This window comes from Aythya fuligula, chromosome 1, assembly GCF_009819795.1.
Source record: "Aythya fuligula isolate bAytFul2 chromosome 1, bAytFul2.pri, whole genome shotgun sequence".
Lineage (NCBI taxonomy): Eukaryota > Metazoa > Chordata > Aves > Anseriformes > Anatidae > Aythya > Aythya fuligula.
Window position 1 is genome coordinate 16,433,815 of NC_045559.1, and position 143,405 is coordinate 16,577,219.

Sequence of the window (143,405 nt, forward strand, 5' to 3'; positions counted from 1 at the left end):
TCAAACCAAGCCCATCCCAGTCAAAATAATTCCCATCAAAGTGATCTGTGAGCCTGCACAGATTGCAAGAGCCGCAGATTTCCTTTTTTCACGTGTCCTTTAACACTAAGGCCATTGATTTCACAAGTGCTTTTGAGGCAGTCCTAGCTGATGCCTTTCCTGAACCAGCCCCTCCCTTGTCTGGCACAAGTGTCCATGGGACAAATCAGACCAGACACCAGAACTGGGTTAAAATGAAGCTTGCAAGAGGGAAAAAAAAAAAAAAAAAGAGAAAAAAAAAAAAAAGGTTCATTTATTTATTTTAACCTGGATAGGTTCCTCAATCCTCTTCTCCATGTTGTCAGGGGCAAGTAAAAAAAGTGGTATGAAGGGAGAGTGAAGAGCAAATTATGGGTGAAAGGACAGCCTAACCTCTAAATGGATGGAGATGATCAGCCTCGCTCACCTGGCTTCAACACAAACGCCCTCCTTAGCCTTCAAGTATCTCTGCAGCCTTAAATCTCCACTTCTCCCCTCCCTGGAACAGCCTCCAGAAACGAAGAGTGGCAACTGTGGCACAGCACAGGGAGGAGAATGGGAGCAGCACTGTGACTAGGAGCGGGACAGGGCCGTGGCGTGCACACATCGCTGGAACTGAACAGCTCCTGCACTGAGGTGCAGCCCTGGAAGGGGTGGTTTGCGACTCACAGCTCCTAGGGACCAGAGGAGAAAGCTTCAGTGCTGCCAAGCAGTGCTTTGCTTCACGTGTTCCCCTTCTGCATCCTCTGCTTTCTGGTTTCTGGTGTGAATGACAGTGGCTCAGCAGTGCACGTGTGACAGTGCAGGAACATTTTCATCTTTGGTATCTGATTTTGACTTTTTAACTGAAAATAAATAAATAAATAAAAAGGAAGTGAAGTGCTAGGCTGTCCCTTTCAAAGCACGATGGCCCAATGGTTCAGACTGATGGCAGATTGCTGCTACTACATCCAGATGGTGCTGCTGGGAGCTGCTTCTTGTGGGTGCCACCATCTCGAGACCTGGCTTTTGCTCTTTCTGAAGGATATCACTGGTGACTCCTGCTGCAATTACTGTATGAAATGTGGCTGAAAGCAGAATTCTGCATCTCCAAAAGCAACGTGAATTTGTCAAGGGTTGCCATCACTCTCAAAGGGTAAGATGGAGGCCAAAGTAGGAAAAAAGGAGAGGTGAATGACAAGGGTGTTATCTGGAGGTAGGAATTTATCACATGATTAAAAATGGTGCCTTGGATTTTGGAGAGACCCTTCACTTAGTTCTGGAAGCTGTGTCTTTGCTGCCCTTTTTATTTACAGAACAAGTTGCAAAAAGCAGTTGTTATTTTAAAGACGTGAATATTTTTGATCTGAAGTGCTACAGCCCACCGGAGATTTTGATATATTTTTTTTAAATGTTGGCTAATTTTGTATTTTGAGTAGGAAGCTTCAGCTTCACACCACTTCTACACATGCTCTTGCTCTGCTATCCAGCAGTCCCTGCATGCTAAACTTGTAACCGAGACGTTCCTCCACTAATCTCTATGGCTTTTATTGGGGTTTTCTTATTGCTCACCTTACTGTGGACTTTGAGGAGGGGAATATCTGAATTAGCTCAAAAGGATTTAACCCATAAAACACCACTGGGATGCAGTGATATTTTACGTGTCCCTACATACCCACCCAGCCCCAGCTTTTGCTTTGCTTGCTAGCAGATGAGTGCAGCAGGGAAGGCAGGAGCAGGGCGAGCTGCCCGCAGTGAGAGTCCCCCCTCGGACACCACCCCGCCGTGCCCACCCTCACAGCGAACAGGAGTGCACAGGCAGAAAAAGTCTCCAAAAAAGCAGCAGCATTGGTGTCTTGCACACTGACGTAGGTCATAGAGGAGGCAAAGCAGCAGCGGGAGGAGGTGGTCCCACACTCCCCTTGCCCATCCGTATGCTTTGGCACAAGCTGGGAGGCAGCTGGTGGCTCCAGCATCCTGGTGGGCAAGGACACGTGTGCCTGCACCACCAGCCTGCTCATCCCTCCTCCGTAAGGGGCGAGGAGGAGCAGCAGCGAGTGGTGTGACCACAGCATCTTGGAAAGAGGCCTCACACACCGCTGCCGAGCAGAGATCTCTGCTGGATCCGCATGGATTTCAGTCTGAGGACTGTGGCTGTGGCTGTCGGTGCCACCTCTGCCCGCACAGGAGGGCTGTGGACAACAGGCTGGGGCTGGGCTACCAGAGGGGATGCAAGCGCCGACTCCCCGGTGCCCATTTCGGATGACTGTAAGAAAGCAGCCAGGAAGACTTCAGAGAGAGTATCTCTGGAGTGGGCAGCCTCCCCTGCCGGCGCCACACATGCATGGTTTCCAAGCATGGAGGAGAATCTGGATATAGTGCAGCCAGTCCTTCAGATGGGATGTGAAAGCAGAGGCCTCCTCCACCAGCGTCGCCTGAGGTGCAGCGTGCAGAACCCATAGCACGTCCCGAAGCCCCGATGAAAATGAGCCAACACCCAGCTCGCCGTCTCCTCTTCCACTTGACAGCTCCCAGCGCCCATCCCAAGCCTGTACATTGCCGCGGAGAAGACCTGTGACATTCACCCGGGTCGTAGCTGCCTCCCTGCGCCTGCGCCGAGGGTTCGGTGCTCAACGGTCCCGTCGGAGGGGCAGCGTCCGGCTACTTGGAGCTCGTGTACTTGGTGACAGCCTTGGTGCCCTCAGAGACGGCGTGCTTGGCCAGCTCCCCCGGCAGCAGCAGGCGCACGGCCGTCTGGATCTCCCGCGAGGTGATGGTGGAGCGCTTGTTGTAGTGCGCCAGGCGCGACGCCTCGCCGGCGATACGCTCGAAGATGTCGTTGACGAAGGAGTTCATGATGCCCATGGCCTTGGAGGAGATGCCGGTGTCGGGGTGGACCTGCTTCAGCACCTTGTAGACGTAGATGGAGTAGCTCTCCTTCCTGCTCTTGTGCCGCTTCTTGTCGCCCTTCTTCTGGGTCTTCGTCACGGCTTTCTTGGAGCCCTTTTTGGGGGCAGAAGTGGACTTGGCTGGCTCTGGCATCCTGAGGGCTCTCTCCTCTGGCCCTCAGAGCTGCTTGGAAAGAACAACAACAACAACAAAAAAGGTTTGTTTTCATTCTTTTGCAGGATAATTCTACTGAAAGATGGGAGAGGCTGAGTCAGTGGCACCTCTGGATCTGAGACGAATGCCCCGTGACCCTGTGCAAGCATTTTTGTGCTGCCGCCAAGGACCATGCTGCTTTGTGCACGTTTTTGTGCTGTGCTCTGTCTAAATCCCCGTGACGCTGGCCTTGTCAACAGCACTGAACCCAAACCCAGTTGGCATCTAACCAATAAATATGGGCTGGGGGTGGACATGTTTCTGAGAGGAACATTCAAGCTCCGGGGAAAACATTAACTGCAGCACGGATTAAGTTAAGCCTTTCTGGAACGGGCTGGAGACACTTGGATGATATCACTGCAGCCATCTTCAGATGAAAATGTTCAGAAGTGTTTTATACAGTAACTACAAACCCCAATAGCTCCTTCTTTTTTTCTGCACGTGCACAAAGGTTTACTCTGAGAGTGCCCATACTGCTATTGGTTTATACCATGCATTACAGTGCAACATAAAAAGAAGATTTAAGCCAGTGGGCTGCAGTGCTGGAATCTCTCAGCATTAATATTAGCTAGCAAAAATACCAAGGAGTAGAAAAGCTCAGAGGAGGTGGCAGGAATCACCCTACAGAGAAGCAGGAATGGGGACAGGAAGAAAAAATCGAAATGCTTTAGGGCCACATGTCGACTGAGACAACTACGTGGACTGAAATTATTTGGTGTTTGGTGCTTTCTGCTTTTGGGGGAGCAGGCCTCCGCTGGTCAGCTGGTGCCAGAGATGCCAGATTCCCTCTCTGACTTTTAATTCACTGTGCCCCAACTTGCAGGGCCCTGACCTTTAGCTGTCTGCTGTCGTGGAGAAGTGCAACAACACAAAGGCAGTCTGTAAAAAGGTCATAAAAGGGGCTGCCTCCTCCTTGCTGCAAATTTACATGCTACGTGGGCCAAGGGAACAGCAGTGTTGCAGCCTGGTCTGTTGATACAAATGGCTTTGTGTTGGAGTGCTCCCTTGGAAGGCAAGTCCTGTCCAGGCTTTGCTGGAGGATCAGCTTCCAGCATCACTCTGGGGCTTGGGCTTTCACTGCTCTGCAGCCTTCTGCCGAGGCTGTGCCCCCCTCAGGGCTGACCTACGAGTTGTAGTCGGATGGCTGAGAGAAGAAAAAGGAGCTTCGGGGCAGACGGCACCTGAGGAAATCACAGAATGGTTTGGGTTGGAAGGGACCCTAAAGACCACCCAGTTCCAACCCCCTGCCATGGGCAGGGACACCTCCTGGGCTGCTCACATGGGTAGAAGTAAACAGGAGAGAGAAAGCTGGGATGTTCTGCAGGCCGAGGGGGATCGATGTGCCCACAGCTCAGTGGGTACCAGCCTCGTCTTTCCAAACCCTGTCAGATCAATGTCTAACCTTTTCCTTAAACCCTCCAAAGACATCACTTTCACCAACCTATTTGCTTGGCTCTGCCACCCTTCTTGATTCTTTCAGGGTGTTTTTTCCCAGTGGAGGGATTTGGAAGGGTAAGCTCTGGATTGCCCCAAAAGTACAGGAGGTGCCTCAAAGCTCTGCATTTCCTCCTGTGGTGACACCAGAATTTGTCTTCCCTTCTTCCTCTACTTGGGAAGCAACACTGGGAAAATAAATCCCCTACTGTTCGTGTTTGCAGACCTGAAGCATTGGAAAGGCATTTTTCCAAGACAAGAAATAATCGCGCACTTGCTTCTTTTTCTCCGGAGCTAATTCCCTGGCTGACAAACACCACAACTGAAAAATGGGAACGGCTGCTTCTTGGGCTTTTTAAAAAGGACATGCTTCCAAAATACCCATCAACCGTTAAGTGGACAGCAAGGCAACTTCTAAAGAAGGAATGCAGCACATAAAAGGCACGGGGGTGACTTCATTTGTCTCCAGAAAAGGTTACGCTTAGCGGACAGCTCTGCCCGTTCATCTCGCTGGAGCCCTTGGGTAGCACAGCCAGGGTCTCGCTCCTCTCCCATGTATGGCTGCAAGGATGCTGAAGTTCAGCAATTAGCACAAAAGCTTCAATGTCGTTGCTTCTCTGCACCTATTTCTTTGCAGCACACAGTTTAACAGCTAAATAACACCTCCTTTGGGGACCGGCTGCCTGCCTTCCAGTCTGTGGGAGAAAAAAGAAGCAGTTGCGTTTCTTCTGGCAGCAGCTGACCCTGCCAGAGCTGGACCAGACGATCTCCAGAAGTGCCTCCAGCCTCAGCCACTCGTTCTGTGGCTGCTGGAAACCGAAGGACCTTTAATCTAGAACAGGCTTCATGAACTGTGTTCCCCAGGTGGACATCTCGCATGGGATACTGCAGCTCAAGATGCCTACAAGCACCCCTAATGAGGGCTCTCCAGGTCCAGGCCCCCCTGGGACACTGGGTATGGCCATGCAAGAGCAGACAGTTGGAAGGACCAAGGTGAGGTTTTCTCAGACTCTTGAGGAAAGCCTTTGGGCACATTTTTCCTTTTCAGCCACTTTTAATGCTGTGAGGCAATCAGTTATCAGTGAACACAACAAAATCAGCCACAGCATTTCTCCCAGCCTGTCCTAAGCTGTAAGCAGCAGTCCGCCTGCTGCCAGAAACCGGAACAGCAAGGGATGACAGATACATCTTCCCTCGAGTTGACACCCCTTTCCTCAGCATCATTAAAAGCAAAATGAGCTGAAAACATATTCAAAGATACAAATCACTGCAGTTTCTCGGATCTGAAATGGAAGAGTCCTGCTGAGAAATCCCACGTGAGGCCTGCTGCTGCCTTCGTTTTTCCTAGGCCTGATATATGATAGCTAGGCAGGTGGAGAAGCACCTTCAGCATTTTTTGATTTATTTTTTGCTATTTTTGGGGCTTGCTGCTGAGTCTGGCAAACCTGTGCAGGGATGACAAGGGACATTGTCTGGCCTTTGGGACCTCTCTTCATGCAGAGGTGGAAATGACACTGGGATTTTTCTTTCTTTTTCCCTCTTAAAAGCTGTCCTCAGCTCTGTGACATCCACTGTAAATCCTTGTGCCCACTGCGCTGCTCCCTTGTTGTATCTTACTAATCAGCCGTAGAGGTTACAATTCTCTAATTGGCACTTTGTTCTGAGGATTATCATCCCTTTCCTTAGTTTCTCCTGTGATACAAAATAAAGAAAACCTGGCTTTGATCCTCCAGGCCTAGAAACCTACAGTGAAATTCGCTGCTGCTGTTTGTTTTAGTCTCGAACACAAGGAAGGGCAACAAATCACTGAATGCTTCTGCAGGAAATAGGAGGCTTTGTAACGGCTTCATCTGCTCAGAAATGCCAATAAAAGCACAGACAGAAGATCTGTTAAATACAGTTTACAAATTACCAGATGTCAGCAGACAACTGGTGCTGGAACAGCGCATTTCTGCAAACCCTCCCCTTTTACCTCGCACCCACCTCAGCTGTTAAACGAGCAGTCCCTGATCCAACAGGTGCCCTTACGCAGCAAGGAGAGAAAAATATCAGGAAAACTGAGAACTGAGGCAGCTATTTCATGGTTTTTTGGTCGCAAGCCTTGCCTCGGCAGCAGAGCAGATCAGGAGTGTGATGAGTCACAGCGAGCCACCGGTGCTGCTTCCTCGTGTGCCACTCATCTGTGGGATGGGAAAGGGTTTTTCTGCTGGCGTGTTGTCTGGCATGTGATGATGAGGTAGTGTTTGCTTTCCTTGGAAGGGATGAGGAAAGTCGTTTTCTAGGATAAGGTAAAGTAAGCTGAATCGGCTGATTTCTTCTAAAGGTGGAGGGGCAGAGGTCGGTGTCAGGACGCCAGATAATTCCCTATCAGTAACAGTGCCCAATCCTGCATACTCTGCTCTATTTTATTCGATTGCTCCTCTAAAGTTATCATTTAAAAGGCTAAATTTTAACTTAGGAGACACACATGCAATTATTCTTGTGAAGACATTCATGCTTACCATGAAAATACATTAGCTCAGCAGACGCCCCTGCCCCTACCCATACAAAGCAAGGCTCCAACTCAGCGCCACACACAGGCACCCTGTGCTCCAAGTGACCTACAGCTTTAGCATAAATGCAGGCAGAACTGAGCACAGAGATGCCCAAGCATCCTAACTGACTGCTCCTCATCACTGCTTGTGGCAACACGTTATTTGGGATTTTGGTCCCAGACACTCCTTCTAGTAATCTTTTCTTTGCTGTTCTTTGCAGGCATTTCTGCTTACAACTCCAGCAAACACATTTCTGAACACCAGCAAGAGCTGCAATTTCTTATGTTACCTCCGCCAAAGATGCAAATACTTCTCAGGGCTCTGGGAGCATTCACCAGAGATGCTTATGCACAAAGGAAGGAGCAGAACCACAGATCAGAGCTATCTGCAAGGAACATACGCTGCATTTTTAAAGAAAAGAAAATCTTATTCATGAGCCCAGCAGAGACACAGTACTGCAAGGGGAATGACTGTCAGAAGGCTAAACATTGCTGGTTTTATTCTGATTAGGTGCCTGGGGTCAGTGGGGGTTTAACCTGGGCCTGAAACAACAAGTATGATGTTTAGAGATGCTCAGCACCAACAGCCAGCACTGATTTCCTCTGGAATCCAGGAGGCTCAGTGCTTAGAAAAATCAGACTCCATGTTTTGTCAGGGTTTTGTTAGAGCAAATAAATACCTGAGTGCTTAAAAAAGCTACTTGACTTTTATCAGCTCTTCATAGGATGACTTGTAAGCTACCTCCTTTGGAATCTCTCTGATCTGCACACTTGACTAACAGGACCTAATAAAAGAGAGTATATCCAGTACTGAAATCTGCTACAATTATCCTCCCATCAGCTTTCCCACAAAGTTTTAAGAGATGTACATTATCACAGCCATCCTCTGTACTCTCAGTACTAAAACCATCCAACAGAGAACACAACCAGGCTCTCTCCCTGGGGGCTTATCAGCAAGTCAAAAACTTAACACAACATAAACTTCAACATGAGCTTCCTCTCCGAGTTCCACAGTTACCAGGATTTGCTTCTTTTGCCACAAATCCCTTCCTTAAGCAGCAGCTTTCTTTATATCCCACTGCGACTGATCTGGACCTGCCCCTGTGTCATCAGAGCAATGCAGCGAAACTGCTTTGAGTACACAAGGGTCTGCAAACCCCATACCTGCAGATGATCTCAACCTGAACTAGAGCAATCCTGCTCTGCAGAAGAAAGCAAGGCATTGCATCAGCTCAGCTACCTGACAGCATCACCAGTTGTACAAATCTTGTGATTTACCACGTGCAGATGACTGAAAATGGTGTAAAACAAAACTCAGAGGTGGCTGGGTTCTGTAAGGCTATCCACCTGTTACCCATCAGGAGGGTTACTTACTCCACGATGCCCTATGCTACTGAAAATGCGAACTGTAGATTCCAAAAAAAAGGCTCTATGCCTAATAAAAAATGAAAATTGCTTCATTTTCGGCCATGATTAGGTCATGTTTTTCTGGAAAAACTGAAGACCATATACTCACCAAGTCTCCTGTATCTAAGTAACTCCTTCTACAGTGGAGCCATGGTCTCTGAAGGAGCTATAGCAATAAGGCTGAAGAATTGCCTTTAAGTAAACTATTCTTATAACTTTGATGGGGTAATGGAGAGTTACCAAAATCCGAGACTATTTTCATTGGTGCTGAAAATGGCATCCATTACAAATGTGCTAACTTAGCACATTTGGCCAAAAATACGACAAGTTACAGCCCATCACCTGCAGGCCATAAGGGGAGCGTGGGTGGCAGAGAGAGAATAAGAAAGCCCAGGAGATGAGAGCTGAGACAGGAGCTATGTGGGAACCGACGCAGACGTATGTGGCACCTCTTCCTCCTACGAGCCCCATTCCTGGCTTTTAGGAGGTTTCTGTGACCTTCTCGATCTGCTACAGCTTTGCATAGCAAAAAGAAACAAGAGCAGAGATCAAACCCCAAAATGCTTCCTGTGGCCAGACCACGCTGATTGGGAATTGTACGTGTGGATATAAAACCAGGGGGAAGTGGAGAGCTACGTTCTGAAATTAAACTAAAGATCAGACCAAGGTGATGAGGGTTTTAAGAGCGATATGATGGGCACATCACAACACCAACCTCCTTTGGCATGGGTGAGACAAGCCTAGCAAAAATGTTAACAGCCTTTGTGCCCCGTTTATAGGTCTGTGCTCAGGGGAACTGGGCAGTGAGCATCACAAACTCTCCCCCACGCTGATAGCAGTTTTACTGTGAAATGAAGACGTGTGCCTGCAGGGAAACAGAGACCAGCGTCCTTCCCCAGACTTCACACCGTGCAGCAGGAGAACCAGGAATACAGCCCAGGGCTGCCGGCACCTTGCTCTGCTGCAGCCGGCAGCTCACACTGCCACAGCCAGAGCCGTCCAAGGGCTAGAGGTCATCTTCCAGGCGTGGCAGCAGGGGAGCACAAGCCTCTTCTAGGGCACGAGACAAGAGAAGCACAGCCTGTGAAGTGCAGCAGAGCTGGCGGCTCTCAGCGACACAGGAGGGGGAAGGCTCAGGATGCAAGAATAATTTAAGGCGAAGGCAAACTCCGCCACAAGAACTGACAATAGGTCATAAATAGATTTGCATTGGAGGTGGGAAGTAGGAAGCTCACACCCTTTACCTGGAAGTGGAAGGGAGATGGAGAGAGAAGAGGAGAGAGTTGAGGAAACCTGTATCTTCCATAAAAACTGATTTTTTTTTTTTGAAAACATTTCTAGGACATAGCTCTGGCAATACCAAGTAGCTGCTCTGCATTAACCAGATGATCCCATTCTGTTCCATATTGCTGTGCTACTGAAGAGTGGTTATTAACAGGTAAAGAGGCCCTCCACATTACCTTGCTCTTTATTATTTTCTTTATTGTTCCTTCCTTCCTTCTCTCACACCCATTTTAAGTGCCAGGAGCTTCAAAGCCCCAGGAGGTCTCCAGGAGGTTTGCAGCCACTCGGTCCCATTCAACACGTGGCGTTTGTACAGGGACTAGCACTCTGCTTTGCCTTTTGAACAGCCACGGGGCTGAAAAACTTGCAGGTCTCCAGAAACATTGGAAAAACTGTGTCTCAGGCCAGGTTAGCTCATGCCCAAATTGCACCACACCATACAACCTGTGTGTGAGTAGTGTTTTAGTGGTGTTTTAATTCAGCTCTAACGCAGTGGTCAGTATTATCAAGTAGAGTCAGCGTGCTAGGCACTACAAGCTGGAAAAGGTGGACTTCTCCCAAAGAAATCAAAGCCTAATTAGGGATACATCACTATTTGTGTCAAGTAAGAATGCAAAGAGCTTCCTGCTGAAGTGGCAACCACTAGTGAAGAAAACAGGGGCTGGTGGGCAAAGTGATCGCCCCAGATGCCAGTGGTTCTGGCTGGTAAGCAGTAATTAGCATAACTCGATGAAGACTTGCATTTCAAAACACAAAGGGGCTTTCAAAGGCAGCAGGTTTAAAATGTCACATTATCTGTACCATGCTGTTATTTTTAACCAGCCCTGGTTCCATCCTCCTACGCTCGTTTTCTTCCTGAGGCTTCCACACCTTTAGTTTCCCCACGGCTGTGGTTTCCCAAGCTGATTCTTCCTCCAGTGAACTGCTCGCCCTCTGCTCTTCCTCCTCACCACTGGTGCCCCTCCGAGCATCGCATTACTGCCTTGGTTTCAAGAACTACACCTTTATGGGGGACTCCTGAGCCCTTGGGTTCTGCCCCAGTTATTAAGCAGGCACAATCAATAAGGAAAATGATCGGAGCTGGGTTGAGGACCCACCGTGCATGAGAGGATAGAAGAGGGGAATTAATTTTGGTGTAGGAGAAGGGAGGTGTGGAGGACAGGAAAGGGGAGACAGATACAGCATTCCTACCTTCAGAACACAGCTCTGTATCTGCAGTGCATTTTAAGCCTTATACACATCAAGAATGGAAATAACCTGTGTTTATACTGGGGTGGTCAGAGGGCTCAGTGCCGATGGGATGCTCTCGTGTTGCCTGCCCCAGGATGCTCACTGCCTCCTGTCTTGCAGCGCCCCACTCGATGCCCAACCATTTTCCCGGTTCCATAGAGGCCAAGGTGCCACTTCTCCCTCTCTGCTGATATTTTAGCAACATCCTCACCCTTCCTTCATCCACGTTTGTCAACTGTTCACTTCTTTTGGTATTTCTGTTCCTTCATCAGGCATCCTGCCTGACCTTGTGGCACACGAACAAGGAGACTCTTTTTATCTCCTTGCTTTTTCTGGCCCTTCACACTAAGAGTTTTCTTAATGCATCGAAATCCAGAGTGGTCCCAACTGTTCCTTCTTCTCTGTCCTTCCTGTATCTCATTTCAGCAACTTCTTTTGTAAAAATGTCACTTGCTTTTCTGCTCAAGCTTCTTCTCACCTTCTAGGCTAATTCACATCCTCTTTGTAATGCTAAACAATCCTGCTGAAGGTGCATTTTCAGTTCTCCCTCCCCTTTCTTCCACTGCCTCCTGCACAGACCGTATTCATTGTACTGCCACCTTTGCAGCTTGTTCTCATTGCTATCTATATGCCTTCTTCCCTGCAGTACTGTCTGCTGGCAAAGATCAGTCTCCTACACATAATTGCTTTCCTCACAAGTGAGAGGACTATATAGGTTATACAAATGGGTTATATGGAAAGATTTTGTGCCCAAAAGCATGTCCATTTTTCCAACTCTGGCAGTTGATATAATACAAACATCACCTTCACTCTCCAAACAAAAATCCTTCATCATCATGGCTACAACACCACAGCTTCTTCCTCCTGCTGCGATTACCCTGGGGAAGGACCTGCCACTGACATATCTGAACTCTCCACGTCTCGTATCAAAGTCAAGTCCTCTGCAAGTGGAAACTCTCTGTTCCCTGACCCTGGAGTCAACCCAATAAATTGCCATTTTTAACAATTAGCCCACAAAAACTTGCTGCGATGGACCACCAATGTATTCTCAATTAACTCAGAAAAGAAAAAAACCCTACAACTGTTCTACAAGAAGCTTTCGGGATGGTTCAAAAGATAAATGATCACCCCCAACAGCTCGTATCTTCAGGAGGGTCGGTGCAATAATATGACAAGCGTGGTGATTAACTCTCACCACAAAGGGAAATGTTGAGTTGAGGTAGGTGGCATATAAAATCCCCCACTCTCTTTATGAGTCAGGTAAGCTGCCAGAAGGCGGAGGTGGGATCCGTGGGATGGAGCTGTGTTCGTTCCAGCCAGCTAATGTTATGCTTTTTGAAATAGAAAAAAAAAGTGGTTTAATTAATAAATCAGTTTTGCCAAAATTAAGAGACCTATTTCAAGAGCAACATCTAACGGTTGCCCTTGATCCCCAGGATGCTGTCTGCAGTGAAAGTCAAGGAGAAATATTGTTAAACAACTCCACCCCCCCACCACCTGAGGTTCAAATAGCATTTTTGGGTAATGCATCTCTTCTTCTGTCTCCCACCCAACGCCTATGATCCTGCAGTCACATTGCCCTCCTCTCTCCCTGGCTCCAGAAGAAAGGGAAGCTGGCGAGCCAAGATCCCAGTCTCACCGCCCCGCACAGAGCCCTTTCCAGGGGCAGAGCTCAGCCCTGGTGAGGAAAAAAAGCACTTCCTTCCCAAAATAGCTGCACAAAATTGGATTAATACATGCATAGAATGAGATGATTAGGGGAAAAAAAAAAAAAAAAAAAAAAAAAAAAAGCATCTTTTGGTCTTATTTTGGGTCAGTCCAGGCTTCAAAGATAAATTTAAATTGACAGCAGCATCCCTTATTTAATATTATAGATTTTTCATTACTGAAACCAGATTTAGAAACGTGAAGAAAATTCCATTAGTTCCTTGGGCTCCTGCTTACAGCTCAGCCTGAATAAGCTGCCTTCCCAGGTTCACTTCTGAATTCGGGAACATTTCCCACGTCGTTAATAATTCTTCAGTCCAGCTGATAACGTGTATTTGAGGAAGGGCAAAGAGCAGAGAGTTTCAGCCCTGGGAGAGAGATGCAATAGGCTGGGACTATCAGCATGAGTCATTTCTTTGTTTCGGATGGAGAATGGAAGATCTGGAGTGGAGCACACATACATATCTGTAGGCATCTCTGTATGTAAATGGCAGTTCAGAGAAGGGACAATGAACAAAGGAACAGCGTGGGGGAAAAATGTAAAGAGGAAGACAAAGTAAGGGCTGAAGAGAGATTTCAGGGAGAAGAGAGCAAGATAAGGTATTGAAAACAGGCCGGAGGAGGAAAAAAAAAGATGGGGGGAAGGATACATGAAATGGGACAAAAAGGAGAGAAAAGGCATGGGTGGACAAAAAGCAGAGAGAAGGGGGAAGGTAGAATAACCAGTAGGATGTTTGGCAAGACAGAAATATTGTATGATAAATAAGACGTAGGGAAGAGAGACATGGAGGGTCGCAGTAAGAAAGACAGGCCTGGCACAGCTGAGATGAGAAATGAGCAGCTGGAGGAAAAATCACCGCCCAGAAGAGCGCTTCTGGAGCCGCAGGGAAGAGGTGAGGCTGCCCCAGAGTCACGCCCAGGGAAGCGAAAGGCAAAACCAAGGTGAAAGGTAAAACCAAGGAGAGAAACGACGAGGCCCGGGAGAAGACAAACGGTACCATGCTGCTGGGTTGTGGCCTTTTGCCTAAAATAGGAACCACGAAGGTCACTGAAATTCCCACTTCGATCTCACATTTGGAACTTGAAGAAATTTCTTTCTTCCCCTGCAATCCTTCTTCCTTCCCTATGTTGGATTAAATTAATGAATGTACACCCCGCAGTTACACCTCCCTGTCAGGGAATAAAGCCCTAGACACCATTAAGCCCGAAGCAGACCTTGCTCTCTGGCTCCCTTTGCGTCTAGAGGCTTCGGCAGAAATATTCCAGCAGACGAATCGAGGTTTCCTGCAGCTCCACAATCACCATGTAGGAGCTGGGTATCATTAGCAGCTTGAGGAAAGAAATAGGAAGTCAAGAAGGGCGTGCGCTCAGGGAAAAGGCTTGTTTTGCTTTCATAATTAGCAAATCTTACCAGTACAAAGGGAAAAATTGCTGCTGGTACCCAAACCGTCACTCCTTTGCACCACAAATAATAGGAACAAAAGAGGAGGGTGTGGGAAGCACATTCATATCATCAAATTCCTCCTGTGATTAGCATGGGTTCAGTGTAATCACAACCTCACCAGGAAAAGAGCACGCTATGACAAAAACGCTGTGCAGGCTATGGAGTAAAACCCTGGTAAGATCAAACAGTGCTCCCGGGGCAGCAGCAGCCTGAAACACCAGGGCTTTATTAGTAGTAACAGCAGCAACATATGGGGATGAATGAAACCGTGTTTGTAAATGCGACAGGCGATCGCACCCCCTCTCTTGGCGGTCGCTTTTTCCCGATCTGACTCAGCCTCCCCACGGATCCACTCCCCCATCCCTCGATTCATAAATTCTCCATCTCGGGGAAAGTTACGGAGGCACCGCACGAGCACAGGGTGTGAGATGATGCGAGACGGGAGAAGGGCGCTCAGTGCCAGCACCCTGCACCCAGCAAAACCCGCAGTGCAAACGCACCGAGCTCTCGGCCCTTTGCTGCTTGCAGGGGGGCACCCTACAGGACACGGGGGCTCGCTCCTTTCTGCTGGAGGCATGCAGTGAGGCCGAGCCAAACCCCTTACACAACTGCGTGATGCTGCACGGTGACGGCTCCGCATTCCCTGCGTCTTGGGACACAGGCGATGGGCTGTGTGAGGAGGGATGGTGAATGAGAAGGGCTCCTCGCAGCTCCTTGCTGGCGGTGGAAAGGGAGCAGGGTGAATGGGAAGACAGCGGTGATGCAGGAGAAGTGGTGCATGCTGAGCAGGGCTGGACACCCTGCAGTGCTGTGGGCACTCAGGAGGGCTGTACACCCAGCAGGGCTGTACACCCAGCAGGGATATACATCCAGCACTGATGTACAACCAGCAGGGATGTACACCCAGCACTGATGCACACCCTGCAGTGGTGTGGACACCCAGGAGAGCTGTACACCCAACAGTGATGTACACCCAGCACTGATGCACACCCAGCAGGGCTGTGCCCCTCACTGCCTCCTCCACATCTCCCAGCCGTTCCCAGCACACCCCCTGGACCCCACGGACCCCATGCGGGCTGTGTCTCCGGGTCCATCCCATGCCACCCCCAGCCCCGCCGCCCCCCGCAGCACCTTGCCTGCCGGCCGGCCGCTCTCCTCCGCTGAGCCAGCTCCGGGGACGAGCCTCCAGCACCGGCCGGCCTCGTAGGGGCGGTGTTGGTGGCGGCGGGGCCGGCTCTGCGGCGGGGCCGGTGCTGCGGGCCGGGGCCGGGGCCGGGGCCGGGGCCGGGCTCGCCGCCCCTTGCGGCCGCCCCTGGGCCGGGCTGAGCGCCCCGCCCGCCCCCGCCCGCCCCCGCCTCCTCTGCGGGCTCCCGCCGCGGCCCCGGCGAGCGGCGGCTGCGCGGGGAGCTGGGCACGGAGGAGGAGGAGGAGGAGGAGGAAGAAAGAGGAAGAGGAGGAGGAGGAGGAGGAGGAGGACGGGCACCTGCTGCCGCCCGGGCAGGGCCGGGGGCTGAGCGGGCGCACCCAGCCAGGGGGGCGCCCAGCGGCTCTGCGGGCCTGGGCTCGGCGGGGAGCGTGGATGAGAGTTTGCTCCGATTTCCGAGCCGGGTGAGAGCCGCGGGGCGGAGCGGAGCGGAGCGGGGAGAGGCGGCTGCAGCTCGGCCGGGCGCCTCCTGCCCGCAGCCGGCTCCGTGGCTTTTGTTCCCGGCCCCCGAGCACGCAGCAAACGCAGCCCCCGTGGGGGGGGGCTTGGGCTTGGGGTCGTTGGGGTGGGCGTGATGCTGGCTTGGGGTGGGGGTGAATGCGTGGGGGTGACCCCATCGGACCTCGCTCGGCCACCCCGCTGCCTGCCGGAGGCGTTGCGTGCCCGCCTGGCCGTAGGGCAGTAGCCGCACGCTCGCCCCAAGTAGCCAGCGAGGTACGGGAGCAGTGCGGTGGGAGAGCCTGGGGTAAGGCTGGTTTCTGGAGCAAGCTGCCAGCCCTTCAGGAGGGCCCTATAGCTCTGTGCATCCAGCCCAGGCCTCCTGCCCGCTTCCCTGGGTTGTTGCAGGGCTTTGATGCACCTACAGGGCAAGTTGGGGGAAATACCATCCTTTTTTGCCCCGTTTCCCTGCCGTGCTTCGTTATCACGGTTTTGGGGTGGGTGGCTGTGTTAGGCTTGTACGAACGTGGCATAAATGCTGGGCTGGTGCTTGGGCTTTGCGTTCCCAATAATGGTTTAGATAGGGTGGGGAGGGGAAATATTTAACAAGAGGGGATCCCAGTGCTCCACGTTACCCGACAGCATCGTGCCTTAATTTTTACTGTGCGACGAGTAGTGTTGTCCCTCAGAATTAGGGATGTGAGCTGCCTTAAACCTTTTTTATTTTTATTTTTTTCAATGTCATATCTAGTCATTCAGAAGGGAGGGCTTGTTTAGTCCTTGCCCGTCGTCTTCTGTAGCTGCTACTGGATCTTTAACCTGCTGGTTGCGGGATGGATAAAATAGGAGATTAACTCACCGTGTGGGGCTATCAGATGGCACAGAAATCCCCCAAAGTCGGAGGGAGGTCCCACTGTTTCTCCTGCGGTGGCCTCAAGCTTGCTGGGCTCATTTCTCCACCCTAACACGGGTGGCTTGGGGCTGCGATGCCCGGCTGGAGCCTGGACGAGGCGCTCGGTGCGTCCAGCTCCGCCACTCACCTCTCGGACGTGGTCCTGCTCAGCGGCAGGTAGGACCAACCTGGGTGGCGTTGGGCCGATGGGTTTGTATTTAATTTGAGCTCCTGAGCCCCGTTCTTCCCAGCGGGTCGGGGGGTGCCAGCTGCAGGGGTTGGGGTGCCGCTGCGGGGTGGGTGCACCCGTGGCTCCCCTTGGGGCCGGGTGAAGGTGGCACCCAGGCTCTCGCCGCTGTCCTCGCCCGCGCCAGCCTGCCCGCCGTGGCGGCAGCGCTGAGGCCTGGTGACGTAAATGCCTGTGGGGGAGGGAGGAATTAAGGGCAGCAGCTGGGAAAAGCCTCTCCTGGCTCCTCAGGGAAACCCGGTTTCGGAGGAGAAAGCCCTGCTGGGGGGGGGACGCGCAGGGGGCTGGGGCAGCCCTGGCTAGGTGTGAGCTCCCCGCGACGTTCAGCCTCTTGGCCGAGCAGGGGCAGCTCCTGGGCACTGCCCCTTCCCCTCCTCCCGGTGTGTGATGCTCAGGGCTTGTGGACACCGACCATAAGTTCCTCGTGAGAGTGTGTGTGTGTGATATCGGATGGCAGGCATTGGATGTTGGTGGAGAATAGCAGGCTTGGAGGGGGGAGAATGGATTTGGGTTTGGTAAGGAAGCTTCTGCAGTGTTTAAAAAATGATTGGTGTTGCTGTTAGGTTGATAAACCTCTGGAATAGGAAACGCTGTGCATAATGCTCCGTATGCGTGCGGTGTCTTCGGCATCATTTGGCGCTTCAGCACTCACTCTTCAATACAGAGACTCCAAAACTAAGAAGGAGCATTAACCATTTAACCTCCAAAACGACGACTGATCTGCTGGAAAATTAACAGTGACCCCATCTCACGGCACGTGATCATGGAAAAATCACCATTTCGTTTTGGATCAGTCACCGCAATTCTGGAAAATATGAGGCGGTGTTTTGTGTGGCAGATGGTTCCTTTAAAAGATCTGTGGTGCTTGTCTTTTTATTTAAGACGTAACAGATCACATTTTGTGATGTTTTCTTTCTTACAGGTATGGAAAATAAATACTATTTAGCAATGCCTGAGGACCTTGCTGATTTTTTTTTTTTTTTTAATTATTTTTTAATTTTTGGTTGCAGCTACGTAGCTATTCAGTGGCTGCTCCAGATCTCTTTCTCCTTCACCTCACCCCAGTATTTGTCAGGCTTATCAGTGTTACTCCAGAGTTTCCAAAGCTCTGGCTATTACCAGAAGACCCCAGTACTAGGTGCAGAAAATCTGCCATCCTGCATTCCAGGCCCTCTTGTCCAAACCTGGCTGTGCCTGGCCCAGATAATGTTTATAACTTCCTAGCTTTATTCTGCAATACTGGTTCCTTTTCTTCCCTACATGGATTTATTTTTCTGGGTTAAATGCTGCCTGCACGGCAGGATCTGTACTGCATAAGCAGAGATGCCTTCCTCTAATGCGTTGTTTTCGTGACACAGGGTTTGAGTGCAGGAAAAGCTTCTGACAGTCTTGCTCCATCAGGGCCTTTCAAAAGAGATTCTCTTGCTGCCACCATCGAGGCCTTGCACGTTTGTGAGCTGATCTATGAAATAGTCGTGCATGGTGATACAGCCGTTAAACCTAGCTTTTGGGTGGTGATGTTGGGATTTATGCGTTTTGATCTCTAAAGTCTCTGAAAAATGCAAGTTTTCTCTTTTCATCTCATGGTCGTTGTCAGTCGTATGGATGTGGGGGGGCGAAGCAAAGATGCTGAGCCTCCTCCTGGGAGGTCAGAATTTATTAAACCAGTAAGATTTCAGTGGTGATCTTACCTTAAAATTGAAATGAGTTAGTGCTGCTTTTTGGTATGACATAAGGAAATGAAGTAAGAAGTCTTTGAAGGCACTTCAGGCTTCATAAATATTAACAATCTTTGCAGTCTTCGCAGAGAGGAAGGGCTAGGTTTTTTCTTTGTCTTAATGGTACAGTTTCCCTTGCACAGTAGATCTTCTTGCCTTGGCTAAAGAGTAGCGTTCAAATGCAAATCAAAAGTACCTTATCTGTGGTTAGTAATATGTGCGTTATTTGTGGCTGTCTTGTTCTTTTCCCCCTCCACCCTTTAACACTTTCTCTTATTTTACACTCTGGTAGTTGTAGATTTAATTCCTGATTTAGGAGACCAGATCCTCAGAGATGCTTATATGACTGAAGATGCAGCTCTTTGCTTCTGAGAGCAGTGGAAGGTAAAGACTCCTAACTTCTTCAGGTGCATTGGAAAATTTCTTTCTATTTGCATCCTGGGTCGCCACGTGTCTTCAGTTCTTACCCGTGTTAATGAGGAGGAAACCCGCTGGGTATGTTGGATAGCGGTATTTTTTAAACATGCTTTGAGAATGCCTGCAGTTGTCTGGTTTACTTTTAGTTTGACAACTGTGTCTCCACCTGAATGGAAACTGCAGTTCAGTTGAGAGGCAGCTTCTTACAAATCCTGAGTTATTGCAGCGAGTTCTTTGCGAGTGCCTGCTGAGAACATGTTGCCTGTCCTAGGTAAATATGCTATCAAGAGTGCATCAGGCTTGGAGTAGAGCTTGTTCCAGCTGTCTCAGGGACTGATGCAAACTAGTCTTTATTTCCTTGCATGCCATAAAAAAATAAGTGACTTTTAAAGTCAATTTTGAGCGTGCGTTTTTTCTCTTCTCTGGATGCAGGTCCTAGAGGTCACTGCTAAGTCCCTGGTGATGCAGCTTTCTGAGTGCTGCTGCCCTTCCGCAGGAGCTGACGTCTCCAGTTTAAAATAATAATAATAAAAAAAAACAACAGACGCTTCAGCCCTCTTTTCCTGATCCCGTCGATGCAGACGTTGGTACATCTTTTGACCTGTGATTAAGGGATTTATGACTCGGTTTGCGGGATGCACATGCCTAGGAATTGTCATCATTAGACACTGAGTCACATGGGTATGTGTTCCTCGGGTTGTGTGCGTATGGGCTTCTGTCTAAAACTTAACACCTTCCAGTTCTGGGTGAGCGCTCGCTTATGGTTGTGTGGGCACATCTTTGCTGGGTGCTGCTCTGGCTCTGCAGCAGCCACCCCACGCTGTGTTTTAGTCCATCAGGGCTCACCGGGCTGTTAGTGGATACTTGCTATTGAGTCTCCCTTTTATTGAGTCTCCCTTTTGGCATGCCCGAAGGTGAACATCTTTCTTATAAAGTAAACACGGTGAAGTTCAGACATTTTTTCTGCCACATCTGTTTTGTACGCTCACATGGGTAGCTGTAGTCAGTGTTGAATGTAACATTTAGAAACAGGGATTTTATTTTTGGGTCAGTGCTTCAGGTGAGGGGTAAATCTGTTAGTGGAGTATTGACAGCCAAGTAACGCTACTCATAAATGGGAGGGAGAGAGGGGAACAAGAAAAGGAATGAAGTGTGAAATACCACTCCATCCATGGGATTCTCATCAAACCCTGTGGGAGGGGACACTCTTGTTTCTTGAGTGTCCCCTCATTTATATCTATATGGAGTTGACTAAGCTGTTTTTTGAAGATCTTAAATCACAGAATTATGGTTTGTTTTGGAAGGGACCTTAAAGTCCACCCAGTTCCACCCCCCTGCCATGGGCAGGGACACCTCCCACCAGCCCAGGTTGCCCAAAGCCCCATCCAGCCTGGCCTTGAGCACCTCCAGGGATGGGGCAGCCACAGCTTCTCTGGGCAGCCTGTGCCAGGGCCTCACCACCCTCAGAATAAAGAATTTCTTCCTTAAGGGACACGACAAAATAATGTGGAAAAAGTAGTCAGCAGTTCTCTGTGTCCAAACGCAATGGTTAACAGATGCATTTTAGATTTCCAAAGTAGTCCCCTGAAAATAATGGCATAATATGAGAGGTCTGTACTTATCTTAATTAAAGAGAACAAAGCCATGCATTCTATGGTGGCCTGATGCATACAATTAGTGCCTGAGTTCAATTAGTTTCCAGCTGCTATAACCATGCTATCAGAGCTCTTGGTAGGACTGTCAGGGATTTTTATTAGTATCTGGCATTACTAATGCTTGGCATTTTTGCCGTCCTGTACAAGCCAGTTGTTCTTTCAATATTCATTTCAGGTATAAGGTTACTTATAGGGAGAACACTTGAAATTCACTGGTTTGGAAACCAACCAAGTCTCAGTGGCTGAAAGTTAATCTCTGAGCTTTCAGTGAAGGATCCCCGAATGTCTTCAGATGCTTAAAGCGGCGTTTATTTCATAACTTGAAGTTTATCGTTAGCTTAACTTTTGTAAAGAGGAGTCTTCACATTAGAAATGCGAATCTGAAAGGGAGCTGCTTAAAATAGCATGAGCAAGTGTTTTAGCTCTGGAGCCATCTTCAGGGGGAAAAAAAAAGTCTTCCCGTCTCACACTGCTGATTTTACTACCTGAAATCCCACGCTCAGGAAATGGTTTGTGTGTTTCTGTTCCCCTTTCTCTGAATTTCATCTGTGTTCTCAGGTGTGCACCGTAGCTGCGTTTTTAAACAACCTCCTGCGCTTCTCAAGGTTAAAGGCACTTTGTCATTGCTGGGGAAGTGTGGCAGTGCTGTACAGGGGCATGTGGATTTATAACTGTCTGCAGTGTTTAAGGAGTATCACAGCCGTAGGGATGGGGAAATGCAGAGCCTCTGGAGAAGGAGTTCTTGAAATGTTCTTTGAAGGCCGTGCGTAGCCCGTGCTGCTGAAAAGGATTTCTGTGTTCCCATTTGCTTTTGGTAGAGCCAGCTGATGTCTGTAGCTGTACAGCTTTGAGGTCGGTCCCTCCGAGTTGTGTGAGGACCGATGTGGGAGACAAAACCCTGCAATTTACTCCAGATCTTTGGAGCCTTATGGTCCTGTGCTTCAGGCGTAAACTGCTCTTCCAGACATCGCTGCAAAAGTAGGACCCAGCACAGGTTTTGTGCCAGGGACAAGGTGCTGCCAGGAGCTTGTGATTTTTTGCTTTCTGCATTGCCTGGAGAGGGTGGTGTGCCCAGCTTAGGCTCCGCAGGTCTGAGCAGCAGGGAAGAGACCGGTCTGTAAATACCTTTAAAATCCTGCTCTGGGGCTGTTGGGCCTGGGCTCTGAGCATTTAGGAAAAGATGCAGTTATCACAACAAGATGCTGTGTTGCAGCAGGAAAAAAACAGCATGTTCAACACCAGAAGATGAAATGTTATTTACCTTCAGTGTGACGGTCCTTGCTCTTAAGTAGTCCTTGATGAATACAGCTGTGACTACCTGATTTAAAACCAAGATGCAAGGCGATTTGTAATCCAAGATCCTATCTTGGGGATACGCTCACTTTTTTGGGTTCAGGGCTTTCTTCACCTTTCTTCTTCCTCACCTTTTCCCTCCTGGAATGAGGAATAATGCTTAGGGAGCTGTCTGCGTGTCCCATCCGTGAAGCTCCTGGCTGCTTCCCAGTGCTGCCCGGAGCCAAGGAGTGAGATTTCAGCCAGCAGCCATCCTGTTTGTGTGGGACAAAGGTGGCTGTGAAGCTCTGAGCTTGAGAGCAGCAATACATCCTAAGCATCCCTGTGTGACCGCGGCTAGGACAACTTCAGACTGTGCTCATCAGGTAATAATACTAACAAACAGCTCCTTAGAGGGCCAAGTCTTGCATCATCTTGCAAAGATACTGTCATTGGTTGGGGTAGGAATAAGCGAAGCATTAAACCACTCCAGTTTGATTAACTTTGTAGTATTTTGCACTTCTTTTATCCAAGATCTTCAAACTCCTCTCAGAGGCTAATCTATAAAGGAACCTAAAAGATACTGCAGGATATCTGAGATCCCTTTTTGTACAAAAATGAAGCATAGCTTGCTTTTGTGTAAAATGCTGCTTGGTCTCAACACTCCGTGCAAAAACTGTGATCACGCAATGAGGACTGTCCTTTCCAGTAAGCAGAGCAACGGACTGGACATGCTGATCCTTTAAGAGATCTGCCAGCTGCTACAGGATGCTGTACTCCCAAGTCTTGCTTGAGCTGTAGGAGTTTCCTGGAAACTTGCAGTAATTAAAGCTAACGTCAGGAGCTTACAAAACACTGCAGAAGTGAAGGCTGTGGTCTCCTTCGGATCATCTGGAGCTAGCCCTGTTTTGTTTCAGAGAAACGTTGTGAGTATAAAGCTTTTAAAAGGGTCTCTGCCTACTATATAGGTTTTTTGCTTTCCCTTCTCAGAGTTCCTTATGGGTGTGAAGAAATTATACACATTCAACAGCTCTTATTTTTACTTCTAGTTATGTGAAATAACTTGCCTAAGTAGGATAGTTCTGATTTCCCCAGAAAGCTCTGTATTAGAAATCATTTTTACAACAAAACTGATTTTTTTTTTTTTTCTAAAGCTACTTCTGCTTTTTTTTTTCCTGTTCTATCTAGTAGCAATCTTCTAGTTTTTGAGGGATCTGCTAACAATGATTGCATTTAATGCTGGATTACTTATCCCCTTACAAAAATGCTTAGGAAAAAAAAAGTCACAAATACCATTTCTTGGAATATTTTGTAGGAAGAACACAGAACTTGCATTGCTTAGGAGTTTGAATTTGACCAGCGAAGCTCTCTGGCACTTGGCAGTCCTCTCGTAAAGCAGAACAGAGACAACATATGCTTTCTGAGGGAGGAACAGTGCCCAGTATTTCCAGATTGGTTTTCCTGGTGGTGTGTGAGCCTGAATGTGCAGTATCTGCTTTGGTTTTCACTCAGATAAAAACAGTTGGAGAAGATGGAAGCTATTTATAAGTACCTTCCTATTTTTTGTTAATGCTTTGTAATTGCATAAATATTTTTTTTTCTTTATAGATAAGCTTTAAGCATTAAGCTATTATCTGTGACTCATTACTGTAGAATCTGCTGTTGGTGAGTTTTTATTGTCTTTGTTAAATCATGGAAAATCTTTCCATGCAGTTTATGTTTCTTTTTGTCTGAAGCAAATTACATCTGTTTATCTTACCCACTGGTGGCTTTGTTCTCAGCTGACTAGAAGCTCATGCTATCCGAGAGCTACAGCAGACCTCACGCATGGCACAAAAATTTCATGTGTGTACTTAGCTGGTGAACAATTGTGTTAGATGGTTTTTTGGAAACACTATGTGGACTTGGGCAAAAAAGTGTCTGTTTGCTTTATAGGTGGTGATTTGCTTTTCCACTTTCTCCTCCCTTTTCAAAAGCTTCAGCTAAACAAAGTGTTGGTAGTTAAACAGACTGATGTTTCATAGGGCTTCTTTTTTTAAAGTCCATGATATAATGAATTGTATAAATGCCAAAGTTGTTATGAAGTTAATAGTGTGTTATTGTAAATGTCAGAAGAAAAGTAGGTAAAGACAGATCTGCTGGGAATGCTAAGAAGGGGCTGGACCCCAAAGATGACTGGCTAACCACAGCTTGCTTGTTATCTGAAACAGGAGATGAGGAACCGTATTTAGGAAGTATAAGCATTGCTGGTGCTTGTGAACCATGGAGGAAATACCAGACACCAACGCTTGAAGTAGATTATCTGCTACTGCCATACGTATTTTCTTACTTACGGATTGATCATCATTTGAATAAACTTCCTTTTGTTTTCATACGAAGATTAACCAGCAGATTCAACTCTTAAACTAAAAGGATTTTTGCCAAATACAGTGACAAGAGGAATGTGAGCATTGTAACTGGGGCACAGGGAACAGCAAAGCACTCTCCCTGGCAAGGTGACATGGAAAGCTCGTCTTGTACTCAGCCAGCTAAAGAAAAACCCTATGTTTAAGGGGATTCAGTGCCATGTGGTTCAGTAGTACTATCATTCCTGAGGGAAGACAGCTTCTTGTGTGCCCCCATGGGATCTTGCATGCATCCTTGTGTAGGGATGCCAGTATGGACTGACCTCTTCTGTAGCCTTGTCAAAGTATATGCCCAATCTTTTCTCCAAAAGCTTGTTTTTTTCATTTTATTTTATTTTTGATATATAAACTCATGTGACCTTTTAGTCATAGGGCTAATTATAACACAGATTGGGCCCAGCTTTCACATGTTATTGTTTGACTTGATTCTCAGGTACCCAGAAGACTTTCCACTTGCTGGCCCTGAAGGTACTTTTCAAGACCAGACAAACTTTCTTACGTGTCTTCTGGGTGGTGTGGATACCTCTTCTGAAGGACAATCTGTAGCAGGGCATGTTTTTTCTTCTACTTTTATAATGCAGCACTTGGAGGCCTGATGCCTCTGCTTTGCCACAGGCCATCAGAGTTGAGTACAGCAGTAAAAGCCCAGAACAGTCCTTGATTAAAACTGCTCTTTAGCTTTTGAAGGTTTTATACTATCCAATAAACTGAAAGGTTTGGCAGGCATAAGATATGAACTGTTTTTTTGCTATGTATTTATATATTTTTTAATCCTGATGGCTTTCAGTCCCTATTTCTTGTCTCCTCCATCCTGTGACTTAGGCCTTGCTGAAGACGGGCTCTTATTTACAGCCGCCCAAGTCCCTGTTCAAGGTTAGTCAGCCTGTCTAGATCTTGCAGGTGGGCGAAAACCCCAGATACCTATAATGAAGAAATCAAAAGTTGTCATCTTTCTCTCTTATCCTCCTTCCGCTATTCCCCTTCCAGCAAATTTGGTGCTCCAAAGTTGGTTTTTGGACAAAGACATGGGCCTCCTGGAATTTCTAATGTAGTCAAGAATTATATATGTATTTTTTTCATATTATATATTATATATCCAAATCAGAGATAAGGGAGAGTTCACTAGTAGTTTGATCTTGTCCTGCAGTCTTCAGCATATTCAATGTAAAAAAGCTTGAGCTCCATTTCCGTGACTTTGGGAGACTGTATCTGTTAAAACATTTGTACAGTGTAAACAAAAGCCTTGCTACCCCCAGATCAGAATTTGAGTGTGACCGATAATTAAGTTTTTAGAATTTCTCTGGAAAAGTGAATCCATGGTTTAATTTTTAAAATCCTCAGTTTTAAATATGTGACTGTTAATGAAATAACCAGCACTAAGACAGAGCTGGAAGGAGTCTTTATTAGGACTTTTGACCTGAAAAATAAAGTATTTTTTTAGAAGAAGAGATTCTGAGAGGAATTCTTTGTCTTTCTGATAAAGAAGGGTGGCACCTCTACAAAAATCTCTCCTTGTGAGGCTTTGAAATGTGTGCAACTCAAATGATTTTATTGTGGCTTGTGTGTGCAGGGAACAACTCTTCTTGCCTCTTCCTTTACCTGCACCCAACCACGACTGTTCAGAAAGATAAATCGTCTGTATATGGCTTTTTTCTTCAACAACTTGGGCCTTTTTTACCTTTATCATTACTGACTGAATTGTCATCATGGCATAAACACACCTGTCAGCTCAAGCAGTGTAATTCTGGCCCTCGTCCCAGTCTTAGAGGCAGACGTATAAATGCCATCCTTTATCTGCCTTTTAAATTGCTCGTCTGATTGAAATGATGACTGAATTAGTCCTATTCACATTCCTTCTACCTTGGTTTCTTTACTTCATTACTAAACTATCCATTGTGCTTTTTTTGAGTCAGTTTAGTTCTATTTCAGGTCTGAAGCTGCCGTGATGTGCCAGGTTACTGCTTACTGTCATGCCATTTGTATTGCTTTAGCAACCTGATTGGGTTGCTGGTGTGTTTGTGACAGGGAAATATTTTGTTTTGAAACAGAGCATGCAGGTAGTGTGCTAGGCCCGCCTGCGTGTGCAGGCTTGGTTAAGAAACTCTCTGAGGAGCTGATCCATGAAGTGCTAACAGCGCTGGCTTCATGGGTTACTTCATGTCTGGGATCAAAAAAAGCAGACTGGCAGAGCTTGTTTCTGCCTCTTCCTTGTGTCCAGTACATTTTGTGTTGAGATGCAGTTGAAATACTGCTAATATGGCTGTATCGAGAGAGGAACCGGCTTCTCTGGGGAGAAATGCCACTTAGCACAAAATTACCCTTCAGTGGTGCTGACAACAGTAGGTTCCCCCTCAGTAGGGGAGTAGAGCTCGATATGTTGATGTGCCCTGATTTATTTAAAGACCTGCTCCAAGATAACTTGTTCCAGTTGTTTCAGCAGCTTCAAAAATGTAGTTGATAACTCTGTATAATTTTTATTTTGCCACTGGAAACATCTGCTGTTACAAGGCAGTAGGATATAACAAGTGCCATTAAAATGTTAATTTCCTACCAATGCAGCCAAATTAATGAGAACTGGACTAGTTTAAGGTAATAGCTTCAGCTGGCCAGTTAGTTGTTAGGAGGAGGCTTTGTACCTTTCTTACAGATTTATGTAATGCATCATTTCTGTGTTTCGTTGAAGTTGTGCAATTTTTTGTTCAGTTTTCCTCAACTCTGTGCATGCTTTAAGGAGGCTTGAAAATTTAAAAGGAGTCTATTCAGACTTGTTTCTTACGTGGTTGCCTGAAGAATAATTGTCATAAGCTCTTTGAAAGCCGGGTAAAAAAGCTGAAGGCTGTTACATTAAATACTAGAAACTGCTATGGTTTTACATTTTTGATCTCAAAGTTGTATACAAAATTGCTTGAACTAAAGGTCTAGTCACAGAACTTTTGGAGAGGTTCTTCAGTCTTTGCTGGAAACTGACCTGGACCTGACTGAGCGATGAGACCATGGGAAACAAGCACTGGTTGCAGAGCGCTTTTTTGAGGTGGTTTCAGGATTTTGGCAATGCCTCAGGCCTGACTGTGAAAACTGGTTGTTGTCCCAGAGTCTGCAGTACCTGGAGTGGAGTTTGAGTGTCACGGTAGAGTGACACGGAAGAAAAAAAGCAGGGGGAAGAAAAGGTTTTGCTGCTGAGTACCCCCCCTAAAGAAGGTGACTCAGGAGACTGTAGGTCTTAATTCATTGCCTTGTGATGGCCAATAGTTCAACATATTTTTGAGGGTTTGGCAAAGTCTTAGAGTTGCCTCCTTGTAGAATACAGCTGTGTATTTTCATCTTTCCCCTCCTCTTCTGCACTGGTCACGTATGTAGTTACGTATGCCAGCCTGCTGAAGGTGGACAACTGAGCTGAGCTGTGTGTGTCTGCAGTGGGTGGTGATTGCTGACGGGTGTTTGTTTGTGTCATTGAGTGTTTTGAGTGACGAGGTATTTTAATTTTTGTTTGCAAAATGCCAAATTGATGGATTTGGTTTTGTGAACTAATAAAATTTGGGAGAAAAGACAAGAATGTGTGGGAAACATTACTGGAGTCATTTATTTATTTATTTATTATCCTCTCCTCTGTATTTCCTTACAAGTATCTGGCTTGCTTGCTCTGTCATTCTTTGTGAGGTTATTGCACTTCCCAGCACAGGCTTGTGTTGTCATTATATGTCTAAAATTGTTAATGGGGCAGGGAACAATCTCTGCGGGGCCTAATGTTTACATTTCTCTGCCAGCTGGTTATTTAACAAGTCACAACTGTCAGCATGTGTGCATTTCTGGTGTCTGTCTTCTGCTGAGAGCAGTTAGTGGTATCACCAAAATTGGCTTTTTAATTTTTTTTTAACCACAGTTGATACCATGTGCAGAGAGTTCGGGGAAGGAAGGTAAAGACAAAACGCAGGATACATGTATCTCTTGGGAGAATCAGATCTGAGGGCAAAGATTCCCACTGAATTTTGCTGTGCAAAGAATGTTAAAATAAACATGTGAACTGAAAGGTGTGCAGTTAAGCTAGAATACCCAGGTGGTTTACTGAGAGAGTTAATGTACAGGGTAGTGGGCACTTATATTCCTTGTGGCTCCTCTACTTTCTCATCGGGTTGGATGCTCTGTTACCTGCTGTGTCTATACAGGTTTGTAACAACCTAAAGCAAAAGCGTTTTTTTTTTTGTTTGTTTGTTTTTTTGTTTTTTGTTTTTTTTTTTTTAATTTAGGAATGCTAATCTAAGTAGTGTGGGGACAAGAACAGATATTCTGCATACCGAAGGAATGATTTGGTTGGAAATTTGAGGGAACGGAGGCTTGTCCCTGTAACAGAGATTAGCTTGAACAGCAGAGTTTTCCAAACTGAAGCCTGCAATTTCATTGTTTTTAGAGAAGTGTGTTAAGTAGCCAGATTATTTAAACAATTAATTGCAGTCCAGAAATCAGAACTGTCTTTTGGGTGCTCTGATTCAGTTCTGGTTATAACCAATGTGCCAACAGTGCAAATGGATTTACTTGGAGAATGATGCAGTGAAGAAATGGAAAAGAGGTCCATGACACCTAGAGGACAAGTACGGTGCTTTCCTTTGTAACAACTTTCTCTGTTATTTCCAAACTTTGTCACGTGGAGTAAATATTCCTCTAATCTCTTCCCAAGCTGTGTGATAAGGAAGGAGGTTTTTTTCCAGAGTGGGCAAGTTCTGCCCAGAGGAGCTGCTGTGTACTTTTCCATTGGTTTGGTGGGATTTTGATCTTGAATGTTGTACTCTGTGATAAGATTTGAAGAAATAGTTTACATTGCTCCTCTGAGCTGCTGGATAGCACAGACTGCCAAAAATTAAGTTGCTGTCTGAAGGAAGATTTACTGTATGAAACTTGCTGCTTATTCCTTCAGTTAGTGTACTTGGATAAATCCCTCTTAGATATGTTGTGCAGCACAGCATTTTCACATGGTGCCCTTTCACATATCTGTGTAGGTTTTTCCACAATGCTTCGTGTCCCTTCATTTAGAAGTTGACATAATGAGGAATTACAACGCTGTGTACTTACCTAATCTATGCAGTGATTTATTTTTTCCAGCCCCCTTCCTTCTATGCCTGTAGCATCAACTGCAGGAGCGTTTTCAGGTTTCTGTTGGAAGGAGAAGGAAGGAAGAAGGAACAGAATGAGATGTGGCACTGTTTCTTACATAGAAATATGTGGGATTTGGGGATTATACACATAATTTATAAGCTCAAGGCCTGTATATAGGAGGGAAAATTAAGATTTTTAATTGTACTGTGGTTATAGTTGACATGTGCTAGCTTGTGTGTAATTCATTTCTTATGTACCAGAAATGTTGAACATTGTTACTTATGAGAGGAAATTCATCATTGATTTCTGTAGTTGGCACATCTCAAACACTTGTTAATTTTTGATATATTTTATTTTTGTATTAGAGATATTTCAGAGGCTTAATAATTTTTTCAGATTGCAGTAGAATAGCTCAAGTTGGCAGAAGTTATGCAGTACTATACTCAGAATCACCACATCCTTGAAGCCTTTTTGTGAAAATTCATACCTAGATGGATTAATGATATGTGTAACTTCGGTTACTCACAAAACTGTTAATGTTGGTTTCTGCTGAATTCACTCTAAATTGTGCAAAGCCCCTCAAAGTAAACTGTCTTGCTTTACTCTGTATGATGGCCCTTAGCCACCTTGTCAGTGGGGTACCCATAATAACTGAATGATTTGGGGTTATGAACTTTGATTGATTTGTGAACAAAAAGGTAGGAGAGTTCATTTTATCATTGTATATCTAGCATAGCAATTATGTATCTGTAGTCTTTTGTGTGATAGGTCAGTAACTCATTTTGTGTGGTTTTGACCTGAGAGGAAATAAAATACTTAGGTAGCTTGGCACTGTGGCGCGTTTGAAGATGTGCAAGGTGTTGTAAGGGCTACGACAGGCTTCTGTTTGAGCAGTGAGTTGCATGCTCTCAGCTGTGCTGAGCTGAAGAGCACTGTGTTAGCCAGACTTCAGTCATTTGCAGTGAGCTGTGTCCTGCTGCAAATGTATACATGTAGCTCTTAGCACTCTCTCTTTTTTTTTTTTTTTTTTTTTTAAAGAATAGCAAAGCACAATATTTATTGGAAAATAAAAAACTGCACTTCAGATTTTATGCTTTTGGTCTCTTTCTGAAGATTACTGGGTGAGCTACGAGCAATCACCCAGAGCAGATGAAGCTCTTGCCTGCTGCTGAGAGACTGCTCCAAGAGGTCCAAAACTGTTCTTCATACCTCTTGGCAGGCTGTTGTCAAAATGCCTTTCTCTAAGCCTGGATTATGGTTCATTTTTTATGGTGTGTTTAGTTACTGTACTCCTCTAATTTATCTGTATTTATCATTAAAAGATGATGACTGTGTGGTTCAGATTGTGGAAATATGTGGTCAGTGTTGAACAGGTATAGCTGCACTAGTCTCAGTAACTTGTACTTTGTTTACTCGAAGTGATAGAATGAAAATTCTTCCTCAGTGCTAACAGGACTTTCACTTTTTAAACAGTGTAGTGATCACATTTCATAATAAACTTATTAGCCTGAATAAGATGTTCCATGCCAGTATGTGTACTTCCAACTTCAAATGTTTATTTTAAAGCAGAGTATAAAAGGCCAACTTTATTCCGAGTGTTATGTCAAGCTAGTCTTCGTGTATTTCCTTTAGAAGAGTGGAAAAGGAGATGCACGCCGTGAAAACCTAACCTTAGCCCATGTTAGATGTCCCCCCAGTCCCCTGGTCCCTTTGCTTTTATGGGCAGAACTTGGGCCCTGGCTTTGTACTTGGCTGGAGCTGGGCCAGAGCCGGGCTGGCTGGGCCTTGTCATCCAGGAGGCTCTTGCTGAGCTGGTGATGTTCTCGTCTTCCCATCCTGACCAGCAAGCAAAAAGCAGTCAGAGAGAGGAAGCAAAAAATGCATTTTGCCCATGTAATGCTGTGACAGGCTTCCCCTCTGTCCTTCAGAGGGGCTGAAGCTCTGGCGTAGGCCTGACTTCTGAAATGTGCCTTATAGCAGCCTCATAAACATTGTCTTCAGGGTGAGATTTCACAGCTGTTTAACTTGATTTAGGTGCAGGTGGCTGCTGTACCGGGATACTTTCTCCCTCAGCCCATGACCAGAAACCTTTTCTGTGAGGGAGGCACGCCAGCTCCAACGCTGTGTACAACCATGAGTGAGCCTGAATGGCTGTCTGCTCTGATTAAACCGACCCTGCCAGAAAACAAACACAAATTAGTTGGATCAGCAGTGAATTGATAAACCGCATGAGTGGTCAAGTGACAGAAAGGCTGTGGCAGAAGTGACGAGGGTTGCTCCCTTCGGTGCCAGCCTGCGATTGAGCTGTCTTCAGGCTCCAGCATGCCTGACCAGGAGGCGCTGAGGGGAGAGCGGTGGGAGCTGGTGACCAGGATGGAAGTGTTTCACCTGGAGGAGGAGAAGCTTTTACTCCTGTCCCTATGTGCTACCTATTTGGACCATTATTTGCCGTGTTCGAGGGGCAGAGGAGATAAAAACAAAAATGCTGAGAGGCTGCCTGTTGACTTGTGGTTTGAATCTGTGGGCTCCTGTCACTTGAGCTTGTCTGCAGGCAAAGTGGTTTTCTTGCAGGGTATTTGTGGTGGTGCTTTTTAGATGGTATAGTAAATGTTTCACTTTTTCACACGAGGTAAAAATGAGCTTTATCTTCCTGGTTTGGGAGTTGGAATTTCCACTTTATCAATGTACAGAGGAATTGATTTAACGTACCTTGTTAGTACTATGTCTCATGATGAATGAGCAGCACAGGTGTGTAGGGCGTCAATGTAATGAGGAAGGGATGTGATTTTGGCAGTGCATTTTTTTCCAACTGGGACATTAAGTGAGGGATTAAGTACAAAGTACACCTACCACAGCTGCTTAGTCGCAATTGTCCCTGCTCTGGGTTTCTTCACATGGGTGTGTGACCTGTACAGGTATGTGTGTATGGTTTTGTTGTGTTCTTTTTGATGACCCCTCTGTGCCTCCCACAACTTCTCAGTGGAAATCAAGTCCAGGCCCACAAATTTCAAGTGGCCTTGGGGACTGTCCCTAGCAGTGGGACTAGCAGCCCCACCTTCCATGGAGGGGCACTGGAGGTGCCTCCTTTGGTTTGTTTCAGAGCTCATCCCCAGGTTACTGAAGGATTAAGACCAATAGGTTGCACAGGTCCAAACCTTTGCAGTGATTGCTTGGGTCATTTTGGGACCCTTCAGCTTGAGATGTTTGCCGAATATGCCTGAAGAACTCTGTGGCAGGGGCAGGACCAGAAGCAAGTCCTACAGCCGCGTTCTGCCACCTTTATTGTGCGGCCGTGTCCTGTGACACCCCGCTTCCCCCAGCCCTTCTGCCTGCACCAGCCAGGACAAAAATCTTGAAGACAAATCACTTTCATTGTACGGCACTGGTCCATCGCCTAGGCAGCTTCATGTCAGGTGCTGAGTGACACGGTAGTCTCTTTTGGAAAAAAATAGATTTCAGCATAATGCATATTCATGAAGCTGAATTATGGTTGCTGTGACAACCTCACCACTGGCAATCAAGATCAGTGTTTTAAACTTCTGTCTCCAGTGTCTGGGTTTCTACCACAGTGGATGTTACACATACTATTATTTTTTTTCCTCCCTTAGTGGACAATTTAAATTGTTTTAGAGCTGTTAATTAATAGCTGCATGTAACTAAGCTTGTAACACGTCCAAGCACAGCTTCCTGCTCGTTTCCAACTGGTGTTAATCGAGTGCTGTGGAAGTGGGGCGCTTTGTGGTTGGATTTTCTTTGTTCGTTTTTCTTTATACTTGCAGGAAAAACAAAGCTGAAATAGTAAGCATAATATTTCCCCAGGCCTTAGGTAGCCTGACTGATAACATAATCTCTCACGCCAAAAAATGCAACAAGATCCATCCCTGTACAAGTTCAGTGTTTTAAGGACTCCTGACCCCGAAAGGATTAGGTGCTTTTTGTCGGTGTTACTCAGAAGCAGTAAATAGTTCATGCTGTATGCTCAGTCCATCATGTCATAACCCTGGGGCCAGAGTAACATAGTTTGAGGAAGACTTTAGCAGACCGTGACATGAAGGCAGTGACTAATTTCAGGATGAGCTTGTGGTGGGTTGAGCGTGGGGAGAGCTTAGCTCCAAAGGTCGGGTCTTGCCTGTTTGTTGATGTCAGAAATCGAGGGCACTTGTGCAACCTTTCTGACATTTGGAAGGTGTTTGTAGGCTGCTCTTGGCTGGTCTGACTGCATGTTTGGCCCAAAGAATTGCAGTTTCTTTGTTTCCAACAGGTATGAAGCACATGGCCTTCTTCCTAACCACTGATGGCAGGCAAGAGGCGTTCTTTTCGGAAACCGACTGTGCCCTTAAAGCTTTTCTTTCCAAGGCTCTCAATCGGTTTGTGGGTGGGGGTGTTGAAGGAGGGGAACCGGACTGCCCAGCCGCGGCAGCGCTTGGGTTTTGTGGAAATGATGACAACATTATGTACAGAGAACTTAATGTATTGCTCAGTCTGGGCTGAGCTGAGGTGGTGTGCTCTGGGGACACAGCACAATTTGGGACAGGGCTGTGTTGGGAGAAGGTTGCGTCCCTTCTTCCCTGCGCTTCAGCATCTTCCTGAGTTGAGCTTAATGCAGTTTTCTTGAAAGATACCAACTTTATCTGCGCAAAACCACTTCCTGTTGTTCAAGAGAAGAAGCAGTGAATAAGGTTTGGTTTTCTGAATAGATGTGAGCCTTCTGGAGAGCAAAGTGGGAAAACTGTGTGCACAGGGGAAAGAGAAACTGAACAGACAAGGATCTCACAGTGCAGTCAGTTGATCTTTCTCTGGTTAAAGTTTTTGAAATATTAATAAGTACAAAATGTTCAGACAATGGCTTGAGATGAGATTCTGCCCATTAAAAAGGGGGAAACTAATGTCGAGAGGGAACCTTTTGCACAAAACACTGTACAGAGCTGGTCTGTGAACTTGTTGTAGGCTTTGGTATTTTACCAAGGGTTCCAGTTTTAGTTAGGCATGTCCTGAAGAAAACACAACGAGCTTTGTTTGCAGTACTTTAAGTATCAGCTGGTACATTCATACCATCCACGTATCTCTCTGTTCCTGCTTTCCTGTCAAGATAATACACCGGAGCACTTCGGTGAAGGAGTAATGAATACCTCATGTAAGCCTGATACTTTCCACTCCCTCCGTTTGCATGTCCCTCCCTCATGATAAGACTGAAACATCCTGGTGTTGACACTTGCCTGTGTTTGTTCACACGCACACAGTTGTGCTCTTGCTGAGTCCCAGCACTCTTACCTTTCACTTCTGTAGAAAGACATTTTGAGATTCAAAGGAGGATGTGAAGGAAAATGAGGTGTGAAGATGAGAAACCAGCGGTATGTTAGATTTATTTTGATTTTATTTATGTCTTCAGCTTTCTGAAATGCTGTTTTTCTAGCAAAAGGAGCACAGGTGCTTCAGTGGTTGCTTTGCTGTGTCAGTTTGCTATGGCCTTTGGACTTTATATTAAAGTTCATCCATAATGTTCTAGCATTGTGTGTGTGTGTTTTTTTTTTTTTTTTTTTTTTCCCCAGGCTCCCAATGAATGCTTGCTGAGGAGATGCTGTTTGACTTTGTGTAGTGGCTCTGCATTTTGTTAACAGATGAGGAAAACGAATCTCAGGGCTGCGAAGCAGAGCCCTTCCCCTGACAAAAGTGCACATTAAACTTTAGCTGTTGAATCTCTGCAAGGTCTGCGAGACCTCGTACCCTGATTCAGCATGTTCATGTGTCAAAGACTGGATGTGAAGAGAAAACTGAAACCTCTAAGCAAGTTTTTTGGTGCTCATGCTGAGGGATGAGTCTTCCACAGTCATGCAAGAGCAGATCGTGTTAGTCTCTTGCAGGGCAGCAAGGGATGCTGGTGTTAACTCGGGACCTGCCAAAAATCTGGCAGTTTGTGGGGGGAGCGGTGCTATGAAGGGGTGAGGGCATTTTTCATAGGAGCAAGCCCTGTAACTGATACCCCTTGGACTGTGCTGGGCAGGCTGGCTCTGGGCATTCCCCAGCAGCTGGTTACCTCCTCTCTGAAGCCTCTCTGCAATTGCAAGCGGGGAAGCTGCTCCAAATCTCCTTGCAATTTTTATGTGGAAATTTGGGGAACCCCGAATTTTTCTCCTTATCAGAAGTGGGAATGTGTGCATATGTTGTTTCTGGGGTTGGAGTCACGGTATGTTAGTTCAAATGAATGTCTCATGGTTATTTTGGGGTTAATTGAGGTCCCAAAAAATGTTGTTTCTTCTCCGGCCCTCTGTAAAAGGGGTTAAAAGCTGTAAAAGCAGCTGGGTATTAATGTCAATTAAAGAAACCTTTAGAGATATTTTACTGTTCTGTTATTTGTTTGTTTTTCAAATGTGAAAAGTGCAGATCTTTTTCACTTATCACGCCCTCCCTATGTACGTAAGCTGTTACGAGATGATTTGGGACTTCGGGATAATTTTACCAGGCTGGTATTTAATTTTGCTGATTTGACCTCTGCCACTGCAACGAGAGAAATAAAAGCCACCTTCTTAAAAAAAGCCGGGTGCCTGAACAGCCTTGCTTGCAAGCACGTTAATGTAAGATATCCCGACGATATTATGGCAGGGGGTCTGGGAGTATTAATAGATCTGGCTGAGGTGCAACAAAGTTGGACCTAAATCAGTCCTGCACAGTCAGCGTCTGCCTTGTTGCACTCTGTGCTTTGCGTGGCAGAGCTGGACGTGGAAAAGATCGCTCATTGCTTGCATTAATAGCACGGCCTTTGTGTGGAGAAATGATCTTGACTGGGGAGAAGGGATTTGCTTTTCTTTTCCTCAAATCAATAATTTACGAGGGTGATAGCAGGCTTATTTGTCATTTTTTTTGTAGTATGCTATTGAGAACAACTGTTGTCACTTATATGACTGTTAGGAGGTGAGTGTGTGTTCACAGTGCACGGAGTTAAAATAGTTGTGTTTCTTTCTGTTGGTAGTTAGCTCAAAAGAAGGAGACGTGGGCCTTCATTCTTGCTCGTAGCTCTGCAAGTACAAAGCTGCATGCCAGGTTTGGTGATGCTAGTAGGGGATCTAACAGCCCGAAACCTAGAGCTGAACTAGCTGGGGCTGGGATCTGGCTGGGTAGTTGGGAGAGGGGAAGGGGCTCAATAGCTGTGGTGTGGAGCAGGTGTTTTGGTGTTTAGTTACTGTGTTTTACAAGAAATGTAATTACAGGTCAGAATCTGGCCTTTTGTCTTACTAAAGACTCATTTGCTTCCTCAAGGTTAGCTAGGTTTCATCCAAGTCACTTGGAATACAAAATCTTTGAGAAGCTTTTCTTCTAGTGAACATGAAAGTGTTGAAATGTTGCTGTATTTATTGATCATTGTCTTAAAAAATAAAAAAGTTGCTCGTTGGAAGAATAGGATGCTGGCATAAAAAGCCTGTCTTGGAGTGCGTGCTTGGATTGCGGCCAAGTAATGAGCTTCCATAGGAGCTTGTTGGCAAGCTTAGGTTTTTGCTTGGGATCATCTAATGTAGGTAAGTAATCTGTAAGCCTGGTATGCTCGGACAAGTTTCAGACAAAATATTAATGTTTTAAATTATAACCGAGCAGGTATTTCTATATAACAGCTTCTTGTACTTAAAATACTTCGAAAAATCCCTAGGAACGTGATTCTTTACTATTTCCTTTTTTAATGGTCAGCCTGATCAAAAATATTTTAGGAAATACTGACACTGATGGACCAGGGAGGTGATCGTCTCCCTGTGCTCAGCTCTGGTGAGGCCGCACCTCGAGCACTACGTTCAGCTTTGGGCCCCTCAGCACCAGAAGGACATGGAGGCCCTGGAGTGTGTCCAGAGCAGGGCTACAAAGCTGGTGAAGGGCCTGGAGCACAAGGCCTGTGAAGAGAGACTTAGGGCACTGGGGGTGTTTGGTCTGGAGCAGAGGAGGCTCAGGGCAGACCTTATTGCTCTCTGCAGCTACCTGAAAGGAAGCTGTGGGGAGCTGGGGGTCGGCCTCTTCTCACAGGGAACTGGTGACAGGACCAGAGGGAATGGCCTCGAGTTGTGCCAGGGGAGGTTCAGGCTGGCAATGAGGAGCCATTTCTGCTCAGAAAGAGCAGTCAGGCACTGGGACGGGTTGCCCAGGGAGGTGGTGGAGTCACCGTCCCTGGGGGTGTTCAAGGAGAGGTTGGACGTGGTGCTTGGGGACATGGGTTAGTGGTGGCATTGGTGGTGGGGGGTGGTTGGGCCAGATGATCTTGAAGGGCTTTTCCAACCTTAACTTAACACGATCACTACCCCATCCGTATTATTTCTGCCTGTAGCCGTGCCATTTGAAAGTGCTGTTGTGGCTGGGCAGCAGAGGGGCTTGGTTTAGAACTGCCTTGGTGTGGGTCTGACCCGCGTCCTAGGTAACACTGGCTGATCGCAGATGGAGATCTCTGAGATGGGAAGGAGCATGGCAGTCTGTGCCAGTGCTTATCAGAGGTTTAAACTGCCCTGATAGCATTTGTTCTCGAGTCGCTATTAATAGCAGGGCCCACAGATATCTCTGGATGTGATAGCTGACAACTTTCCTCATCATATAGGCAATGAATGAGCAGAAGTGTTTCTATTTTAAACTCAGCTTTGACAAGTAATAGAACTTCAAAGAAAAGCAGTTCATAGAAAATAACCTTGGGGAGAGTTACCACAAGAGGCTGAAGAGGAAGAATAAACACACGGCTGCAACCTGAAGGATCTCCGATAAAGGACGAGGCTGGTTTTTCTGAGCCAGCTGTGCTCAGGGGGATTTGTATGAGCTTCAAACCTCTGTGTTTAAGCTAAGGGTGCTAATAAACCTTGGCAGAGTGCAAACTGAGGCAGGTCATGAAGGTAACGATCTGGTTTGAACTTGGTGCGATTAGTTGCTGCTGAAGTGTTGGAGGATCTGCAGGGAAAGAATAGAAGCTCTGTTGAAACGAGGTTTGTGTTAGGAGGTGATGTGCAGTCATGTTTCTTCTAGTGATGAGGAGGGCAATCTGGACTATGGGGAAAGAGGATGGGAGGATGGTAATGGCAACAAGAGCATCAATGCAGATTTTTACCTAGCAGAAGTTCTTTGAGGAGAGTATTAGAGCATCCCCTGTGTGGAGGTTTCTGAGCTGAAGACCAGAATTTGCACCAAAAAAAAAAAAAAAAAAAAAAAAAAAAAAAAAAGTCTGTGGCTAGCTTGCAATAAACTGCCAGTGCTAGTTTTCTGAAGTGGCAGGATCAAAGACCTAACTTTTTATTTTTTATTTAAGTTGGAGCTTGTGACCTTTTGTACATGGTGTGATAGGTGTACAGCATTGAATCGGGCTGCTTCAGGGGGTCTAGTTTAAATCATAAGTGATGCAGTGCAGTATTTTAGAAAGCTACGATTACAATAAGTTTACATATGTTAATTCAGATTTCTTATATAATCTTTTAAAAAAAATATATATATATTAGTGGGGTTTCTGAATTATAATGTCAGCTTAAGTATTGCTTCTGTCAATGTGTGGTCCCCAGAAGTGAGATGTTCTGGGCACTTGCTGTTCCCCCAGATGGGGTAGCATCTGCATGATCTGCACAAACACTGGCTGAACTGATGCACTTAACAGTAAAGTTTCGCTTACGCTAGCTTTTAAACAATTTGGAAACATCACTAATAAAGCGATTCTCCTTTGTATCTCAAAGGGAGCAGTCAAAATCTAGAAAAGCTCCTTCTCTGGGTGTGCAAGATTGTCAGCAGTGCTAATTTAAAGGATTTTGGCTGTACAGTTGATTATGGATTATGTCAATTTATCAATCTGTAATTCTTAATGGGAGCTCTTCAATAAATCATTGTTACCTTCTTTTCTTTAGTTTGAAGTAGGAGGGTGATATGGTAGCCTTGCCACTCTTTTTCTCCATATTTTTCAGAGGATTTAGGGATAAGTTGTGATGCTTAGTGGATTTTCATGCCTTTGATTAGAAATGTCAGCAAACTGAAGAATGTGGACTTAACAGCTTACTTTAAACAAAAAATAAAACTTCAGTTAAGAACAGACTTTTTAATCTTAGTTTGGGGTGCAGGTTGTGAGCTTGCATCCATCCTGTCTTTAAAAATAGCCCTGAGAAAGAGGCCATGATAGTGGAGGCAGGTGGTAAATTGCCAACTAATGAAAACCAAACCACACGTCTGTTAAAAGTGTCTTGTAAAAAGATATGCTGCAAATTGTTTCTCCTCCAGGGGCAAGAAGACACTTGAAAAAACAGTTAGAGGTAGCTAGTGATCAGAATGTGTTTTTAGGCTTGTTGCAAGCTTTCTAAAGTACTTCTGATGTTTTGTTTCTCGCAGAGACTCCAACCGTCATGTTAAGGTAAAGCAGAAAAGTGCAGTGCTGAACATGCTAAAGAAGTTGGACAAAATAAGGTTCAGAGGTCACAAGAGAGATGAGTTCCTTGATTTAGCAGAGTCTCCAAATGCTTCTGACACTGAATGTGGAGATGAAATTCCGGTGAAAATACCTCGAACATCAACCCGAGACAATGAAGAGCTGAGAGACCCTGTAAGTATTGGGTGTTTAAATATCATTTTATGTTATATTGTTACCACATAGAAAAAAATAACAGAAGTTTGTAATTCCTTGCCCCTGTATTTTGGATTTAACAGTTGAAGATGTGTGGATTAGAAATAAAGCTATTTGAGTAGGCTTCCATTTTATGGAAAGATCATTTCTTAATATTAGGGTTCCCTCTTTCTGCTATTGCTTTTAGATGTAGGTTGAAGGGTTTGGTGTGCTTTTGGAGGGTTTGATAACCACAAATGTGCTTCTGAATGGTGTCAAGTTTTATTTGTAGTGTTCAAACACTAACAAATAGATATGAAGGAAAGACTTCTGGATGCTTTTCAGCCTGAAAAACTCAGACCTGCTCAGATGCCACTGACCAGAGCTGTAGGTGTACGGTTTCTGATGGCGTCACTTAGAGGGTCGTGCTGCCTCGCTCTGTGCTGTGATGTTGTGTCCAGAGACGCTGCCCTGTCACAGTGCTGGCTGAACCCTCTGCAAGACTCCTCAGTTATGACAACTTTTTGGCATGTGGAAGCAGAAGCATCCCAGTAGAACTGTCATTTTTAAACACTGAATGCTTCAGGAGAAGCTGAATATTGGTTTAAGAAAAGAAATAAAAAATCCTCCTTCTAACTTCTGAAATGGCTGTGGGTTCCTGAGCCAGGACTCGTGGGTACAATCTAAATTACAGCTTGGTAATTTAACTGTTGAAGCTGGAATTTGTAGCTCTCTGGGAGCTCACCATGCAGTTTTTGTCCCCACGTGTGCTTGGTCCAGCTGCTGGCTGAACGCTCACATTTCCAGCAGCACAGGGCACGCTCACTGCTTGGAGGAGTTAAACTGAAAGCTTTCAAAGTGTTTAAGGTTGAGCATTTCCTTTGGGGTTGGCAGCTTGTGTCCTTCTCAGTGGCTATTAGTTTTCTACTGTTTGTTTTTAACTAAAGTTTTCTTATGTAGCATCATGTACAAACGCTTATATGGAGCTGTTTTGCCAGATTTTTCCTACGATCACGGAACAAACAAGTGGATAATGACAGAGCGTTTTCTGCCACAAAAAGTCTATTGTATTCATATCCTCAAGCTCCTCACGCAAGGAAGGTCTTTTTGAATGCCTTTCCTTCGCTTTTATTGTGCTGAAGACATCTGTCACTTGTTAATATGTATGGATTGTATATGCTGAGTGTACTCTCTCTGCCCGTCCAATGTGGTATTTTCTGAGTTAGTTTTAGGTAAATACTGGCTTATTTTCATTAAATTTAGGCATTATATTAACGTGGGGAGAGCAGGGAATGTATCCAGTCAGGACAATGTGGATGGCAGCATTAGGAAAGACCTGAATTAAAGCCCAGGTAGTATTTTCCGTGTCTCTTTAGGAGGACAGTAGATGCAAGGTGGTATGGCCCAAGGAATCATGTACTAAACCTACATTTTTGGCTAGTGATAGAGCCTCACAGCTGTGGTTGTTGTGGTCTCTACTTTCTCAGCACACAGAGCTGAACAATTGGAGAAAACAATCTGAAGAGACCCGTGTTGCTCTCTGGCTGATTAAGCAGGCTGTCCTGATCTATCTCTGTGGGATACAGCTGAGCACAGTTATTTAAAAACAGAGGGATAGGGGAGGGGAAAGCAGGAACAGTATCAAACTTGTTATTTTGCCCTGCTCATGGAGTTAGTGAGTTCCAAAGCCAGTGTGATGCTGGACCTGGGTAAGAGCAGCAGCTGTGCTACAAACACTGGCTAAACAAGCAAACGTGTATGAGGAAAGAGATCTGGAGTATAAGGGATAGGTTTCACACGGGAAGTTTGGGGGATTAGCACTTGGCTCTGGCAGGCATCTGTCTGTCCCCCAAGTGCTGCTGCCCATCCGTAAAATGAAGGGTGAAGAAATAATCCTCTGTGCTGCAGAAGTGATCGAAGCAACAAAATTAATTCTTGTATGTTTAAGTCAATATTAAGGCAGTGTCTGAGACTGGGTGTACAGAGGGATCCTTAATTATTTCTGTTTCCTACTGCCATCAGATTCTTGAGTTCTGCCTGAATTATTTTTAATTCAGCGACTAAAACTCAAACCTTAAATTGCTTATACAGGGTTGTTGTCTTTCACAGGCTTTGAAAGCAGCATGGCATTATACTGTGATTATGCTGTCTGGGAGAGGGGCCATGAAAAGACCCAGTTGTGTTGATTTCTCCCTGCTGAATACTTCAGGGAGTTGTTCAAAGCATGCAGAAGTCAGTGCAAGTCTCGTGCATAAATGGAAGCTAGGCCATATGTCTTCTCATATACGTGCGAGCCGGTGCTGTATTTTCACTTCTCTTGCTTCACTGCTTCTCTGAAAATCTGCGTTCAGAACTGGTGGGCTTAGGAGAGCAAGATTAGTGGCTTAGAAAAGAGCACAGGCGTGCACAATTTGAGTCCCAGTCCTCTTATCTGCATCTTCAGTACCCTGATGTCATTGACTCCTCTGTCAGCCATTCTCTTGTCAAAGGCTTCATCTCTGCCCCCTCTACTTTTTTTTTTTTTTTTTTTTTAATTTTGAGTCTGGTGTATTAATCGTTACAGAGCCATTAAAGGAAGATCTTGGTCTATTAGAACAGTGCAGCACAGTCACACGAATGAAAGGCCCTTCTGTGCCGTGCCTCAGGGGTACAGAGGGCGCGTTAGAAATGTGCAGATTAGCTGCCTCTTCTTTATGGATGTGTCTGAACTTGTCAAGCATATGCAAAAAGTTGCCACAAGTGGAGGTTTTAGAGGAAAATGCCTTGTCGTAAAAGCTTGTAGCTGCAGAGATCTGTCTGCAAAGAAAAGCATCCTCTGGGATATAGCTCCAGGGACTTGGGTGAGAGTTCAGGCACAAGCCACAAACACAGCAGTGGGAGCTAGACCCAGCACTTCACATCTTACAGAAGTAGCACGTGCAGAATTTCCGTCCTCTGAACAGACAGAAAGGATGCTCAGATAAGGGAATCTTACTCTCTGTCTTACAACTGTGAGCTTTACCTAGGTAGTTCTAGAATAAGCATCCAAACGGGTGTTTGGGTAAAGCAGCAGCTCCATAAGAACAGCTGGTTGCTGCTAGGAGAGCCCTGGAGTTTGAAGATTTGTTATTTCTCTTTGAATTCTGTTCTGAGGCTCTGTTCAAAATGTGTTTTGCCCTTAATTTGAGCTAGCTTGCTCTCAACTACAGGCTGTCCATTTCCTTGTGTGGGTACTTCTCCTGTCTCTTATTTAAGTGCCCTTACTACCTGCTATTTCTGGGATAACAGATAATTTCTAGGGTTTCAGTGGGTACCTGGATACTGTGATCAAATCATAGCCCAGACAGCTGTCTTGGTTAATAAGTTAACTCTTTCCTAAGCATCTTTCAGGTCAGCAGCTTCCCAGATTTTTCCTTCTTCCCACTTTAGCAGTAGATTTTTGTAGATGTTGGGCCTTCAGCACCATGTGCAGCTGTTATTTTGGCATTGTTTTGTCAAAACACCACTATCAAAGGAATAAGTGGAGTGGGAAACCTGGTCCATTCCAGCTTCCTTGTAGTGAATGTATTAGCATTGGTCATGTTGTGATGTTGGAAGTTAACATAAGTTGTGAATTATGTGAATAATTCACATTGCTCGATTAATGAAAGTCCCATGAATTCAGTGCTGTCACAGTTTTCTATTCTGTAGGTGTAACATGGGCTCCTTTCTGTTAATCCCAGTTCTTGGATTTGGCAGCACCTAAAAAAGCTTTAAAACACTGCAAATGTTCAGGGAGTGGGGCTGTACCCTGAAAATCCCAGCCCTTCCTCGTATTTGCCAGCTCTGGCTTGCCTTGCCTCTTCTGGAGCTGTCTCATCGTTTCGTGCTATAGATGAATTTCTGTCCTGTTAAAGTGAAAAGTGTTCCATTTTTATAAGGAGGAGAAAACACCCGGTACTGCGTGCAGCGAACTTGCTGCAGTGGAGGATCACGTCCCCCTGGGCAAAAGGGAGAAAGAACAAATTTGTGTTTCAGCCCAGGGAGGTTCTGCACTAAACTTGCAGCGAGAATTACAAATTGAAGCTCTCTTGTACCTGGCATATTGTGCTGAAAGCAGTCTAATCTACTTAGGCAAGTTCCCTGGCAGTGCACTAGGATTAAATGTGAATTATTATGGCACAGAAAACATTAATTTAATTGCTGTTCCAGTACAGATTGGCTTTTCCTGAAACACAACAATTGAAAACTCAAACGCTTTTGTATCGGTTGCCTCATTTACAACGATATGAAAATACAGAGAATGATGCAAACATTACGGTTAGGATATTAAAAGTCTCTAAACCGGGCTAACACTAGATTTGTCTTTTTTTCTTTTAAAATTTATGCAAAATATGGCAGTGCTCTGGGAGCTACCCAGTAGGGGTGTGCTTCACAGAATAGCTATGAAGGAATAACAGTTCACACAGATGCTTTCTTGTTCCTGAGCAGTCTGGCTGGGTGTCTCTCCTTTCCTTACACCAGGTACACGGTGAACCCCTCTTAATGAGAAGACTCCATGTGCAATGTCAGAATGAGAAACCCAGGGCATTGAATTTCGTAGCATGTGGATATACAAGGAAAGTAATCCAGGAGTTGAACGCACCGTGGGCCCTCTTCATGTAACGTGAGGGTTTTCCTGGGGGAGAGGAGTCAAGGGGAGGATGTTATGACTGAGCTGGAGTCTCCCTAGGTCCAGCAACCATTGCCTTGGACAAATTGCATCTAAAATGCCCCTCCTGTGCTGCACCAGCCTTTGCTTCGTTTGGGAATTGCTCCTTTCTTCTAGCAGGTTAATTGCAAACCTGGAAATGAGACTGGCATCTTGTTAGGTAGTCCTAGAGGAAAATCATCTCTCTCCGAAAGGGTCGGGCAGTTGCATTTCCACGTAATGCTGAAACGTGCCGCCCTGCAGACGGGGCAGACAGATCCGTATTTGCTCGGTGGAGAAGTTACTCAGAGCCTCGCTCCAGGCGCGTGGTGAGGGTGCTCTCGGAGCTCAGTGCACAAAGCAAAACGCCAGGGCTGGCAGGATGGAGGGGGACGTGCGTGGGGAAGGCAAAGGTCCAGAGGTGCCGTCACAAAAAGCCCAGACTGGTGATGGCTGTAAAAATGCATCTGTGGGTCGATGAGGTGCGGTTTTTCAGATCCGGAGCTGTGTGTGGCTTGGAGCAGGAACTCAGAGCTCTGACAGCGGGTTGCAGGCACGCTGTCGTCACCAGAAATCTGCCTTTAACCCCTCTGACTGCAGCTCTTCCTGCCTGACTCTGTGGCATTTTGCTGTCCTCCCAGGCGCTGTGAAGCCCTCCTCGCTAAATAATAGTGACTGCCAACATTTTGAGGGGGCTCTGGTGTCAGATACTGCCCAAGCTGGGAAGGCAGAAGGGGGTGGGAAAGCAGAAATCTGTGGAAGGCTTGAAGGCTTTTACTGAGTCATGCAGAAGCACGAAAGGGCACCTGTACGGTGAAGTTTAGTTAACCCAATCCAAGTCTGCACTATCCTACAAAGGCAGTAGAAGAAAGCAACGTTATTACCAGTTAACACTGGCATTACAGGGACATTTTTGTTAACCCGTGAGTGGAGGCAGTTATGCCTGCTCCATGCAGAGGTGGGGAGTTTTTTACTGCAGGGGCAGGCGGCTGACCTCAGGTGAATGTGACAGCCTCCTTTCTTATCTTTCTATCCCATTAACGCCTCTTGACAGAGCAAGGTGTGTTGGTGTGGAGAGAAACGTGTGACAGAGGAACCATCTGCTTAAATATCTCCCATATCCCTCCCTTGTAAATGCTCAGGTTTCTGAGCACTGCTAGATTGTATTCGTTAGTACCTCGTGGTGTCACTGATTTTGGAAAGAGGGCTCTGTTTGCCACCAAACTTGTCTTGCTGTAAATCTTCCTATTCTGGTTAAACCATTTCATTATTAGAAAGCAATTGTCTGATCTTGCTCCTAGCATTCTCCGCAAGCAGCCCTAGGTTTTAACTTGTCTTGTTATTTTTTCCCTAACTTAGAGGGTCAGTGTGAACATTTTGGGTTAGTTTAATTACACGTACCTGCTGATTTTTAACCCATTAACTAATGTCAGAGTTCTTGGGTCTAACCCTTTAGCAAATCTACATGTCTGTAGACTTTCCAAATGAACCCTTTTTACCTTAATCGGCATGTTCCCAGTGTTTTGTGCACTTTTTTCCTTTTCCTGCTTCCTGAAAGGTTCAGCTGAGGAATCTGGGGCTCTAATTAGATTTAGCATCATGGAAGAATCAGACAGGACGAGGGGGAATGGGCTAAAGTTGCGCCAGGGGAGGTTTAGGTTGGATATTAGGAAGAAATTCTTTACAGAAAGGGTTGTGAGGCATTTGAATGGGCTGCCCAGGGAAGTGGTTGAGTCACCATCCCTGGAGGGCTTTAAAAGATGTTTAGATGTTGAGCTCAGTGACAGGGCTTAGTGGAGGACTGGTTAGTGTCAGGTCAGAGGCTGGACTCGGTGACCTTCCAGGTCTCTTCCAACCTAGATGGTTCTGTGGTTCTGTGATTCTCCTTGCTGGGTTTCTGAAATGCAGCCCATCTCAGAGTGAAATAACTCTGTGCATCTTCCCCGAAACCTAGAAAATGTATTTTAATTAACTTTCTTGTAAATTAGCTGAGTTTATGTAAGGATGTAATTAAACCGTCGTGGTTAAATGTATGTAACCAACTGCGGAGAGCAGTCCAGTCTCTGTATGTCTTCAGAGATAAACAGGGGGTGGGGAAATGCTTAAGATAAATATATTTTTGTCTTAAAATCCTTTTCAGGATGTGGGTTCCTGTAATCTAGTGCTTCAGCTTGGGGGGTAAGCTGTTGGAGAAGCTCCTGTAATCCTCACTGATGGATTTAGGGCCGGGGGAACCACACACGGGGCCTGAGCCTGCACTGGCGAGGAGGTGCCCTCACCCACCCCTTCCCCTGCCTTTTGAAAATGCTCACTTTAGGAGAAATGGGCAGCATCACCTGCCTTCTGCTGCGTGGGCTCATTTTTTTTCCTCTCTGGCTTTGTGGAGGTGGCAGTTGTCACTGCTGTTCTTCTGAACTGATCACGTTGCTCTTTAATTCTTGTACTGGGCACTATTTCCAGCGCTGGGGGGGCTGTTGGTGACAGCAGTAAAGCTGGCAGGTCACAGTCTCCTGACTTCCCCCTCTTGTGGTCCTCCTGGAAGGTCTTTTGGGCACCAACCACATCCCTCAGCAGTAAGCGGGCGGTGCTGGAGGAGGGGGACTGGGCCCCTGCTTGCAGAGAGGCTGCAGTCTGCACAGTTACACATTGCATAAATGTTATTGCAGAATACAGCATGTGCTTCCTAATAACTCAGTGAGCATCTAGAAAACTATTTCTCCTGCTAGCTTCACCATATTATGTGTAAGGTGTGTTGCATTCACCCTTCACTGAATGAGAAGAGGAGAGGAATATTATAAATACACCTTTTTAAACCAGGTGAAGAAAAGATACATGATGACGCAGCAGAACTGGTAAGGGGGCCAAAAAAAGTCTGTTTTCTCTAACTCCCTGAGGTTACATAAGTGCCATCTGTAAATCTGCATGGGAGAGATGCTGTGCACTGCATTAGTTTCCACTCATTTTGGTAGTTTGACACTGAATAAGAGGCATGCTGACTTGTTGATACTTGCATGTTTCTCCCATGGCCGTCTGTTTACTGCCCCAGAAGTAAGTTGATATATTTAAACGACCCAAAAATGTGCCTCTGAGCTGTCACTGTGTTCTGCCTGTCTTATAGGCTGGTCCAGGGACCATCATCATGGCTTCAGGAGTCCAGGATTTTAACAGAACGGAGTCTGACAGACTGAATGAGATCAAAGGTCACCTGGAAATAGCCTTACTGGAAAAACACTTTTTGCGTAAGTATAAAATTAATGTTCCGTGGAAATGAGTGGCTTAGGCCTGCTGGAAAAAAAAAAAAAAAAATGCTTGGTGTATTGGTGTAGGTTCTCCAAAGCTGCAAAAGCAGGCATTGGAATTTCGTGATGTGTTGATGCGTGGATAATGCATGGGCAGACACTTCTGTAGGAAGAACTCAGCATTCCCAAGGTTACCAGGTCATTTAAATATTTTTTTCCTCATTGCATTCCTCTCAGCATACATCACGGCATGACAAAAGCTGCTTATGTGGAGTCTCACTGTTGGCAGCTTCAGGTTATCTTAGAATTAACTCAGCATTATTGGTGATTGCAGTAGGTGTGCTTTGTCTAGTCATAGCTGCAAGAGATAAGACTTCTGAAGGGACAACCAATGCATTCCCTTGTAAGCTGTTTCGACAATTAAAGTAGCATAAAACACATTTCTTTAGTAATGTATGGAATATTGGTAAGTATTTCTGGTATTAAAATAAATAAATAAAACGAAAGTATTTGTAGACTTTGTGTTACGTGTTTGGTTGTATATGTATGTGTATGAATGCGTGTGTGTATATTGGTGTATATATGATAAAGTTCTCATGCACAGGTAGAGGCACCTTTTTGGGGTTTTGGGGACTTTTGGGATTATATTTCAACAAATCCTGACTTTGGTAGTTAAAACAACAACAAAAAAAGGAAGATGAGCATTCCTTTAAGTTGATGGAAGCAGAGATCTCTAAGTAGAGATCTTGCTCAATTGCTTCCCCAGATGGTGACTTTAATGGATAATTTTTGAACTTCAGATTAGGAAGGCTGTTTCTGTGGGCTCAAGGCTTGTTAAATGTTTTCTGAAGGTAAAAATGACAAGGTTATAGATTCTATTCAATAACTAGATTATAATCTCACAATAATTCAAGACTTGTAGTTTACCTTCAGCATGTTCTCAAGGACTTGGAATTAATTTTCTGTGACTTGTTTATCCTTTGACAATATTTCTTTGATGTTTTATTCCCCTGAGTGCGAGAGGGAGGTGTGATAAAGAAAGCTGGACAAGAATTTATAGTGAGCTGATACCAGTTTCCACTGATACCTGCAAGAGATATCATGATTGGTGTATCAATCAAAAACTGAAAGCTCGGAATTGGCTTGTTGCTTTCATGATTTATTTCAGTTCTCATTTGTCTGTGCAGTGCAAAGTTACCTCATACTTCCTATGTTCCTGAAGATGTATTGCTTAAGCTGCTGTTAACAAATTGTTCTTTAAACTATATGGGACCTGTCTGATTTCTTAATGTAATCTGGTGTGCAAGAGAAATGGTGGGACTGCCCAGAACGGATTTCTGGTTTGAAGTAGGATCTACATATTGCTACTAAACCATTGTACGGTCACCAAACATTTCCATAGCTGGTGAATCCATTTGCAATCTTTAGTTTGTGGTTACAGTGACTGTGTAGGGCACACGGTTTTGCGAATATTTTCACTCTTCAGGTTCATGCTGTAGTCTGAAAACCTTCTGATCAACCACTTCAACATTTCTAGCTGAATGCTTTCCTTTTGCAGAGATGTTTATAACATCCTCCAAGGTAATGAAGCTCACTGTTTCATGTGGACTTCCATCAGATGTTTGGAGGTTCAGGCCAACGGGGGTAGTTCTGGTGGCAGTCAGTCTCCCTCCAGCCCTTAGTGCTGGGTCAAGAGCTCTTCACTGAAACCTTAAATTTGCTTTAGCTGCACTTAGTCTTGTCCTGGCAAATTGGTTGCAGCTCTGTACAGAAAAACAAGACAGAAGGGTCAGCTGGTCGAGGAATAACCACAGTAAAGCTCATTTCTTACTCCTACCCCTCTCAAAATTTTGGGCTGAAATGCATAACTGGTGTTTGCCAGTTGGAATGAAGTAGGAGCCGACTTTTTTTGGATATGGTTCCTGTATTTGTTAATCTCTTCCTTCTTTTCTATGAGGTTAGTGTGTTTTCTTTTGGGTACTAGAAATGCTTCATCATATTTTTTTCTTCCCAAAACTGAACTGACAGTGAGCAGAAAAACATTCTTGAAATGTGCAGTTTGTTTGCTTTAATTTGCCCGTGGAAGGAAGCCTGCTTCTTTTCTAATCATGCTGCTTCAATAGAAGTTTTTTTAAGAAAGCGATTAACTCAGCCATATTTGCATACTACTACTATATTTTTAATACGGAACACCTTGAGGACACTTTTCTAGAACTATATTTTTACCTAAACAGTTTGACATTTCCTCATATTCCATTTCCACCCGTTAGGTATATTCTTCACTGCACAGGATGTGTATTGTGCACAGTACAGCTCCAGCTTGGTATTATGGCATAGTTGCAAGTGTCTGGCTCAGGGAGAAGCAAGCTGCTGGTCTGCTCTAAACTCCATTCACTCATAAAAAGGTACAAGTAAAAAGTGCAGGTTGGCTCAGAAATGTTTTCAGTGAAACACATCCAGTCCTAGCTGGAGCCTCTAAAAGCCAGAGAGGAAATCTAAAGAAAATACTCGGCACACACACGCACACTTGTTTAAATGGAGGATGTCTTCATCTAAGATGCCAGATGAATCCCTTCCTTAATGGCAATATAAAAATCCAGGGAGGTGGAGCAGGAGAGGATTATTTATTAATTTATTAGCATGTTGCATTGCTGTAAATGCAAGCAAAATGTGGCTGGAAACGTGAGGATTTTAATCTCCGGGCTGACAAGCGGATGAGGCACGAGGAGGAAGGGATCTTAGATAATGACATCTTAAACAAGGGAAGGATCATCTTGATGCTTGCAGGCAAAAGGGCTGAAGTTGATTTTCCTGTCTGTGCAGGAATGTTCTCAGTCTGTCTGTTAATCCAGCGGGGCCTTCTGAGCCTTGTTCCAGGAATGATGACAGCAGGCGTTTTGGGGCGAGCGAGGCTGCAGCGTGGAGCGGATGACTCAGTGATTCATTCCTGCAGAACAATGCCAAAATGCCTGCTGAATGAAAAGAGCAAAAAGCTTCGTCTGCTGGAAACACCAATGGAAGTGGAAGAAAAAAAACTGGTTTGGGGCTGCCACCGTCATAATTATACATTTGTAAAGGGCTGTGTTACTACAGCCATGTTTTGGTGCCTACCAACGCTACCTGGGTGCTTGCTGAGGGTCAGGTTTGGTCTATAGTATATATGTATATACAGTAAATATAATATATATATAGTATCATGGTCTATATTTATTTTCTTGAGCCATACATCACTTAATACAGACGAACAAATGGTTGAACACCTCTTATGATGTACGGCACGCTATGACAGATAACTTGTAGTGCTTCCATTTCAAAACCTGGCTGTATCTAAACAAGAAATGACAGCTCACTTGCTGCTCTTGCATTTGGAAGACAAAACGATGGGCGGTATCTTTATGTTTGCACCTCACTGAGGGAAATCCTCTGCTTTTCTTCTGCTGCTGTCTGTGCCTGGTTACGGAGGGCAGTTCTGCAGCTGGTACCAGCACTGTGGTGCTGGTGCTAGAGGCATGTTTTGTGGGCCTGCATGCATCCTATGGCTCCTACTGTTACCTAATTCTCACTCAGGGATGCTCAAACCTTTTGCAATGCTAATCTTAGCAGCTCAGGGAAGAGGAGGTGGCAGCAAGCAAGCGTAAACAACCCAGGTGGCTTAGGGAAGAGGGTGAGTCAGGAACCGATAAACTGCAGAAGCCCTGCATGAGGATGAAAGGCTTGGGGAGGAAATAAAATCCTCTCCCACGAGGGTTTTGCATTCCCCTCTGTTCCACAGGCTGGGGCAGGAGTCCCTCGGGACATAAAACAAACAAACAAACGAATCCTACTGGGTTTGGTTATGATTTTCATAACAGTGTTAAAAAACTGCATTAAAAATGCTTCTTTCCTATTAAAATTCCTGCTGAACTTCCCTCCCTTTCCTTCACTCTTGATTCTCACATGCCTTTTTAAACCATGTATATTTAGTATTAGTTACTGCTAACGGTTATTTTCTCTGACTTCTGCTGTTTTGGTGTAAGTGACCCAGGGATGGTTTTTAAGAAGAACAAATTAGCAGAATGGAAGGAGAGCTCCAGAAACTCACGTGTGGTCTTCAGGCAGATCTGGGATGTTAGAAAGTGGCCAGCTTAGGGGCGGTGTGTGTGGTACTGGTGAGTGACCAGCAAATAAACTCCACTAAGAAGTCCTGCTCTGCACAGAAATGCTGATGGCTCCTGGAACAGCCATAATAATTGTATGCAACAAACACATTTGACTGTAAAATGAAGTCAGAGTCCTGTTACAGACTGTGTCGGTGTGCCCTTGGTGTGACTGCTCCTGATGTGAGAGTCAAATACCTGCTGCAGCAGCAGAGCTGGATAAGGGCAGAGGAACAGTTTCAGTGCATCATTTCTGCTGTCCTCTTACTGACTCAGCAGCCTACAGTCACCTTTGGTTCACAAATCTAGGAGTAGACTGAAAGCTGATAATGCAGCACGGGCTTCTGAAGCTGGTGCTAGCGAACACCGAGGGTGTATCGCATGCTCTGCACCTTCCCCTAAGCCTTGTCTCTTTCAGCTTCACACCCTGGGCTCCCAGGTGCTGATAGGGGTGTTCCTGGAAGATCTGCACATGTCCCTCGAGCCTGTGAAGTTTCTCTGGTGATATCTGTAGTTTGCATACGAGGACTTGTGGGGAATCTTCTTGAACTTCTTCCCTGGGCACCCAGAGAAGCAACAAGGAAAAAGAAATGAGTCCGGGCTCTGCAGCAGAGCTGTCTGCTCACTAGAGCTGCTCTTGCTTTCTTCTGTATTAAAAAAAAAAAAAAAAAAAAAAAAAAAGCAATGTTCAGATGATTTTCTAGGACTGGCTTCTCGTAAATCTGTGGAAGGTTTCTTAAAACGTGTCAGAAAGCTTTTGCTTATACCCAGAGATGCTTGCATAACTCACCATGTGTGTTGAGTTCATGTCTAACATTTCCTGGAGAAAAAAAGCCCTCCAAAACTCTGGCTTCTTTTTCCTACAAACGTTGTCGGAAGAAGAAATTGTGAGCAGGCTGGGCCACAAGTCTGGGGCTTTAGAGACTTCAGTGCAGACTCAGGAGGATTCAGGCCTCCATTTCTTGTCTGTAAGGACTGTGTCTAGCAGGTAGAGGATCTTGCTTGCTCTCAGCTTGGCTTCAAAAGCCCAGGCTTGCTAAGCTCAGGGGAAGGAAGGAAAGGGAGTCCAGCCCAGCGCCGGCAGCAGGATGGAGTCCTGGGCTAGCCCTGTTCCAGGGCCACCTTGTGCAACCTCCCCGCGTCACTGCCCCACACGTGCCTATAGAAGATGCAGGAAGGTGACAGAGCCTGGAGGGCCCAACCCAGGAGGATCACACACTGCCTTTGTGGGGCCCATTAATCACTGTGCTGACACAGGTGGGTTGTTTCTGCTTCCAAAACTTGTTCCTGCACTGGCTCTTACAGGTGCCACCTACACGTTGCATCACGTAGGCACAGCGTGCTCCTTCCTCCTGCTGTTTTTGGGTTCCTGGCTTGGCTTTGTGAATTGCAGGGCTAGAGTTGGTTGCAAGCTCAGACAGGGGCAGCACTGCTGTGCCTGCCCCTTTTGTATAACCAGGCCAAAGATTTTGGGAGCTCCATGCAGAACCTGCCCTTCCCTGCTCGGCTTAGTAACACAAAAGTCTTGGAAGAGTCTGCTGCTATTTCTGAGCGAGGCGTTGAAATGTTTATAGCCTGTTTCGCTGCTTCTGCCAAAAACAAGGAGTGAAAACAGTTCCTGCACCAGCGACAACATTTTTCACAGCTCCCTTCATTTTAGATGGATCCGCAACTCTGGTGACATTTTTATTTTCTGAAATTTCTGAAAATCCATAGAGCAGCAGTAGTTCTCATGACTTTTCAGCTGACAAAAGTGTATCTAGCAATAGAGAGCTTCACACTTTGTGTTTTGAGAGGGGAGTCTGTCTCAGTAAGCTGTTGATTTTTAAGGTAGCTGGCATATTTTCAGGAAACTTTTAAAAGTTGAAATCCATAATAAAGGTGAAATGATCCTGTCTCTTCTTTGTCTATAATAACATAATGGTGCTCTATTGAAAACACTGCATGTAAATGTAAAGTAACTAATCACTTGTTAGCATAATTACTCAGTACATGCCGTAGTAATGACAACCGAGTTCTTTCTAACCTCACCCACTCGAAGTGGGATGCAAGAGGAATGGTGAGGGAGTAGGCTGGACCGGTTTGCACAGGAGAAGATCTTGTCAGATAAGAAGCCCTTTTAGAATTAGGCTTCCTGATCACGTGAAACAGGGATGCTTTACATAAAACTCTGCTGTCGAGGTGAGGAATGTTGTACAGTTGAGCAGCAGGCTGATAGTTCAGGCTCTGCCCCCCTGCTGCTGCTTCTGCATCAGCGTTGGCTTATTTCCTACCAGCGCAGAGGGAGGCCGTGCTGCTCCCCGTCTGAGCTCCTGGAGGCGTGTGCTAAGAGACTCCAAAACTGGTCCCCAAAAGCTATGCTCATTGCAAGTACTGGAGCAGGAACTCTGCCTTTGGAAAAGCAGAGGCACAACAGAATGACAGGAAAACAAACAAACAAAAAAAATAGAAAGGAGAAAGGAGGATTGCTTATCTGCCAAACTTGTGTTAGGTTTTCTTAAAGAGAATTAGCATCACTATTTCTGAAAGTGATGGGTCACTTCGGTTTGATGTGTGCAGGTACACCAGACTGAGCTGGAGAAAGGTTATGGTGAAAATGTCTGTCTGTGCTTCTTTTTTCTTAATCTGTGACTATTTCATTTCTCCACACTACCAAAATGCCTGTATAAAATGCAGTAGGAAGGAGAAGAGGATATGCACTAGATAGATGTAGTTCATCTTTAATGCATCCTGTCTGCTTTTCTGGCTTTGCGTAGCAGCTATATTCCCATTAGAAAATCTTTTCCCCTGTCTTTCTGTGTGAAGGAATCTTGCAAGCAAATGAGATCTGACCACAAAGGAAAAGCATTGAGTTGACAAAGCAAGATATTTTCAAAAGGAATAAGATGAAGCTATGCCTTTAGTCTTCCAGCTTTGCTGACTCTTTTTTTCCCTTTATCTTATTAGCATTTGAATATCCTACTTTTTGTCCCCATGCATTGGTTGGTTGGATTAAAAAATATATATATTCAATTCTCTGTATCATTATTTTCTTCTATGCTTCTCAGATAATGTAGTTGAGCAAAGATCAGCTGCAGATAAAATACTTCAGGGTAAGTCTTTTAGAACAATATGAAAAGAAGTTTCTGAGGCAGGAGGAATGAGAGATCTTGAAAAGCAGTCGAATGTGTGGCGAATGCATTTTGATCCTTGTACAGTAGTAGATCGTGCAAGGTGGGGATTTTTGGTTGGTTGGTTTTTGCATTTACTGGTGATTTGACGTTATCCATATGAGGGTTTCTTTGCTCACCTGCAACTCCTCAACGCTGAATAAGTAAGACAAAACGAAACTTCACTTTTGCTGTGGAGGTTTTCGTTGTAACACCAACTGCTGAAGGTTGCATAGGTGAATCTGAGCCCTGAAATGGCTTCTCTTGGCCTAAATAATGCTTCCACTGACACCTTAAACTGTGCTTTTAGAGGAAACTGTAGTTGCAACTTACCGGGAGTAGGTTTTGTATAGTGCTCTTTCTGATGCTGTAATGTTGGCTGCACTTCCACTCCTCCTCAGAAGAGCGGTGGCACCCCTGGCAGAGGGATTCCCTCAACTTGCAGGTAGGTGAGGATGGGAAGAGACTGCTGCAAATCTCTCTTCTCATGCCCGTGGAAGAGCACCTCTTCCTCACCATCATCAAACCAGGATGCTGGGCTAAGTAGCTCTTCAATTTCAGTCGATACAGCTGTTTAAATGTGCAGCTTGTATGACAGGATCTGCTTAATATTGCTTTACGAAATATTTGTGGCAAGATAAATAGGGAAAAAATAGCCATCATCTCTGTGCCTGAGTTGCCATAAAGAAGACTCTGAGTTAGCCAAAGTCTGAGAGTTTCTCCTTCAGTTTAACAGAACATAAACCCCCTTCCTCCTACTTATATACAATTAAATGGCGTTATATGGTATTAGCCCTCATACATCATAACTACCAAAACAAATTTGGAGGAAGCACTTGGCAAAAGAGGGATCAGTGATGCTGAAACTCATAACTATATCTTACTAAGTTCAGCTGTGTCTTTTTCTGAATTAAAGGGAATAGAAAAATAAAGATAAATCTAAAGGAGGAGATAGGTTGGCTTTAGCCTGTTAGTGTGCAGAGATAACAGTGAAAATAGTAATAATAATAATAAAGAAAAAAGACTGTGGGACTTAAAAGTCAGAATAATTTGGATTTCCACCTTTACAGGACACTATTCTTAGCTGCAAAAAATGGCATGAAGAACTCTTCTTGTGCTTTAAATGCAGTCAGCTTACGGTATTGTACTGAATCATCGTGCTTATAGTACCTGACATTTTTATAGTAGGAAGGAATTTGTAAAGCTGTGATAACACCACATGCTGCATCTTCCACCCTATTCCCACCGTTGCTGCTCTGTCTGCTGAGATGACTTTCCAGACCACTCCTTGTCCGTCTTCTTGGAGAAGATCCGTGAAGAACATGAAGGCTGGTATCTGTTTTGCAAGTGACCGCCTAAGCCCACAAGACAAAGGAAAGATTAGATGGTAATCCTGGCCTCTTGGGCTTGAGAGGAGAGGTGTTTTGGTTCTTCCTCCTTAGAATGCTAAGGGTGGTCCCCTAAGCAGGTGAGCTTCATGCTTCCCGTGTAGAAGTCTAAGCTTGAAAGGGCATGAACTTAATTAAGAGGTGGCTTAAAGAAGAAAAAAGTGCTGATAAAGAGGAGCTGCTGGAACAGAGGTCTACGTAAGCCCTTTTCAAGCATCTCTCATGTGAAGTAGAAAAATGTCTTGTGAAGTCTGGTATCAAAGGCTAATGTGTTATTTGGAGTCTCTGTGGGTCTCAAGTCACTAGTGGAAAGTACTTAATGTCCTTATGGGGGAGGAGAGGCAAAAATTCAAAGAACAGGTCGTAAATAGCACGCAATTAAGCTATATCCAGTTATAGCTGTGAATTGTGGACTTGCCTGCAGAAATGAATTACAAAATAACTATAAACAGAAAAAAGAGGTTATTGAATTATTTCTTTTTGATGGGTCCTTCCTCCATCACCACTGCTGGGCAGACAGCAGGCAGCGTTCTTTGGATGTGTCTTTGCTTTATGACACATGGTGAAACATTTCCATGTGTGTCACAGCACTGTTCTTTGCTGCAGTTTAGGATAAAGAATAAAAGCTTTTCAATATTTATGGAGATAAAAAATATATCTATTTCCAGACTTCTAACATTTTGTCTGTAATGTTGTACAGTTGGCTTACTTGGGACAAACTTAATAGTGGCTTTGCATAGGAGTAGGGAGTCTGGCAAGGGGAGAAACTTCATGTGTTGGAGGTAACTCTGGCTCCATCAGCACTGCTGATGAGATCCAGTTTGATGGTGTGTGGTTGGGACTTGGTGTGTTCAGTACCGATCAGACAACATCCTTGAACTCTAGCAATGTGCAGAGTGTTACAGGAAGATTTGCCATAATTAACATACACGTAGAAGAGTTATTTCTTTCTTACTAAGTACTGGTGTTTCCCTATGTAAATATGACAGGATACATGTACGATTTTTGGCATTCGTAGTTTTTAACTTGGTCTCCTTTGATTTAACAGTGAACCGATTTGGTAGCTGTACACAGCAGTTTACCGCCTGATCTCTAGGCTCTGCTCCGAAAGAAATTTTTTGTCACTCTGTCCTACGGGAGCATTTTGCACCATACCTGTAGGCCTACAAGGGAATGCTATTATGTAAAGTAGCTACTAGGAGACTCTCTAATCCCCCTCCAATCCCCGTATTAAGGGAGACATCCGCTTTACTGCACATGCAGTATTGAATTAGGAACCTACTGCGTCATGCCTTCCAAGGCTATCGTAGCATCTTTCTTTTCTGTATACCACTCAGATTTTGTTTGGTCTCTCTGAACTAAATATTTTAGTATTTGAGCTTTTCAGCAAAACATTTCTTACAACAAGCTTGTGTATTCTGAGGAGCAAAATGAAATTTTTCGGTTGTTCTAGGAGCTGATGGCATACAATTCAATGATTACTGCATAGTGGTAAAACACCAAGTAGCTTGTCTTTGAACAGCTAGGTGATAGCAACTAAACTTTTTGAGTTGTTAAATCTTTAAATGTAGATGACCAAATCCTTAGAATGCAGGTGTGACAGTGGTGTGGTAACTAATAGAGGATAAAATGCTGTAGAAAAACTGGAAAAAAAAAATTAAAATAAAAAATATATACAGGTAACTTGTGAGATACATTGCTAATGATGGTCTTTCCCACAAGGTCAACTTTACTAGGGTTTGCACTACAATAAGATACAGGTTAATGTAGCTTAAACACTATTGTTGCCTAGTCTTACAGACTTCCAAATCTGATTTTTGCAAGTGCCGTAGCATTCAGGTATTTCCCTGCTTTTTCTATACAAGTTGACTTTGTTTAGAGAGGATTTACAGCGTTTTTGCAGGATCACACCTGCATGTCTAGTTAAGCCATGCACTAAGCCTCTTGTAATGTTTCTTGTCCAGCATGAGATAGGGAGCTGTGACTGATGGGCCTGAGAGGGAAATTACAGAAGCTGATTACTCTTGGACCTGAAGCTTGACCTTTTATGTTTACCCTGCCTGTCTGAAGACGAAATGCAAGGAGCACATTTTTCTCATCGTCAAGGAGGATACACACCTGTAAAGCTCAATACATAAGGCACTGTGTTAAGACTTCCGTGGTGAAACGTTCTTGTGGGTTCTTCCAGAGAAGCGTCTTTTTGTTTTGTAAATTTAGTTCAGTTTAGCCACACTGTAGATTATTTTAGGGGAGTGAGCAAGGAAGGACAGTAGTGGGTTTTTGTTTTGTTTTGTTTTGTTTCCCTCTCCTTTGTGGTTTCTGTTGCTTAGGAAACTTAGAGTGTTTAACTAACCAGGCACGGAGGCTTTATGATGCCAGACCCACACTGCTGCCAAAGTAGCAACAATGCTGCCTTAAAGAGTGGGAAAGGCCAAAACTGGGATGGGTTTAAATTGCAAAGTCTTGTACTTGGGTGTTAGAGAATGCCATGCAAAGCGAAGCTCTGATGAGTCCCAGTGATCGGGTGCTGTATTTTTTGTTTTCTTTTATAGGAGTTCAACCTTGTTTGTTGTGCACCCTTTATCTCTTCCTCTTTGCGTAAAGCAATTCTGTATCTCTTGCTCTTCTCGTCCTAGTGTTTGAGTCTCTGGATTTTGTTTTTAATAGAACAAGATGTCGTGTAATCAGAACAACCGGTATTAAGGAAGCTGGAAGATCTGTGCAGACTTCCAAGGGCACTGAGGTTAATTTACACTACTTGTGGCTTTCTTATGTACATATAACGCATATTCATTTCCTCTTTTTTACTTTTTTAAAAGTGCTTAACAAAGAGGTTTTTCTTTCCTTTAATGGTCTGAGAGGATAACGTCCCTTTTGGAACTTTGTGATACCATCATGATAGATTTCAATTGCAACAGATGTTTCCCCTCAGCTGCTGCATGCTCTGTTATGCAACAAGGCAAGCTCTTGAAAGTGCAGGGTAGGCTAATCATAAACACAGTTTTCTTGCTGGAATTCAAATTGCTTGTAGACACGTAATTAGGAACAGCTCAGTGTGTAGGTGTGCCCTTCTGTCCGCATCTGTCTGTTTATTTACAGGAGATGATGATACCTGCTGCAACAGTCCAAGTTCCCTTCTGTACCATGCCGTAACATACTATAGTCTTGGAAATAAATTTCAGTTTTAGTTGTGTGGTAAAATAAAACTAAACACAAAAATAAATAAAGTTGTGTGGTAAAATACAACTACCTTGCTGGGCAGTTGGGCAGCTGAACTCCCCTGCAACTGCTCTCTTACTCCTCTTCCTCAAAGGAAAAGGGGGAGAAAATACAATGAAAGGGGCTCAAGGGCTGAGATAAGGACAGGGAGATCACTCAACAAATTATCTTTTCCCTCCTCCCAGTGAGTGGCAATGGGGAATGGGGGCTGTGGTCAGTCCCTAACACTTTGTCTCTGCTGCTCCTTTGCGGTCCCTCTCTGCCCCTGCTCCCTGTGGGGTCCCTCCCATGGATGCTGTCCTTCCCGAACTGAGCCTGTGGGGGCTGCCCACAGGCAGCAGCTCTTCAAGAACTGCTCCCACACGGCACCATAACACGGGGTCCATCCCCCAGGAGCAAACTGCTCCAGCACGGGTCCCCCACGGGCGGCAGCTCCCCCCAGACCCCTGCTCCTTCGTGGGCTCCTCTCCATGGGCCACAGCCTCCTCCAGGCCACATCCACCTGCTTCACTCAGGGCTCCTCCACCCATGGGGGGGCTGCAGTGTGGAGATCTGCTCCATGTGGGACCCATGGGCTGCAGGGGGACAGCCTGCTCCACCAGGGGCCTCTACACAGGCTGCAGGGGAACTGCTGCTGCCTGCCTGGAGCACCTCCTGTCCTCCTGCTGCACTCACCTGGGGGGCTGCAGGGCTGCTTCTCACTCCTCGTTCTCCCAGCTGCTGTTGCACAGTGTTTTTTATTTTTTCTTTCTTAAATCTGCTCTCCCAGAGGCCCAACCAGTGTTGGTCACTGTCTCAGCTCTGGCCAGTGGCAGGTCCCTTTTGGAGCCGCCTGGAGCTGGCTCTGATCTGACATGGGGCAGCTGTTGGGCTCTACTCACAGAGGCCACCCTAGCAGGCCCCTGCTACCAAGCCCTTTCCATGTAAACCCAATACAAATTGCTAGAGGATAAGGTGGCTTCTGTGTTCCAACTCTCCTTTCTAGGGTCATTAGTGATGAGATGATAGCAAACTCTTTTCAGTTTAATGGCATTCAACCTGTAGCCTCACAGTGTAACACATCACATCATGTTGTCCTCTCAATTCATCTATCTTCTTCCTTCTCTTCTAATTCTGTGCTCTAAAGCCCTTAGTGCCGCAGGAATACAGATAATCTACCGCTGCCTAGCTTGAACAGCAGATAAAACAGTCTGAGATACTGCACTAAGGCCTCCTGCAGGGAGGGGAGAGAGAGTTTATCACATCTTCTGAGTATTTGCAGTAGGATTTCTGACCTTCTCAAGACACGTAGTGATTGAAGAGAGAGAGATTCAAACATCAAAATTATCAGATTATTTAAGATTTATGAGACAATCTATAAAAAGAAACAGAAGAGGTTGCTGTAGGGTAGAACATAATATATGGATCATGTAAAACAATGTAAAGCTTGAACTACTGTCTGTGGTGACAGTAGAATTAGCAAGTATTTTCTGTTGTTCTACTGTTTACTGGCAAAATTGAGCTAAAAAAAGAGCCCAGAGAACACAAAATAGAGTAATTTTGTCATTAAAAAAAAAAAAAGTAAAAAACAAAAGAGATTCCCAATCTTCTTTTTGTCATCTCTTGAATGCTTATGTGGGTAAAATGATCACCAATAGCGAGCCTGTTGTGTGGCTCTGGGCTAAAGTAAAGTCACAAACTAGAATACTGTCAATGACAAAAAACAAAGCTAATTAGCTACAAAAAGCCTTATGCGTGGTTGATAATGTGCTCATGAAAGGAAACATCTGTATATATATGTGTATATATATATATACATATGTATGTTTATATGTACATGCATACATAAGTTACTCCTTGGAAGTTAGTAGGGCAGACTAACTTCGTAAAAAGATAGAAATCTGAACTTAGCTCTCCATCTCATAACCCATTCTTAAAACTATGATGTACTCAGGTTCTTAACAGGCCCATCTGATGTGTATAAAAATATGAGAGTGCCAGGAGTTGATGGACAGAGGGTTGCATAGCATTGTATGACTGTATGAGTGTATGTATATTTTTTTTTCCTGCCCAAACATATTGGGGGTGTGGGGGAGAGACACAACATACTTGGCAATAAACAGCCTTTCCTGATGATTATTTCTTTGGGGAATTAAGGGTATGTGAAGTTGTATTTAAATAAAGGTAGCTTACAGGAACTTATTTTTGATGCATCTATAAAAGAAAACTTTAAAGTTGTTTTTCTTCTTGTTTTACCAATTCAAATTTAACATTTTGTACACGAAACAACTGTGTGCTTTTTGTGAAGTCTTTCTAACTCTTGATTACCTTTTTTTTTATGGTGAACATATTCACTGTAACACAAATGGAAAAAACAAGCAAACAAAAAAATACCTAATTTGTCATAATTAGGCTTTAATTTTCTTTGATATAACTGAATCTTCTTCTTATCCCCTAATTAATAGAGGAGGAACTCAGGAAGCTGAGAGAAGAAACAAACGCTGAAACATTAAGGCAAGAGCTGGAAAAGGAACGACAGAGGAGACTAGAACTAGAACAAAAAGTCAATGAAGTACTTAAAGCAAGGTAAGAGAAATGTCTTCACTCTATAGCTAAAAGCCACTTGAGGTCTCAGACTCTCTTAATGAGGAGTTTTGATGAAAACATCCATTTCCAGCCTGGGCTCTCTTCAAATAAATGAGTAACTCTCACAGAGAGAAGCTGTCTGTGCTTTCATGTGAAAGTACATCTTGTACATGCAGGTACTTCCATATTACTTGACCATACATACTGCCATAGTTACAGAGGTGTCCTGACAGCTATCTGGTTGGGATATTCTTCATATCACTGGATCTTACGTACCTGGGGATATAAGTGTGCAATGTGTGCTGCTGAGTGCCAGAGCCTGTGCCACGACACTGCATATGCTTTGCCTCCTCAAGCATTGTCATCTCCAGACTGCTCAGTCTGTAGTACTCCTCTTCTAGCAGGACATCTCAATACCACACCACAGACCTAAATGTGTGGGAGTGGCTGAACTGTAAGCCTTCCTTGCCACTGCATTGGCAAGTGGATATGTGCCTCCCCATAATCCAATAAAACCCAAAACCCTTCAACGTTGAGGATATCCTCTGTGGTGCTGCTAAGCCATCGTGTTTGATGATGTCTCTCCTTACAGTATTGGACTTTAGATCTTAGACTCACAGCAGCTGCTTGGTGGCCTTGTTGGTCTAAACCCACTTGCGTACGTAGTTGCCTGCATTATCTTCCTCAGCAGTAGCTAAGGTTACTTGGCTGAGCAGTAGGAGTTGTGGTTCAACATCAACTACTGTCAACACTAAATAGTGCAGGCTGATTTAGTAATCATATGCAGTAAGCACTGTCAGTTATTTAGAAGTGATGAGCAAGAAAAAAAAAGGGTAGAACTATTTGCTTGGATATGAGGTTTCTGAATGTTATACAAAGTCTTCCCAGCGTGCTACTTACTTCTGTACGCATTCGGAGCATAAAAATGCTTTTCCTGGTTAGGTCAGCAGTCCATATCCCTTGGTATTCTGTTGCAAGGACAGGGGAGTTGTTTATGGGGAACACGTGAGCCCAGTTGCTTTCAGTGATCTGTTTATCTCCTACTTCTCTAGCATCCATGAACACTGCGTGAGGGGTATTTGAAGGTATATCATTGCCTTTTCACTTGGGACTCTGTTTGCAGACCTGTTATCCAGGGATTTGTTTAGTCCCCTTTTTAACATGCCAGTGCTGTCTACCACAGGAAGCTAAGGAGGTGATACCTTACAGAAGTTGTTGATTACAAAAAAGCAGTTGTATGGTGTTTAATTGTTTGTTTTTAAACAGATTTCCTAGTGGTTTCAAGACATACCCTAGAGTTACAGAATTGGGAGATTTGGTGAACAACTGTTCAGCATTCAGCTTAAGTACCACCTTTGATCTCTTACTCTTCTCCTCTGCAGACTAGAGAGTTCCAGCTTTTCTGGTATCTTCTTAAGAGTACTCTCTATTCCTTTCATCACTTCAGTTATCATTCTTCAACTCCTGTGTCTTAAGATGAAGAGACTGAGTTCACGTAGTATTCAAAGTGTGGGTTCACCAAGGCTTTATATAGCAGTTTAATTAGGCCTCCCCTCTTATTCTCAGAACCCAGGACAGCGTTAGATTTTTTTGTCTGATGTATTTTGTCTGACTATATTGACAGTCTTCCAAAATCGCTGTTTCCATGGAAGGTTGGTCCATGTGCAGTCCTGACCTGAGCTGCCAAGTTGTGTGCTTAGAGGGGGCTCTGCAAGGTCCTTACAGAGAAGTTGTTCCCAAGCCAGGCTCTGATCTTGCACTTGGAAGGCGATCTGCATAGCTCTGTTTTCTGGGGATTTTTTTCTGACATTTTACAGTTGCTCTTAGAGCTGGAAAGTGTGAGTGTATTTTTATCTCCTGTGCTGGTTGGTCTGCCTGCATGCTCATGTAATTTCCAGTTTGTGTCTAGACTGATGTTCTTTTGTTTGAGTCGACTACTGGGGGCAGAGGAAAAGGGACAAACTTGGTCCTGTTCCCACACTGAGAATATCTGCTTGCTCTGTAGCAGCAGTACAAAGCAATGACAAAGAATGGTCCTTTCTTCTCTTGGTGTATGAAACTGGTGCTTCAGGACTCCTTCTTGTCTCCGACTTGCTCCCTTGAAGGTGTTTGAGATGCAAGTTCCACCATCCCTGGAGGTGTTTAAAAGACGTTTAGATGTAGAGCTTAGCGATATGGTTTAGTGGAGGACTGTTAATGTTAGGTCAGAGGTTGGACTCGTTGATCTTGAGGTCTCTTCCAATCTAGAAATTCTGTGATTCTGTGTTTCTGTGCTTGTAGCTGAGCACAGTACAGGTTGTACCATCAGCTCTGGCCCTTAGGCTTTCTCCTGAAAGCAGGTACACCTGGGTTCTAGGTCATAGCCATCACAGAGGGAGGAAAATGATCCCATCGTTGCTGAGAGTCCTGGAGAAGGATGAGGACTTCCTCTGCAAGAAGGTACCCAAATTGCAGCCTGCTGAGTCCCTCTTTACGAGGAGTAGTGAGGATGGTCCAGGGTCTGATATGGCCCACTGTGGCTTGTGAGTATGTGTGTTTTACTGAGAAAAGAGTTTGGTCTTTGTTTATCAAACCTTTAGGCTTTCTTTTATCTCTTTCAGTGTTTCTTCTTCAAGTGTCAACATCTGTGTCCTGTTGGGTCAGATAGATAACCATAATCAGAGCAAATCTCGTGCAGGCATACCACTATTAAACTAAGGTGGCATGACCTGCCCTCTCCAGTGCTGTATTCCCATTTAGATATCCTAAGGATGGCATTAGCCCTTTTAGCTTGAGTTGCACTTGAAGATTACATTCAGCCAATTATCCATTTTATCAGTCTTTTTTTGACCAGTCTTGCTAATATTCTAACCTTTTTCAGACAGGCAGGTATATATAACAAAAATAAATAAATTCAAAGAGTTTTCCATTTTATACTCAGAAGACAACTCAGGTTGCCTAGGCTTCTTCATAAATTGTGCTCTGTTGTGTGAAATTATTTATCACTGCTTTTTATCTGTTTGCACTTTGCTATAGGCATTTTGAAATAGTTCTATTAGCACTACAGGCAAGGTGTTGGTTGACACAATCATGTATGTAATAGGCCAAACTTATATTTACTAGAAACTTAATTTTATTAAGCAACTTGACCCCAGAAAGTCATTTACTCTGCTGAAGTCAACAAAGCCAAATTTGCCCTGTGTCTCAGGTAATTTTTCGTATAATCTTTAAATAGATATGCATATAAAAAATGTTTGCATGTATTCTGTTTTTGCTTACAGCATTGAACTGCTAATGAAAAGCAAAGCATGTCGTAGTGTAAAAAATAAATTATTTTAATTGTTGCAGTTTTCAGAAGTATTTGTGAAGTAGATCGATACATGTAGCTATATAAATAGACGCTGCAAAATGTTCAGCAAGGAGAAAACAATGAATTAACAGCGTAGATTGTTTCTGTTTCTGTGTGTGTGCAGAACATGGGCTTACTTCATTGAAGTCTTTGCAGGGAGGAGTGGAAGAAAAGGATGCCTAGTGGGTTTGTTTGTCATGGTGTACATTGTCTGTACATCTGAGCATTCAAAAACGTGCCCTCAGTTAAAGTTTTCCATAGACGCTTTGGGACAGCCCAGCATTTGGTACAACAGCTGAAGCTGATGACATTTTGTTAGTGGAACAATGCATAAATAATTTGGAATAGTCTGTGTGAGTAATGCTTGTTTAGTGTAAATTGTAGGCTGCTGTTGCCTTATTTTACAAATTTTGAGCCAGCTCCATCACGCAGTTTGGAAAAAAAAAAAAAAAAAAAATAAAGTATTGTAATAACACCTACCAACATGCTGTGGCTGGTACAAACCTTTTAGTAGTATCATTGTGAGCTATTTTTAAGGAAGAATAGACAGTGCTCCTGCACAAGCCGCTCTTTCTTCTGTACCACTTATTTTTGTTGCCTCTTCCTGGCCTTTTGCTAAAAGGCATCATCTTCCACACACGCAGTGCTTTGGGTATAGCTGACTTTGTCACTTGAGAAGATGCTTCAGATGGCAGTGGAGATTCCTCTGGAGCCTGGAGACGCTCCCTGCTGGAAGGATACCTGTCAGCCTGGGACTCCGCACAGGTAGAAAGAAGCTGAGTCCTGGGTCAAAAGTTTGGTTGCCGTGCTGCCCTGGGATTGCTAACATACTTGATTGCTGACAAACCCAGTTGGCTGAACTGTGTGTGTCTTTATTTTTAACTTAGCAGCCTGTCACCAGATCTGCTTGTGAAGTACCTCCTGTCAAGAGTGCTTTTTTTTTTTTTTTTTTTTTTTTTTTACCTCTGGCCACAAACATTTAGATCTTGTACAGCTTTGGGCTGATGACATTTCTTCTGAAAGCCTGTCTTTTGTTTCTGACACTACAAATGCAGGACAATAGCCATGTAAAATGTGGGAATATCTGTGAGGACGACAAAAGCTTCTGATGTGTTTGGTTTATTTTAATGGGAAGGAGATGAAAAATGTTAAAATATTTTAACTCAGTTTTGTGACAACTCCTCAGGTTAAGGAGCCATGTGTACCTGAGCGAGTTGTGTTTAAACTAGGTTGAGAAAATACTTCCTTCATGTTTTATTTTTACATTTCTGAGATTGGAATGTGCTCGTCTTGCAAATGTGTATGCGTCCATGTTACTCTGAGCAGTAACAGTTACACAGATAAAACAGACTTGACTGGCTTCCACAAAAGCTGTCTGAAGAATGATGATGGGTTGCTTGGGAGCTCAGTACTTGGAGCTGGTCTGTAGGAAAATTGCTCTGAACATGGCTGAGAACAGCTCAATAGCTGTTGTGCGATGGGCAAGGTCTTCATGTAACTGTTGGAGAGATTCTTTTGGTTCACATACTGTTCAGCTCACAGCTGTAGTCAAGGCTAAAGATGCACTAACCCAAAATATTTAGTGAAGATAAACGGCCAGCAGTTCAGTGTCAAGGCTGTCTTAACTTTTGGGTCATATTTGCACCTACAAAAATAACATTTGGGCATCGTTCTGGATGTTTCTGTGGGGCAGCATTGAGTGGGAGCCTCATTGATGTGTACTTGTCATTTTTGAACATTATATTTGTACCAGTCATGAATAGCTCTAACATTTTGAGCCAGCAGTGTGCCCTAGTGGTAAAGAAGGCCAACGGGATCCTGGCGTGCATTAAAAGGAGCGTGGCCAGCAGGTCAAGGGAGGTGATCCTCCCCCTCTGCTCTGCCCTGGTCAGGCCTCACCTGGAGTACTGTGTCCAGTTCTGGGCTCCCTGGTACAAGAGAGACAGGGATCTCCTGGAAAGAGTCCAGCAGAGGGCCACAAAGATGATACGGGGCCTGGAGCATCTCCCCTATGAGGAAAGGCTGAGAGACCTGGGTCTGTTCAGCATTGAGAAGAGAAGACTGAGAGGGGATCTTACTAATGTTTATAAACACCTTAAGTGTGGGAGACAGAGGGATTTGGCCAACCTCTTTTCAGTGGTTTGTGGGGACAGGACAAGGGGCAATGGCCACAAAACAGAGCCCAGGAAGTTCCGCACCAACATGCGAAAGAACTTCTTCACGGTGAGGGTGACGGAGCACTGGGCCAGGCTGCCCAGGGAGGTTGTGGAGTCTCCTTCTCTGGAGCTATTCAAGGCCCGTCTGGATGCCTACCTGGGCAGCCTGCTGTAGGGAACCTGCTTTGGCAGGGGGGCTGGACCTGATGATCTCTGGAGGTCCCTTCCAACCCCTACAGTTCTGTAATCCTGTGATTCTGGGGATGGCTTGTGTTTTCTAGCCTCCTAACTGATCTTTGGCATGAAGAGTGGTTCAGAAACTATAGGAATGATAATTCCTACCCTCTGTCAAAGGTCTTCCAGTAGTGGCTGATTTGACCTGGTTTTAGGATTGTGCAAGCCTAAAGAATGAATTTGGAGCTTCCTGGCCCAGATCTGTCTGAGGTGGCTAATTATAGCCTGATTCACAGGTGCAGTAATGAGCTATCATTAACCTGATGATTCGTAAAGGTCAGATTCTTCGTGGGGAAAGAGTAACAGGCAGATGGTGGGTAAGACATTGCCAAACAAACAAACAAACAAACAAAAAACAACACCATGAGTGGCCAAGGCCAAACCTTCACGTGCCACTGAGGGAGCCCAGTCAGGCTGGTATTCATGACTGTTTTTGGCTGAGATTTTTCTTGATTTTTTTCCAAGAAACGTAGGGAGTAATGACGCTGAGCTGCTTCTGAAAATACACCCCAGCGTGTGAAAGGAAGGCCCAGCCTGAAGGCTCTGACGGGTGGTGGCTTTGGGATCCCATCTTGGCTCTGTCACCAGAGCCGTTCAGGTGTGACATCCCCTCAGCGTGCTTGCACAACGGGAGCAGGTCGAGTAACTGCCTCCTGCCTGTGAATGACTACATCCTCGCTGCCAAAACGTGTCTTTAATGAGAGACGGTGGCAGTGACAGATTGTGACTAAAAATGTCCCACCTGTATGGTGTAACCGTTTGATGTGCTGGAAGGAGTGTGATCCAGGAAGACAAGCCACTGCTGTATAGCAGTCTGTGCAAAGTTGACGGCAGAGAAGCCCAAATGAAAGTTTAGTTAGAAAAAAAATTAACTAATAGAATTCAGGTGGCTTTTGAAAAGATTCAAGAGTTGCTGCAAATACAGGAGCAACGTGGAAAAATCCTGCAGGGGAGTTGAAAACAGGTGAAAAGCAGAAGCCATTGAAGTTGGCTACTCACCCTGATAGTTGTCCAAGTATAGCTATAAATCAATAAATTATTTCTAAGTGCTCCTTATAGAAATAAACAGGAATGTGGAAAGTTCATTAAATATGGGGAGTGCTAAGGGAAGAAGGGAGGCAATTAGTCCTGTGGTTTTTCCATCTTACTCATTCAGAGTGCATGAATTCAGAGTGGCCTTTTCCATACACAGACAATACTGTGAGATCTTTTCCTCGTGTACTTCGTGGAGGAACAGAGAGATGCCTATAAATCTACTTATATATTCTGTAATCTGCCCAGTGCAGTGGGATCCCTCCTCCTGCTCTCCATTTGCTGACCTGCATCCCACTTGGTTCCCTTCCTGAGGACTGAAAGATGAAGGGAATATTTGAAAGCACCTACATGGTCTGCTATATAAGTGATATTGAAATTATGCAATGAGCATGTTTTTAAGTTCAAATAGTAAACTTTTCCATCATACAACTGCGTCAAGTAAAGCTTGCTGCAGCTGGTGTTGTCAAAGCTACTGCTTCATTAGAGAAATCTTGCTGTAGCATATCTTCATGGATGGCTCAAGGCTTTTGGACTGATGCCTGAAGTGTTATCAAGCCACTTTAGCAGTTGGAGGCTATGGATACTGCAAATGTAATTTGAAGCCTTGCACATGTGCAGAATGGCCAAGGCATTCGTATTTTCCATGATCTGCTTACTTGTAATAAATGTGAGTATTGTTCTTAACCTGTTTGAAAGATGTGACCAGTGGTGCCTGGTTCTTGCCATGTATTTTTATCACATTGTTGTCTCTGTTTTTCACACCATTATTTAAATTCTGCATTTTAAAAAAGATATTTTCATCTTGGGTTGGTATCTTTGCACTTCAAGAGCTTACGACATAACATTTGAACATAATTCTTGACATCTGTTCTTCTCACTGTGAAGATGAGTGGTGTTGATTGCAATAATGGTGGCAGAATTCAGGGTTCATGAATTAAGCTGATTTTATTTTAGCTCTGTGGTTATCAACTTGCAATATGGAATCCCTTTTCATTTATTACTGTGGGAAAAGTCAGGGCTCTGAAGAGTTTTCCTGGCAGGCATTGCAATGAATCTACGATGCAAAACCAGAAGTAATGCAAGAAAATTGATACTAAAATATTCAGTAGCTGGAAGATCAGGCTGAGCTGTTGGTGACACAAAATGGCTAAAACGCACTTTGCCTTACACGATGGTCTTTCTCTGGATCCTAAGTACAGTGTACAGTGAATATTTTGAATCCTGAAATAGGGCGCACACTTGGTTTTCTCTTAAAATTCTGAACTTGTAGCATTTCACATTGTTTCTGTTTTCTTTGTAGAGCTGAAGAGGTGCCTGCAACACAGCAAGCTGCAAAGCCACAGACACAAGCCAATGGAACAGGTAATCTTGGTCAAATATGTACGAGCAGTTTGATGCAGTCAGATCTTTTTTTTTTCACCTCTTTCTTTTGAAGCTGTTCCAGAAAATCAAATGTTGCAGAAGAACTTGCTGGGTCCTGAAGGAGACTTCTGAAGAAGCCAAGTATGAAAGAGCATTTGAGCAGTTTCTTACCTCTGTATATGATTCTGCTTTTACTCTTTGTTGATGATTTTGTATGCCTGAGCAAGGAAACTATTTTATACTACAAGCCCTTCAGGAATGTAATGAACTGTTGTTGTCTGACTTAATTATTCTTGCACACCTAGCTGATCCTCAACTAATCAGAACACAGCTGTAATATATAGGAAAGATGTCTTGTTTCATTCTCAACTGCAAAACCTCTTTTATGCCATTAATGGTAGTACTTCTCTTTTCTAAAAGAAAGGACATTCTGTAGAGGGAATAAGCTTAAGTGAATTACTAATTTCATTTTCATTTCTCAAGCTGCTGCTCATTATAAATAGAATAATATCTGAAAAAAACTAAGGTAACAGGCAGGTTCTCAATCTTTCAGAGTACTTGAGTTTTCTTCCCACACCTCTTGATTAAGAGTACTGTGAGAAATCTCTCAATAATTTTCTCAGACGGGGTCTTCTGTGAAGCTAATTTATTTGCAGTTGCAATGGCAGGCGTCCTGCAAGCAGGAGCACACAGCAAAAGTATATCATAACCTTATATTCCCTATTACCTGACACCCAATTCCTCACCTTTTTCCTCATTGGTTGAGTACTACAGGTTCACAATCTACTTGACGCTTTTACTATTCCACATACATACAATTTTATTTGATGAATCTTTCATTTCTCCTTCCCCCCCCTTTTTTTCCTTCTTCTCTTGTGACTAGAGGGCCTGTTATTTTTGTTTTTACTGTATTCGCACTGCTCGTCTTGCTTTTCTTAGCCACCCTCCTTATTTTGGAACAGTGGAGTCTTCCACTGTCCCCTTACCTGCTTAACATTCCCCATTGTTGTGACTACACAGTCACTCTTTGAATATAAAAGGTTAGTGGAATTTTCTACTGCAAAAACACAACTTTTTTTTTCTTTTTTACAATACCAGTTAGACTTTTAAATCTCTGGATTAAATGAAGTGTTTGAAATCGTTCCTCCTGTACTTCTGTAATGTCAGTTCTGTCTTTCTTTGTGAACTACAGCTTGTCATTTGTACCTGTCATGCTGTATGCTCAAAATTCTGTTCTCTGCACTACCTCAAGTGTTATTAGCATTTTATTTCAAATGTAAGCTTTTTTCTCAGCTGTGAACTGGTATTGAAGTCCTTGGTTTTCTTAGTTCACTGTCACACATTAACGTATATTTTAATCCTGTTTTCTGAGGCCTGGTTGTTTTTTCTTATGTTTTTGTATGCTTTTTCTTACCCTTTCTGTATGCTTAGAAAGGGTAGTTTTGGCAGCCGTAGTTGGCTGATCAGTCTTTCATGCCTCTGATTAATCACGTGTTAATTTTATGGAGTTCTGTACTAAGAGAGGTCCTGGAATAGTTGTGACCCATCTCTTTACACTGCTTTACTGACCTTCTTTTCCAAAGAACAGTCTGTCTGTTGCTGCTGGAAAGTGATTTTCCAAGTTAGAGGCAACACCAGATGTTTGGCTTGCTCTCCCCTGCACTGCTTTGCCGTGGCAGTAAGGTGATTGTCCTGTTCTCTGCTCAGGAGGGTTTTGCTTTACACTTACTTTTCTCTAGAAAACCCTTCAGCACAATAGGAGTGCTGAAAATTAGGGCAGTCTTTTGTTTACGGGAACACAGGAAAAAGTTTTTTTAGCATTTGCTAAAAAAACTCATTTGTCTGGAGTGTTTAAGTAATTCCTGTACTTCTGTAATGAGATGCTCCCTCCCATGTGTTGTACTTACAGCAAAGCTCCTGCTGGAAGCAGGAATCACCTTTAGTCATCTTTTACAAGAATGGTATAATCACTCTGTCTGTGAAATGGCAGAAATAGATTGCATAGTGAATTTCCATGAAAAGTGTTAGTGAAGGACAGAAACGCTGTTACTAAAATAGCATAAATAGCTGTGAAAAGTAGCATATGGGAACAGATGCAGGTTTTGTGTGATGTTTTCATGTAATATCCTGATACATGGTGCTTCTTTTTTTGTAGATAAGCGTAGTCATACAGTGTGTTCAAGACTCCAAAAGTGGTTTTGTGACAAATTTGGGGAGTATGTTGAGGACTTCAGATTTCAGCCAGAGGAAAATACAGTGGAAACAGAGGAGCCACTTAGTGCTAGAAGGTAAATCTCTAACATGATTGTAAGAAACTGTTGGCTTCTTTACAAGTTGCTGCTGCTTTTTTTTTGTTTTTCTTTTAAGAACACAATACAATCTTTTATGTGGTTTGAGCAAGTGTTTCTATAAAAAGTAATGAAACTGAAGATACTGAGCTGTCTCAAATGGTTTGTCAATACCTTGGCTGAAACATGAAATTTGAAGTCTGTCTGTGGTCTAAGGTAGAATAGAAGTTATTATTTGGCAGATTCTGTCACGTACTTCTCAAAAAGTGTGGCCGAGGGCTTAGTTAGGCAGGAGAGCTTTTATGTTTCAGTTTTTGGCTTGATGCAAGATAGTCTATACTACTCACTAGAAACACTTCACAGCAGGCAAGAATGAAGCTCTATACACAAACATTTAAGTTATAATTGTGAGCAATTTTTCAGAGACCCAATATGTATCAACTGCATTTTAATATAACTCACTAGTAGTCTATTTAACAAGTTAATTTTATTTTACTTTATTTTTTTCAGGTTGACTGAAAATATGAGAAGATTAAGTAAGTACTTAAAAATATTTTATTTTCTGCAAGTAAAAGTAATTCTTGGTAACCCTGTTGGGAAGACTGCTCTGTGCAAAATCTGATGTTCAGAAATATTTCTGCCAGTTCATAAGCAGAAATGATTCTGAAAACCTCAATTATTGAGTACAAATCCTGAAATCCTGAATGTTTTTTTTTACAAAGTAACTTAGAGGAGCAGTGGTAGGACCTTACTCTGTAATTCAAGATGAAAGGTATCTCAGAACAAAAAAAGTAGTGCTAATTAAAATGTGTAAGCATGTAATGAGTGAGAGCAGGCTATTTCTCCAGTGGCAAAAGTCATTGCCCATAAGCTACGTCTGAGCTGCTTGTAGTTTGCTTGCTAAGCTTTTAGCTCAAGGGGAGGGGTTGGACCATGCAGACCCTGAGCGTGGCTTGCATTTCTTTCTCATGGAGAGCTGATAACTTATTTTGGAAAGTGGAGGATGGGTGACGGCAAGTTAAACAAAGTAGTTTAACCTTCCGTGCAGCAGAGAATTGCTAGCTTGAAAAAAAAAGGCTAATTTATGTCCTGAGGTTTTAAAGTATTGTAGGGAGGAGGCAAATGCAGGTCTTTAATCTCTGTAATTTCAGTTTTGTTCTCTTCAGAATGAGCACCAGTATTAGAATAATTTCCTTTGGGAGAATATTAGTGACTTGTTCTCTGTGGTGGATGCGCATTGCCATTAGGGATAGCTTTAAAAAACAAACACTGAGTTTAAGCTTTGAGTGGTTCTTAACTACCAGCAGGTGAGCCACAAAATCTACATCCCTGCTGTCCGCCGGTGCCTGACTGCCACCCAGGCCTCTCAAGGCCTTTCTGTCACCAGTGGCTCCAAGCGCTGACCTTCCCTGCAGGTTTGGTGTTGGTAGGGCAGAGCAGATGAGAAGAACTGCTGGGAGCAGGGCTCGAGTCAGTGGCCTCCTCTGGTGCCTTGAGCCTGCCCCTTCCACTTGCTTCATCCGCTGCTTTCTTTGTGTCACTGATGCTCAAGGAAGTCTCGCTGTTTAATCGCTTCCCATCGGGAATACATCAAGGCTAGCTGCATTTCAGGGCAAACAAACCAGGACAGCAAGTGGCAGGCTCTCCTGAGGAAAGCCTTTCAAAGTTGTGAGCTGTACTGCAAACAAGGCTGGGTACTCCTTAGGCCCCCCCTGCAAGGGGAGTCTTCACTTTTCTCAGCAGGAAAGGCAAAAGTCAGCGTTTGCTAGTAGAGTAAGCAAAGGTCGTCTTGCAAAGGCCCCTTCCTATTTTCCTGTGTTCCTAGCTAAGTAGTAAAAGAGGATGTAGGAATAGAAAGTGTAAAGGACAAGTCTTTTTTAGGGAGCTCTTGCTGTTGCTGGCTGGCGGTGTGCATCAGCCTGTGGGAGCAGTGCCTCTCCCTGCACAGATCTGTCACCCAGCAAGAGCAAAGGTCTGCAGAGGTGAGAGACAAACGCTCTCAGGCAGAAAACTCCTCTGTCTCCCGGCTTAGTAAGCAGCAAAGTGCTAGCAGTTTGACTGCAGCAGAAGTGTAGCCAAGAGATGTCTAGCCTGGTTTGGAGCTGGCTTTTTGGGGGTAGCAATGAATGGCTTCTTGGTGGCTGGGAGTCCCGTCAGGCTAATTTACCTTGCTTTACAGTAGGACAGGCTGACCTGTGCTGAGTTCTTTGAGGGCAGTATGAACAGAGCTCAGAACAGACTTCTGGTGGCATCCAAGTTAACTTTTGTAAAGATAGTGCTATGCTTGATTTTTCTTATTTATTTATTTGGTCTGTATTTAACAGTCTAGACATAACCTTTGTCTTGATGAAGACACTTAAAGTTTTGGAAATGTATTGCTTAACTAATTGTTCAGTTACATTGATGGGTCTCTTAAGTTTTCATTTTCCTTAATTTGGATAAGCCTTTTTATATTTACATTCATATTTTCTGTTTCGTTTACCATTTATAAGTGATTTAACACCACAGCTAATTCTAACAATTGTGCTTTTTTCTCCATTCTATTTAGAGAGAGGTGCCAAACCCGTTACTAATTTTGTGAAGAATCTTTCTGCCTTATCAGACTGGTATTCTATCTACACTTCTGCTATTGCCTTTATTGTAAGTTATTGTATTCCTCCGGGAGTAGTAAGAACTTTTAAAATGTATTGTTTACTGAAATTCATTGAAACTACCATATCTGAGTGGGGGTGTGTTACAGTTAGGTCAAATCAAACAGTGGAATGACATTTAACACAAAATGCCATGTAGTTGACACTTTAATTTATATTTCAAAGCCATTTCAATTGTGTATTCTGCTTTGTTTTGTAACCATTAAAGTAACTTAGAACAATCGGGTCATTGTTCTCATGTTCCTTGCTTCCTGTCTCCCTGTCCTATAAATTGATGGTTTCTTCTGCATCTGCAAAACCTCTCCTTTTCTAGAGCTGAAACGCTGATAGAGGCTGTATTTGATAGGAAGGGTATTTACCAGCAGTGCTCTTTTCCATTGATTAGGATCATCGTTAGTGATGAGAGACAAAGTGTCTTGATTTGAGTATCGCTTAATGTGCCAACAGGAGGTCTGTGAGCTAAATTTAAGTATTCCCAAGAACTAAATTTAACTATTCCCACAGGGCTATGTAAGGAAGTTTGCATACTGCTGTGATATAACTATTTAGTGGAGTTTCAATTTGTTATTTTTTTTCTTCTACTTGTGAATTAAATGATGTAAATTCTTTTGGTCACGATATAGACACAATACTTAGATGTCAAAGAAAACTATTAGCAGTAGTTGTAGCTAACTTTGTCAGGATGAGCCTCTTAATGAAAAGGAGTGTGACATTTTCACCAAAGTGATCCACCCCTGTAAGTTACAGAGCCTTATTGGATGCTACTTTGCACCGCACAGTTGAAAGAATATTGAGAAGGGGCCTGTCCCACCATTGTTAGGTTGGTAAAGAATTTGGGATTTAATTGACCTGAAGTAATGCAGTGAGTTTGTCCTGTTGCCCTGTAAGGGTATAATTGTCATAACTCCTGCTCTTCTACTGTGCTGTTACTTCACTGCCTTAGATGAGGTTCGACCCTATTGTGTTCATGTGGCAGATTCACAGACTTGAAGGCTCACTCTTTTCTTCTACGCCATCACATGAATGCAGCCTTGGAAATACTCAGTCTCTCAAGCGGCTGAGAACTATTTAAGTGTTATCTCTGGAGATTTGGTTCAATCTTACAGTTTTAACTTAACATTCATGAATGCAGCGCTGTTGTCAGTCATGGGGTGGCTAAAATCCATTAATGTTCATGATCTGAGTTGCATGATGCTGTACACAATGGTACAGTGGGAAACAGTCTATGACTCACTGTACCCAAGTTTGTAATCCACATCTCTCTTTTTCTTTCTTTGTCTTACTCTGCAGATTTACATGAATGCTGTATGGCATGGCTGGGCCATTCCTATGTTCTTATTTTTAGCAATTTTGAGGTTGTCCCTAAATTACCTCATAGCCAGGTATTTACTTATATACTAGATCATTCTCCTGTAATGCTTTGCTTAAAATCTGTTTTATTATTATTATCATTGACTCATAACCCATTATCTTTCCTAATGTTGTGAATTCAGCTTAACAAGGTAAAATTCAAACTGATTTCATCACTCAGTTCTATAATTTTTGACTACACTAAGGAATTATTTTTATTTTCTGTGACTTAGAATCATAAAATCATAGAAGCATTAAGGTTGGAAAAGCCCTCTGAGATCACCTGGTCCAACCACCCCCTACCACCAATGCCACCACTAACCCATGTCCCCAAGCACCACGTCCAACCTCTCCTTGAACACCCCCAGGGATGGTGACCCCACCACCTCCCTGGGCAACCCATCCCGATGTCTGAGCACTGTTTCTGAGCAGAAATGGCTCCTAATTTGACTTGGGTCATCATAAATGATGCTATGTGCTATCAGACAAATCCCTCAACACTTAAAATTTCTAAAATAAAACTACTCTCCAGTATTCAGAGTATCATAGACCCATAGAATGGCTTGGGTTGGAAGGGACCTCAAGGATCATCTAGTTCCAACCCCCCTGTCATGGGCATGGAAGCCACCCACTAGACCAGGTTGCTCAGGACCTCATCTAACCTGGTCTTAAACACCTCCAGCGATGGGGCATTCACAACCTCTGAGCAACAGGAGTAGTTGGAGAATGTCGCATATTGAAACTTGCTGATTACTCCTAGAGAGAATTTTCACCTAGGCCTAGGCAGTTATGTCATTTTCAGGAGCTGATGACACACTTTATCCAAAGAATCTTCAATTTGTAAATTCAGTCTCTATTAAAATTTTTGATTTCTAAAATGTGTATACATATATATATATTTTATGCTGAGAGGCTCTTTTAAAATGCTATTATAGGCTTATGGTATTTCCCCCTTAAAATTGGGGTGAGGACCTTTTAGTGTGCATATTGTTAACTCATTTTCTGATTTCCTAATTGGCACTTACTATCTGACACTCCATGCTTTGAAAATTAATAGGAGCAAATAAACTCCTGAATGAGTTGATACAATTTTGTTCACATAAAATATCCTCTGTGCATGCAGTTCACTTCTGTTGTAAAATTGGTGTACCTGATTCTACGTACCTGATTCTACCTAATACCATTTAAAAATAATTTATATACATTTAAAGCTGTTTGTGGTTGAGTGCTTGTGCTTTTATTATGTGGTGGTTCGTTTGATGTTTGGATTTTTTTTTAAACCATAAGAGTTTATTGCAGAAAACTGCTTTTTAACCTCTTGCAAACAATCCATGTTGGCAGGTGGAGAAGAAATACTTGCTATCTTTAACTATTTCCGTAACTTCTAGGGGTTGGAGAATACAGTGGAGCATTGTGCCTGAAGTTTCTGAACCTGTGGTAAGTCTTTGATCAGTGTGTTCTGTATGCCTATGTTAAAAGCTGCACCTTCAAAATCTTCCTGTGTGTTTGTGTGGCTAGTTGAGACAAGAAAGAGTAATAAGGTATACATAAAGACACTACAACTTTTCTTTCTCTTGCAATTTAGAAACATTTACTAACAGCACTCTTATGTTTGAGTGCTTCACCATAACATCTCTGCACTTGAATTGCATTTCTGGAATAAATGTTAATCTAAAACTTGGACATGTTAGATCCCGTGGGATCTTCAAGAAGTCTTGCAGTCTCCTTTGTAACATTTTGAAGGTATCACTTACATACCCTGCTATAAGCAGGGAGTTGGACTAGATGACCTACTGTGGTCCCTTCCAACCTGAATTGCCATCTGGCCTTGCTTCCAGGATAATGTTACTTTTAAAAGGGCAATATTAGATTATTTAAAAAAAATAAAAAATAAGAGCTGTAAAACTTCTACAGAAATAACATTTCTATGCTAGATCAGAAATAAGTCAGTTAAGGTCTGTGGTGTAGACTGAAAGCCATTGTAACTGCATTGCATCAAAGACTTACTGTGTCTTTCACAGTGTCATATTACTATATTTGCATATGTCACGGAGGAAAAGCATTCATAGCTAAAGATAACCATCAGTATGACATAATCAGTAGGTTTAAAACAATGGGAGAAACTTGGTAGATTTAAAGATTGTTTAAAGTGAGACTATTGTTGCCAAGAATGTGGAGGGGTCACGTTCTCATGAGTTTTGTAAAATACCAGCTTCTTCTGAGTTGGAAATTAATCAATCGTCTCTTTCTTGCCCAAGGAACCCCCGAAAGAGGACCTGACGGTGTCTGAAAAGTTTCAGCTTGTCCTAGATGTGGCTCAGAAGGCTCAGGTATTGTGCTACTCTCACACCTCTCCTGCTGCTTCCCTAAAACATGGAGGCTCATTCATTCTGAAGTGGTCAAAGCACTTTGTTACACACTGTGTGAAAACAAACACTTAAACAACACTTTTCTTGCATGGGGATCTTCACTTTCAAGCAATAGGACATCAGCAAGAATGTAGATCAGGTGGTAAATCTTACCAGTATGCTGGAGCATGGATTCATATCACAAATCTGCTAGTGACAAAACTGATTTAAGAGACCATAGTCTTTCAAGATTTAATCTGAAGGCTGCTGCTAGTTTAGTTCAACAGTTTGGACTGCATCTCTGGAAAAGTCTGTTTTCTAGACACCACCACGTGCCTAACCCTGAAATCTACTATTTACATGGCAAAGAGTGAGGGAAGGTTTTCTCCCAGTGAAATCATTTTGGTGAGCTACACTTGTAGCCCCGTGACTCGACCATCTAGTTGAACCTTGTGCCTTGCCATGAGCCTTGTGCCATGTCTAACAATGTGCTGCTGCTCAAAGTAGCTTACTTTTCTGTTGCCAACTGTGTAGTCTTGTCTCCTTCCTTCTACTGGCTGTGATGCGTGCCTGACCCCTTGTTCATGGAGTTGACATAAAATTGATCTGACAGAAAATGAAACCAAGCTCTTGGTCAAGTGGGGGGCAAGTGACTGAGAGCAGGGAAGGAGCTTACCGTGGCAGTGAGCCATTGCTAGCCTCAGGTAGGAGTGTGGTGAGCCAGCAGCATGGTCTCCTGCTTCAATAATCGTCCCATTGGTAGCAGCAGAACCAATTTGTTGGTTCCTTTTGTCTGGGCAATAAGCGACTGGGCTTCTCCTGTGTTTATATGACTACCTTCGGAAGTTTATTGGGAAGATGAAATTTACAGGTGCTGTGACAGCAAGGATCAGTTAGGGAAGGTTGCTGAGTAACACTGTTAATACAGAGCTGTTGTCTGCAATACAGGAATTACATGGAATCTAATAACTTCAAGAGTGTATTATAAAAACCTCATTGTGGTAGGTTTCAAAAAAAACAACAAACTAACAGACCAACATTTCATAAACTTAGTAACTGCTTCCTGAAAAGTCAGTGCTCAGAGTGTTTCAACAAACTTCCCATTTTGTTACCAAATGACAGAAGCTCTTAACTTTCAAATTCTGACAACTTAATTTAAAAATTTTACAGTGATGTAAACACCTTGCAGTCACACCACTGAGACTGAATAACTTCTTCCTTTCACTTCTAATAAACATGAGTTACAGAACAAGGTGTTAAATGAGATGGAAGTCATTGAATATTACTGTTCTGTGTTGTATTTACTCACCTACAAAGTATATAAATAGCTAAAAGTTATTGCAAAAATCACTTCCAGGGATTGCTTGTTCTGTAAGATAACTGTTGATTTCTATTACGTGGACAAAACCCCACCAAAATAACACGGGACTTGGATTTAATTCTCTTGCTTTTTATGCAGAACCTTTTTGGAAAGATGGCAGACATACTGGAAAAAATTAAAAAGTAAGTTATCTGACGTGAGTCTTTTTACCCTCTTAAAACAAGACTTGACCGATGTCTGGAAAGCATGGGAATACAGTTTTGATTTTTTTTTCTTTGTTTGTTTGTGTATTTTCAGCTTGTTCATGTGGGTCCAACCAGAAATAACACAGAAGCTCTACATTGCTCTATGGGCGGCTTTTATTGCATCCTGCTTTTTGCCCTACAGGATTATTGGTCTTGCAATGGGTAAACACAATAAATAATTGACCTATTAAAGTCTAGACTTAATGCTTTTAAAATAGAGCATGATCTTCAGGGGGAGAATTTTCGAGTATAAGAAAGAAAACCCTGCATTAATAAATAATGCAGTGTTTTAAAGTATCTTCATTGTGCTTGGCATCATTTGTTGTGTTCATTTTGAAGACCATCTCTGAATACATAATAGAAAAAGTAATGCATTTGCTCCTTGAAGTGGGAAAGTTTCTGATGAGCTTTTAGCAGAGGTCTTCAGATTGCCAGCTATAAGGCTTCCAGGAAGTCCTATATTTGGGGTTATTTTTGCTCTCTCTTCCTTGTAAATGAAATACATGGGACCACACAGAAGGCACAAGGATAGTAGGGCTGGAAAAAAAGTGAAAGATGTTGGTAGGACTACGTGTAGAACTTGGAGGATAGGCTGGAAAAAGCAGACTGCTGTGGGTAAAGTTTCAGATACTTCCACTTTCAGCTGGGAATTGGGAAAAGACAGCTCCCTCTACAGCGCAATACTTACATCTATAAGATATAAGGCCATGTTCTGTGAACCAAGAATTATTATTTTTTATTTTTCTCTACTCACTGAAGTTATGAGATGGTCAAATGAGTATTAGCTTCAGTGGCACTGAACTTATAGCTTCAAATTTAAACATATACATAGATTTGCTTGATATAGCTATTGAATTATGAGTGTGAGGAATTATTTTTTTACTATGACTCTTAGGAGATCTGAATTGCATTCACTTAAGTTTTAAGAAATTTCAAAGCCTTTTTAATCTGTCAGAATGCAAGGAAATATCTTCCGCAAGATAAGGCCTAGTGGACTGGAAGATACAGTTTAATGCAGTACGTGAGAGCCCTCTGTTGCCATTTAAATTCCTGCAAGGAACTGCAGCGTATAATGCTCTGGCATGTTTCCTGTTTTGGAAGTATATTATGTTTTCAGGATGTTTCTGTTAATAAGCAATGTATGCTTGGATCATTTCAGTGCTCTTCCGCGTAGTAAGAAGCTACGTGTTTAAAATCTGGGGGAGAGAGGCATCTGGGGAGGGGATGAAAAGGAGTAGCTTCCTGCCTTTGTAAGAGGACTCCAAATAGAACCTAGAGAGTGGTTTAACACTGTAAATGAAGATAACTAAAGAATTTGGTTTCCTTCATGAACTCTTTAAAACACGGTCAAAACTGGGATGTTCTTAATGCCCTTACAACATGCATACTACAGTGACCTTTTTTTCAGGCCTCTATGCCGGAATCAAGTTTTTCCTTATTGATTTCATCTTCAAACGATGCCCCAGACTAAGAGCTAAGTATGATACTCCTTATATCATCTGGACAAGCCTCCCAACAGATCCGCAGCTCAAAGAACGATCTAATGCTACAGTGTCGAGACGGGTAAGGATAATAAGTCATCTTGTCTCTTTGTTCCCAACATCTGAAAATCAGATCCCTATCTCCCTTCCCCCTTTCCCCAGTGACTAGAGCACATTAAAGGGAAGGTTAATTAAACCGTAATGGTCAGTGTTAGTTCTATTTTTATAATTACTTCCAAGATTCACAGAGTTTGCATCTAGAATTTGTTTCTTGTAAGAAATGAATTTATTATCAAAATGTGGATATATTTATACACATACACACAAATAATGCAAATCATAGGAAGCTAAATGCACAAAAATGATGCTGTCCATACTCATATCAATTTCTGTAACATACATTGTGTGATTTTTGTTGTCAAAATTTAGTCTTGTGTAGCTTTTCTCTATTCCCAGATATTTTTTTTAGTGGAGATTCAGCTGCTTGTGTGGATTGAAGAACATTTAAAAAAAAAAAAAAAAAAGATTGATTGTACGTAGCTTACTGATGGGATAAGTATTGATAGAATTAGTAAAGCAGTCCACATATTTAGGTATTATGCCTTAAGGTTATTCGTATTAGATGACAAGTAAGTGTAGTGGTGACAAATAACTTTTCACCGTGTTGGTACTCATAACAGTAATTTTTTCTTTTGTTAAAGTCTCATAGACTTTAATCCCATTTTAGTGTTTGCTTAATGCCTCTTATTACAATATGCAATTGCATTCATGGGGTTTCTGAGTTCTTTCATAAACTCCCTGACTATAATGTGAAGCACTTAGCAATAATTCAGCCTGAGAACACATCTGGGGAGCAAAATGGATAAACGCATGAACCCTTGGTTAACCTGTCAAGAAGAAGACAAAATTTCATGTCTGGGGGAAATTTAGCAGTAGGTGGCAAAATGGTAACAGCAGTGTGACTTGAGTATTTGAGAAGGAAGTAGAAGAGAAGGAAAATCTCTGACTGAAAGGGACTCTTTTGTTTGTATTTTCTAAGGGGTGAGAGAGATGAGTGAGTGGTTAGACAGAGCTGTAGGTTCTGTCAGCTGCAGTCAGACTATTTCAGTTGCTTGTAGAAGGTTGACTTAAAACTTTCTTACCATTCTGTTATCATTGCAGGTTATCACTCGCTGTGATGATTGTGTAATTTGTTTTAGGGATGGAAAGGCTCTGAACTGCTGAAGTTGAATCTGTCATCCAGAGACGACAGTAATTGTCCTTCTTGGACCTTCCTTAACAACTTAAGTTTTGACAAGGAGACCAGGGTTTTGAGACTGACTTGACAGGGTTGGCTTTTCTCCCTGGAAAGGACATGCAGGACTGCATTACCTGCTTCAAAATGTCTTTGAAAGCATTATCTTTTTCTTTGTATCTCTCCTTTTTTCTATTATTATTTTATAAAAGGTAAAAGCCAAATGGGTTTTCCTTTTTTCCTTTTTGACCCCTGTACAAAAGGCAAAGCCTGGAAGCATGCACAGCTTATGTGCATTTGCTTTGGCTTATTATCCTTAAATAGTGTACACGACACTGTAAAATTAGACACCATGCATTACCTGTACCACCCTGACCAAGTGTCCTTTGAGAAAAATCCTGACACCAGTGTCTGATTGGTAAATATTGTACGTCAAAAGCTGAGGACAGGTCAAGTGGAAGCAGCAAGGAATCCTGTTTGCCTGCTTCCAGGTCGTTAGGCAGGCAGGACTCCTCTGGCATTACAAATTCAATGACTTCCAGTTATATTTAAGGCTTATTAATATATTGGATTTGATGCTTTGCTTTTAGGAATGGATCATGGTTTGTCTCTAGCCTGCGTGGTTATAGCTAAATAGTTACTTGTTTTAATGGAAACACTTGCCTGTTTTAGGAAGGACTCAAAGTAAGGGCAGAGCTGTTCACATCTCCAGCCTCAGGATGGGGTATGATACTGAAGCTTAACCACCTTTTTATTTTTCGCCTCTTATCTAATGGTTAGGTAGGAAGCCGTGCAGCAGAGGGCAGGAATAATCTTTATTCCAGAGCAAAACATGTTATCTCTTTTGTCCTGACCTTCTGTGTGTCTTGGGCTGTGGAGCTTCACCTGGTTACGTGTGTATGGAGCCAAATAACTCATCCAAGAGAGCCTTCCAAAAATTCATCTGATCTTTACTCCCACACAAAGAATTGGGGAAGCTTTCCTTGGTTCCAGGGGCTGGTTCTAGGGGCTTACTCACTGCTAAGGGCAGAGCAGAAGGGCAGTCACTGAAGCAATAGTACAGTTATTGTCAACTATTTTCTTTCAATCTCAACTTTCTTTATTCTTTTCCCTTGAGGCATCGTTGTATTACGGTTACCCTAAAAGCTGGATGGTAAATACCCTCTGTTGTGCATAACTGTTTTGTCAGTCTGATTTTATACTCAGCGATTGCAGTGCACACTTCTCATTTGCTTTATATTTCTTTTGTTAGAGCTAAATCCTGTGAAGTGTTGAGTGCTGCCAACTTATGCTCAAAAAGTGGCTGAGGCTAGCTACCCTCCAACAGCACTGGGCTGCGCAGGAGAAGGGCTTAGTCCCGAGCTTGCATGTTGTCAGTTTGCCAGTTGTTTAACTGCATGTGTGCAGTAGGACTAAGAACAGAGCTGGTACTGCTTTCATGACAAAAGCCAGCCTTGAGAACTGTGTGCTGTGCTACCAAGGTGAAAAAAGCAAATGGAGGCAAGCTTTCTGAAGGAAACTGCCTTCAGTCCTTCCAGAAACAAGGCCTTTTTTTAGGGCAGTCCCAGAGGTTCAGGAGCCCTGTTTAAAGGTAGATTTTACTGAAGGACTTCAGTATTAAGAACTCCATGCTCCTTTTTTCCTTTTTTTTTTTTTTTTTTTTTTTTTTTCCTCAAGGATGCTGACAACCATTTCAGTTTTATTTCACATGTCTACGCTCAAAAGTCAGTGGAACTTCAAAGCAAAGCAAAGATCAATGACTCTAACACAACCTGAATAAATTGAACTGGTGTGCTCTAACCACTGCTAACTCTCATTTTTAATTACATTCATTGTATGTAGTCTTTTGGTATGTGAGCAAGATCTTGCAGCTTCACTCAGTTCATGTTTTATTCTATGTATTATACTGTTAAATAGACTTCACTTTTTTCTTTTGTCACTGTCACATTTGTGTTGTTTGTTTCTTTTCCTGCTAGCTGTCAGGGCATGAAAAGGTACGGATCGTAGCGTGGAAAACTTCCTTTCAATTTCAGTATTTGTATTCATAATGAGCTTATGCAGTTTGGCGTGCCTTTTTCTTTGTTTGCTCTTTTTTCTTTATAAACTTATTTTGTGCAAAAATATCTTGTGCTTGGCCTGTCTCTTGAAGACAAGCTAAGTACTGATAATATATTAGCTATTACTAGTTCCATTAGGGTAGTAATTTGGAGTTGTGTGCAGTGACTTAGCTGTATCTAATCAGATTACCATTTCTCTACAGTAAAGGGTATTTTTAGGGCAGGAATGTGCAGTGCCATGTGCTTTCATCCCTGCAAAGGGTGCCTGTCAAAGCAGAGCACTTTGAAAGGTTGTCTTCAGATAGCACGTTACAGCCTGTGGTAAAGTAGTAGTAGAATTCAGTAGTCCAAAGTCAACATCAGTGAAGTTAATGAAAATTCTTGTCTTACAGTCTATTTGTTTGCTTGTTTTTCAAGGTAGAATAGTTAGTCATGTTTTTAAGAGAAAGGCTTCTCTGATAAGTCTAAAATTATGTTTATTTTTATTTTTTTTGCAGCTTCAGACAGCAGCATCCAGAAGTTATGTGGGCTCAAATGCCCCAACCGGAATAAACAAAGATGAAGACACGAGTCGCTTCCATACCACCAAGAGGGGCAATTTCCATGAAGTTTTTAACTTGTCAGAAAACGAGCGTCCTTTAGCAGGTACTGCAATGGGAAGGCTACGTTACTGGAATCTGTTCCAAAAAGCTGCGGATAATTTCAAGTTGGATTCAGTGCAATGTACAAATATAAGCCTGTAATTAACAAATGCCTGGTTTCAATTAAGATGAATGGAGGTGATCTCCTTCATTCTTTATCCTTACAATTCTCTGTGAGAATCCACAGCCTGTCATGCTTTTTGTGGTAGTGCAAATGTTAAAGTAAAAATCGTGTATGTGTGGTGTTTTTTTTTCTGATTTATTATTTTTTATTTTTATTATTATTATTTTTACCAGTGTAAAACAGACATTACAGTGTCTATAAGCACCTTGTTTAGGCTTTGCTTTGTAAATACTTCTGATTTGGGGTACGTAAAGTTTCATTTTCAGTGTTTTCTGCTTCTTTATAAAGTAATTGCTAGGGATAATATCTGTTTTTCTCTTTCTTAAAGTAAGATTTACTTTTTTTTTTAGTGTGTGAAAATGGCTGGCGCTGCTGCTTGATTAATAGAGATAGGAAGATGCCTACAGACTACATCAGGAATGGAATTCTTTATGTCACAGAAAAGTGAGTCATTGCATCTGACACATTTCTTAGGAGGGAAATGCAACAGACGTTAAAAAATTGAATCTGAAAGCAGTCCTTTGACAATATTTTGAAACAACACTGCTGATAAGTGGGTATCAAGTGCCTTTTTGTGGTGCTTTAAAACCTCAAGAAAGCACTGTAGGAGAGGGAGAACTAAATCTGGGTTGTGGCAAAGCTTAACAAACATGTTTTTGTCTTGGAAAGGCTTGCATGGGAATGGAGAACAGCTCTATGTAGTTAGTTGTTAGTAGCTGCAGTCCTTGATATGGATATCATACTTACTGTATGTATATTAAAAAAGAAACTAAACACTAATTGTATTTTGAGAGTTGTGATTAATGGTTATTTATCAAATACTCCGGTTCGTTTCTTTAAAGCAAACTGAATGTATAGCTTCCTTGAAGCAATGTGCAACAACAGCAAAAAAAAAAAAAAAAAAAAAAAAGAAATTCAAGCCTTGGTTTCAAAACTAGTATTTATGTTTGTTTTTAATTCTTACTTTCTCTTTTCCCCCTCCCCTGTGCTGAAATAAATATCATGACTACTGTTTGGCTCTTGCACTGAAATTCCTTTGGAGTGTAATGAATGGAAGTAAAGCTAATCTGTATGCAATGTCACCTAATGATAGAGGGCGTTTAGAATCTCTAGCATTTAGAAATCTGAGCTTTTGTCTGCATCACAATGATATGTAACTAACACATTATTTTCCATTAATCTTCTAGCAAAGTAAAATATTTATAAGCCTTCTGAGATCTAGTATTTTAACTCTGTAAGGCTCTACTGTTTTCTTGTATCTTTAAAATACCTATTGGGCTCAGAAATTCAATGCAGTAATCTAAAAATAATATATTTTTTTGTGTATGCATACTGTTTGTTTTGAGTTTCCAAACACATTAGTTTCTAGAATTTACAAATGTTTGTTCTTGGAAGTTGTAACTGAATTGCATGTTGTTTGCCTCTTTTTGTGTAAAGCTGATTTCAACCTGTGAGATTTCAAACTTCAGAAGTGACAGGAAGGATACTGTGAGCTTCGTTTTAGAATACTGTATCAAAATGACCATTTTCTTTCCTTGTTTTCAGTTACTTGTGTTTTGAAAGCTCCAAATCTGGCTCATCTAAAAGAAATAAGGTTATAAAGCTAACGGATATAACGGATATTCAGAAGGTATGGCTGCTTTGTGTTGCAAGTAGGGGAGAAAGCTGGGTTTCTGTTCAACTAGTTTTGCTTTGGTTTTCTGTGGTGTTTTCTATTGTTTGTTTGATGCTGTAAAAAAAAATATTGATTTTTATAACTAAGACATAATTCTTTGATCAAAGAATATTTTCCAGAACTGTTTGGTTAGCCGGTTAGACTGACCATACGCAAACTCACTATGAGCATAAAAGTTTATGAAATTCTTACACTCTTGATTTATTTTAAAATTAAAGTTGTACTGTTTCTTAATTCCTGTAATGACCAGAATTGTGTAGGCTTTAAGAAGATTTTGTGTTAGCAGTAATTGTGTAATGTTAACTTAAATTTGTGTGTCGATGTGGGTAGACGCAACATCTTAAATGTAGGTGCCTCAGAGGGAAGAGAGATTATTTCAACCATTGGAGTAACATTACTGGATCGGAGCTTTGTCTTGGTGGCATCCCATCACTAAAAGAGGGGAAAAGTGGATGGTCAGAAGCATGGCAAGTGAGGTGTGAGCCTCTGGTTGAGTTTTATCAGCCCGCTGTTACCAGAGGCTTTAGTCCACACCTAGCATCGTGCTATATGGAGATATTTGTTAACCTCTCTGTAATTATCTAACACAAGAAGGCCAACACCAGTGCTTTCTACTGCATCCCGTGGCCATGAGTGCAGTCGTTTATATTATGTTGTTCAGAGAAGTAATTTGGTCTGGTGTGTGCTGTTTAGGTACCTCCAGATTTTCAAATGACTTTCTTCCATTTATGTCACATCTATAAATGAGACGACTTGAGCTCAGATTGAACATTCTCATTGGAATTAATAATTCATAGTGATGCATTTTAATCATACTTGAAGCAGCGAGGGCTTGTTGTTTAGTAGCATGCTGCGAATGTTCCTTTGTATCTGTGTAGCTTCTTAATGAAGATGAGACAGAGATCATGCAGCCAAGCATAAAAACATATTGTGCCTTGCTTCATTTGTGGATGGGTAAAAACATGCCACGCTCAGGCTCCTTCCATATTTAGGATATTCTCTAGTTCTGCCAACTGTATTTCATCTTAGCTTTAGAGGTTTTCTTCAAAAAGCCCAGCTGTACATACCCTGTTGGTCTATCGAGTTTTGAAAAGAAGCTTTTTCTGGTCTCTTTCCTGCTTCTTTAAACAGTAGATGAATATTAGTTCCAGGGAAACCTTTAGATAATACACACTTCCACACTTTTTCTTGCCTGTTTATGCATGTATATTTACATGTATGTGCATGTATATGTATAATACATATATTATGTATATATACACACAGAGACATATATGTGGCAGAAAGGGAAGGGGCACAAGCAAAGTTGGCTGCACAAGCAGTGCTGTGCCCATGGACACCAGGGGCAGAGGGGAGTGCTTGGCCTGCTCATATTTTTACTGCAGGTCTGTTAGTTGTGGTGGGAGGGTCTGCCATTGGTGGGTTGCATGACCTCTCAACACCTTTGGCAGTTGTTCAGTAGATATGAGCTATCTTTTGATCTGTGCTTGGTCTTTTCAGTATAAAGTGCTCTCTGTTCTCCCGGGATCAGGGATGGGTATTGCTGTATCAACACCATCTACACAAAAAGTAAGTAGCTGGCTATATCTTTATGTCTGGTTATATCTATATGGCTGTGTTTGACTTCATGCTCTTTTTGTCGTCTTTCTCTTGGCTAGCACCAGCAAAAAGGCTTTTTTATTTTTTTCCCCACTCATGCTAGTGTTTGTCTCCTTTATTTCATTTGTGTGCATATCAGCATGTCTGGTTTCAGAATTTGAATGAATTAAACATTCAGCTTGTTTTACTGCATCTGGACTATTTTACTGCAACGCTTCAGAAAGATTCACTTCTGCCTTACTGCTCCTTTATTTCATTACCTCCTTTGAGAGCATAGGGGGTGGTCTGCAGTGGAAACAGTCTGAAGCTCAAAGTTGATGGCTTGACAGTATCTTTGTGTGTGCTGCGTGGCAGGTTTGGGGGTAGAAGGGCCTGACCCTCAGGATTCAGTTTTCCTGTTTCGACCTTATTGTGCTAAAGATTTAAACATCTCTAAGCCTCAAATACCTTTGGGACAAATGAAGCTTTTCTTAACATGTTACTGTACCTTGTTTTAAACTAACCACTTATAAATAGCTTTTCTTTAAGTCATATGAGGGTTGTACCAGGCTTTCTGCTCACTTTTTTAATACTGAGAAGTACTTAATAAAGAGGTTGAAAATGCTAATCTACCTAAATAAATATTTTATGAGCTGAAGCTAAGAGGCACTGATAAAGAGTCTTAGAAACCTTTAACAAAGGCAGAGGTCAATCAGGGAAACTTCATGCACTGAGCGGATGACAGAGTTAAAATATTCTCTATTGCTAGTACTCCGTGCAGATGCACTTTATGCCATGGTTGTTTTAGGAAGAGGCTGGTGAAGTGAAAATATTAGAAACTCTGGCGTGCATCCAAGGATTTAATAGAGAAAAGGATTCTTACTTTATGAATGCACTTTGAATATAGTTCATCTCCTGCTGCTAATGATCTGGCCAAAAGTATACCTGAAAGAAGACTTCTTTTTTCCAAACTGACATGATATTTTTTCTGATTTTTTCCTTTCCCCTGTCATCCAGCCGTTGGTGTTTGGTGCCATGGTACACCGAGATGAAGCTTTTGAGACGATTTTCAACCAGTATGTGAAAATAACGTCTGCATCATCCAACAGTGAGAGCTAGTATCTTATCATAGAAGACCTAAAGGAAACTTTCTTATTTTACAACTTGGTAGTGAAAAAAAATGAACATCCTCATCTATTTTGCAATAATTTTTCTTGTCTGGTGGTTTATATTCTATCTGTTACATAAATCAAGTGTATTTTATATATGCCTTCATGTTTGTTTTTAAGGTTTTTGTAAAAAACAAACAAAAAAACACAAAAAACAAAATGAAACAAGACGGTGAAAGTGCTATCATCACTATTAGCCTTGCACATTAAGCACTTTTAATGTTTATTTACTGACATTAAAAGCTGGGAAGACACTTGGAGAACTGACGAAATAATGGACTGAAACAGGTTGATCCCTTTAACTCCACTGATATCACTAGGGATACATTTGTCCCATTATCTCATTTATTTTTTTCCCCAAGACATGAGAATGACAACTCTAGTAGCCTGAAGTCTGTTTCTTCAGCTCTGAGTTTTTAATTGGGTTCTACATTAAAACTGGTAGCAACACCAAGGAAGTATTATCATCGTAGTATTTCTGTATTTGTAAATGCACTTAAAATAACTCCTCCTTGCTAATTCTTGCATTGCAGAAGGATATTTTACTGGTTGGGTTAGGTTCAGATTTTCCTGCATACAGAGGTTTAAATTGTTTGTACAGTGAATTGGAGGAAAAAGTTTGTAACTATATCTTCCTTTCCGAATGAACCAAAGTAAGAGGAAGGAAGGCAGGCAGATACTTTTTATAAAAGACGGCATCAAAATGTTGTTCCTAAAATGTTAGGCATCGTATATTTGTATTTCTGTAGATACTTGTCACAGAAGGGCTCAACTATTGTACACGTTGTATGTACAAGGTGTTTGTATGTTAATGCATAAAAGACTTGCAGGCTTTTTGTGTTGGGGGAGGCGGGAATAATTAAACTAAACTGAGACATGACTCTTTTAATTTAGCTTTTCTCTTGAGTTCCCTTATAATAACACTATAATATAGCAACTGAAAGCACTATTTCCTTTTCAGAACATAATTTGAGGGGCACTGGAATGTTGCTGTGTTTCCCCGTGCAAAATTAAATTTTAGTTACAATTAAACCCAATGGCCAGGTAAAACAGGAAGGCTGGACTCCTTATCTAAACTCTCTCAGGCCTTTCTAGCAGCAAAGCACATATTTGACCTTCGTCTTTAATACAGAAAGCTTTTATATTGTATACAATAGCACCCTTCTGAGAGGTTTAGAATTATATTTGCATTTTTCTTAAAGCACAGTAGGAGTTACTCTATGCCTTCCCGTTTGTCTTCTCTTTTGCTATGTCCTTTGAGTTGCTAGTGTGGATATCTCCAGACATCATATGAAGGTCCCCCCAAAAAAGTAATTTTGCAGATGCAGATTCTTACCTAAAAAATGGGACTTTGTTCTATGTTTTGTTTTGTTTTGTTTTTAATCGGGGATTTTTCTTTCTTTGTGGGGAAAGGGGTAAAATGAATGACAGGCAGGGGAGCCAGGCACCAAAGGGTCTTTAACTCTTAGCACAATTTTTACTTCAAGCCTCTCAACAAATGCAGCAGTACTGAAGAAGGTGGCAGTCAAACTGCGCAAACCTATTTCAGTCTGGCCATGACGAGGTATGATAGAAGAACTTGATGTGAACTTGACATGAAGAAATACTGTTGAACGCTGTGAGTTGGTTGGGTGTTGTAAAGGAAAACACTGACTGCAGTAAAACTCCATTCCCTGAGTGGAACTGTGAGCACGAGCTGGGGAGAATCCACCAGAAGGGGAAGGATGCAATTTTTGAGCTCACTGGGTAGAGCACCTTTATGTGACCAGAAAAAGGGGGGCATTTCTGATACCTCCTTAGGTATGGTGTACATCAGGACCTGAAAGCTTAACATACAAGTGAAGTTGGCTGAAAAATGCATTTTGCCACCATCTAATGTGGATGTAGCTTGACAGTTTGTGTCTTCTTCACTTTACATATGCAGGTTTTTTGTTTAAAAAAAAACCTTAAAGTTTTTCTTCAAACCTGCTTTGAAGTCAATTAATCTTTTTTTCTAACTGCTGTGTATTACCATTTGACCTTCCTTTCTAGAAGCTTCCTTGAATAGTAAGTGTGGCTAATAGGCATTAAAATCGCTTAATGTTATATAAATCTTAACCAGATTCATTCATTTTGTCTTAAGGAAAAATCACTTGAGTGTGTTTCAAGCTATTGTTTTTTTTCCCGAGGAAACAGAAAACTATATTTTTTACAGAGAGCATGCTCTTTTTCTTATTTTTGTATCATTTTTTCAAGTGTAATTTATATCTTCACTCTGATCATAGCAGCAGTTTCAGTAGGAAATCAGTTGACTGGCACTTACTACTCCCCCCACACGTCCCCCCTCGCTGTTTGACCCTAGCATACAGGGTTGTCCTAGATCCTGGTTCCCAAAGGAGCCGTAGGTCCTGCGCTTGTGGTGCCAGGACAATTAACCACGCCTAGGCTTCAGAGAGGGAGAAAAGAAATAATTATCCTTTTCCCAGCCTGAAATGCCTCATGCACAATATGCTCTTTTTTTTGGTCTGAGCAAGGAAACTAGAAACTTGTTAGGAACTTTAATAATCTAATTTGAAATTAATCCACGCTTTAACAGTGTGAATTTAAAACCAGACTCCTCTTAAAGCAGTAAACCTAGTGCAAACTGCAATGCAACATCTTTTCATTCTAACGTGTAGAAAAAAGACTGGATTTTTTTTTAAAGGAATTGTAATATAACTGTCAGACATCTGTGTACATATTTGACAAGTTTCACTTCCATTAGGTTGTCCAGATTACTGCTATGGAATTGCTCGTGTGTTACCAAACATCAGAGCTGGTAGCAAGTCCCCTCGGTGTGTTTACTCACGAGTGCTCCTCTGCCCGCTCTTCTGCTACATCCTCACGGGCTTGGAGGGGATGGACAGTGAGTAAATATGTACTTGACTTGTACAATTACACTCCAGTTAACCTTAAATTCCACTTGTCCTACCAAGCTTTGCAGTGTAGCCTGCTGTGCTTCATCAGCAGGCTGGGTAGCATCACTTAATGTAAAGTGTTACTTTCTAATAGCAGAAGATGATGTTCTTGTCTTTCTGTTTGCTGTTAATATTTGCAGTTCTGTTGGTGTGTGTGGTTCACTGCTGGATCATTCAGGTGTAATTGGGTTTAGCTTTTTTCAGTCGAATTGCATTGGTTAGTTTGAGTCCCTTTTACGGGAGAAAAAAAAAAAGGGAGATGAAAACTGACTGCTTTAATTATTTATTGATGACCATTTAAGTTCAAAAGGCAAAAAAAAAAATAAAGCTGAAATATGAAATCATGCCTTTCCGTACACTGTAGCTTTTGTGAGGCAAGATTGAGAGAAACAAGCTATTTATAAGTAGCAACACCACACAGGAAGCCAGCAGCAAAACCCTCCTATTGTTCCTGCAGACAAAGAAAAACACAATTTTACCCAATCTTGAAGAGATGAAAGGATGTACTTTTTTTTGGCTACTTAAACTTGTATTAAAAACACTGGTAGTTTTTATTGAATTCTGTACATTTTGGCAGATGTTTAATTTCTACTACTAATCATTGAGATATAATGGATGTTAAAATTTTTATGTCTGAAGTTCGAGTCTATATTTTGAAGTTGTAAATAACTCATTATCAGTGTAACTTTTGTTTGACAAAAGACTTATACTGTACGAAGAATTGAAATAATGAAATAATTTGCCCTGTACATTTTTTAAGAAAATCTTGTTTGTTTAAAAAGTCTTGTATAAATTATAATTTTTATTTAAATAAACATAAAAATGCTTTGTGCTAATACTTTTTACAAACTTTAATGAGTCGTATAGCAAAACTAGACGTGATTTCTTGAAATGAGGTGAGCTGCTTTTGGCATATTCACAGCCACCTCAAGCCCATCACTGGGGGGAATTGGGTGGGCTTTGCTTTTGAAGCTTCACTGCTTTTGAAGCTCGAGGACCCTGCTTTAACCTGAAGTAGTCATGTTGGTGTATTGCAGAGCACAGTAATGTTTTTGTCTTCTGTGCCATTTAGTGTGTTAGGAAGAGCACAAATGGATACCTGTAAAAGCTCTTTCATGAAACACAGTAATAGCTGAAGACTGTGCTACAGGTAGGCACTGGAGGTAAGAACAAAACCCTTCTCTGCCCCCAAAGGTATGCAGGAGAGAAGCTTCTGACATCCGAACAGGGCTGCTCTTTGTCTTGCAGAACATGTAGTGGCCCGGTCCATCTGTCTTACAAATACATACCGAGCTGCTGAGCCTTTGGCTGTGCTTCTGTGAAATCTGTAACCTTGTTGGGATAAATGGTAGGGCTTCTTTCTCCACGCTGTGTGCAACAGGAGCTGGCTTTCACTGGGTACACAGCCCTTTGTCTTTGGTTAGGAATATGATACCAGGACTAAGCTTCCTGGTCATCTAATCCCGACGTATTTGTTTGTCCCTACAATGCTCCTCTGTATGTTTTGCTCCGTTGACAGAGCTCAGTCCATGGCAGACCCTGCAGTCATGAATGCATGCTGCTTCATTTCTTTCTATATTTAGCTTTCTCACGATGGCAGCTATGCATCTGGCGATACAGTAGTGCTTTCAAGCTCGTATTTTAAATGCTTGTGCGTTCTCACCATACTTAACTTCCCCCTCATACTTCTGTTAATGCATTTTTTATTAAATATTTGTACAAGATAGCTGCATCTATAGCAGTGCTCACGTAGATTGGACTCAAGCATGCCTGCAGCCTTGTGGAAAGAGTCTCTGGAGCCTGGACATCTGATTTTGGCTGTAGACCACGTGGGACTTGGGGAAGGGGGTGGTCTTCCTGAAAATTGCACTTGTTTTCTCAACCTTGCTAAGTAGGGGAATTTAGTAAGCTAAACATTCTGCCTACAACTTATCGGCTCCTCTCAGCTTCAAATATTTTTCCTGCATTATGAGCAAAAAGGTCTAAAAGATGTGTTTCCTGTGTTAGAGAAGTTGGGGTGTTTGTAAAAGAACAAACAGTCTCTTGAAGCATCAGTATCCTCCTGGAGCTGTTGCCACTCTAAAATGTAAGTGGGCTTGATGCAGTGCCACAAGGACATGGTTGTGAATGTGTCTGATATTATATTTAACCTGAACTGTGTCTGATCATTCGGCATTGTATGGGAAGCAGAGAGAAGATGATGGGAAGATAGAGACCTGTTTCCATGTTCAAATACCTGCTGTTCACTGTACCTTGTGAGTGTAACACCTATTTCAGATGTGAATTAGGTGAAATCTCCATTTTTGTGTCCTGTACTGAAGCTCCATCTTTGCCACTTTGAATGTAAAATGGCTAAATGTGGGGAAGGATTTCCTTCAGTCTTCCTTGTGCTTTTATTCCAGTTAACAAGCAACTTTGCATATTCTCTAGCTTCTCCCTTATGTTTCACCCTCCCCTAATTTCATGTGTATTTCTTTGTGCTTCTATCTTGCTCCTTCTCGTGCAGATACAAACCTTCCTCCAAAACCCCTTGACCCATTTAGCCTGCTGCATCCCTTTCTTTAACCTCTGCTCTCTGTTTTATCTCTGGATGATCACACGTAAATGGGTAAGATCTCACTAGCCATTTGCATGCTTGGACCAGAAATTTGTCTTCATCCCCACTTCATTTAGTAATTAATGGCAATTAGTGGCTGGTTTCTACCTTACAGTCTAGCTGCAGGTTCAAGGTGAATTATGTCCAAGAGGAGTCACTCTCTCTTTTTTCATTCCTAAACTTCCCAAATTTTTGTTTTGCTTTCTCTCTACATAATCAGGTTTTGAATTGAGAGCTTTCCAGTGTTTTTTTTTTTTTTTTCTGATGTGTCCTCAGCATGGTTCCAATTTTCTTCCTCCCTATGTTTAGGTCCTGATTGTTCAGACGTTGAGTAGCTATGTCCCGATGAGCACATCACACGTTGACTAAAGCTGCCTCCATGTTTTACATCTTCCATTTTGTGTAAATAGGAACCAAACTGTTCTGTACTGCTTTGGGTCACTCTGCGCCTTCCATTTCTCAAGCTGACGTGTCAGGTCTTTGCATGGCTGAAGGAAGAGGATGTCTCTTGAAGCGTGCACTCCTCAGACTGGACAATCTCTTCTCAACAAACCATTTTCTTACTGGTTCAGGCTTACACCGAGCAAAATCGGTGTCTGCAGAGGAATAAACATAATACTAGGTACATGCCACAGAAAGGTATTTGGGAAGGATTGTTCCAGCCTAAGCTGGTATTTGCTCAGCTGCCTCCGTGCTGTTCTCTTGAGCACAGGGCATCAGGTTTTGATCTCTCAGCTAAGTCGGGAAGAACTTCTGTAAATCCTCTCCCTGTTTTTCTTAGGCTAGGTAAGTATTTAGGAGGAACTGCTGCTGGTATGAAGTCTGTAAACCAAACAGATATATTAAGTGTTATTTATTCATTTTGAAAAGTCATCTCTGACCAGAAATGTCATTAGCCACTGAAAAATGTTAACCAGTCACACATGAATAAAGAGTGAGAGTCACATGAGCTGTTTCTAAACCCCCTGATCCCTGAAAATATCACACAAGTCCATAAATCCACAGAAATGGGATCTGTCTGAGAGGCATTTGGGGCTGGGGAAAAATGATCAAATCTTTTAGAAGGTGTTTGGGAAAAGCTGGGGGTGGGGTTCCAGAGTGTGAACTAACACCACCATACATTGAGTGTTTCCTTATGGGGTATATGTTTTATGATGGTAACATTTACCATTATCCTTGGGGGGATGGAGTGTGTTAATGAAGGCATTTCCTGTATTTGGATGGATTTTTCTTGCAAAACCCCATGTTTTGCATGCTTGCAGGAAACATGCTGAGATGATACTGGTTAGTGGACATGCTCTGGGAAAAGTGAAGGTACACAGGGCATCGTCAGTGCTCATCTGGCAGGGGAGATGCCTTAGAAAACTGCCTTCCTGCTCCTGGACAGAGCTCTACCTCGTGTGTTGACTCCTACGAGCTTTCCCAGATCTGAAACCCAACTGCATGGCTCATGGAGCAGTGGTGGCTGTGTCTGCATTCACGTCCATCTGCAACGACTCTGGGCGCTTTCCAAGGAAAGCACAGCAGAAGGGAATTAACCCTGGACTCACTCTGAGTGCTGCAGGCCTGAACTGATGTCTGCTGGAAGGGAGGACAGATGGGAGGCTGGGGACAGGCAGCGCTGAGTCCAAAACTGGGCTTGTGATGGCTGTGGCTCCATCCCCCCGACGCCATCTGGGGCTGAGCGGGGTTCAGGAGGGCTCTTGGAAAGGGGGGAGATGCTCTCTTCATACAACTATAAATATGTTGAGACTCTACTTTTAAATATACTGAAATCTGTTTAAGGGGTGTCTATATGGAGGATGGGGATTTATTGTCCTAACACAGTAGTTCTCAAAATATGACCATCGTGGTCTTCGTGCAAGGTCACTACACGGCAAATACCAGCTATGTTTTGTGGCTTTTTGAGGTGGAGAGAAAATCAAATGTGAGCTCAGCAAGCAACCTGAAAGCAACTTAGAGCTCTCCTAGCTTTTGCTTAAAACTTATTCCTACTGTTTGAGTAGTTGTTTTATTATTTTACATTCCTGAGCAGGCGGACAGCTCGGTGAAGACTTCCTGAGCACCATACAGCTTTCTCTTTACTTGTGGATGGCAGCAGCCCTTTAATGCCTGCTTCTCCCAGGTGTGCCAGGCTCCAGGTCCAACTGTAAATATTTTCTTCAAATACTTTAAAGTAGCTATGGTTTCAAGCCAAACTAAGAGCTTGCTGTCTCCTGCCACCTGCCTTATGCCAGCAGAAGGGCTCATCAGACTTTCCTAGAATGGCAGAGCCCAGCAGAGGACCTCGGAGTGGTGAGAAGAGCACTGCACATCTCCCTTCCAAGCCAGTAGCTGCCCTTGAAACCCCAGCCCCAGGTAAGCTGTGGGGGATTGTAACAACCCTGATATACAGAGCTGGCTCTGTGTCCCCCTTCCAGTTTTGCGAAGTCCATCAGATTCCAGAGGTAACCTTTAAAAACAAATTAAATATAAACTTTAAAGTGCTAGCCCTGAGTTTATAGTATCAAAGAACAAAGCAAAGAACCAGGGAACTAAAGCTAACTTCTGGGTGCACGAGTTAACTGGGCACAAAACCTGATCACCCAAATATTTGCAGAGTTGCGTGCTGTTGTCAGCGCTACGTTTAATCTGCTGCCTCCAAGCAGTGACTTTTCCACTGCTCCTCTCAAAACCCCAGAGCTGGCAAAAAGAAGCGAGGAGGGGGGTAGCAGTTGCCCATCCAGGATTTTTTTGGGCCATTGCAGTCGGAGCAGGGAAAGTCATAGGGCATCTGTGTCTTTACTGAACGCGTTCCTGCAGGCGTGTCACTGTGCGCACTAATGAACAAGCCCCAAATGTACCCGTCAGTGCACAGCAGATGTGTTCGTATGAATTTAGTTCACGCTTTCCCGGTCCTTGTATTTTTTCTGGCAGAAATAGGTTCATCTCACTTCTTGCAGCTCCCCCAGGGAAGCAAAACCCTCTCCCTGCTTTCTCATATGACCAGTGCTCTTCTCCTTAAGCAAGGCTTGGGAAGACCCGTACTCCATCCAGCTTCAGAGGAGCGGGTCTAGATTGGTATAAAATGCAAAGAAATCCAGGATTAGATTGTCAGCCTGCACAAAAAGAGAATTATGGGTGAAATCTTTGCAAAAAGTTTTGTTTCTGACTTGAAAGCTGGGTGCAGGAGTGGCACGGATGGTATGGGCAGACCCCAGAACCGCAGGCTGCCGGGGCCAAGGCTTAGGCTTCCCAGGCCCCTATCTTCATTCAGCAGTGTCCTTTCAGCAATCTCATTAGGTTGCTTGTAACCAGGTCAGCTGATGAACCAAGCACCTGGCACAACCAGAGGGCACATCACGAGCTGTGCAGTTGGGTACTGCAGCGCTGGGAGACGTGGTGGGACTGCTGCTTTCTGGCAAGGGCTGCACGAGGCTGGGCCTCTGGCTGGAGGTGCCTGCACCGTGCTCCAAACATCTTAGCAGGGAGGTGAGAGGGAGCAGCTCATGTTCCCCCCAGCACTGCACGTGGTGGGAACAAGGTGCTGCTCCTCTCCAGCTTGGCAGAACCAGGCCAGGTCCAGGCCTCCAGGCCAGGTCCAAGTTGTGGCTTTATCCAGGGCCGCCCCTGGTCATGGCTTATGGTGATCAGCTGAAGCAGCCAGGCCTTGCACCTCCTGCACCCAGGTCAGAGCTGTCCCCAAGCCACCAGCAGGTGAGCAGCGGTGGAAGAGGCTCTGCTCTTCTGTCCTATGGCTACGGCCTGACACGTTTCAGCAGAAAGAAAAAAAAAAAACACTCTTCTAACTGTATAAGCTTTTCACTTAGCAGAGCAGAGATGCTTAGGCTGATGTCCATAAATACCTGAAGGGAGGGTGCAAAGGAGATGGAGCCAGGCTCTTTTCAGTGGTGCCCAGTGCCAGGAGAAGAGGTAATGGGCACAGCGTGGGACACAGGAGGTGCTGCCTGAACAACAGGAGCACTTCTGTGCTGTGTGGGTGACCGAGCACTGGCACAGGCTGCCCACAGAGGCTGTGGGGTCTCTTCTTTGGGGATCTTCAGAGGCCACCTGGACGTGGTCCTGGGCAGCCATCCCTGCCCAGACTCGGAGGTCCAGGGAACACAAGGGTCCTGTGTTGTGCTGTAGCTGAAGTCTTCAGCACCTGGAGCACAGCTCAGCTGTGAGATCTCTGGTCTGTTTGTTTTATTTGTTTGTTTTTGTCTTGTTTCGGTTGTTATTTTTGTTTTACAAAGTGTTATTTCATATGAGTTCTCATCTGGTGCATCCTGCTGCATTCTGCTCGTGGTGAAGGCAGCTTGCGTTCCCGCAGACCCTGGGCACAGCCAGGTAAGACCTTAAGCCAAGTCTGTCTGCTGGTGTTTAATAATGAAGGAAAGAAACGTGGAGAAAGTGTACTGCTGTAGATCCACTCATCAGCAGTTTCTACACGTTCGTCAGCAGTGAGGTGAAAACAGCATCTGGCTACAGAGCAGCGTGCAGGGCTCGGAAAGGTCTCTGTGCCCACCAGAGCAGCAGCATCTGGATGAGATCATTTGATCTGGCGGTAGCTGGAAGAAGGTCTCAGTGTCACAGTCCTGTGTCTGGTTTAACCCAGGGCTGCCCAACCTGGTGTAGGCCCCGCACGTCCCCCTTTGGCGTGCTGCAGGCCCAGTGGTACAGGAACCCGTTGTCCATGTGCCCCATCACTGGAAGTGGTCACAGCCAGGTCGGACGGGGCTAAGCCGTGCCTGCATACAGGCAAATATCTTCCTTGTACCTGCCGTCTGCCGTGGCTATTTAGTGCTGACTGAACAGAGCAACTGCTGGCAGGCACTCTGGGGACAAAAAGCTCTGCTTTTTGGGAAGCCTCTAGGCCTGGCACCATGTGCTGGTGATGGGCTCATGGCAGAGGAACTTCCCAGCAGCACGAACCTCAGCCACAGCTTGCTCAGTTGTCACAGGAGGAGTTTTTATCCAGAGAGGTCAAAAGGGGTATGAACAGCTATGATTCATTCTTTATGTATATCTTCAAAAACAAAAATGATAAAAAAAAAAAAAACAAACAAAAAAAAACAAACAAACAAAACCAAACCAAAACAAAAAACAGTTTTATTATGTCTATCTGAATCAGCTTCTTCCTGTGACCTATCAAGTCTTCCAGAAACAGAGAAGGATAGGAAAGAGACAACAGATAAACAACAGTAGTTATTTTAATGTTTCATTTTTTGGTAAACATACAGAAACCTTATGAGCCAAGCAGTAGCATGGCCCTCTCTCTCCTCTCCTTTTTTTCTCCCTCTCCTCTCCCTCTCCTCTCCTCCTAAAATGAAGATGTAAAACTGTGAGGAGTACGATGGCAGGTCATTTTAAGGGTCTGTGAGTATTTAGCAGTAGAAGGAGGAAGAGGATCTATAAAAAAAAAAGCAACAACAACAAAAAAACGAACACCTTAAATCAGAGGTACAGCAAGACACTGCCATCATCTTCCATACCCCAGTTATCTACTTTCCGAAGTGGAGCATTGCCTTTCTGCTACCTGGATGTGTTATTTACCCCAGTGCATGCTCCAGATCCTTAGTGACATACTAATTCTTACTTGTCTCTTTATGCCCTTTAAACTTTGCTTCAATAAATACGAAGTGCATACCTGGGGATATTCATTGCTTTCATGAGAACGCTTGTATTTTCTTCTTGTTTCTTTCTGGTCTGCTATCAGGTTCAAAATCAAAAGAAACCCAGGTTTCATTAAAAAGACATAAAAAAAATATCGCATTTCCTTTTAAGATGCCAAATTCTCTTGATAGTAGTCCTTCTGACTGCTGTTTTGTTGCTATGGTGATTACTAGCCCATTTAAGCCACTTTAAAATGGTAATGATGAGTAAGAAAAAGGGACTCATAACAACGTCATTAGCATAGCTATTTTTGTGTGTTTCATGAGATTAGGAAATGGTCAAAGTTGGTGAATAATAGATTGGAAAAAAAATTGAAAATTGATTTATTTTCAATTTTTTGCGGACCACTAATGCTCTAATGGAAAACAGATCAGATGCAGGCTGCTATCAGACGCATCAGTTCAGAGCTCTGCAATGATAAAGCTAACAGACATTTATGATCTCTGATGGAAGCACAAGCTACCTTGAACTAATTAAAATACCTTCAGAGACATCTGACATCGCTGGCGTGACATCAGACTTACTCTGTGAGAAACCTGGCCCCACTGCTGTGCTATCAGGAAGGAAAACCTCAGACGGTGTTAAATTAGCTCCCAAAGTTTGGGGGATGATCAGCTTCTAGGCCATGGCCCTAGAGCTGAGTGGCAGGACTCTGTGCCATCGCCACCAGCACTTCAGCTGGAGCACTACAGAGGTGATGCCCTGCTTGTGGAGTAGCTCTGAATTAGGAGGCTGGTTGGGAGAATCAGGAGGGCTGAAGGAGAGCTCAGCTTCAGGGCTTGGAAGGGGAACAGGCATGGAGGAGACCACAGGCACTCACAGTAGGACACTTCTCTGCCTGTCATGATGTACGTCTTTGCTAGGGGACTTAAATGAATGAAAGACATGAATAATGCTGGCATGAGAAGTGCCTGATGAGGGTCATGTGGAGGAAGACAAGGAGGACAAGGAGAAGGCTGGGACAGAAACACATGTACCTTCAAACAGCACTGGTGGGGGAAGCTGGGTCTGTCCTTACAAACCTGTGTTTCTTTTGGTCTTTTGGTGAGTGCTTCAAAATGTAGTAACATATTTATCCCTTTAATGGGTAAATTAAATGTATTTGGTATCAGTAAAAATCATTGTATGGGCAGTTATGGCTGATGCCAGCAGGAGCTGTGATGCCCTCGGGGTATAGAAGGATGCTCCCCCCTGCTGACAGGACAGAGGATAAGGATGCTGTACCAGTGAGAAGTGACTGCTGTAGGCAGGGGATGGGATAGCCATTGCCCCTTGGCCATCAGCAAGAAGGACATGAAAACAGGTCTGACTCCAGGGATGAGTGCACCCTGCAGCTCCATTTCCCTACAAATTGTGTCTACAATAAATTCATCCTCACTGAGCTAATACATCAGGGAATGAGCTCCAAAATCTCTTGCTTTATGGAATATGTATTACATAAAAGAGTTTCTTAGTGACTAAATCTCAAGTTTCAGATACCAGACTGCCACTCTTTCCTTACTTTACCTCATGATAGCAGCATTGCTATATATTAAATTAAAGGAGCTTGTCAAAAAATGCTTTTATGGATTTCAGGTTCACTTTCCACAGTGCTAAGAGCACTAGTGTCCTCCTCCTCAGTGCTACAGAAAGAAGTTAACATCACTGCAAACCTCACAGACTGTTCGCTTTGAAGAAGGGAAGCCAAGATATGCTAAAAATGCTGGACCTAAAAAATCCAAGCAGGTACGCTGTTGTCTGTGCTGGCTGCAAGCCCTCAGTCCCCATGATCAGGGTCACAGAGATGCCCCCCAGTGCTGCACAGAAGAGCTGGAGCTGCCATTTGGAGCATGATGACCAGGGATGTGGTGGCAAGCTTGCAGGGAGGAGGTAGATCTGGATGAGCTGTTCGCTTTGTAGTCAATGACAGATGTACAAATGATCGTGCCTGTTGCAGGCTGAAATCATCGCTGCTTGCACTGACAAAGATAAAATCACTCCGTGATCCCACTTGGAAAAGTGGAGGAAATGCAGGACCTTTCATGTGTTTTCCTACATGCCAAAGTGGGATGCAAGAACCTCATTTTAATTCAAAGGCTGCACAGCTTGATATTTTCCTTTATCTCTTCCATGCATATGGGGCTTCTATGCGACCAGCAAAGCGAGAAAAACAATATCAAAATTAAAAAGAGAGCAATAATATTTTTGGCTTGCTGAAATTTCATCATACACTTCATCACAGAAGTGATGGAGTGGAGATAGACTCAGCTTGTCACTTTGGATGCAGGCAGAGGGAAAGGTAAATGAAAAGACTAAGAATGAAGGTGTTGGGTCACTATCTGTAATAACACATCTAATTCTGTTGTTATTCCATCTCCAGACTGATCTGGGGAATTTGTTGAACTGTGAATTTCTGTACACATATAAAGTTCACGCCTCAGTGCACAGCACTGATTGCTCATCAGAGGCCTGTGAACGAAGGCAGCGACTGCAGAAATTCGGTTTTCTTGTAATGAGCTTGTCTAAAAGAAAGAAGAAAAAGGATTAAAGTCAGTAATAAATCATGTGTGTTTTATTTTCTATTATAATCTTTCTTGCAAACATCTTAGCTTTCCCTCTTAAGAGTTCAGTACAAATGATTATGTATTTTAAACATAGCACCTCCTTTAAACATAGCAAACATTCTCTTTGTTACAGACGTAGAATAATCAAGGGAACAAACCTAAAACCCCGAATGCTTGCTTATTGCTTGTGGTATTTCAGTGAAGAAAGCCTTCCTGTTACCAAATTAACTGGCTTCCTCCTCTGTTTCTTTCACTAACAGCCGAACAAGTCAGCAAGACTGAGAAAAATCGCTATTGAGTCTCCTCTTTAGTAATTGATCAGGGTAGAGCAAACTTCATTGCAAGCCGGTGAAGGCAGCAGTGAGGAGCACTGTGTTTGCAGGGGGTCTGTGAGCTGCAGCACCATGATAAGTGTGAAATGTGGCTCTTTATCTAGTAGGGAAATTCAGCACAGCAAAAAGGGACTTTTAAACAAATGAGCCGTTTGGAAACCGTTCGCACAAATAGGGTGAGCCTGGGAGTGTGCCTTAGAGCAGTGGCAAGGATGAGAGCTTGACAAGAAGAGTTTTCTGTTCCTCTGCAATTGTCTTCAAGGATATCAGAACTTCATTCATTTTTTTTTTCTCCTTATTGCAGTGTTTATTGAGGACAGCTGAATCCTGGTCAGCTCTGCAAATAGCAGCTTTCCATCTGCTTGTGAACCAGCCTTTAGAGCAAGCGATGGTCTTTCTCAGAAGGTTCACAGCAAACAATCCTTTCAAACAGAATTAAGCTCTGCGGGTTTTGGTGCCATTTCTTTGAAATCACCCCCGTGTAATCTCTGGTGAGTGTTACTGCATTTCCACAAGGTGGCCAGCTGCACTGCTCCATCGTGGCTCCCTTTCTGCAGAGAAAGTGCTGAGAGACCGGCTTACTCCTCTCTTCCCTTCAACTGGTGGTAGGAATAAATTTTGTTTCCACCACCTCAGAAGTGCTTCTGTTTCTGTTTTTCATTATAATTGTGTCCTGGTAGTAAAATCCTGCAAAACACATCTTGCAAAACAACTCTGTAAAACACATCTTGTTAAGGTAATATTTTATATCCCGGGCATCATTTGGTACTTGTGTTAGCCATGTTTATCTCTAAGGGTGCTATCAGTGAAGGTCAGGGTCCTCAGACTGGCTGCTCTTCAGAACTGCTTGTCTCCTTAGACTGCAAGGTCAAGTTTTTTTTTTTTTTTTCTTTTCATTTTCTTTTATTTTCTTTTTTTATTTTTTTTTTATGATTGCTCGCACAAGCCATTAAAAAGTCGATGTTTGCCAGTTCCTACCACAGGTATAGCCCACTTTTAATTAAGCCTCTAAGCTACTGCAGATTGTTTATTTTCCACAGCCAAGCAGAAATTAGGTTTTTCATCCCAGGGGAAAAACAGGTTCTTCAGCATTTGTTGTTTTGTCCTAAAGCAGGCTGAAATATTCACGTGAGCATAAACATGGGGAATGAAGCATTCAAAGCCAGTACCTAATGCGGAACCAGGTAGAAGTTTGTGCTATAAGCCATGATCTATAGCACGGATGTATCCCTGATGCTGCAGTCCGTGGGGGTGTGCATTGATGTCCTCTCTGCTCCAATTGTCTCCTGTGGCATTAGTCTTCAGGCTTTGCTGCCTCACAGCCAAAAACCCCGAGGAAGGAATGCCAATTAGGCACAACCTACTTTCCTTTCCCTCATTTGCTTCCGTGGGACCTTGTCAGCCCCTTGAGCACACATGCGGCATCTGAAAGGCTGAGGCTCAGAGGGTCGTCTCTTCAGTGGGATTACATCTCCCATTATTTACCCACAGTCATAATAAATTTTAAAAAATTTGATAGAAATCTCCGATGGGCTTTATAAACTTATCTAGTAGTGGCTTCAAATTTCCAGCTTTAAAAAAGAGGCTCATGGAAGCCCCCACATTCCTACAGGGACCTGTACTATGTTCTCTCTGTTGCCTTCAACATCCCTTTTGACTCCTGGATTGCTCTCATATTAGATAGGATCCAATTAATATTTTTAGGTTTTGCAGGATTTCTTCCTAATCAAGCACTATGAAATTATTAAAGAAAGCTCTGAGTACAATTAATGTTCTTCATGCCCAAGGTCAAAACAAGTTTTCTTTCCCTTTTTCTTTGTTTTAGTACACAGACCTGCAGCATCTATGGAGCATCCAGTGAATCACTGCCAACACTCATTTCAGATCCAGAAGAATAAAAAACAGAGAGGGATTAACCTGATTCAAAGCATTTCTAAAAGTACAAACCAAGAAGAATTAAAAATCTGGATAAGATGAGAAGGAGCTCCTGCAGAAATTCAATGTAATGCCTTGAAGGAAAGGACACCAGTGACATAATGCCATTATCAAATGGCAAATGCAAATACTTTCAGGTTAGCAGAAAAAGAAGAGAGTTCTTCAGAGACTGTAGGAGAAGTAGCTAAACATGGGAACAGGCAGGTTAGATAGCATGGCAAACTGACCAGCATGAATATCAGACTAGGCCGTGGTGAAATACTGAGCGGGGGCACCAGTAGTGCAGCCTTCTGGGAACAGGTGAAATGAAACTTTCGGAATGATGTCGTATAAAATGGTCTTGTAAAGATGTCAGCAATCAGAAAAGGCTAAGTGCTCTCTCGGAACAGTTTTACAGGCATTTGTGGAAAAAATAAACCTATTTTTCTCCTGCTACTTCAAAAGCAAACCCATTTTCTGTGGCTCAGCTGTGATTTCAGCATTTAGTGTGTTACATGTTCTTTTAGTGTTTTTAAATATTCTTAAACAATCAGTTTTCCATTTAGAGCTGTGGACAGAGCAATAACAAAGCTCATTCAGATATCACCTCTTCTGTTTAGGATGATCTGGGGCCAGACTAGAGCTAAGGGCATACGTGGGGCCGGGTGGCTGCACAAGCTGCTGGTGGATCCTGCCATAGGATTGGGTTTAAGAAAAGGAAGACAAGCAGCCTCCTTCCCAATCTCATGAAATGCCATTTCTTTTATGTCTCTGTGCTATTTTTTTAAGCCGTAGGAGAGGGAATTAAAACATATCCATTGAGGTGTTTTGTTGTTGTTATTTTCTTGCTCAGGATTGAAGACTACAGTGGTTAGCTGGAACAGGATAGGAGTTTATTAATATGAAATGACATTTGCCCCACATCTTCCTTGTTTTCCTCCACAGAAAACTTTAACATTTTCTGAAGGCTTTTTATTCTTTGAGAAATAAAGATGATAGTCCTCCAGCTCCTAGCCTTCACGAGCAAGTAAAAGAAATTAATCCGATGAAAGCTTTGTAAGAGAGCATCTAAAACAACCCTCTTTCTCCCAGGGTTCAGGTCTCTTACGCAGGTTCTCTGCAAAGCCCTTTCTGAGGTCTTTGTGCTTTCGGTGTTTTGTTTTAGGTAAGTGTGGAAGTCCTCAGGACAGTTTTTTTGTTTTTGTTCTTGTGAAAATGGATCTGCATTTCCCTGCCGTCACCATTAAGGCATCTGAAGGATGTAAAAGCCATCTGGAATTGGAATCAATTAAAAACAAATTGAATCAGATTAAATTCTCTTTGATTCACCACTCTGAAAGAAGCACAAAATTAGAAACAATGATAAAGGAGGAAGAACATTTTTTTTAAAGGTTCAGTTGAAATCCTCTAAACCACGGAGATTAATTGAGGCAAAGATTTTTAATTAACATGATTTTTTAAAGAAAATAAAACTCAGTAGTGAAAAATGTAATATTGGATCATGGTATTCATCAGTTCCTCAGACTACTGCTTATGTGGGACAATGACTGAGGTAGGAGCACAGAAGGTGTTTTTGGGACCAGGTATTCCCTTCTTTGGGATGTCCCAGAATTTTCTTCTATCTCACCTGGACACACACCAGTTTCTAGTAACCCATAAAACCTTTGTTTGTCCTTTATTAACCAGCTCAGTGGTCTGGAGTATGGATATCACAGCAGTGGATGTGTTAAAAGAGGCAAAGGTTATATGTTCATCTGACTACATGCTTAATCTTAATCTGAATATTGACCACTGTGTGGTTATTCATATACTTGTGTATGTGCTTGAACATTTTAGTATATTGGAAGTTAAATTATGTGATATTTATGAACGTTATTATGAGTTGCTGTGCCATTAGAGCTTCATTATCTTAATGGAACTTGAAAAACAGTTAGCTCATTAACATAAACTGGCTATGATTTCGACTAGGGTTGGTATACAATATTTTCCTGCACTATACAGTAATTTGTTGCAGGCTGGAGGTGTCTCTGGAGACCATCTACTCCCACCCTTGCTCAGAGCAGGATCAGCTGCAACAGGTTGCTCAAGACCATGTCCAGTCAGGTTTGGAGTACCTCCAAGGATGGAGAGCCCACAAACTCCCTAAGCAATGAGTTCCAGGGTCTGACCTTCCTCACACTCCCAAAAAAAAAAAAAAAAAAAAAAAAAAAAAAAAAAAAAAAAAGTTCAAGTGCTGTATTATACAAGTTTAGGTTTTCTTAAATCAGCACTTGATGACAAAATAGACTTAAATTTAAAAATACAAATATATATTTTTCCTTTATCACCATAATGTATTACGTTGTTGTGATAGGGAAAATGCCACTAGGTGGCATAGGTGAACTCCAAAGGTAGTAAGAAGATGGCCGGATATATATAAAGCCCTTCTAGCGTCTCCCACACCCCAGAATCAAGGAGTACTTGCCAAACTTCAAGAATGTGGTTTGAGTTGGCCAGGATCGGGGTTCAGCTTGACCTCCCAGCTCACAGCCCTAGGCGTCTCATTGTCTATCTCCTCATGAGAGCTGAAGAAACATTTTTGGCCCTTCTGAAGCCCCAGTTTATTCCTCGCACAACTCAGCCACCCAGGCTTAGACAAGAGAGCAGAATGTGGGATTTCTGTTATTATTTTTGTTTTTATTTAGCAAAATGGACTGCTCATTATGAACCCCACCCAAAATTTCATGAAGATAGAAGTAATTTGGGCTCTTTAAAATTAAAATCTCTACTGCTTTAGCTTTGTTAGACATTGTACAAACATGTAAAAATCTTAGGAAGTGTGTTTTTTTTTGACAAAAATTAATTAAAAAAAAACAACATTCAGGTAAGATGGATGCTTTTCATATACTGAGCTCTATCTTTCAGCAAAGCAGAAGCACCCCATTCTCTGAAAGACATGAGCGAATATTTGCAGGTTATGAAACACAGAAGCAAATCCTGAGTCGGAAATTAAAAAAAAAAATAATAATAATAAAAAATAAGGATTAACATCTTCAAACCAAAGCAAAGCATTATTTAAAGTGCTCATCATGAGATGTCTTCCCTGCAACACCTGTACGGCAGCAGTTCCAATTCGCGTCCCATTTTCATGAAGCTGTCGGCTCAGTGAAGCACTGCATCACCCCAAAACGCTGCCAGCAGCAGGGCAAGGCGCAGCCCTTATTGCTGGAAAATACCTGGAGCACTTTTTCTGCAAATGAGGTCAGCGAATTCGTTAGGAGCCGAATTGCCTTGCTGTGGGTTAGCCCTGAGCGGTGGATGTAGGAGCAATATCTCCCCAGAAGCACTGGATGGCAGTAGATGCACAACAAACCCGCCTCAGACAAAGGCAATTAAATATAGCAAGGCAAAGAGAAGCTGAAAACTTCAACTGCTTCAATGATCAGTTCTTTACAAATGGCTATTATATAATATAATAAGTAACTGTAGTTTTACTTATTCATTAGAGAGTTTTGTGCATGAGTACAATCCATCTGCTTTAAATGGCTTGAGAGTGAAATTAGCTGTCTCAGATGTTATGGGAGTTGCTGAATATCAGTAAGGAGGAAAAACCTTTCTGTTTTCAGGAATACTGCAAGGCGGATGAACTAAAGATTTTCCTTTGAAAATTTAAATAACTGAATATATTTTCTTATTTGCTGAGGTTTTGCAGATTGATTGCTTTTCTGTATGCATAGGCAAATGAGTGCAGAGCAGTCTTTCTGTCAAACTTGATATTGCTTTTTCTTTGAGATTCAGTCGGACTGATAAAAGTAACAGCACTGCCAAATGCTGCACTGTAAGGCGTTTCGTTTGATAACACACGACTCTCTGTTAAAAAAAAAGAAACACCACCAGCATTTCTGTACACAAGGCAACACAACCCCCTATCCAAAGGCTTCAGAAATCTGCTAATGGGCAGATTTCAGAAAGTAATTAAATTTAGGAGCCAGCATCCCAGTGAAATCCCAAGATTTCACAAAGTGCCTGCTCCTGGCCCACTTCTCTTGGGCTTTTGCTGCTGGGGTGCAAATATCCCCCAGAGGGGCCAGTTGCATATGGCACGGGGGGTAGGGGAGATGCTAAAGGGCAGCCCCTCAGAGCTATCTGATGGCACAGCAGTCTGGGCTTGCTCGAATAATATGGCTTTTAATGCTGTGCTGAGCTTAGAGATAGAAATGTGTACGCAGGAACAAAAATGCAGGTAGCAGTGATGGGGCTCGGGACTGTATTTCAGCAAGCAATGGCCAAGAAATGGTTTCACAGTGGATAGCTGAGTGCTTATGGCTCCCAGTCTGACCGAGTGGCTGAAGCACTACAGCAATCCTTGGCTGCAAAGGAAGAAACTACTGATGAGAGGTGGGAAGAGAAATTATCACTCTGTGAGGCATTAGCAAGAACATTACTGGAACAAACTGACTGCTTCTTGGATCCCCAGTTTAAGGAGCATGCTGATAAATTGGAAAGGATTCAGAGAAGTGCTGCAAGAATGATTTGAAGTCTGGAAAAGCTTAGAGAACGCCAAGAATTCAATATAATTTATCCAGAAGAAGCTTAAGTGCCTTCATCATGGCCTGTAAGTCCCTGCCCAGGGAAAAGGCTTCTGAAGTTTCTGAGCTGCTTTAATACCACCGAGACAGGCTGAGGCCATGGGCAGAGGAAAGCTCGAGATCCAGGCTGGAGGACAAGGACTTTTTCAAAGCACTTGTGCATTATCTATGAAGAGCTCAGGCTCAGCCGTGCTGGGACAGCCGTAATCAAATAAAATGAGCATTCTGCGGATGAGATGCTCCTGTGTTACAGCACTGGGTATCTAGATGAGCAACTTAAGTCAACAGTTGTTTTAGATTTATTCAAGCATAAATATGAGCAGATTTTTGTCTGCCCTTCACCAGACAAACTGTAATGTTCCTAATTTTTCACAGCAATATTAAAACAGAGAGAACTACGCTGCCATAAAATGGATTGTGTAGTACTCAGAAACAACATAATGTAGACAACAAGGTCCTTAGGATAAACAGATATTTTTGTTGCAAATGCAAGAGAACTCTTTTTATATAAAGAAAAGCAGAGATACATCAGATAAAAGCCTCAGTACATAGCTAGATAACAGACCATATTCAATAAGTTTTCTAAACATCTTGTTCTGTCTGTCAGATCTAATGATGACTAGTGACTAGACACCTCAACAAAATGCTGCTTTGCTATTTATTTCTCATTTGTTCTCCTGAGAAATCTCAAAACATTTCCAATTTGATTTAAGGAAGTTTCCCGAAGTCAATTGAACATGCTATAGAAAACAGTTCACTTTCATGGTCAATATGCAGTCTATAAAGAACAATAAGGAGAAAGTAATTTAATTTTGATGAAGCTAACCTTGTATATTTATGCTCTACTTGAATTTTAATCCCCCTGTCACCTGCTCTGAAACTTGTTTTGTGTTGAATCCTTTTGTCACATCCAGATCTTCACCAAGACAGGATATAAACTTCTCTCCCGGGGAGGTCGGGGCCCCAGAGGCACACAGGGGACGAGCACACAGACGCAGATGGTGGTGGAGCACTGTGTGATGAGACTTCTGCTTCCAGCCCATCCTGTCCCATGCTCTCAGAAGTGGCTGTCCTGTTTAAGCCTTTCCCTGGCTGCATCTGAAATCATCTTCGGGTAATTTACCTATTTGTGCCAAAGAGAATGGGACAGTGAATCACTTTGTACTTCACTTTCTACTTCAATGCCAGAGTCCCTCAAGCACAACTACTATGCTGACAGCAGCGACCTTCCAGATAACCCTCAAATTCATCCTCAACCTCTGGACTGCAAACGCACATGTCTGCTCACTGGTGTTCAGAAGGGATGCCTGTGAACCTCAGTTGCTATTATGGCTATTTGTGGGAAGGAGAAGCAAGAAAACAAAGAGTCTGTGCTCAGCCTGGTAATATGGATTGAGAGGAGGTATGCTCACTGCAAATACACATTGAGGGAACAGGCCTCAGGGAGGTTTGGTCTGTGGGACAGCGTAGCTGTGGGATATAAGGGGGACTTGAAAAAACACGGGCTGGAAATTACAAGAAGGATCCCGATCTATTAGAAGAATCAGATCCATCAGGGAGAACCCCACCACCTTGTGCCTCTTGCTGGCATGCCCTGCTTGTCTGGATTGATCCCTGCCTTCCCAAAGTCCTGTGCCAAAGAGCAGCTCTGCTGCTTTTCTGCTTTCCTAGCACACACCCTGTTTTTTCATGGAGAGGATAAGAAATCTCCAGGTTGTGGTTTTTCAAACATATTGTGGGTAGAGTTAAAAAAAGACACCCAAGCAATAGTTTTACAATGAATTTCAGGCCTGCAGTACTTGGCTGATGGTTTGTTGCCAGACTAAACTTTTTTTTTTTTTTTTTTTTGGTTTCTAACATCATTAAGTGCTACAATTTCATGATTTAACACTGGGAAATTTGTATGCGAGGACAAGCCAGCTCTGTGCTTTAATGATACTTATGTATATGGAATTTTAATGAAGATTGCCTTTGGTGGGCCATTCGTCTAATCAAGAATATGTAAGATGCTTCATTTTCAGTGGAGTCTGGAGAGCGGTAAGAGATAGGCATTTGTCCCAACACCACGCAATCGACAGCGTGGCATTTCACACCTGTGACTGGGCAGGGGAAATGGGGACAGACCCGTACAGCTGTGCCCCAACCCAGGATACTCTGTGATTCTATGGCCTGTGGAAGCTGCTGTGATCTGAGCACTGGGAAAGGCTGGTGGAACTTACATCTGAGGGGACCAAAGGATGCTGAGCCACAAAGACTTTGGGCTAAAGTTTCCTGCCTTGTGCTGGAGGCAGGCAGCCAGCTTGGGGCAGAGCTGGTGCCTCAGTGGAGCTCCAGCTTCAGGGACCCCATCCTGGGTGGTAGACAGGGCTGTGGGGTGAGGGTGCTGGCAGCAGAGAGTCCTTTCCATGGATGCCAAGTGCCCTGCAGCAGCTGTGTTAGCTCCCTGCCGGACCAGAGCCCCTTCGTGGCTCCTTGACTCTTTTGTTCCTGGTCTGATTTTTCTCCCCAAACTCCTAAAACTACCCCCTGCCACCACCACGGTACTTCTGCACTTGGCGATGCTGTTTCCCCGTTTCAGCCTGCAGATTTTAAAACACTGTGGGCCTTTATTTCTGGAGAGATGACAGACTCCTGTGCCTCCAGGTCTCCCTCCCAAACAGCACACCCGATGTGTTACTGGCAAGCTGCTGCCCGCACATTCATGTCAGGGCTGTAGTGAGGCTGCCTACACCTTTGCAGCGACACGCTGTTTATTTTCCCCCCAGGTGCACAATGCACTTTGTTGTTAATATTTATGAGTTTTCCCAGTCCTAAGAGAGCTTCAGAGACATTCATCTGAGAGAGCTCCTTCAGCTACAAGTAGCTGAAACCACTCCCAGGTCACCTTCCCGCATCCCTCAGCGCTCCCTCTGTGTTTCAAGTTCTGTAAGAGCTGTGTGGGGGATGTGAAAGGAGAAAACATTGGCAACAGGCACTTCCTTGGCTTGAATAATATGTTTTCCTCATGTTTTCTGGCAATTAGTGGAGGGCTGAGGTATCAATATACATATATAAACTCCTCCTATTAGATTACTTTGTGATTCCCAAATCCCATGGCTTTATCCTTCAGGTTGCTGAGCACCCTCCCGACCCAGGAGCCCCAAAACCTCCCCGCAGGCTGTAGGGTGGGTGCTGACTGCCACGCTGGTATGGCAGTGATTGTGCTGCAGAAAAGCTGGAGCTTTTCAGGCAGGCAGACAAGCAAATTTGCTACCTCGACATCATTCCTCTGCTGTAGCAGGCTGCTCCTTGTTGGGTGTGCGTGGGGCTCGGTGCCGGAGGAGTTAACAGCAGCGGCCCTGGGCTGGTGGCAGAGGGCTGGAAAGCACGCTCTTTAGCATAACAGTGCCTTGCCCCCTGAGCAGCACTGCGAGATCAATCATATTTCTGTTTTAAATTCACTTCCTTGCCTCAACAATATGCAATGCTTCCATCTCCATGGAAATCCTGGTGTTGTGCAGGGCTCACAGCACACAAGGCAGAAGCACAGAAGACGCATTTTTCCCCATGTAAAGAGCAGGCCCAAATTCTCCAGCAGCTGCGAGGGGCTCCCTGCTGCCATTTACTCATTCAATACGGCTGCTCCACTTTAAATATTTTTAAACACCAGAAACTATTGGGCTTTCCAGCATTCTGCTGTCTTGAAACACAAGGACCTTGCAGCAGACTCCAGGTTGGTATAAAAGACCTGCAGAGAGGCACAAAACTCACTGCTTGCCCTTTCACTGGGATGGTTTGCAGACCCCACAAGTGCAAAAGCAACTAAAGGAGGAGGGCTCAGGCTTGCATCATGAGAGCATCCTTTCTTCCTAAGGTAGAAAAGATCAACTAACTTACTCATTTTCCCCTATGTATATGTCTTTTTTTTTTAAAAAAAAAAAAAACATTTGTGTACCACAAACTTACAAAAAAAAAAAAAAAAAAGTGCAATACACACCGGGAGGTCTCTTAGCACAGTGATTTATTTATTTATTTATTTATTGCACCACCAGGAGGTAGAGGACCAGCTCTTCAGGCTGCTCACCTCAAAAAGCTGCTGCAGCTCTGGGAAGAAGCCCTGGTCTGCACAGAGCCATCTCCCCGCACTGCTGATCTCCAGGTCCCTGGCCCCAACTTGTGCCCACCCAAGCAGAGCTGATCCCATCCCGGGAGGCTGTGCAGGTACGCAGGGGTAGATGGTGGTGAGAAGAAACCCCGAGTATTTTGTACACACTGGGGGTGAGCGGTGGGGAAGCCAGTGTGATGCTGGTGGCTGGGCTGCTCTCTGTCTCTGTCGGGATGTGAGCTTGGCTATGGCTCTTCTCCTTTTGGGAGAATGTGGAGAGCGACAGTAATGTCTTTTTGTGGAAATGCTTTGAAATGTACAGATAAAAAGCCTCTACACAGAGGCTAAGTACCGTTATTGTTACTTCTATTCACACAGCACAGGCTTGAAGCACTCTCCTGCTTCTGCTCGCATTTTTAGCACAAATAGGAAGAAAAAAAATATAGATCTGAAAGGATGGCCAACCTAGAGTGAGCTGCCTTACATGAGATTAAAGTTGTTTGAATGAGGTGATGTTTTCCAATCGCCTACTGAAGCTCCCACTGGCATCAGCTGTGGTTTGGCTCCCATCTCGTGTGCTCATCTGATGACTCCTCACCTGCAGTGCTGGCAGGTTCTGCCCTTGCAGGTTGTGGAGGAGAGCGCTCCTCCCTCTCCTTAAGCTGTTGGTTTGAGAGGTTTCTTCTGAAGCAGAGTTTGTGACCCAGTCAGGCTGAGATGTTGGATCAGAAGCAGATGTTTGTTATGTTGGTGTAAAGCTAAAGGAGCAGCTTGGAGTTTTGTGGAGTTGTATGGGATGGAGACGTCAAACAGGCAAGAAACCCCAGTCACTGGGGTTTGTTGCAGTTGGTCATACCAACATAGATTTATATTTTGTTGTAAATTTATATACATTTTAATGTATTTAACTACATTTTAATAAGGACCCTGAACAGGAAACACCTACACAGCAATCCTTTTATTCCAGGATGGAAAGGTTTTCAAACAGCTTCCCCATCCACAGCTGTAGCGTTGTGCCAGCGCCTTCACAGCAAGTCTCTGTGCCATGCTGTCATGAGGAAGGATGGCATTTCCTAGAAAAGGCCAGGCCTGTAGAACAGGCCAGGAGAAAAATGGGCCAGAGCAGGGTGATCAGTGGTAACGAGGCAGGAGGATGCTTGTCTTGCATTGCCTGGTTTCCCAGAAAAGGCTGCAGTGAAACCTAGATGGGGAGAAGAAAGAACAGACCTTTCAAAATTGACAGGCAAATACAAGCTAATGCTTATTGAGAAAAGCTGATTATATGAGGATGAATATGGTATCAGGTATAACAAGGAATTATTGGGTTTATTTTAAGCTGATTTATTTTAAAATAATTTCTGAGCTCCCGAGGAACTGCATAAACATTTTTCATAGTATTTTGGAGCAAAAAAAAAAAAGAGTATTTTGGAGCAAAAGCTTTTCTAATAGAGCTTAAAATTTGTCTCTAGACCATACTGACTTTGTCTATGGGCTGGGCTGCTTACACACTTTGGCTTTTCTGAAAAGCCCAGCTCAAATTGGAACTACTTAACGTAGTTACTCTCAAAATAAATGCCTGCGTGACATTTTAACTCTTTTCAGTTGGACTCACACAGTAACTCTGGACGAGTTGATTCTATCTGTCTCGAGAAAGAAATCACCAAGTTCCTCTCACCTGACTCTGGATGTCCACAATGTCTGCATCTGAGCCAGCCTAGGCGATTCTCCTGATTGCAAGGGACACACAGATGTCTGATGTACCCCAAGCATCACCCTGAAGGTGACCCTGCTGAGGTCAGGGCAGACAGGGAGATTGTCCCTGCTGTTACCCTGTAGACAGTGACTCCAGCTGATGGAGAACATGGCTTCTGTGAAATGGCCTGCCCTGCTAAGAGGGACAATCCCACCGGGAGGTGTGGGCTCTGTGGTCAGGCTGGGTCAAGCAACCCATCAGACAGAGCCTGGCCTGAGCTTTATAGGAGGCACTGAGCTCCAGAAATCCCACCCAAGGCTGTTTCTTGATGTCTCAAGGATGTCTCAAGGATGTCTCTTGGTCTCCTGAGCTGTTTCCCTGGTTCTGAAGTACAAAATGCCCCAGCTGTAAGGTAGAAAATGCCTGTGAAGCATGCAGGCTAGCTTTACATTTTGAAAAGTTTGGGATTCCTAAAGAGAAGCTGCTCCTGTGACTTCTACCACTATAAGTCCCAAGGTTATTACAAATGCAGAAATTAACACCCTTGTCTTTATAGCCTGTGAAAAACCTGATGGAGTTATTTTTATAAATGAGTTGCATATTTTTATGGGCTTAACCTTTTATCCTGAAACTTCTCATAACTGTTTTATTAATGCTCAAGAGATCTGAAGTACAGATTGCTCAGCTTAAATAGTGGAGGAAATTTAAATTACAGTTAAGACTTGGCAGGAAAACTAACCTGAGCCACAGCTGCTGCTTGGAACGAGTGGCTGGCGGGTTAGGTCACCTGCCACTGACCATCTGCCTGGAAAATGTAGACTTTGTACATTGATACGTACTTCGTGTTTTCCAGTGACGGAGATTTTGTAGCTAGACGGTAACCCTTGACTTCAATATTAATTGAGATGTGTTGTTTTTTATTCCCATTAAATGCCTTCTCTCATTTTGAAACTTTACACCACTCCCGTGGTAAAGCCCATTTAGTCTGAAACGAGGATGTGGAATTACTGCTGTGTCCCTGGGTCCTCAGCAAGGGCACTGTGCAAGCCCTTGTTCCCCTGGAGCTGAGCAGGGCATGGTGGCCCAGCTCTGTGCCAGGCTAAATTTTGGCACAGCCAAAAGCTGATATCACCTTGGAGGGGAAACTTCCTCCATTACAAATTACAGTACCGAGAAAGTGAGTTAAATCAGAGACATGAAATTATTAAATTTGAGTTGACCTCTAACTTATAGGCTTTCACCTGATTCTTCAAATGCTGTGTTAAGGTAATAATTGGTAATTGTCTTAAGAATGCCATGAAGGTTCACCTTATTCTCATTCTCAAGAAACGAAGATGAGGACTTTGGGAAAAAATTAAAGCCCTGACCATCTCAAAAAGGACAGGCAGAAGGGTAAAGCCTGCTTCTGAATCTTGGGCAAGGGAGAAGAGGCAGAGAGCAGCATTGTGTCTCAGAGGAACGTGGCACGTGCAGCGGCAAGGGACAGGGAGCCCTCACACTTGGGGATCGGAAGAGGAGACCAATCAGTTCCTCTTCCTCTGTAGATTGAGAAAAAGTGCACAGGGGGTGGACTGAGCCCAGGAGGAAAGGTTGAACAGAGATCCCTAAGCCAAAGATCCCTAAGGAAACCAGAAGCAAGGCTTTCAGAAGATGTAAATGAGAGGGTCGTGGTGTGAAAGCAAAAGATGACTTTTCTTTCCTTCCTTGGGTGTATATAGAACTTTGCTGAGCATTTTTCCAAGCTCACAGGATTCATATGTCAGCAAAGGCAAATAGCGTGTGTTAACTCTACCTCAGGTCTGGACCAGATGGTGCTCACTAAGGCTATCACTGGCATTGTGGTCAGGTGAAGAAGGAACTGCATAAATGGATTTCTTGGCTCATTTTACTAAGCTCAGGTGAGAGGCTTGTGTGAGCTAAATTCACGAGTTAAGGTCTGTAGAGTCATCTGGGGACATTTGGCTTAATCCTGTAATCAAAGTAGGGCCATCTCTGAAGTTAGCTTCAACTTCAAAGCTAGATCATATTGCTCAAGGTCATGTCATGAGCTACATAGCATACACCAAAGCTACACAACTCAGGGAAGCATGCAAAAGCAGGTATTGAAAGATTAGGTTTTCCTTCTGCCATTGGAGTCTCTGAGGAGGGCTAGTATCAACAACCTGAGCAATTTACAGTTTGTTGCACTAGAGATGCCATCACCTGGATCACAGTTAGGTTTACATTGGAGTCTGTGAAATCCAAGGCTAGAAACCTAGTATGGTACCGAGTCCTGCAGTATGCAGCCTTGGAGTGAGTTTGGTGCCTTTGGTATCATGCACGCTACAGTTCTTCACATAATGAATGTGGGATTCCTGTGCCAGAAATGCTTGTGCCATTGCTGTGTCCTGCAAGGCCTGTTTGATAAGAGGAACAGCATTCACTGGGATGACTGATTTGCTTTAGGGTTGGTTGCATTTCCTCATTTGTAAGGGTATGAGATTTATAGGTCAGGATTTAGGAATTGGGCTGAATTTTTATTTATTTATTTATTTATTTATATTTTTTATTTTTTGAGATCACTGCACATCTACGGAGCTTAGAAATCATTCTGATCTATTGGCCTCATTTCGTAGCAGCCTTCTTTCCTGCCTGCAGTCACTGCAGGCTCTCAGTCAGGCTAAAGGAAGCACTTCTTCCTTGTCCTTAAACAGTGGCATCTGTCCCACCACTGTTAGCTGCCACATCAGTCTGGCATGTTTAGTTGTCTCCTTCTCCTTCGAAGATAGATCTTTGTGATCTATCACAAAGTTTAACCATTCGGTGTAGTTAAACTCAAGGCCATAACGAAATAAAATACTGAATTGTCCACTGGAGCCTATCCAAGCCCAAATCCACCACATATTTTGGAAGGCAGGGGAGAAAAACTAAATTATTCAACACATGAGGTCCCCACTCATAGCCTAAATCAAATGACTAGCCTTCAATGACTAGCTAATGAACTAGGACTTAATCATAGCCCACCAACATATAGCAGCACAACTGATTAATTCCACCACTTGCCACGTTACAACAAGCGAGGTCATTTTTCTCCCCTCCAAATCCAGTAGATGTTAATTCTAGCACATAGCCTTCCCCTTAGCCTGGATGGTCTCCCCAAAAGCCTGCTCAGAAAGCCTTCTTGTCCATCTCCTTGGGCCCTCAGTTGATTAAAACTGGCATGGCTGAGGGCTCGGTGTGGAGGCAGATACAGACACCAGGCTGGGAGGTGCGGCTCTTGGCCAGAGGACCAGGCCTCGAAAAGCAGGAAGGGTGGGCCAACAAGAAACTCATGAATTTTAGAATGAACAAGGCCTGCACCTGGGATGAAATAGCCCCATGAAATTCTGCAGGTGGGCAACTGAGCAGGCAGCAGCTCTTCCAAAAAGGACCTGGGGTTGCTTGTGGACATTAAATTGTGCCAATGCTGTACCCTTGCAGCCGGGCAGAGCAGCTGCATCCTGGGATGCTCCAGTGAGGATGCAACCAGCACCCCTCTGCTTGGCACTTGTGAGGCCTCTCCTGCCTTCTGCACCCACTTTTGGACATATCTGCTACAAGGAAGAGATCACCAAGATGGACAGAGTCCAGTGGAGAGCCACTAGGATAGTTAGGAAGCTCAAGCAACAATTAGGAAGAGCTGAGGAGGTTTGGTTAGCCGTGAGAAGGCTAAGAGGGATGTTATTGCTGTCTCCTGCTACATCATGGGATGGGGTGGTGATAGAGATGACAAATGCAAACCCTAATCAAAGATGCAGAATGAAAGGACAAGAAGCAACTGTCATGGGCTGCAACAAGGGAAACACCAACTGGACATCAGCATATTTTTCAAGGAGAGTGCAATTGGGAAACCTGCTCTGCTTCGAAGCTAGCCCTGCTTTGAGGAGGAGGTAAGACCAGAGGCCCCTGGAGGGACAGCCTTTCTTATCAGAGCTGTTCTGCAATTATCTGGTTCTTCCTTTTCACTCCTCAGACTTAATTCCCAGCAATAACCTGTACGACAGGGACCTGTCAGGTCTGGGAAATTAATCATTTATTGTTTATCTGCATTGTATTCTGCCAAATCCTCCATGCTAGAATCAAGACAGATGCCTGCAGGGTTGAATTACTTGTATTTTATTGAGCAAAGTTATTGTTTATGACATTACAGCTAAGACAGAGATGGAGTGGGATAAAGAACGTGCTTTCAGATCTTGTGGCCTGCAGGGCCATATTTATTACCATATCACTGGCTATATCTATATCAGTATATGTGCTAGGATACGTGATTGGCTATTTTTTTTTTTTTGTTTTTAACAAAGGCCCTCGTAGGGCATTGGCCTGAGCTGGCTGGCTCAGACGGCGCCAGGACACAGTTTGGGGCATAACAGTCTGAAGGAAAGAGCCAAGTCTTCTTTTAAGAGGTAGGGTGAAGGCTTGTGCCTATGTGCAATGTTCTGGTCTGGGATAGATCACTGGGCTGTGATACACAAAAAGTTTGGGTTTGAGGTTATCTCTTGGGAAAACCATTTGTGAAAGAGCTGGGGTAATGTCCTGAGGTGCTGAAGAATCAGAGTGAGGGCTGGTTCCCCTGGGACACAGCTTATCGCAGGTTGTGTGTCTGGATTAAAGCTAAAGTCTGCTTAAAAAAACAGGAATTAAGAGCCTGAAGAGGGTTGAGTGCTGGCTGCCCTGTGACACTTCTTTGGGGTGGCAAGGGCTGTTGTGAATTTCTGGTGCATTAGGTATTGTTATACTAGGTTTTCTAGCTGAAACCACCGCTCCTGTGGACACGGGACTTCACCCTAGCCTTTGAAGGCTTGAAACATAAATCTAGCTCTCAAGTCCCTTCCTCATGCTGACATATTAATGCTAAAAAACCCTGAAAACTCTCAGAAAAAAAAAAAAAAGAAAAAAAAAGGACACGGTTTGGATTTGGATCAAGGTTCCAGGCTACATGGGGGCAAGCGTGAAATGTTCAAATGAGGGATGAAAGCTGTATTCTGGTAAATGATAAGCTAAATTTCTTCCTGGAATCATCCGTGTTTAATTCTGGGGGCACAGAGGTGTTGCTGGGCAGGGTTTAAAGCTAGAATTGGGGTTGAGGGCTAGAAGTAGAAGCAGTTATTTACAGAATGTTACAGGAGTGATAAAGTTAGAATGAAGCTTGATTCTCTGAAGAAGAACTGGGTTATAGTTTGGTGATTATTAATTAATAAGTTTTGGGTTAGTGCTAGGCTTGAGGTGAGGGCAAAGAGGTTGTGCTACCTGTTGGATTCTGTGAAATCCCAAGGAAGTAAAAGAGGATGTTGTGGATGTGGGTGAAGAAATGGTTGTACCTCTTCCTAGACTGGGTAAGGATTTGGTTATGGCAGAGAAGAGAAGTTAGATCAGTACTGGATTTTGCAATATCTGCTGCCATAGGGTAAGTATACATAAAACAAAAACAGATAAATAAGCAAAGTGGAGAGTTGGCAGGAAGGTTTCAGTACAGAAAGTGTCCAGGCAAGGGCTGCAAAGCACAGAGCAGCAGGGAGCCTATCCAGGTGCTCTCTGTGTCCAGCGCTGGCTTCTTGCTCTAGCTTTGTCTGCTGTCAGAATGTAAGATCCAACTAGTAAGGCAATGCACTTTCCTAGCCAAAGTTTCCAGTTCAAAAACAACTGGTATACTTTTGAAAATGGTCCAGATTTAAAGGGACTGACCTTTTTTTCTCTGAGCATTGGGCAGTATATTCACATTGCATGGAAGTGTCCATATACAACTTTGATAAAAGGATGAAATGGAAGCCTTCATAGAGTACCCACTGTAATTTTCCTGACCACAGAGGGCAATGTTTAATATTCATGCTTTGGATGTATTAAAAGATAAAATATGAATCAAATAGCGTGACTGGAAGCTGGTTTCTTTCAGAAGAAAGTAGAAGTTGAAACTTTTATGCATCTGCACATCAAAGCGTTATTACTAGCTAAGGTTTCTTTTTATAATTTAAGCCCATATCTGAATTGAATTTCAATGGGTTGGTTGTGCAGTGTATTCCAATCTCCATATCAGTCAAATTTGATGAACACCCCAAAGCTCAGTGGCTGAGAAAGAGAGAAGAAAAAGCCTGCCTAGGAACATCAAATGGGAGTGCAGGCCTGATATCTTTTGTCAGTAGAAAGATTGTTTTAATACCCTGTCGGTCACAGTAATAACCTTAAACAAATAGATCACTTGTATTTACTTTGTAATATCAGTGCTTTTACAAGATTGACTACCTAGTGGGATTGTCTGTACAAATTTCACAGTTGTCCCCAGGCAGCTCTGTGAAGAGGACACTTTAACTCCATATGCCACAGAAAGATGCCTTCAGTGACGCTCCATGAATTAATCATATCCCCAGGGGCTATGGGAGGACAGTCGTAGGAAAACCCTGCTGGAACGACTGGGAGAGCTCCAATGAGCTGTCTCAGCACCTGGCTGCTCTGTGTGGTGGGGAGCAGTTGTATTGAATAAAGCAGGGTGAGCAGATAGAGCTGAACCTCAAGGAGCTGCCGGGGCAAGAGATGGAGGCGAGCTGAGACCACACAATTTACATTACAGACCTGCATGGGCTCCCCACCACCTGAGGCCAGGGGGTTAGAAGAAAGAAAAGGCAGTAAACATTTGTCTAGCAGATTACTCTTTTCCCCTAATCCCCAACACTGCTCTTGTGTTACAAAAAGACTTTAAGGACAAGCTGTGCATGCTCCTTTCTTGCTCTTAAAATTGCTAAGTGGCGAGCTGGAGGTTTTGATGAACAAGTGACTTTTTTCTTACTGGTTATCTATTACTTCTCAGCTTCTAGGATCATACCCTCCACCCTGAGGCCATGCCCAGCCATTCCCAAGAAACACAGTGCTAGTCCAGCCTGTGCATCCCAGGGATGGGGGGTTAACCGCCTGCAGTGAAAAGGTAAAATGATCACCGACACCGCCTATATTTTCTATTCTTGTTATTTACAGCAGGCTGTGCCAGTTCTGGCTCAATTTTCTTTCATCTTTTCTGGGCAACAGAAGTTTTCCTTTTAGATGAACATAAATAAAAACCTCTCAGAGTAATGATGCTTGCATGGAGGGTATGCTAACCTACAGGAGTGTGAAGTAGGTTTACATTCAGAGAACAACATATGCATCAGGATTATTCACCCTCCCTCCCTCCATGTGAAACCTTTTCCTCTTCTGTTTCCATTTGTGTGAGGTACCAGTTCATTACTGTCAGACATTTAAAATGCATCCAGTGCAAGTTAATGCATCAGCTTTTTTCTAAATGCTTTTCAATTGGTCTGTTTCTACTGTATTTTAAACCTGTTTTTCCCTGTCAAGACTGATCTTGCTAGATGAATATGAGCACAGCTTTGGTTTTGTATTTCACTGCACCTGGTTCTGAATTCACAGGGTCTAATTCACCTCTCCAACCCTGCCAAGGGACACCCAGGAGACCACTGGAGGAAATCCTGATTTATAGCTATAAAGTAGGAAATCAGATCACTGGTTAAAGCTTTAGACATGCCAGGAACAAATCATCTGACCACACAGACACAAGAATGGCTAGAAATGTAAAGCAAATCTAGAAAGTTCCAAAGGACACTGTGTCCTAAACACATTTCTTTCTGCCAGTCAATATGAAGGGAGCCTTGGTGTGACTAGCTTGGATGTAGCCCTCTACCATCTCCAATTTGATGAAATTCATTTCCCATCTTCTCTTTCCCCCAAATTGTCACTGTTGCCATTCATCTACGTGCTGGATATTCTTGCCTTTTCTGGATCTCAGGGATGAAAACCAGACTCCAACATCCCCAGCGTGTAACACTGTCACATCAGAGAGTCATAGAGTCATAAAACCATTAAGGCTGGAAAAGCCCTCCAAGATCACCTGGTCCAACCACTCCCTACCACCAATGCCACCACTAACCCATGTCCCCAAGCACCACAGCTGGTGGCAGGGCCAGATCCATAAACACCTCAGGCCCTATTAGTTGCTGAGAGAACCTATACATTAACTGAAAGTATTCTGCACTGTCCAACTGCTCCGACAGAACCAGAGGACTCTTTTTTTCCAAGCTGCACTGTAAGAATCTATGTTCTTTGTGATTTCATGAGAGCCTGGGTGCCCTGAGGCTTTGGTTAATCTGACTTCTTACTCCTCATGCTCTCTATGGCATTTCTGTCTCCTTTCCTTTTTGCACAGAACAGTGGTTTTGTATTTCTGTTGAACTTGAGCAGGCTTTGGACTGGGCAGGTACAGGTACACACGATCAATTTTACTTCTGCTGTGAGTAAAAATCTTAAACTGTTTAGTCAACACATGTCTCCTCCAGAGAAATGCCTCATTGCCTGGCTGTTTCATTTTGAAGCCTTGTAGCCATGAAATCTGTTGGGAGAACACAAACACTTGTGATTACCTGACAGCTCTAGGAAATGGCACGGAGACAAGGTTTGTCTTTGAGATAAAAGTGCTGATTGCAGGTGGAGGCTGCAGGCAGATCTTTGAAACTTCTGCCTGGCCTTTGGGCTCTCAAGAGCATCAAAGGCAGGGATACCCTGCTGGCCGGCCTCCATGAGCAACAGCAGCTTGCTGCTGCTCTTCTGCACAGCGCTGAGTAATGGGTTTGTTAAACTAAATAGGGTTGAGGGTGTCTGTAAGCTTGATGCCATTACTTTTGCCTGATGTAAGTGAGATGCCATTATTCTGTAATGTAATCACTCTGTTACACAGACCTTCCCAGTAATTCCGAGAGCCCTCGCTATTGCACAGGCTGCGCACACCCCTTCCAAGGAGCAGGTCCTGAGCCAGGGACGTGCAGTCTAAATAATATACAGGGGAGTGTGGAGAGGAGCACGTGGGGAATTTTTATGTAGGGAAATCAAACAGTTTGCACCACACTGAGCAGAAAGCCTGTCTGAAGGAGTCGGATTTTCAAGTGCTAACCATGAATCCCTCCTCAGAACGGTGGCGGGACAAGCTGCATTTGTATCTGCCTGATCTGAAGCACGGCTCACTGCATCTACAGCGAGCACTGTCAGATGCCACTTTAGAGACGGGAGCCCCAAGAAGTGCTGCTTCCTGGGGCTTTGGTCACTGATTCATCAAATACTCCTTAGAGAAAGTTGGGAAGACCAAACTTATAAAATCCACCAATTCCTTCTTTCTCCCTCATCCCTGGCTGTCTCTGAATGTGTTAGTCCTCCTCGCAAGGGCTTTCTGAGCCAGGACAGGGGGTGAAGTCTGTGTTTCCCAGCCACAGACCACACATCTTCAGTACTGCTCACTCTCCTTTGCACAGGGGAGGCCTTGCACTTCCTTACACCCTGGTCCTCCCTTTCTGATTCTTTTTTTTTACATATTCTTTTTGCCCATCACAGGCTCTGAACTGTCTGTTAGCGGACTACCAAGGGCCCTATGCACTTTGCCTTTTCTTTCTCTCTCTCCTCTTTTTTTTTTTCTTTTTTTTTTCTTTTTTTTTCTTTTTTTTTTTTTCTTCTTTTTTTTCTTTTTTTTTTTTTTTCCTGCAAATAACTTTCAGCATTAGAGCTGATGTGCCTCATCAGCTACAAATCCTGCCAAGGAATCTTTGTTCCTGTGACTGTGCTCCAGCACCATTCGTGCCACAGGCAAGTGGGGAGAGGATGCAAACGTGCAGGTATACAAGCAAATCCTGGGAGCTCTCATCTGCGGTGTAACGGTGAGATAATTGAAAATCCTTGGTGGTTATGCTTTTGTTGGTCTTGCTTTTACAGAATGACCTACGTGAACTGTAGTGAGACCCAGGCACAAAGCCAAGGGCAGAAGCTTGTGTCCGTCATGCAGAGCCTGGTCAAGGCAGTCATGGCTTTCTGGCTCTCTTTGCATTCCTGCCTGCTGCAGATCTCTGCTGGACCAGCATCCCACTTTTCTTCCAATTACATATAATCACAAGGAGGCTTCCGAGGTGTGAAAATCAGGACTGAACAAAGCAAACCAACTGCTGAACTGCCCTTAGCCCACTGCATGCTGCTGGGGAGGCAGCCCTATGCTGTGCTTATTCTGAGGTCAGTTCATTTCAATTTGTGCCTAAATCTCCTGATAGCACAGCACCAAGCAGTGAAGCTAGACCAAAGAGCACCAGTAGTCCAAATTATTATTAAAAAAGAGCAAAGAAAAAGGGATTTATAGACTCATTTGGATTTCAGACCTAATCTAGGTAGCGCTCTGCTTTACACTCAACTATTCTGGAAAATATCCTCGTGAGATTTTGAACAGGAAAGTCAGAGATTCTACAAAACGGATTGCGTGCTCGAGATTTCTACCACTTCTGGGCAAAAATCCCATGAGGGTTGTTATTCTTGTGAATTTTCATCTGCATCTGAACAAGAAAGTATGTTCTTGAAGCTTTAAATCTCTCGGTCAGATCCACAGCAGAGTAGAAGTTCAATTCTGACACTTCCTAAAGTCTGAAAAACAAAGTGGGATGAACTGTGAGAGTTTTTTTTTCCCTTTGTCACACCCTCAGTATCACCTACCAGTGGCCTCTGGGGGGGGGGGGGTCAGCACTCAGCTCTGCTGCCTGGCGCACAGGGACAGCTCTGCATATGCTGCAGTGCCCCATGGACAAGCAAGAGACTGGGCTGGCAGTGGAGATGGCCAAGGTGGCCACAGACTGAAATTCTGTGGTAATCTAAGGGAAAAACAAACAAACAAACAAACAAACAAAACCCAGTATTTTCATCTGGTTCTATAGAAAGAGAAAGGGGAAAAAGTGCCATCTTATATGTACTCTGTTAGAAGCGTTAAGGTACATTGGGTACTGAGGCTGACAGGTTTTTGGTTGCCACCACCTTCTCCAGCCTTCCAGGGAGCGAGAGGGGTGCTACACGAGGGAGATGGGGAACGTGTGGGACCCTGGTGTGGGCCATGCCCCTGCTGCCAGGCCCCTACCAGCTGAGCAGAGCTGGGGGGCAGCAGCAGGTCCCGTGCATGAGTCAGGGATGGGGTTGAAGTCAGGCACACCTACAGGGGCCAAAGTGTGCCCAAGATAGTGCAAGTGTATTCCTGAGAGGTGTAGGGGCCTAAATCAACAGGAAGATGTGCAAAACCTCCCCCACAACAACGTGTGAGGAGATTCTGACACCACAAGACCCCAGCTGTTGTTTTTTTTTTGATGGTAAGACCATGCAAAGAGCACTAGGGCCATGTGGAAGGTCTTGAGCTGTGGGCAAAGCCCCATGGATACATGTTGGCATCCAATTGGTGTCCCCAGCTCCTGCTCCATGCCCTGGGCAGCTCTGTTGGTGTTTCTGGCCATGGTTGTGACCTGGCAGACTAGGTACTCATTTTTTGTCCCCCTGGGGCAGTCCGTTCAAGATGCATCTGCAACTGGCAACTCTTGCCAAACCCATGTTAAGATGTGGGCACATTACATTATAGCATAATGCTCAGGCAGACACAAATGGGTCCACATCTCCCAGGTGCCACGTGGATGGGGATTTAGGCACAGCCCCGGTCCCCAGTCCCAGACTAGGAGCTGCTGCTCTCCTCTCTCTTGCTGCCATCCAAGGTGATTGGCCCATGATTGAAAGGGTTTTTTGCAACCTGCTTAGATAACAGAAATTTCAGAGTACTGATACATTAAGAAAACAGGCATAGTTTGCATTTGGTTTTCATAAGGAGGTTGGATACGACCTGAGGTATGCAAATGCATTCTGATGCAGAGAAAAAGATTTCAGGACTGTGGAGGTGGAAGAGTTGGCAAATTGCACAGCATTATGGAATAATACTCCATTTTAGTGCAAATTGAGGAACAACAGCTGTTACAGCATGTCAGTATTTGGGGAGGTTAATTCTCAGAGCAGAGGAATAGAAAGCATTGCTGTCACGTACACAGAAAGGAAAGGAAGAGAGCACAGCAACAAACAGGTGAAAAAGACTCGTGTTGTTATCCATAGGAGAATACGAACACTAACTCCTTATTTAATCCTTGCAGAACTATTTAAAATATTAAAAATACTGGATCTCAGAGGGGATCTAGAATCGTTACAGAAGGTGAGTTAAATTATAAAATGAACGTTTGAGGGTTTGGGACTTATTTGCAGGAGTAAGGTAAGTATTTCTTTTTTCACAATTCTTTTTCTCTTTTATATTTTTTTTCCTTGGGAAAAAAATGCACACCACATATTCTTCTTACCAACGTTTGTGTTCTTCAAACCCAGACGGTGAACCCCAGCTTCACCCGCAGCCTCACCCCTGCCCTCTGGCAGACACTTACCTGCCCCCTGCCCCAGCTGCTGCTGACGGCTGAGGCACAGAATCTCACAGATCCTCTCTTAGCCTTAATCTTCTTCCCTCCCTTTCCTCCTAAAGTATAACCAATGGTTTGATTTTCCATCCTCCTAGAGCTGGTATTTGTATCCCCTGCTTCTTGACCCCATTTTCTCATATTCTGTTCTCTAAACTCAATGAAGGAATTGTGTCTTCTCTTCTAACTGCACCCTTGGTCCCCCTATTCCTTCCTCTGCCTTCGGCAACTGTTCTTCTGGGACTGGAAAGACTCCATTTGTCTGGTTTTATTTATGCATGGTCACGTTTACAAAATTTAGGCCTATCATCAAATCTTAGTATCACAGTATCACAAAATAGTTTGGGTTGGAAGGGACCTTAAAGATGACCCAGTCCCACCCCCCTGCCATGGGCAGGGACACCTCCCACCAGCCCAGGCTGCCCAAAGCCCCATCCAGCCTGGCCTTGAGCACCTCCAGGGATGGGGCAGCCACAGCTTCTCTGGGCAGCCTGTGCCAGTGCTGCACCACCCTCATGGTAGAGTTTTTTCCTGATGTCTAATCTAAATCTACCCTCTTTTACTTTTAAACTGTTACCTCTTGTCCTGTCACTACACTCCCTGATAAAGAGTCTCTCCCCAGCTTTCATCAAAGGCCCCCTATAAGCACTGAAAGGCTGCTATAAGGTCTCCCTGGAGCCTTCTGTTCTCTGGACTAATTAACCCCACCTCTCTCATCTTGTCTTTGTAGGAGGTGTGCTCCAGCCCTCTGATCATCCTCATGGCCCTCCTCTGGACCTGCTCTAACAGGTCTATGTCCTTCTTGTGCTGGGGGCCCCAGGGCTGAATGCAGGGCTCTCGGTGGGTCTCACAAGAGCAGAGAAAATGAGGACAATCACCTCCCTCGCCCTGCTGGCCATGATTCTTTTGATGCAGCCCAGGACACAGCTGGCTTTCTGGGCTGCAAGTGCACACTGCTGGACCATGTTCACTTTTTCATCCACTGTTTCCCAATGACAATCTGACACTAATCTCAAAGTGAAGCCTGGGTAACTAGCTCTCAGAGACCCTGCTCAAGCACGTTAACTATAGTGGAACGTTTTAGCAGCAGAAACATTTGTCTTGGACATCAAGTTGGAGTCAGTTTTCCTGCATAAACATTAGTACCATTTGAGATGCCTGGTCTGCCTGCTAGTCCAGGAGCATATGGCCTTCTGCAGGCTCTGGAGGATCATTTGAACACCCTGGAGCATCTGACTCCACATTCACTAAGCTTAGGGAAGTTAGGGAGATCCACAGCTAGGGGAGACAAGACCCCAGGAGATGAAACCCCAGAATAGGCAATGGAGGTTGGGATTTAGGTGTCCGTGTGAAGAGAAGGCCATCTGAGATGCTCTACATGTATCTGAGATGATCTTACCAGGTTGGCATTAACCAGCCACTGTTTAATGCCAACTGTGACTGTGCCCTTCTGGTGTGGCCACAGCAGTTGAACAAGCAAACTCTGTAGCATCTCAGGTATCATTAGGTGCCTCTGTTCAGGCAAATGAATCCAGTAAGCCGAGCCTTGGGAGTAAATTGTCCTCACAGTTACTGAAAGTATTTAAGCATAGCCACTCCCTTCATTCTAGATGTCCCAAGATACCTGAGACCCTGGCTAGGGCTGGTGGATATGGCAGCAGGCCTGTCAGATCCCTGCTGGCATGCAGCAAGATTCCTACAGCATCTTGAACAGTACTTGGTGTCCGTGTTGGTGCAACTGAATCGCCCTGGATGTGACCTTGGTGGAGTGAGCTGAATCGCTCTCTGTGCTCCGCTGGCTCTATTGACCAGGCTCCCCCAGGGTGTAACATAAACTTATACATCCAGCCGAAATGGTGGCACCTTGATTTAGCCTGGAGCTGCATCCTATCCTTACAGCTGACAGTTGCAGCGTAGCCCCGTGGCTTTCTGTGGAGCACTTAGCACACTTCAGGAGTTTAAAGTCTTAATAATGATGTCAAAGCAATAATACAAGTGTAATAATGCCATTATTTTTATTCTAATTTTCTAATCATGAAGTCCTATTGGTTGTTCTACTTCTATGGCTCTGTAGTAAACAAATGATGAGGTTCATTTGCTCTCCAGAGCTTATCTGTAATTACATTATATTTATTTAAATAGCATTTACATTATATATGTATATAAAAATGACACATTGCCCCCATTAAGAAATAAAAACTATCCACTAGTAGAGGTAGGAAGTAGAAGATGCGGGATACAACCTCTGTGGAGCAGTGAAAGCTCAGGGTCTTTTATGGAACAAAATCAATTTGTTTTCTCTTTCTCGTGGTGCCTTCAGACGTGCAGAGGAATCCTGCCTAATACCACGTTACCCAGCCTTGGCTGTCTCAGCCTCCCTGCTCTGGGCTGCTCTGCGCTTCGCTGGCTTTGCTTTTGCTAAGACCTGGCCAGCAGCACTCCTTGGCTGGGATACACGAGCAGAAACACCTCTGAAAACGGAGAGCCTGGCTCTGCCGTCCTCATGGTTAGTCCGACAAGAGTCGCTCCTGTAGGAGGACCAACTGAAATATTGTTTCTCCAATTTAGTCTCTGCCAGCTCTTATTTTTCATGTTCTATCTGTGCTATAACTTAGTTGATGCAGCAGGTGCTTTTTAAATAAAGGGAGAGAGAGATTGCTTTCCTGTTTATTTCGTGTTTGATAACTTCGAGGTGGATACATTCTGCCTATGCCATCCTTAATAGAAACAGGATTTGTGAGATCTGTTGTAATATCACCGGAGCAGGTGTTAAAGAAAAGTTGGTCCTTCAGGCAGCCTTAACCCTTTGCTCATCCAGCAAGGCTGATCTTTACATACGTGGTCACCCGAGGGCTCTCAATTCTCACCATAAACCCAAGCAACTGATCAAATGGCAGGAAATTCTTCTCTTCCTTCAAACTCTGGGGTTGGGGTGGTAAGTTATCTTTTAAAGAAACATTGGCAGCCCTCCAAAAATGCCAGTAATTTGCATCTGGCTGAGCTACAGCTGGAGCAATTAGCTGTTCATGTTCCTCACTGTTTTACTTGTGGTTGTGGATTGGGTTATTTTTACCTGGCTGTGAAATTTTGGAGTTTATTGCTATGCAGCAAACCTGTGTGACCTGGCACAGGAGAGCTGATGAAGGACAAAATCAAGTTTGACTGTTTCAAAGAACAAAACTTTAGCACAAGTAAAGAACAACTTCCAGCAGTGCTAGCAGCTTGAAGATCTGAGTCTGTTCATTCAATTCAGCTGGAGAGCTCAAGCATCTGATACTCCCCTATAGCTGGCCAAAGCCCGAGTTTGAGCTTTGTGGCAAATTTTGATTTTTAGTGAGATTTTAAAGACCCAGTTGCAGCAAACCTCTCCAGCTGAAGAGCTGATGGAGACGGTGTTTGAGGTAGGAGGGGGCGGAGAATGGTTAAGTGGATGCAGGAAGGGCAAAATGCATTGACAGAAAAGCTGAACGTGGAAGAGCTGATACTGAGGGATGGTGAATATGGGCAGCAGGGGACAAATGGACCAGGCAGAGCAGGAGCCACAGAGAAAAGTCAGCAGGAGAAGCGTGGACAAAAGTGGAGGAGGCTGAAGTGGTGTTTGTGAAGCAAGGAATGATTTGGACATGGGATGAAGAAGGTGAGCAGGAAATTGATAGGAATAGATGGAAAGCAAAAAGGTGAAATTGTAGCTACATTTCAAAATGTTTCTCTCAGTTTCTCAGTGGCTCCAGGAGAATCAGGAGATGTCTCAACACATGCAGCACCAGCCACACTTCTGAGCTAGCAGACACCTGGGCAGATGACAGACCACTGGCAGGACATACCTCTGCTCAGCACAGCATCTTTCAGGGTGTTTGTCCAGGTGCCAGTAATTCCATCTCCACCAACACCCTACACTGCAGTCTCATCAGTCTCACTGCCAGGTTTATGCTTGTGCAATATACAACAACCCCCAAAACATCAACATCTCCATTTCAAGCACGTGGTGGCAGAAACATGGGTCTAGCCAAAAGAAAAGTGGAATGTTTGATTTACTAAAAAGGCCTAACAACTCCTCGTGTTTTAGAGAGGCAGTGCAGAGATGGCTGTCTGGTTTATTTTATTTCACCTGTTAGCTTTCTCCAACATTGATATGCTGCAAATTGTTTTCCATCTTTCCCTCGCAGACTGGGGAGTAGGAAGGTGTTTTTTCCTTTTCCTTAAAACCACGTTTTCATATTGAGCTTCAAGGGCTGTATTTTAAACTAAAGAGGAGCACCAGCACAGTTTTCATTAATAAAATATCACTGTGCATGGTATATAGGTTGCTACTGGCAAGGAGAGAAATGACTAAGCAGGATATATGCTTTTATTTTTTATATGCTTATTCTAAAATTGACCTGACAGTTTCTAGCTATTCCTTAGTGACGGATTTCAAACTATTCAAAAAGATAATTTTCAGCTCTTGCATTTCACTTTGGAACTTCATGCACAGATTCTTCCACAATGTTTAGCGTGTCAAAGGCTGTCTAACAGCACAGAGCCTTGCTTGTAAAACACGTGCACACAGAAATGTAACAAGATTGTGTTTTGGCAATAAGCTTAAATCTCAAAGAAATGTTCCACTACTGTGATTAATTAAAGACAACTCAAGTGTTACCTTCAGCCTGAACTGGTACATCGTTAAGCAGCCTAATTAATACTAGGACATACTGAAACAAGAGAGGTATTTGGGATTTTCAGTTACTAAGGGAAACCTAAGTGCTGTCTGTTAAATGCTTTGGCCTCCTTTTCTTGTAGAAAATGTGCTTTGTAACTTCCCCATATGCTCCTGCTGTTCTCTTCCTGATGGATGTTGCTATGGAAGCAAACTGGGGGGAAAAAAAAAATCAAACAGCTAATAATGTTTCTGCAAATGATTGCACAGGTGGAGCTGAAAAGTACAGATGACATAAGTTAGTTAGGCAGTGGATGTGAGCTGCAGCAACTATTTGAGGCCAGGCATCAAACCACTCACATTTCCCTTTCCTTCTGCTTTACATCTATTTATTGAAATCTCAGATCTCTGCAGGCTGTTGAGGTTTGTTTTGCCTCTTATTGAGTAAATTTATTCAGAAAGTTTCAGAGATGTTCTTATCCACTGGCTAAAACAGAGGTTTAGGAGATGGAGAAGAGCAGGGCTGGGTACACAGCTCACGTGGCAGGACAGTCTTGGAGAATGCAGGTGCCTTGAGGCTTTGGGATAATGAACTTCTGTCTTCTATTCAAATTAAAAGAGACATCCTCTGGTTCTGTGTGGAAATTGTATATTATTCTAGCAGTAGGAAGGATACACATACTGGATGTTGGAGAGATGATCATGCAATGTGACTTTCTTCTTCTGTGCTGGCTTTGATGCAAAGTACACCCCACAAGTGTGTGAGGGTGTGGGGATACACTACTGAGAGGTCCATATAGAGTCTACTTAAGTACTAAACATGAGGATAGAGAGATCCAAGGAGCAAAAGCAATACAGCTTGTGGACAGGGTCTCTACAGACTCTTGGCTAAGGCAGTGTGGCTGGAAGCGTGTCTCCAGGGCACGGAATAGGTAGCTACTCTATTTATTGCTTGCTTGCTTTTCAATCATGTTGGCTGCCACTCTCCCTGACTCTGTGACTCTGAACTTTTCTCCAGCTTTTCAGAGTCTTAGATAAACTCATACATATGGATTTTCTTCAAGATGGTTTTTGCTGCTTAGCCCTGTGTCCAGGCATCCATCCCTCTCTGCTAGCAGCTTACAGCCCATGGCTTCTTCCTCAGAAAAACTTCAGACATGTTTTAAAGTGCAGCAGGACCACTTGAATGGTCTGGGACAGTCAGGTGGCTGCAGCCCTCCTCATCGAGCACAGGGTATGAGCCAGCTCCCCAGAAGGATGCCTGAGTCCATCCTGCACCATGAGAAAGGACACAGAATTCATCATCAGGGCACAGTTAACCATAGAGCATCTGTCCCTTTTACCATCTTTTTAAGGTTTTCCAGGTGTTGCAAACCAAAAAAACATGGTGTATCAGTGAAAGCAGAACGGTATCAGTGTGTGTGTGTGTGTTTGTGTGTGTTGGGTGCTGGAGTCCTCCCTCCTGGAAGGGGTCTGTGCTGAGCACCCTCACTGCATTCAGCTTTTCACTGACAATACTGACAAACAGGGGCTGGAGCCTGGGGGACTTGCATGCCAAATCAGAGCCCCACGTCTGCCTAATTTTAAGAAACAACCTTTTCCTGCCAAATCCTCTTGTGAAACTGTCAAGGAAAATTATATAGTCCACCACAACGTTACAGTGCAAGCATTTTAACCACTTGTAATCAGGAGATGGCATTCAATTGGAAGAAGGTCAATTCATCTGCTCAGTCTCTGACTACATTAGGGCTAAGTGCCTGGCTGTCTCCTTCACAGCCTGAATGCTACCACATGCACAGGGATGAAATAAAACAGGGATAAAAAGATGTGGGGTTGCATTAAAACCCCATACGTACCTAGAACATACAGGAGCACAAGCATAAATGAAGGTGCAAAAGTGAGGCCTGTGACACCAATCACACGTGTCTTGGCACAAAATTTGGCCAGTCAACTGGGGAGTGGGTCATGAATCACCAGAGCCAGGCAGCCTTACTTGTATTAACTCACAACCAAGTGACAAAGTTATGGGGAGAGGCCGGATCCCAGCTGGGAAGTCCATGCAGCTCTTGCTCTGCGAAGGAGCATGCCCAGGTGCATGTGCAAGTGTTTCTCCTGGTGTGTCTCTATTTACGTACTCTGTATGGGTACACAGACATAAATACACAGCTGTCTGCTTCTAATGTTGCATTAAAACCAAGGTTCCCGGCTGTGGGGGGCTACAAACCAGGCTGTCCTGGTCCTTGATACCAGGCAGCCCTGACCTCACTGTGAAGAGGCCTGGCCTGGCCTACTCCATCCTCTAGCACTGGTCCTGTGGGGGAGGAACTGCGTGCCCCTCTTTTGTCCTCCCAAAGGAAAACTTCCCAGACACTTCCTTAGGTTATTTCACCCTTCTCAGCCCAGCCGTGTGTGTGTTCCTGAGAGGAGGGCCAGCACATTGCTTGTAGCCGCAGCCACTTGGTATTCAGGGGAAGTTCAGAGTTAGTGAGGCGCCTCTAGAGCAGCTGCAAAGGGCCTAATATAAATATGAAGAGCTGCCGAGATCCATGATTGCACCTGGCTGTCCTGCTGCTTTACAGCCACTGCAAATTAATTCTTTCTGCATGTGAATGACTAAGTCAAGTCACTTAAACCAGTGGCCTCTTGCGGTCCTCTTAGGAAAAGAAATAGATGATCTGTGCTGCAGGGACCTAATCCTGTGCCAAGGGAGTCATCAGCTACTCTGCTGTTACCTTTAATGGGTGTCAGAGTGAGCCACGGAAGAAATTTCAGTTTAAAGTTCAGCTTCTGTGTAGCCCTTGATAAGGTCCAGTTACTGTCCTCTGGATCTGCATTCCTGGGAGAGCTCCAGGCACAGGAGAGCAGAAGAAAAACAACTATATATTTTACTATTGAATTCATTGACTGCAGCTGGGATGTCAGGAAAAATAATAAAAAGGACATAACCTGTTCAGGGAGGGACATCACTCAAAATGGGAAAAGCTGCTTGAGAAGCTGCTACTGAATGTCTGGCATAGCAGAGCCCTGCAGACTGCACCACGTTCAGGGGCCTGGAAGGTCCCACCACAGGTGCTGTGCTTGCTCCTATGAGGCACCACCAGCTGTAGAAACCCCCTGCCATCGTGCGATGAAAATTGCATGCTGTGCTGCATGGTAGTAATGCAGAAGTCACCCTCTTTTACTTTCTGGAAGGTCTGATTTATAAACACATATATCCGAAGCACTGCAGAGGGCTTGTGCAGCATGGCTGTGTTTGTGGAGTAGTATATCTAATTCTTGCAATATTTGCAGAGGTATCAAATACTAACTTTTTATTTCAGTGTGAGGAAGAGAAATATATTCTTTCTGGACCGGAGACATCATTACCAGGGTTAATACTGTGAGAGAGAAGTGTCCCGGGTGTGGTTCTCTCCTGTGCTATGTTGTTGGATGCTGGGGCTGCTCCCCCAGCCCTTCTAAGATGCTTGTGTGAGCACATCCACGAAGTGTACTAAGTGCGTTGTCTTCCAGGTCTGCTGGAATACATTGCTGAGCCTTCAAATGTATCTTTAGAGAAGATCAGTGGCAGACAGCAAAGGGAGAGTTGAGAAAGTGAAATTTGTTTTTAGACTGCTCCACTGAGGTCTGAGGTGCTATGAGCCAGGACTCAAAATCAGCTCTGCTCTCAGGTACGTTTCACTGACCTCACATGAAAGCTGCAGCAAGTAGTATATGGTTCTTTCTACGTGACCCGTGAGGACCCAGGTACTCATACTGGCTGTGAAGGAGTGTGCCAACCTGGGCATAATAACTTTTCCAGAGCTCCCCATGGCTTGGCTGAAAAGAAGGCTGTAAGGAGCTGCAAAAGCAGGAAAATAAGGCAAGAGAGTCTGACAGCAATCAAACCAGGAGAGGCAGTGAGATGTATTTGGTTCCTGTCCAGGATGTTTGGGAGGGAAAATTCCTGAAAATCCTGGGCTCTTGCATGTGAGGTCTCCCAGGCAGAAGGGGCATGGGTTGCACATTCAGACTGAGGAACCCAGCAGAGAGAATCAGGGACTGCCAGCATAAGTGGTGACATTCACTTGGACAGGAGGTCTCCATGTGATGTGATAGGGCATCCCTGCTCAGCAGCTGCTGGCAGAGCTGGTGTGTATTTAGAAATTGATTCAGCGGCCACATGCATCTACAAGGGGTAAGCTCAGCTGGTCTCTAGGCTCTGCAGCCTACATCGGCCAGAGGATCCATGCAGTTGCCTGCAGAAAGCCCTCTGGTGCTGTCTGAAGTGCCCGGCTGGTAGCGGCCACTTCAGAAGAGCACAGGTCACCCAGCTTTCCCACAGCAGGCATCCTGGCTCTGCATGGTGCCCCAGGCACCCTAGGGTGCTTCACGGTGCACTAGACCCTTAAGTACAGACAAAGGAAGCCTGTGATGCCCCTGACTCATTTTTTAAGACTTCTCATGGGTCCTAACACCTCATTAAGTGACTCTATAATGTCCCTGGACAACCTGTTTCAATGCTCAGCTGTCCTTACAGTTAGAAAATTTTCTTAATATCGAACCCAGAACTTCTTTGCTCCAAACTGAACTTATTAATTCTTCCCAGACTTGATAACCTGATTACTTCTTTCTCAGAGCTTTTCTCATATTGGAAACGCATCTGCTCTCTTTCTGGACTGTCAACATTTGCATCTCTATATGGGACTTGGCTACAGGAGGAGGAGCAACGAGTGTTTTCCTTTTGTCCCTATAGTCAGGATTTTCTGTTTAAGATGTAATGCTCTGGCATGGTTCAATTCTGCTTGATACGACGGAGCCTGGAAGCTGGAATCTCCCACTTCCCAGGGGACAAGAATAATGTGCCAACTACAGCCATCACCTGCTCTTTGTGTCCTGTCCAGAGGAGGACTGGAAGACTGGGTGGAAGTCCTTCAGATCTCACATCTTCAGCAGTAGGGGTAGAGTTAAGTGCCTTACATCTCCCTCTGGAGTAGCTTTCCCCCCTATAGAAGCAAAGGGGAAACAAAGAAGTGACTAATTCCAACCCTCCTGTGTCTCAAATGGCCTTAAATAGTCTGCAACCTTCTGCACCCAGAGCTGGAGTTTACAGCACAAGGTGGCAATGCCTGTGTTGGCTTCTGGGATCCATCAGAGTGGATCTCACCTGAAGGAAATTAAAATGAAATCGAATGCTACCAGTAAATTTGTTGCTGTTTATCCAAGTGTTATGAACCTGGTCCAGCACACAGCGCTACACACGCATGCTTGTTTGTTTTTAATGCCTGTAGCAATCGTCTTTCTGCTTGACACGTTTCCTTTATTTGCAAAAATAAAAATGCTATTATTACCAGCCATAAAATTATTCAGTCCTTTTATACATAGACATAGTAGCTGAAGTGCTCCACTGATTTTCAAGGATGCAATCAAGGACTTTGTGTGCAAACAGTGCGTAAATATGTACTTTTGTTGCTCAGATGTAGTTTGTCTGTCAAATCTGTGGCCACTGTGAATTTGCTGTCCTTGCACATGTGGCCTCAGCAAAAGCTTTTCTGGAATCACTGGCAGTAACAAATTCCATGCTCTGTCTTCCATATGAATGAACAATTTCTTTATCATCTCTTCATCTCTTCAAATGGAATTGCGTAAAAACCAGGCACTGGTGAACTTTGCTGCCACATCAAGAAAACTCAAAATATTTAAAGAAAACCCCTATAATTTTCAAAGAGGAACCATCCTTGTTTTTTAGCCCCTTCATCAAACTCTGCCATCTGTTTAGCAGGAGTTTTCGTGCGTTGGTTAATAGTCACGTTAGGGTACAATGCCGAGAGATTGTTAGGTTAAATAGCAGGATGTGTACCAGTGCATCAATGGAACACCCCAACTCTACACATTTACAATCTTCTTCCTGGTACCAGTTTAGCTGTAGGAAAGTGTTAACCGGGCTTCATGTTCCTGGCAAGGATAGAGCATTGTATATCACACTGCACATGGCACAGCATAAAAAGGTATTCTGTCGGGGGTCTGCACTTGTATTCCCATTTGCATTACTGGAATCATGACAATAACAGGCTGAGGAACTGGACCTTGCTGGGATTTTTCAGATATGGCATATCACTGAGGAGCCTTCTTTTTTCTCTACTGTGTTATTTATTGACAGGAAATTTCCTATTGTTAGCAGTATTTTCTTTTTCAGCTATTTCTACATCATGGAGATAAGCGGTTGAATGTTTTTTCCTGACTTCTGGCTGGGATGACAACACTACTGCTCCATTTAAATGTGATGTTCATTTTGTATGACTGGAGAGAGATAAAAAAAGTCCCAAGTTAAGGAATGATAAATGGCCATGTCACAGGGATGAAATACAACCTTTTAGAGCTAATTAATTCATTAGCTTATCCCAAGCCCCCAAATGACTTTAATAATTGCAGACTAATTGCTACTGATTGGGACAAAGAGGTGAGATGTGTTCTTGGAAGAACTGAGTGGCAAAACTTTTTGTACTTGGGAAGCTGTCCCTCAGTATTCTTGCTCAGAAGGCAGTGCTTGTCAAAACAAGCAAACAAAATGACAACAACAACAGCAAACAAGCAAAGAACTTCCAAGTTGTAAAAATAAGATTTTTTCTTGAGTTTGCTTATGACCTGACCTGTTAGCTCCGGCTCCTCTCACTCTTCCAGGTACTGAGATGAATTCAACACACGTGGCATTTGTATAATATTTCCTGCTGAATAACTGTGCAGTCAGGCATGTTGTTGAAGCTTCCACATCTCTTTAGTAAGCCATTCACTGCCTGTAAAGAGCAGGGTGTGTTCACCCAGATGTGCAAGTCATGCCTTGTGGACCGCATTTCTTTGTGCTTGGTGGGCGCTGGGATCACCCATGCCCCACGGAGCTGCAGCTTGCTGGGTGACCTCCAGCACCTTCCTGCCTCGTCCAGAGGAGCAAGTTTTGGGACTTTGTGCTCATTTGCTGCCTTTGAAGAGCAGGGAGGAAAAGTCTGACATCCTACTGGAAGAAACTCAGCATATTCGATCTCAGTAACCAAAAGGTGCAGTTTGGCAGCCAGAGCTAAGGCAGGCTTTGTGCTATTTGCAGGCTGCTCTTGGAGGGAGGGGGCAAAGGCTAAGCAGGGTTAAGGTTAATGTAGATGGCTCTGGTGGGTGCCAGTTCACCCCTTCCCAAGTACAGGTTTGCGCCTGACCTGTCCTGGTGATACCTGTGTGCTTTCAGAGCTTATTCTGTCAGCAAACACTTCCAAGTCTGCCTTTCCCTGCGTATTTCACCCACGTAGCTATTGCAAAGCCTTGCTCCTTGCATTTCTCCTTTCTTCCCCTGTATGGGGAATTCCCGTGTAGTCTGGACCTCTCCATGAAGCCATGTTTTATACTTTACATGAGTGAATATTCAGCAGCCATGCAACAGTCACATTTGCGCCCAAATTTGACTTGATTTAACACTCAATTCATCTTCATAAAAGAAAGTTTATGGTAGTGCTTTTCAGTTTGGCATCTAATCACAAGAGAGGTGCTTAAATCTCTCAGGAACAGCCATGTCCAAAGACACTAATTTTAGAAAATGAAAAACCTTAAAACAGAGGGTGGGCATTTACCCCCAGCAAGCTTAAGTATCCAGCCTTGGTTTTGAAGCTCATCTGGGTCGGTTTATACACATCATAGAAGTGACTGATGCGTGTGTTAACAGAGAGCCGTGTTCAAGCTGCCTTCCAGCAGTGCTGGGGCTGAGAACTGCAGTGCATTTTAATCCAGGAGTGCGGTGAGGGATAGGGACTGCTGCCCCACCGTGACTCCCTGCGTGCGCAGTGATGCTGTTGATGCCTGAGCCACATTTTGGGCTGAACGTGTTCAAATTGGGTGAAGTGTGAACACATGGATGCTGGTTGAGATGCTACAAGGATTTGGGGTTTTTCGCAGCTGCAGATACAAAACAAGGAAGCCATAACTCCCAGGCGCATTTGGCAGATGGGCCGTTATTCTTTACAAATTGCTGCTCATCCAGGCTCAATGCTAACTTTGTGCTCTGCTTTGATTCGTTATTTCTTTCTCATTACTGTGTGTGCTTAAATAAGATCCCAATTCCAGAAAGTTCATTTGTATGGTGTTTATATGGCAAAGACATCTTTCTCTTTCTTTTGTGAGCCTGTGTTCTGGTTTTGATTTAGTATATTGGGTCTCTTTAGTGCCAAGAAAACACTCTGCTTCTCTCTGGCTGATAAATTCTGATGATTGCTCTCGTTCTGTTTTCTTATGTGAGGAGACATTTTAATATTGCCTTCTCATCCATCAAACCTCTTCTCCATCTCAGGGACTCAGGCAACTATCTGTTTGGGCAGTGATTTCTTGTAAGTGTCATTTTCTAAAGGTGAAGTCCTCCTGGCCAGCACTTTTAATAATATTTTAATGGCAGAGGGCTTGCAGAGACATTGTGTAATCAAAAAGATGTCTTTACACAGCCTCCCAAGGGCTTTGCCACAGTTCGACTCAGCCTGCTCTCTCCCTCCCTCATCTAGCAATCACAGGGAGGGATGAAATGGTGTTCACTTCAAGCTCCATGTTTGTCAAGCTCAGAGTCTGCTACTCAGTAAAGTGGGAAACAGCTCCTGGAACCTGTGAGAAGAGATGCACGTGTACACCCATAACCACCAAAAGGGTTTAATTTCTTACGAGCCTGCAATAAATAGCTGTTTGTCCTCCTGTCCTGCGAACTACAAGGTTGCAGTTGCTTTCTGCTGGCAAGAATCAAAGATCTTGCTTCCATCGGCAGGTCTTTGGTATGCAGCAGCAGCCACGCAGGCAGAGGCAGCAGAGCTGCACGGGGCCACCTCGTTAGGTGAGCAGTTAGCAAGCTCTGCCTGCACGGCCTCCAGAGACCCGTGCACCAGACGCTGCTGTCCTTAATAAACACGGGAGGAATAATGAGGGCAGAGACAACCAGAAATGTGCTTCAGTACAGTTTGTTTCAGCATCCTTTTTTTTTTTTTTTAATTTTTTTTTTTTTTTGGGTCAGGCTCCATTTTAAGCACTCTGAGCAAAGCATCTTTTCTGAGCATTTTGATTATTTTCAAACAGCATATTTTGTCCAGCAGCCAGAGCCGGTGCTGGCTGTTGGCCAGGCACTGAAGAGTATATATTTGGTGGGTAACCAGTCCTTAAACAGTACTGAAGGAAGACGACCTGGAAACAACTCCATCTCGGCACATAGTGTGGAGGCCAGTGCTGGAGGAAGGCTACTAGCCACTTCTGAGGCATTTTGTCAAGGCAGGACAGAAGACATTGCTGGGTGAAGAGGTGTAGCTGGGCAGTGTGTCCCTCCTTCCTTGCCACTTCACAAATCACTGGTGAGGGTTAATGTGACAAATGTTCTCGAAATATTTTGCTGAGGAATTCTTTTTGGGACTCCTTTCCAGCCCCACTGCAAAGGAGGCTCTAGACTTTCTCTTAACCCTATCCCTAATCTTAACCCTAAAATTACCATGTTTTCTCCAGTTATTACTCAAATATTGCTTACCACCACCATCTCTGCAGCCTCCACTTG

General features: G+C 43.7%; 2 protein-coding genes across 4 annotated transcripts; one reads left to right on the top strand and one right to left on the bottom strand.

Annotated features, from left to right (window-relative positions):
* Window positions 1-263: 263 nt before the first annotated feature.
* Window positions 264-16,827, bottom strand: LOC116497136 (histone H2B 5-like). 2 transcript variants are annotated; one of them, XM_032200692.1, is made up of 2 exons: window positions 16,640-16,827; window positions 264-3,069 (listed from the first exon to the last, which is right to left on the bottom strand). In XM_032200692.1, exon 2 carries the CDS (start codon window positions 3,037-3,039, stop codon window positions 2,659-2,661), a length of 381 nt encoding a protein of 126 aa, XP_032056583.1. In that variant the 5' UTR covers window positions 3,040-3,069; window positions 16,640-16,827; the 3' UTR covers window positions 264-2,658. The 2 variants fall into 2 exon arrangements, with proteins under 2 accessions (XP_032056583.1, XP_032056574.1); XM_032200683.1 differs by lacking the exon at window positions 16,640-16,827 and adding an exon at window positions 15,270-15,383.
* Window positions 15,618-93,838, top strand: GRAMD4 (GRAM domain containing 4). Of its 2 annotated transcripts, XM_032200664.1 has the most exons (20): window positions 15,618-15,746; window positions 39,795-40,005; window positions 47,772-47,892; window positions 62,229-62,349; window positions 70,403-70,464; window positions 72,620-72,752; window positions 73,263-73,288; window positions 75,301-75,392; window positions 76,694-76,785; window positions 78,142-78,190; window positions 79,012-79,083; window positions 80,561-80,604; window positions 80,720-80,829; window positions 82,076-82,230; window positions 85,359-85,376; window positions 85,937-86,084; window positions 86,555-86,648; window positions 87,750-87,834; window positions 89,380-89,448; window positions 90,475-93,838. In XM_032200664.1, exons 1-20 carry the CDS (start codon window positions 15,718-15,720, stop codon window positions 90,574-90,576), a joined length of 1,833 nt encoding a protein of 610 aa, XP_032056555.1. In that variant the 5' UTR covers window positions 15,618-15,717; the 3' UTR covers window positions 90,577-93,838. The 2 variants fall into 2 exon arrangements, with proteins under 2 accessions (XP_032056555.1, XP_032056562.1); XM_032200671.1 differs by lacking the exon at window positions 85,359-85,376.
* The last annotated feature ends 49,567 nt before the right edge of the window (window positions 93,839-143,405 follow it).

Excerpts from the sequence above, each read along its gene's own strand:
- GRAMD4 (XM_032200664.1), top strand. The coding sequence starts at position 15,718 with ATGAGAGTTTGCTCCGATTTCCGAGCCGG. Across the intron at positions 47,893-62,228 it reads ACTGGAAAAACACTTTTTGC|AGGAGGAACTCAGGAAGCTG; the intron begins GTAAGTATAAAA and ends CCTAATTAATAG. Across the intron at positions 76,786-78,141 it reads CTAAATTACCTCATAGCCAG|GGGTTGGAGAATACAGTGGA; the intron begins GTATTTACTTAT and ends CGTAACTTCTAG.
- LOC116497136 (XM_032200692.1), bottom strand. The coding sequence starts at position 3,039 with ATGCCAGAGCCAGCCAAGTCCACTTCTGCCCCCAAAAAGGGCTCCAAG.